General features: G+C 37.7%; 7 protein-coding genes across 12 annotated transcripts; 6 read left to right on the top strand and 1 right to left on the bottom strand.

The window, feature by feature from the left end:
* Positions 1-9,747: 9,747 nt before the first annotated feature.
* On the top strand, positions 9,748-12,189 carry ptgfr (prostaglandin F receptor (FP)). Its single transcript, XM_055184575.2, has 3 exons — positions 9,748-10,072; positions 10,526-11,351; positions 11,493-12,189. The coding sequence occupies exons 2-3, from the start codon at positions 10,545-10,547 to the stop codon at positions 11,802-11,804; spliced, it is 1,119 nt and encodes a 372-aa protein (XP_055040550.2). The 5' UTR covers positions 9,748-10,072; positions 10,526-10,544; the 3' UTR covers positions 11,805-12,189.
* A 4,328-nt stretch (positions 12,190-16,517) lies between these two features.
* On the top strand, positions 16,518-18,368 carry btf3l4 (basic transcription factor 3-like 4). Its single transcript, XM_055185208.1, has 6 exons — positions 16,518-16,613; positions 16,962-17,023; positions 17,166-17,279; positions 17,514-17,715; positions 17,806-17,865; positions 18,050-18,368. Exons 2-6 carry the CDS (start codon positions 16,970-16,972, stop codon positions 18,094-18,096), a joined length of 477 nt encoding a protein of 158 aa, XP_055041183.1. The 5' UTR covers positions 16,518-16,613; positions 16,962-16,969; the 3' UTR covers positions 18,097-18,368.
* Positions 18,369-18,975: 607 nt separating this feature from the next.
* Positions 18,976-32,634, top strand: zfyve9b (zinc finger, FYVE domain containing 9b). Of its 4 annotated transcripts, none has more exons than XM_073875927.1 (16): positions 18,976-19,108; positions 20,724-21,325; positions 21,694-21,793; positions 21,898-22,035; positions 23,552-23,662; positions 24,097-24,219; positions 25,385-25,540; positions 25,616-25,846; positions 26,022-26,104; positions 26,198-26,302; positions 28,502-28,652; positions 28,912-28,992; positions 29,147-29,309; positions 29,498-29,603; positions 29,981-30,157; positions 32,266-32,634. In XM_073875927.1, exons 2-16 carry the CDS (start codon positions 20,819-20,821, stop codon positions 32,425-32,427), a joined length of 2,394 nt encoding a protein of 797 aa, XP_073732028.1. In that variant the 5' UTR covers positions 18,976-19,108; positions 20,724-20,818; the 3' UTR covers positions 32,428-32,634. The 4 variants fall into 4 exon arrangements, with proteins under 4 accessions (XP_073732028.1, XP_055041175.2, XP_073732027.1 ...); XM_055185200.2 differs by having other exon boundaries at positions 21,694-21,802; positions 21,898-22,028; positions 23,548-23,662; XM_073875926.1 differs by having other exon boundaries at positions 21,694-21,802; positions 25,619-25,846.
* A 787-nt stretch (positions 32,635-33,421) lies between these two features.
* elovl1b (ELOVL fatty acid elongase 1b) lies at positions 33,422-62,156 on the bottom strand. 3 transcript variants are annotated; one of them, XM_055185206.2, is made up of 9 exons: positions 62,081-62,156; positions 61,419-61,500; positions 39,811-39,912; positions 37,597-37,787; positions 37,421-37,501; positions 37,257-37,313; positions 37,050-37,155; positions 36,678-36,814; positions 33,422-34,240 (listed from the first exon to the last, which is right to left on the bottom strand). In XM_055185206.2, exons 3-9 carry the CDS (start codon positions 39,869-39,871, stop codon positions 33,911-33,913), a joined length of 963 nt encoding a protein of 320 aa, XP_055041181.1. In that variant the 5' UTR covers positions 39,872-39,912; positions 61,419-61,500; positions 62,081-62,156; the 3' UTR covers positions 33,422-33,910. The 3 variants fall into 3 exon arrangements, with proteins under 3 accessions (XP_055041181.1, XP_055041180.1, XP_055041178.1); XM_055185205.2 differs by lacking the exon at positions 62,081-62,156 and adding an exon at positions 47,972-48,050; XM_055185203.2 differs by lacking the exons at positions 61,419-61,500; positions 62,081-62,156 and adding an exon at positions 47,972-48,193.
* An 8,298-nt stretch (positions 62,157-70,454) lies between these two features.
* On the top strand, positions 70,455-75,931 carry mob3c (MOB kinase activator 3C). Its single transcript, XM_055185210.2, has 4 exons — positions 70,455-70,755; positions 72,789-73,306; positions 74,404-74,606; positions 74,815-75,931. Exons 2-4 carry the CDS (start codon positions 72,889-72,891, stop codon positions 74,842-74,844), a joined length of 651 nt encoding a protein of 216 aa, XP_055041185.1. The 5' UTR covers positions 70,455-70,755; positions 72,789-72,888; the 3' UTR covers positions 74,845-75,931.
* A 421-nt stretch (positions 75,932-76,352) lies between these two features.
* Positions 76,353-83,016, top strand: mknk1 (MAPK interacting serine/threonine kinase 1). The gene is made up of 13 exons (XM_055185209.2): positions 76,353-76,509; positions 77,811-77,898; positions 78,186-78,287; positions 78,478-78,575; positions 79,041-79,120; positions 79,286-79,359; positions 80,370-80,474; positions 80,557-80,612; positions 80,700-80,795; positions 80,876-81,070; positions 81,152-81,316; positions 81,395-81,438; positions 81,519-83,016. Exons 1-13 carry the CDS (start codon positions 76,456-76,458, stop codon positions 81,709-81,711), a joined length of 1,350 nt encoding a protein of 449 aa, XP_055041184.2. The 5' UTR covers positions 76,353-76,455; the 3' UTR covers positions 81,712-83,016.
* Positions 83,017-91,097: 8,081 nt separating this feature from the next.
* atp5f1b (ATP synthase F1 subunit beta) lies at positions 91,098-94,313 on the top strand. The gene is made up of 10 exons (XM_055184642.2): positions 91,098-91,253; positions 91,851-92,021; positions 92,109-92,283; positions 92,421-92,542; positions 92,675-92,859; positions 92,994-93,152; positions 93,230-93,352; positions 93,466-93,678; positions 93,756-93,957; positions 94,044-94,313. The coding sequence occupies exons 1-10, from the start codon at positions 91,148-91,150 to the stop codon at positions 94,139-94,141; spliced, it is 1,554 nt and encodes a 517-aa protein (XP_055040617.1). The 5' UTR covers positions 91,098-91,147; the 3' UTR covers positions 94,142-94,313.
* Positions 94,314-114,643: the final 20,330 nt, after the last annotated feature.

Raw genomic sequence — 114,643 nt, 5'->3', positions numbered from 1 at the left:
TTACTCAGATTAACTAGTTTTATTGGGCTAAGTGTCAGAATCCTGCCAGATCCTTGTTTGTATTTAGATCTAGTTTAGCATGGCAGGGTTCTGACAGTACATATCGTCGCTGTCCGATGAAACTCACGTATGTTCATTTTGCCGATTTTGAGATTTTTCGACAGATTGAATGTCCAGGTTCATTTCCATATACAGTATGCGTCACATACCTAAATAGCCAATGAAAACTTGTGAAATCATGTCATCTGATTTTCACGTACCCGTTTGGTGTCAAAGCTGTCAATCACGCCGCATATCTTCCGCCTGTGAAGCATCTCGCAGGTCTCGTAAAGTTTCATCGAACCTCAGCACTGGATATAGCCGAATAAACATGACAATGACTTTCCTTCGAGGTAAACGTTTCCCCCGGACGCCAGACTAACATCTAGGAGTTACTAAATTACGGTAGGACTGTGCAAACAAAGTATCTGTCTAGCATTGGTGATATTAAGCTGGGGATTTCCCCACCACTTGAAAGCATTTGGTTAAAATGTTCTGAAAAATCAAGCGATGCTTAAGAATGGTTTTGTGATCTAGTGTCACATATGTTGTGTTGTATGCTTATGGTGTGTTTTCTTGTACATATGTAATGAAATTCATTGTAATCGTTTATTAAACGCGCTGCTGTTTTCTACGATATGGTGCTTTGGCACTGTTCGGTTGAGCTGGTGTTGCAGGGACTGTTACATGTGTGATGTGTGCATTCGACATTGTTGAGGGTTTATAAATTTATGCTGAGTATTTTCTTGTTGTTGACTGACCTACGCTATGCCCATTTTTGATGCGCGTTATTCAATATTTTTCCCGTCCTGCAGTAATGTTTTTATAAGATCTTTTGTCCCCACATCTTTTCAACACAAACTGACGCCCTGTTGTGTAGCATTACCATGTCAGTGTATTGATTCATTGTCCCTTAATGATTTGCAAGAGACATTTAATACACTTATAATTAATATTAAATAAAGTAAGCGTATTTAACCAAGACGTAGGCAATTTAATAAACTGAGCGTATTCATCTGTCAATACGAAACGCGACTTTGGCCATTCTAATTAATGATCGGAAGAACGCGTATCGATCAAAGTTACTGTAAAATATGCACGCATGTCCATTTAAACTCAATTTTGGTCAAATGTGGATTATATCATGACACTGGCAAGAATATGGTTACATGTAAATATACCGTACTAAGTATGACAACGCTACATTCAACTGCTTTTGATATACGGTGTTTTTTTCACTTTCTGAAAAGTTACCGTTTTGGACATACGTGAGTTTCATCAGGCAGCGACGATATGTTCTATGTGGGAGATGCGTGGTTTTAGCATTGGTTTATTCGGACCACGCATTTCCCGGGTCTCGTCACTTTTTCCCAGATCCCTTACTTGTAATGATTTCCAGGTGTATGTAATTTACTTTGTCCCTATTTATTGTCCTTGTGTTTGCTGTTCTGGGCACGTTCGTCTTGGTTTGATTGTGAGTATTTAGTATATCTTAGTCTAAGTCTGTTTCATGTTTTTGGAAAAGTTTATTGTTAGTTTTGTTAAGTTTAGCGTCAGTTTATTGTCGTGTTTTCCCTGTCTTGTTTTGCCCCCTCGTGGGTTTTGTTTTTCTGTTTTACCCCGTCTATATAATAATTTCCTTTGTTGTCAACGTTTGCATTTGGGTTCGTGTCTTGTCTCAAAACCCTGACACTAAGGGCTACGTTTTCATATATCTAAATTTAGATCATTTAATTGCGTGCAACCACTTACCTTAAAGAATTTAGCAAATTTAATGAATATTTTTTTCAGTGAAATCCAGACATGAGTGTTGTATCTAAAAGTTTTATAATGAAATGGTTTTCTGCTGAACTCAATTTAATAACAAAATTGAATGTTGCTGTTTAGTTTGTTGTTGGTTCTCATACAACACCATAATAAGTCCTCAAGTCAGCCTTTTTGTCTTTCTTTATATCCAATTTCCCATTCATTTCTATTTCCTACCTTTATCCCTTCTCTTTCCTGGCGAGTGACGGTATGTTGAGATTGTGATTTATTACTCTGTCATGAGCTTGTAAACGCATTTAATTTTTCATATTTCAGTCATCCTTTTCGTTCTCATCGTACAAAATCATGCTCAGATTTGATCTTAAAAGGACAAACCTACACCCCACGTCATTTCATGCCCAACCCAACAGAGTTTAATCATCCAGCACTAATGAAAGCACGTACATCTGCTTGACCCTAAAATCTGATCACTGAATCGCTGTCAAAATCTGGTGATCATGTGATCAAGAAGCAGGGCTGAGACTATTACACAGGCAAACCTTGCCCTCTAGTGGTTCTTGACTTCTTTACATTAGGCCTACTTAGACAGGTTATAGTATAGACACTGTATGGTAGTGGTCTGGAGTAAAAAAGCCTAAACAACAAAAAGTAAGATCTTTCTTAGTGTTTGTGTATAATCAAATAGGGGCTTTGAAGAAAAAAAGGGTCCTGTAGGGGAGAGCGGGGTAAGTGTCACACTGTTGATAACTCCAAAATTTCGTGTTCACATGGGGTCAAGATCGCTCTAATCTGACGTTAGCAAAATGTTCTTATTTTTTGGCTTAAAAAAGTAGAAAATGTGCACTTTATATTTTATGCAATACAACTTTGTTAGGTATGAATGTTCAAAACTATTATTTTGCACAAAATAGAGGAGACAATAATATGTTTATTGATACTTTAGCTGACCAGAGATTTAGCCAATATTAGCAAACATGTCAGCTTCGGACAAGCCGTCATGCTTTTCACACTGGAAATAGTTAACCCTGTGTTATTCTAAACCCCGAGTTAACAGAATCCTGGGTTATCTGTTTCACAGTCTGCACAGCAGCAGTTCATGTGGACCAAACTCTAGTTCGTTTTTCATTGGTTAAACACAGTTTTCAAAACTTTACACACTTATCCCATGACTTTAACCACAACCTGCACAACACTGTGGATTTACAGCACTTTGTTCAAATGCTAACACACTGCTGTCAAAACTGTGAACCACACATTCAAAACAGAATTGATTTCAGTCTTGTGCCTTTCAAACACTGCTGATTGCAATTTCATATAAATATAATTATACATAAATATGAATAAATTTATATATATAAATATATATAGGTAGAGCTTAGAAAGACTAATTTTGGAAATGGAACAAGGAAGATGGGTTCATGGAGGGAGAAGGGTGGCATGTAGTGGCCTGATGGTAGAGAGAGGCAGGATTAGCAACTCAATGATTTGTTTAAATTACAGTATGTACTTTTAGTTTCTACCTTTTTTTCTCATTACTAATTCCGTAAATTACTCCAGACTACTGAAGCAAACTGCTAATTTTCATTTACCTTAAAGAATTGTTCTGTTCTAAAAATGTAAATACATCATGTGATAAATAAATAAATAATTCTTTGAAAAAAATATTATTTTGTATGAAGTCACTAAAATTGTTCAAACTGTAAAGATAAAAAGTTAGTATTTTGTGTATTGGTGTTTGATGTTAGTGTTTTTCCTCTAAGTGTGTTGTGAATGACAGTGTGTGTTATCTCAGTGAGAGTTGTGTTTAGTGTTTGGCTGCACTGAGCTGTTTTGAGTCATGTGTTAAGAGTTGTGTTGCTTGGAGTGAGTTTTGCAGGTGATATGAACAGTTTAGCTCAGGTGACTGTTGGTATTGCAGACTGTAGTTAAGAGTTTTGCACATGTAGCTTCAGATGTGCTCACTGTCGTTTAGCAATCGAAAAAAAAACTGTAATCAGGGGTTAAGAGATAACCCTGGGTATTCATAATCTGATGTTTTACACTGTGCATTTCTAAACCCTAGGTCAGGTGTCTAAACCCCTGCTTCTACACACTTGTCTGTAATTATGAAGCAATTATCACACTTTTCACACTGCGCTTAACCCTGGGTTTTCTTCGTTCTAAACCCTGCTTTTGACCCTAGGTTAGAGAGCATTTCACACTTGTAATTTAGAAGCAGGGTTATCCCTGAAATTAACCCAGGTTATGAAACCCTGCAGGATTAGGACCGCAGGGTTAACCCCGTATTGCAGTGCCAAACGCATGCAGTGTGAAACGAAGCAGGGTTAGAATGTTGTGATTCGATGCTTAGCAGCGGACGGCCAATCAGAAACTGAAGAGCACGTACCTTATATCACCATCTGTGTACTGAAAACTGAATTTGAGTAAAAATGACATACCATGAGACTTAAAGGTGACATAGAATGATTGAACGGAGTATTTATCCTTATTCTGTGATGTGACATGTAGACAATTTTTTTTTTGTTTGGGTCTGTAATGCCTTAGAAGCTTCCTAAAAACCTCTCTCAGATAGCTCTATTCGGGTGGGGAATTTAAACAAGTGGTTTTGCACCTATTTGGCTCCCCCTACTGGCTTAACTTGCAATCTCATTACTGATTGGCTGACTTTGCTGCCACTCAAAAAATTTTGCCAATTATTTTAAAGTGGAGGGGCAGTTAGATGCCTGTGATGTCATAAGCATCAGTTTTTCAGATTGGGCCGTTTTCTGGCTGACATTTCTAAAAGAGGAATTTCTATGAGACTGAGATGTTTAGCATGTTTAGCACTTTTTGTATGTTTGTGAATGTGATTAGACTACCATTATTCAACAAAGACAAGGTAAAAATGGTTTTTCATTCTCTGTCCCCTTTAATACATTCAAGACAGATTTATGTTGCGACCTGTTTGGTCACTGATGCGGAAGTGCAAGACAAGTGGTTATTTAAAGCCACAGTGCGCTATTTTAATTCAGTCAGTTTGACATCGCTTTATATATTTTTTGACATCGCTTTATATATCCAATCATGACTGTTTATACCACAAATATTCAAATTAAAATGCTAACCCAGGGTTTAGGAATGCACAGTGTGAAACATCAGATTATGAATCTTTTAACCCCTAGTTAAGAATGAACAGTGTGAAACGTGAAACAGGTAACCCAGGATTCCGTTAACCTGGGGTTTAGAATAACCCAGGGTTAACAATTTCAGGTGTGAAAAGCCCTTGAGTGCATTTGGCACCGCAATGCGGGGTTAACTCCACAAAGCAGGGCTAGCAAGGTTTCATAACCCTGGGTTAATTTCAGGGATAACCCCGCTTCCAAATTACAAGTGTGAAACGATCTTTAACCTAGGGTTAAAAGCAGAGTTTAAAACAAAGTTAACCCGGCGTTACATGCAGTGTGAAAAGCCCTGGAGATAATATTTCCAGTTCTGGTTTGAATTTAAAAAATTTGTTGTGTTCTTCCTTTTAGATTATCTAGTATGCCAATGGGACAAATTGTCAAAAGTAGACATTCTCTGTTCATTAGTCTACAACTCTGTAATGAGATAAGTATGAAAATATAATGAATACGACATAAAAGTGTAACTTCCCCCACTCTTCCCCCTATATACCCTGGTACAGTTTGAAATCTTAAAGGAATAGTCTACTCATTTTCAATATTAAAATATGTTATTACCTTAACTAAGAATTGTTGATACATCCCTCTATCATCTGTGTGTGTGTAAATATAAAATAAAACGTAGCGCTTTTCTAAGCGGATTTAAAAGAGGAACTATATTTTATGGCGTAATAGCACTTTTGGGAGTACTTTGACTCGCCTGAAAAGTCCGCTCCCCTTCTCACTCTCAAAACGGGAGAGGGAGGGTGTTACTGCGCCGAGTCGAAGTACTCCCAAAAGTGCTATTACGCCATACAATATAGTTCCTCTTTTAAATCCGCTTAGAAAAGCGCTACGTTTTATTTTGTACCACCAAACTTGGTTGTATAACTACTCATCTTAAATAGGAAAAACGTTGATGTGTTTGGTCACTTCTAACTTTATCTCTAAATGGTACCATTGAATGAATGGGGCTAAGCTAAATGCTATCGAAGCGTCGCAGCGCGCTCCAGCGCTTACGTGCACACACACAGATGATAGAGGGATGTATCAACAATTCTTAGTTAAGGTAATAACATATTTTAATATTGAAAATGAGTAGACTATTCCTTTAAAAGTGTAATGAAGCTAATGTGACATGTTATTGCATATTAATGCACGATGGGGCTTGTCCGCTATTGGTGCTGAAACCACGCCCACCCACAGGAAAGCTGCTCTCAACTTTCAAATACAGCTGCAAACTCTATTGGATGCTCACTAAAGAGACAGAGCGCAGTTATGCAAATTTGAAAACCACGCCCACAGGGGGGGACAATCCAACCGTCTCCATTGACTTTGTATTGCGAGAGGCCGCCTCCTTGTCATTTCTGGCTTATAACAAAAAACAGAATAATCCCTAAAACCTGCTGTGTGACAAGGTGTACAGCTAATAAGCCAAAAAATCCAGAAATACATTTTTATAAGCTGTCGACCCCAAAAAACATGGAAACAGGCAGCTTTTTATAGTACTTCTATTAGTTGAACTGCATCCACTAGGGGGAAATGTAGTCGGCGATCCACTTTTTTCTCCTTAAAGACGTCTCGACAGCTTATAAAAACTTATTTCTGGGTTTTTTGGCTTGTTGGCTGTACATATTGTCACACAGCAGCATTTAGGCATTGTTTTGTTTTTGTTATAAGCCAAAAATGACAAGGAGGCGGCCTCTCGCAATACAAAGTCAATGGAAACGGTTGGATTGTTCCCTCCCCTGGTGGGCGTGGTTTTCAGGTTATGACGCGCTGCGCTCTGTCTCTATTATGTTAGGGGCGGGGCCATGCGCGGTGGCTCCAGTGCGTCATCGAGGCACAACTTTAGCCCCGCCCAGATAATCCTGAACACAGAAAAGTGCAAAAACTTTAAATGGTTTAACTCCATTCAGTACTACACAGTTATTGTAATGTGTTTCAGCAATACATATCTGACATTTATAATGTATTTAGAAATGCTTCTCTTTTAGCATTTGCTTTTGGCAAATGGGGGTGCGTTTCCCAAACAGGGATTGTCTTAAACCAGGACTAGGCCTTAGTTTTATCAGGAAATATAACTAGTTTTAACAAAGGGCACTGATGTGTTTTAAGATATGTCCGTGCAAGTTGTTTTCAGTTTGGACAGCTCTTACATTTATTTTAGTCTAGGACTAGTCTAATCCCTGTCCGGGAAACCGCCCCATGGGGTTTTATGGTGCTTTAACCAGTTCAAAACTCTAGATTTGTTCATCTGTCATGATAAAGCTCGAGAACTCTGTTTGGAAGATCGAACCCATTAGGCTAAAATTACACTTAAATGAGAGACTGCTTAACTCAGTAACTACGATGTCAGAGTAAAGCCCTTTTCACACAGATTACCGAAAATGCGTCTGGGATTTGTCCGGGATCGTTTGATTTTAAGTTCATTCACACACTACTGCCAATGATTTTCCGGAATTCGCAAAGATCCCATAATAATAACGTGAAGATTTTTTACCACAGTGTTTGAAGTTAATGTTCCATGATTTCTCTCTCGCACAAATGCATTTTACTTGCTGACAAGATCATAAGGGGCCCGTGATGCTCGGTTCTGTCATGCGGACGGGTTTGTGTTCACACAAATTGGCCTCTCTGCCAATTTGTTGGAAATTTTCTGGGACCAAAGTGCTGTGTGAATAGGGTTTAAGACTCTAGCACATCTTCCTCATTTTTACTTCAAGACAAAATTGTCTCGGGTCACTTTAACTTACTCTCTTTAACCCTGTTAACCTGCTCATAATGTATTGTAATATAACAGACACACTAAGGCATTAGATGGAAAATATCCCATAACTGCTCTCATATTCATGATCATATCATGAAATCATAGACCTCCAGTGCACAGAGGGCAACCTGACCAATGGATTATAACAGAAAGACGGTCTGATGATTCCTGAACCAAACTAGAGTCTGAAAAAGGGAACAGCATGTGTCAGTCGGAGAGACCAGAAACACACGAACAGCACTTCAATTTTCTTTTCCAAGAGTCTGCATTTTGGTTCTCCTGCAGCAATTCTCTCTGACCTGCCCTAAAAAGTCTTAAATAGGCTACTTTACATACTAAAGAGGCAAATCCTTCTCACTTTCTGCTACAAAAGCTGAAGCGTCATAACATGCGGGCGTGCATAGACGTGCAGGTGTGAGTGTCTGCATCACTACTTTGTTTTCTTCTCTATTTATGTTGCAAATCTGTGTTGGACATCTTTATTCCCTTTTTTACCACAAAGTTTTCAGTTTTAACAATTAGAAGCACTCTAGACAATCGCATAATTGTTTTTTTAACAACCTTACTTTTACAATATTAGAAAATTATCTACTGAAATGTCTGTTTACTTTAGACCAATTTTAGGCCTTTTCACAACCTGTAAAGTCAAATATATTGCGTAGTCAAACATTTAAAGAGCACCTATTTCATTGCTAAAAACAACGTTATTTTGTTTATTTGGTATAATAAAATGTGTTTGCATGGTTTATGGTTAAAAAACACATTATTTTCCACATACGGTACATTTTTGTAGCTCCAGATTTTACTATCTTCCTGAAATGCACGGATTTGAAAAGCCCCGTGTCTCTGATTGGCCAGTTAATCTGTACGTTGCGATTGGCCAGAAAACCTCTGACGTCAACCGGAAATGTTACGCTCCTTTCCATGTTTGAAAGATTCGGTTGCTAACAGGAGTTAACTTACAGACTGAGTCCAAAGCGGGAGAAATTATGATAATGTGGGTCTTGTCTACATTGCCAATCCCAGGAAGTAAACTGTTGCCTACAATCCGTGTTTGTTGTAGTCCAAGAAAAAAGATTTATGTTGGATACAATAACTCACATCATCGTTTACTTTGGGGTTTGTACCTTTTGCACATGTACTAATACACACTTTAAAAGTTTAAAAACGTGAATCGGACAATAGGTGCTCTTTAACTGTTATGGTCTTTATGTTTAAAGTGGTCCTTACAATTTCCACCTACAGTTTTTCTGTTGCTATTACACAGATTTGGCCCGGATCATAAGTTTCATTATGTGTTAGGAAAAATTTGATCCATCTTGGTGTATTCCAGGTGTTCTTTAAAAGATCAGACGACATGGATTTGGTGCAGAACACCCCGTAAAAGACATCACAGACACAATTTGTTCCCTTACATGTGAACATAATGGTGCTTACTGTACATGCTGTGTCCATGGATACACCTTTTGCTTTTGAGGTACACTTGTTGTTTTCCAAAAAAGTTCATGCTGTTAGGTTATCCAGTTGTTCATTTTGATGGTAATTGATAAATAATAATAATACAACCAAAAATTCTTAACCACTAATAAATGTCAGTCTTGAGGTATAACGTAGTCATATTTTTGTTGCTTATATCAAAAATCTAGCAGGGGTTGTCATTATTAATTATTATTATTAATGATGATGATAAAACTATATTAATATATTAGTATTTACGTTTATTTTATTTATTTAAGATATACGAATCTGTTATAAGAAAACCTTGGATGTGTAGATTTCATTCCCAGCAAGAAAAATATTAGAGGGAATTTTCTATATGTTATTAAACGACATTAAGTTATTCTGGCTTTTAATCGGTGAATATGTGACGTTGTCTGTTTTACAGCTTCACATTAAGTCTGTTTCAGATATTTAAATTGCTACTGTTTCATGACTCCCGTTAATTGGGCACTCCTGCTGCGCACTTATTACAAAAACAACCAATCCCATCTCGATGTACTTTAATCTAAAAATGAGACATCCATTTGATAGCCTATATAAAGTTATCCTGGCAATTTGAGCGCGTAGGCAACTTCAACGTCCTGAAGTTGGCGCGCGCATGTGGTGCGCACTTCTGGAAATAAAACTGTGCAGCGTCTTTCATGGAGTCTATGAACCAACGAATATGTTTCTTAGATCGTGTGAAATCTCATCTCGACCAGGCTGAAACGACCGGAACTTGGTGGCCACTTTATTATGGTGCGCATCCAAGACTGATATTTAAACGCACGCAGTAGTCTAGTCTACATCATCTTCGTTCCCAGTGCCGTACCTTTAACTTTCGGAGAAAGAGCGCAAGCGTATGGACCGCTGTCGGGTGAGTAAAAACTTACAAAAAAGAAGGTTATTGACCATATGAATGAATGTTTAAGGAAAAGGCTTTTCGTTATTGTATTGATCATTTGGATTTAGCGGTTACCCTGAGATTTTTAAAATTCTTTTTGTGGATATCTAACTAGACACATGAGCTTTATTTATTGCTCTTACTTGTGTATTGTTTGCAGCTTCGTTAGAAATACAAAGTAATTAAAGATTACAAAATAAACTGAATATTACTTGTAAAATAAAAAAATAATAACAATTTTAAATTAAACATCTGATCTTTATTTTCTACTTTTAAGACCTAATTTTGTTTGATAAAAAAATATAGATTTCGTTTTAATTGAGCATTTTTTTTTTTTAAGTAGCCTATATATTGTACAAGAAACAAGTCATTTCTTTAAGCTAGGTTTTGTATAATATTGAACTAATATTTTTTGTTTATTTGCAGTGCACTGAAAGTGTTGATCATGCCATATAATGAGTTAGCTAATAATAAATGCAAGATGTCCAAAGATCTGTGCAATGGGAGTTGTACTAAGAGAGAAATGTCTGTGACCTCAACAGTCATTTCAATGACGGTGGGCATCATATCCAACATTCTGGCCCTCTTCATTTTAATTAAAGCCTACCGCAGGTTCAGATTAAAATCAAAAGCAGCCTTCCTCTTGTTTGCTAGTGGTTTGGTGGTGACTGACTTCTTTGGACATTTGATCAACGGTTCTCTGGCTGTCTACGTTTATGCCTCACAGAAAGACTGGGAAAGATTCGACCCACACAAATCTCTGTGCGACTTTTTTGGAGTTTGTATGGCTTTCTTTGGACTGACTCCTCTGCTGCTGGGAAGCCTGATGGCAGTTGAGCGTTGCATCGGAGTGACCAATCCTCTCTTCCACACCACAGCACTGGGGTCCCATCACGTGAAGAGGTTGTTGGGTATGACCTGGCTCCTGGGTCTCCTGGTAGCCCTGCTTCCCATCCTTTTCCAGCGTCCATACCAGGTCCAGCGTTCCCGAAGCTGGTGCTTCTTTCGCCTACAGGGGCTGCATGACTGGGTTGATGTGCTTCTTCCAGTATTGTTCTCTGTTGTGGGTTTGCTGGCTCTTCTTGTCTCACTTATCTGTAATACTGTGACTGGTCTGACTCTCCTGCGGTGTCGGGTACAACTTGACCGAGATGATCATCGCCACAGTCGTAATACATCACACCACTCTGAAATGGTCTGTCAGCTTTTAGCCATTATGCTGGTTTCCTGTGTCTGCTGGGGACCCATTTTGGTGAGAATATCTTTTATATTTCTGACACTAGCTAGAAAGAATCACTGATAGATTTTTGTCAAGAGTTAAGGGTACACTGTGCAACTTTTTAATGTAACATATATGTCAAATGTTTAATGCACTCTGTGGTTTGGTCCCCAGATAACAAGCATCATTTTAAGCCTACAGGACCATGCTGAGGATCAGACTTCATACACACAAATGTTGCTGGTTGTTCGCTTGGCAACATGGAATCAGATTCTTGATCCATGGGTCTACATCCTCCTTAGGAAATCTGTGTTAAAGAGGCTTTTCCATGTGGCATTGAGGCTTTGCAGTCATCATCCAAAACAAATATTTCGGTGGCAGGGAAGCACTCTGGGGAGTTCAGTGATCAGCCGACCAGACTTCATCCGCCTGGATGGACGTTTTCTACCGGATACAGCGATCCAATCAGACTATCATCTCCCATGAGGTTTAGCTGAAGGTCACTTACAGATTGATTCTCAGTAATAGAGGTATCTGTGCCAAAAAAGATAATAATAACTTTCATCGGATTAAAAAGGAACATTTTGACTAAAGTTTTAATCAGTTTAAGATATTTATTTCAATGAGAGCAGAAGAGTACAGAGTCTCTTACAGGTTTTTGAGGGTTTGGCTTTAAACTTTAGGCTCTGTTGAATCAACCAAGTTTAAACTTTAATTTTAAAAATGCTGTTAAAGGTCACAGTTACACGTTTTAAACATATGCTGTATATTTAAGCTATTTATGTAATTAGGCATATTGATACTTGGATGATCTTTTAGGTGACTACAGTAAATGCTGTATTAATGAGTTGTTCTTATCAGCTTTAAATTGTTATTTGTCTTGTGATTTTAGCACTGGCTGCTGATATGTTTGAAGCATTGTTGTAATTTCCACTGAAGCAGGAAGTAAGACTGGGACATATTGAGTAGCTCCTCCCACTTTTAATATAGATTATATCGTGTTTAGTTTACATTACAGTCTGGAGAAGATGACTTTGCAGAGTATAGTCGTAAAATGTGAATTTTATCACTGTTTTGAAGCACATTGTTTTGTACAGTATATCCTTAAAGCTAAGATATTTATACAAAATGCCTAAAAAATCAAGTTTGATTTCACGTGGACTTATTGGATGTTGTTGTCATCATGTATTTCGTACATGTATTTTTTTATCTGTGAACTTTAGCTTTTTTAAGTTCCAATCCTGTCTTAATAACAATTAGACACAGTTTTAGACACAGTGTTGTATATACTTACAGAATTTACTATGAAGTAATATAATGTTTTACAGATCACTAAAATAAAAAAATTGAATGTTTTTCATTTATTACTATTATAAGCATCTGTATATTTCAATGCACATAGTGTATTTATGTTAATTTTATGCAATAAAAAAATACATTTGCACAATTTTTATGAAATTAAGACTGAATGGGGTTGGGTTGGAATGGACCTGAAAATGTCAAATGGTGTAACCGCCAATTGCGCCAAAGAATGAGAAATATATATATAAAAAATTATCCACCTTGATGGTAAGTGCAATCATCAAAAAAAATAAAAATTTTATTAGTTATTTCTAAATGTAAATTTTAATGCTTTTTGTAATATTTTTCCTGACATATACTGAAAACAGCACTGTTTTCTAAACAATCTTTGACAAATGATGTAAAAGTGTATGTAAAAATCAAATTACACTAAACTAGATGATTATATTTCATTCCACATTTTTTAATGTAAATATATTTTTATTTCATTTAAAAAAATACTAGTTACACCACATTGACATTTTTGCAATTATCCCCCAAATATTCTTTCAAAATGAAATAAAACCAGAAATTTTAGTCCTCAAAAAAGAGAATGTTTGCAAGTAATCTGCAATATATAGTAAAAAATACATGCTGATAAAATGTACAGCTTATGTCACTTTTCAGTTCAAGTATCTGCAACATATAAATGTAGAACAAGATCTCTATGGTTTTTGGTATGGTGCTTTAGACTTGGGAGCAGTGTGTCAAAACATATATTTATCCCATCATGTGTGTGGATTGTCATGTCAAAATAGGTGTTTGGTGCGTCATGTGCATCATGTTTCAAGTCAAAATACATGCATGCTGAGAATGCTTTGAAGGGGTTTATGATAAAAGAGACGCTCACGTTTGCCAGATATTCACTTTGTCTCATGTGCAATCAGAGATTATTGTTAAGTTAGTGTCTTGCGAGTATCATAAACCCTTTCGACACAGTTGCAGCAAGCACGCATCTTGACATGAGAGACGCTCATATTTTGACATGAGGAGCCACACACATGACACTGCGAACATATATTTTGACATGATGAGCCACACACATAACACGTATTTGAATTTTTGGAAGAGAAGTCACCAGCCGCCACTGCTTGGGAGGAGCTTCAACTCAGATCACCTTATAGACAGAGCAGATAGTAGAGGACACGGACAGCCTGATGAATCTGCGATTGTATGGACGAGACTATAAGATTCACAGCTTTATGTGTTTTGGGAGAGTTCAGGTCTTACTCAGACTGATGGCACATCTGATAACAGTTAAGTGTGCTACCAATTATTTAATCTTTAGATCAATTTTTTTATTCTCTGATGAATGCTAGAGATTATGGCAAGGTTTGACACCCTTGTTTTATGTCACAAGCACTATATACACATGCTAAAATTACTGATGTTATCAAATTCTTTGCATGTCTTACAGACTTTGGCTTAGACAGCTCTGTAATTCACCCCTGCTATCCTGCAGGTTACAGTGACTCTATAGAGCTGGGCAGTGTGTTTGATTCTCCACGCATTAACAAACAAACTCCTTATAAACCTGATGACAACCTAAAAATAACAATCAGTGCCTGGGAAATATTTCTCATCTCTTCTATTTCATCAACTTTTCTTATTCCAAATGCTCTTTTCATGGAGTCTTCCAGCCCAACTTTATGGTAGGAGATTTCATGCTGCATTATATGGAACAAAGTGCGCTATTTTAAATGTTCACCTTAATTGTAATACAGTCTGATATAGAAGTTAAAATGATTGTCTGAGGTATTTAACAGGATTCCACAAATGTCATTTGGTTGAAAAAGAACGCCTTTTATTCACTCAAGCTACTATTGTTTTAAAGGTGAATATAACGTGTTCATGTTTCCTGTATAAAAATACAATGTATTTTTTACTCAATTTACTTATCTCTATAATGCTGTTTTAACTGTCCTAAAAACTGCGGATGCCTTCCTTGTTCTATAAAGTCCATCCATCAGAAATACGTAATGAGTTCTGTTTGTTGTCCAAACCAGCTGTTCTCTGTAGTCCTTAACCGAATTATGTTAAAGAAAATATATTGCTTTTCTTTAAACTTTGAGCTTTATACTTTTGAAGGTATTATTTATGCTCTAACAGCAACATTACACACTAAAGTTTAAAAAAAAATCATATAAATCTTTTCATATAACCACTATGTAATAATTATGATTATGTAACCCTAAAGCAACCTTTTGCCTTCTATAGATGGGTCAGTTAGAAAAGCACTGTACCCAGTCTTGTCATGCTGCAATTTTTCTCTTCTCAGTCCTTATTGCATCAATTATTTGTCTTACGATCCTACCACAGAAATGCCAAAGGCTGTTGTTCTCCTTTATCAGAATGCACTTCCTTGACAAGAATTGTTGGCCTTTTTTAAAGACAATGTTTATAACAGACTAAAAGCAATAAAATGTGTACTTTTTACAGGCCTACACTACAAGGCTTAAATTTGTTTCTTTCCTAATTTCTTCCATAATTAAAAAAACATTTGTTTTTGTGAAGGTTTTTCCTATCATTTACAAACAGAAAAGACACCGGCAACTTAATTTTAACATTTCAGTGGAGTTATATCAACCACCAATTAAAATGTTGTAACACATTAGTGATATAAAATAAATAATCAAATTATATAGAATTCAGTGTGGCATCGGTGGATGCCCATAGTCAACAAACATCACACATAAAAGATCAATTTAAGTCAATTCAATTTTATTTGCTTTTCACAATTGTTTAATTGTTACCAAAAATTAATAAAAAAAAGAAAAAAAATCAACAACAAAAGTAGCAAAGTACAGCGGCTCAGATTAAACCGTACTAGTGAGCGGAGTATTAATGTAATGTGTAGAAGAAAGCTCTAAGTTAAGCTAATGTCAGCGGACTCCCAAGGGGTTGAAAAAACTCCTAGGAGAAAAACCCTGTGGGAAAAAAGTCCTAGGGAGAAAAAACCCCTTGAGAGAGAGACAGACATCCTATAGAAAATATATAAATACTATATTATAAAAGTGTATGGAAATAAATTATTATTTTTTTAAATTAAAAGTTAAAACGGTTTCCTTTAACGATCGAGCCTAAATATTTTTGGAAAAGACAGTTCTTTATTTATTAACTTAAATCACATTGGTGTTTACCATTAAATAATTTGACAATTAGATTTAAAAAAAAAAACTCTAGGGCCTGCACTGTTTCCGACCGTCCTACCTTACAGTGCACACCCTACTTTTAACTCTTAGTGAGACCCTGGGGTGAACTGCAGCCCCTTGCCCGCTCTTTATCCAACAGGGCACTATTCTAGATTCTGTCTAAACCTATGCTCATAAACATTAAGTTTAATATTTAATAATAAATAAAAATAATACTTAAATATATATAAACATTAAATATAAAACACCTAACAACATCTAACACCAGTATTTTTTCGAAGATTTAACAATGTTTTCTAACCGCTTTACCTTTGAGTGTTTCAGAAATTTGCCAAACCGTTGATACTTACCTCAGAATGACTCGATTCAGGGAACGCTGCGCTTTATACCCTGATGGGAACCGCCCACGTTCTTTAAGACGTCATAAAAAGAACGTTCCATGGAAACTATGGAAACACATCTGTGTCATTAAAAAGTATCTGTGTCACGTGACTGTATAAAACACAAACACACTGAGGATTTGTTCAAAATACCAGTGGTGGACAATGATGAGGGGAGGATGGCGCAGATAACGAAAATATTAGAAAACAGCGCTATTATAAATACCAGCAGCATTTTAACTAATCAGATTGCACTGTCGTATTTATCATTTACACTAGGTGCAACAATAAGTCCCAACCGTTAGGGGGCAGCATAACTATTATGCGCCGCAAGAGAAACAAAACCACCGTGACGTAATAGGTCTGATCACTTCCGCCCTGTTCATTCAACGCATGCTTCTCTGAGCAGCTGTGTTTATCAGGTCAGTAACAAACACCGTTATCTGTTGACTTTAAATACACGCGAAACAGTAAGGGTGATGTGTGGTGTAGTTTGATATTGTGGTGTTTGTGTTATGATATGATTGTGAGCGGCGTGTGTTGTTATAGGCGCTACGTTCACACTGACTCAGATTATGCGCTGTCAGGATCTTTATTCCTCCATCACCAACACCACACGTGATGAAAGACACAGATATGTGTTTTTAAAACACCAGCGTGCGTTAACAATGTGTTCAAATGTGTAAACAGTCTATCGTGAATTATGATCGTTTCTTAGTAAAAGCAAAGAATGTTAACGGAATTCAACAATAAAGCTTATCTTTGTTTAGAAATCAATATGAATCAAGAGAAATTGGCCAAACTTCAGGCCCAGGTCCGAATAGGGGGCAAGGTAAGAGTTACTATACTGTAGTGTACATTCCCCTAAATTTCACATTATGAGTTTTTATTGTAACCATTAATAATTAAATGTCATGTTGATCCCCAAACATTTCTGATGTTGATATTTTCCTTCTTTGATATGTTTCCTATAGGGCACAGCACGCAGAAAGAAGAAGGTGGTGCACAGAACAGCAACGGCTGATGATAAGAAACTTCAGAGTTCATTAAAAAAACTTGCAGTCAATAACATAGCTGGCATTGAAGAGGTAGATCAGCACCTCACTTGTCCTTTCTTAAGATAACTCCACCCCTAAACTAATACATTTACTAATAAATGACTCACCCCCATGTCATCCAAGATATTTATGTAACAATCAGCTCCTCCTTGCTTTATAATGACATGGAATGGGGATTGTTTCGAAGCTCCAAAAAATGCATCCATCCATCATAAAAGTAATCAATGTGACCCGGTGGTTATTGAAAATGTCATTTTCTTACAGGTGAATATGATCAAAGACGACGGCACAGTCATTCACTTCAATAATCCCAAAGTGCAGGCGTCTCTGTCTGCCAATACGTTTGCCATCACGGGCCACGCGGAGACCAAGCAGCTCACAGAAATGCTACCAGGAATCCTCAGCCAGCTCGGCGCTGACAGTCTCACGAGTCTGCGCAAACTCGCAGAGCAGTTCCCCAGACAAGGTGACCAAAAATATTGAAATACAAAAGAGTTAAAGAGATTACTGTAGACACTGATGTTCACAATGCTGTTTTTTCTCGTTATATTTTAAGTTCTGGACAACAAAGCTCCTAAAGCTGAAGATATCGATGAGGAAGATGATGACGTCCCAGGTATTAAGTTAATTGAATATAAACCTAAAATATTCCTTATATCATTATTAGAAACAAGTTATTTAGAACTAACAAACATTCACTGAAAACAAGGCGTGAGGTTCTTTCTCTCAAATATGAGTTAATTATATTGTAAGATATGAATTCTGGATGTGTCTTAAGTCATTTTATTCTCTATCCGCAGATCTTGTAGAGAACTTCGACGAAGCATCAAAGAACGAGGCAAACTAATTATTGGACCTTCGTTTAATGCTGTACAGGAACAAACACCCTGCAGTATTTTTAAACTAGAGTAACAGACATATCATTTGAACACTATACAGTGAAACCAGAGACTTTTATATCATAAATTGGCTGTTCCAGATCCGCCCCAGACCCTTCTCCTGCACTTACACATAAAGATGGACAGTTGATGATATTCTTAATGGTTAACAACCACCATGCTTAATTAGTCTTAATTATTTTTTCCTGTTAAGTAAATAAAATAAAACTGATCAACCTTTTCTATATAGTGCTCTGGTTTATTCCAGATGCTTTGAAAAAAGCATCATGTGGTCAGTAGGCCTACTATCAAAGTTGTGTAAGGTTGTAAATTAAGTATGAATATAAATCAGTTTATACTCAAAATACTGTGTAAAATAGTAATAAATATACAGGTTTCAGATCATTTATATAGTGTCGTTTTCAGTCTGAGAAAAGTAATGGCATTTTAAAAAGGCGTAAAAAATGACAGACATTTTATAGTAACAATGTTTTCTATTTTTACTATTGGCTAGTGTATGCTTTAGACCCCTCTATAATATTGACCTACAGATGTGTTCATGAATAAAAATATAAAGTGTTTAATTATGGGCTAGTAATGATTAATAACCGGAAATGTTGAGATTAATAGTTAAATTAATAGTTACAAACATGAAAATTATTTTTTTATTTCAGTAAATAACCAAAACAATAACTGCAACAATATGCGACAATAACTGCACTAACGGTTTTATAGAAACCTTGTTAACATGCTATAATACTGCTAATAACTAAATCAGGTTTTATTTTATTTTTTAATCCTAAAATATATATTTATGTACAAGTCCTACACATAAACAGTTTTTGCAGTACATTTTGATACTGTAAATGTAAATGCCCTGAACCCGCATCGAGCTGTGCGCGTTCATCAGGAGCTCGCGCGGTCACAGACCTGTGATGATCAGCGCGTGCACTGAGGAGGCGAGAGGATGCGCTGCTCCTGGTAATGGCTTTAATTTATTATATTTCATCATTATATCACGGAATTGAGCTGTAAATTAACATGGCGTTCCTCTGAAAGTTTTGGGGGCTTTATTTATATCAGATATGATAATAGTGCGTGATGTGATCGTTGACGCTGTGTGTATGGTACTGTGTGTCGCATTGCTGTAGTTACCAGCATCCACAGGCGCGTGTGATGCGCATCATCCCTAATGAACGCCTATTTGTGATGCTGACCAAAAGCGAAGCTGTATTAAAGCAACAACGTGCTACCATGTTAAAGTATTGATGATTTTGTCGAGTATAAAGATTGCGCGTGGCTCGTCTGCAATGCAGTGCTGTCCGGAGACAATAACCAAACGCGCGTGCATTCACTCATCCGCTGGACTAACTTTTAAAACCACGACACCGGTATAATGCTGCATGTTTAAACATTGCAAGCCAGTGACGTGACGCCGACAAACCACAATGCCAATGTCAGAATGAACAAGCTGTCTAAATTCCTAGCGCTACACACGATGCGTTGTAATGTTAGTTTGTCGCGTTGCTTCGAAAGCAGTCAGTGAGCTCCCAACCAGATGCCTTTGGTAATGTAGATAATGATCAGCCAAAATTTTAGGTGTTTTTGCATTGCTGTGACTGAATTTACATATTTTATATACAGGTAATGCAAATCAGTATTTGCATAGTTGCGTCCAAATGCACCACCTTTATGCTTCTCTATATGCACACCACAGGAGGCATTTAGCCAACTCAGCATATCTTTAATCTTCCTTTAAAGATATGCTGGGGGGGGCACAGAGACCCTGAAATGTTAAACGAAATGCTGTTTTTTATAATGACTCAATACACACTAATAGAAACCTATATCACCTTTTTAGATGTAGCCTATATCACTTTTAAGACTCCATTTAAAACAATTTACAATAATTGTGTATTTGTTAACATTCATTTATGCATTTATTATAGACTAACAATGAACAGTATGTCTACATTTATTTATCTTTGCAAATTTCCTAATACATTTTTTCTAATCAAAAGTTGTTACTGTTAACATTAGATATTACACAATGAACTAACACGAACAATTTTATTAGCATTAACTGACAATAACAAAGATTACAAAATCCTATCGATGTTTAGCTATTGCATTATTAACTAATGCTAATGCAACCTTATTAAAGTGTTACCAATCTTTTAAATATACACTGATCTGACAAGTCCATAAAATCTAGTAAAATACTGGGTTGTGCTTCTACCCATGGTTGGGTCAAATATAGACATTTTCTACATTAATTTAAACTAGTGGTTGGATTTGTCCATATTTTACTCAACTATAGGTTAAAACAACCGAGCATTTTAAAAGTGAAGGAATCTGAGTGTTAATTTAGTCCTCAGTATCTACCACTTTAAAGGAAAACACCACAGTTTTTTAATATTTTACTTTGTTCTTACCTCAACTTGAAAAATGATAGGTATGTATTGGTTTGTCTAAACTGAGGTAAGAACACAGTCAAATATTGAAAAACGGTGGTGTTTTCCTTTAAGAAGAGAGAAGTTGAGTCATGACAAATCTTGGGCTATAGGGAACTAACATCTGACTCATCATTTGGCAGGTTTATGTTGTGCTGGTTTGAAGGTAGCATAAAGCTCAGTGGGGGCTGAAATATGAACAATAAGCTTGTGACTTTGCACTCCCACCACTGAGACTATGAGACAAGCAGTAACAGCCACCCTGTCCGTGTGGGGAGAGAGGCGATTCGGGTACTCCACCCTAAAGGACTCCAGCGAGTCTCTGTTGGATGAGCGTAAACTGAGGCCTGGTCTGAAAGAAGACTCTGTCATTGAAGAGAAAGAACGGGCGGAGAATGAGCAGGAACATCCAGAGGCTGTTTTAGGACGTTCAGCGTCCCCTGTGGAGGACACGCACGCTGCAGGAGACCACCAGACTGGAAGCGCAGAGCACTCGGATCCCACGCCAGATTCATGCTCGGAGCGCAAAAATTGTGAGATGGAGACATCGGTGGTGTCTAGTCTTAAGAACACAGATTTTACTGGGAGAAAGGGTTCTCTTGATGCCTTGCCCGTGCAGCGGTGCAGTTCCCTAGGCACCACAGCACCTCAGTGGGTCCCTGATTGTCAGGCACCAGCTTGCATGAAATGTGGCTCCAAATTTTCCTTCACCAGAAGACGGCATCACTGCAGAGCATGTGGGAAGGTGAGATCGGCATTCATTATTATTTGGAAAAGAACTGACATGTGGATAATTGCATTTTTGCGTTCAGAGGGATGAAATGAAAAAAAATAAATGTATCATCTATTCACCCTCCAAACCTCGAGTGGCTTTCGGTTATTTGGAGTTATAGCAAAATGGACAAGCTTGTTGTTTTCTAAACAACAAAGACAGAAAGTAATACAGGATCTGTTAATCTCCAAAATGTTTATCATCATTTGCTGAGAGTCTTGTACTGTGCCATAGCTCTTAAATCTCATTAATACGGTACCTTTTGGGTTGACTGTTCATCTAAAAACATTTTTTTTTTTCTAATTATTGGGTTAAATGTAGTTTTTTTCTTTGTTTGGCAGGTTTTTTGTGTTGTGTGCTGTGACCTGAAATTTAAATTGACTCATCTCGGTGGGAAAGATGGGCGTGTCTGTGTCACCTGTCATTCAACTTTGATAAATCGTAAGTTTTGTGAGTGATTCCATATGTACGCACTATAGTCACTATAGTAGACAATGCCGTTTTTACACATTGATTGCAATTGTATAATGTATAAATTCTTTAAGGGACGCTTCGCAAGGACCAGAAGAAAGTTTGGTTTGCTGACAGTCTCCTTCCTCGGCCTGAAAGTAAAAGTGCCGACAGTACCCCTACACTTAGGAGTGTGACCAACACACAGAGGACTGAACTTGCTCAGGCGGATGAAGGAATGGCTTTCTGATCATTCACAAGAAAATACTATTTCCTAAAAATAAAGGAATCATTTCTTTTATACCTTTTAATATTCTGGAGAACCTTCTTCAGCCTCCTAATATATTCGGTAAAACTTCTTTAACTGTCTTTAAATGAAAATTCTGTCATCATTTACTCACACTCAGGTTGTTACAAACCTGTATATATTTCTTTGTTCTGATGAACCGATCAGAGGCCCCACTGACGTCCACGGTATTCTTTTTTCCTACTATGGAAGTGAATGGGGCTTATGAACAGTTCAGTTACAAACATTGCTTAAAGTAGCTTAATTCGTGTTCATCAGAACAAAGAAATTTATATAGGTTCATAACAACATGAGAGTGAGAATACGAAGAAAAAAAATATTATCATTTTAATTTTTGTGTTAACTATTCCTTTAAATGCAGGGGTCACATTTTGAGTGTTGGTTCCTTAAAGGGATAGTTCACCCAAAAATAAGAAATATGTCATCATTTTCTCACTCTTATTTTGTTATGAACCTATATACATTTCTATACATTTCTTTGTTCTGATGAACACAAAGGAAGCTGTTTAAGGAATGTTTGTAACCAAACCGATTACGAACCCCATTCACTTCCATAGTAGTAAAAATGAATACTATGGAAGTAAATGGGGTCCACAAATGGTTTTTGTTACAAACATTGCTTAAAACATCTTAATTCGTGTTCATCAGAACAAAGAAATTTATATAGGTTCATAACAACATGAGAGTGAGTAAACGAAAAAAAAAATTATCATTTTAATTTTTGGGTTAACTATTCCTTTAAATGCAGAGGTCACATTTTGAGTGTTGGTTCCTTAAAGGGATAGTTCACCCAAAAATGAGAAATCTGTTATCATTTTCTTACTCTTATTTTGTTATGAACCTATATAAATTTCTATACATTTCTTTGTTCTGATGAACACAAAGGAAGATGTTTTAAGTAATGTTTGTAACCAAACCGATTATGAACCCCATTCACTTCCATTGTAGTAAAAAAGAATACTATGGAAGTAAATGGGTTCCACAAATGGTTTGGTTAGAAACATTGCTTAAAACATCTTAATTCGTGTTCATCAGAACAAAGAAATGTATACAGGTTTGTAACAACATGAGCGTGGTCACATTTTGAGTGTTGGTTCCTTAAAGGGATAGTTCACCCAAAAATGAGACATTTGTTATCATTTGCTCACTCTCACGTTGTTACAAACCTGTATACATTTCTTTTTTCTGATGAACTTGAAGGAAGATATTTTGAGGAATGTAACCAAACCGATAATGAACCCCATTCACTTCCATATTAGTAAAAAATAATACTATGGAAGTGAATAGGGCTCATGAATGGTTTGATTACAAACAAAATATCTTTCTTCATGTAAATTGAAACAAATTATTTATACAGGTTTGTAACAACATGAGGGTGAGTAAATGATGACAAAATTTTCATTTTTGGGTGAAATATCCCTTGGTGTTTCTGCTGTAGGATGTGTCTAACCTTGAAGCTGGAGATGAAGTCAGTGGTCTAAGTGCCAACTCTGCAAAACCCACTCCACCAAAAGACCTTCCCCCTATTCTGACATCAACAGGGGTCAAAGGAGGTATGAATATACCCACTTGTTAAATTGAGAGATTAGCTCAACACGTGCTGTTTCTCATTATCTCATGTTAATATGAGTACCTATGGAGTAGTATTACATCCTTTATATATCCAGAGAGTCTTAAGTTTGATCAGATTTATAAAGACAGATCAGCTCCATTCTTCCCGAATGAACCCGACCCCCTCGAGGCGTACCACGGAAGGAGCGAGCAAGCAACTCACACAAAACATTATCCCACTATCTTTGTATAACTTATGATTCACTGCATGTTTGTGTTGTTTGGGAACCGATTGCCAACAAAACACAGACATTTAAAACTCATGACTCAGTTGGGGCCGCCCCTTTTCAATAAAATCATCAGCCATATGCATGAATGTAAATGTAAATTCTGATCCACTTTGCTGCTTAATTTTGGCATTTGCTCTTGTTTGCAGACTATACTCTGGAGGAGAAGCGAACCGAGTCGTCACTCTTAGAGGAGTTGGAGAGAGGTCTGGCAGAGCCTCTGGTGTTTGTGCTCAACGCAAACCTGCTGGCCGTGGTGAAGATCGTCAGCTGTACGTTCCTAATGTCTCACTCCACAGTTGATGTATTCGGGTGATTCTCACAAAAACTTGGTTTTAAAAATGTCAAGCATGAAAATGTAAAAATTGCTTAAATTTACTTTTTTTCCCACCAGACATTGAAAAACAAAGTCTGGAGTAAATGGGAACATTAATTTAATAACTTTTACTTATCATTTAACACTTTTTGTAACATAATTTAAAAAATTAGTCCTAAAAAATCTCATTACCGCAACAGTCAGAAAACATCAACACTGACATATTTTCAAAATGACATGACAAACCTGAAAGAACATAATTTGGAGATTCTGCACATGCATTTAAAATCAAAGTATTATGCTTCTATTAATTAAATTAACATTTAATAAGCATCTGTTGCAGTAAATGATAATCAAAATGTCGTGTAAGCATTCTGACAAGACAATATTTCAAATTAACTGTAAAAAAATGATCTTACCTGGTAGCCATCTTGAAGTAACTGGTCCATGTGCTTGGTCACTCAAAATCAAACTTTATTAAAATTCTGTATTTGTGCTTAAACTGTTCTCAAAAAGTGTTGCGGAGGATGAGAACATCAGGCATGGACACATCATTTTCCTAATTTTTCTTCATTATTATTATACATGAATATTCAGTAAATATTTTTTCTGTCATCTAAAGTAGTCTAGCAAAACATCCATTTATTTTTTTTCTTAATATTTTTGTGTTAATTTGATTAAATTACAACATAACGCATGTTCAAACACATCCGGACACATTGCGGTAATGAGAATTTCAGCAGAAAATGAGATAAAAATTTACAATTATAAATTCTTATGTTGAAATCACACATTGTGCAAGGTAGAACACAGTATTGTGTTAATTCTGATGCTTTTTAATGTTACTATATTACACATTTTAAAGCTAAAATCATTAGTGCCGTGGTGTTTCAATGGTTTCGTGAGAATCACCCATTTATAGTTTTGGTGATTTGACACAGAATCAGTATGGTTAATTTAATTGCAATCAAAGCTGTTTTGTACTTTGTGTAGCCAAAACCAAGTGTGTGCGCATGCACACCTGCTCTCTAGATTCGAATCGTCTGTGTGCATGTTCTGTGCTTTCGATTACGTGTTACTATGGATCACTCAGACTTATGTGTGTGTGTGCCCACCTGTAGATGTGAACCGCAGATGCTGGTGTGTTATGTCAAAGGGAATGCATGCCGTTGGGCAACCAGAGGTGGTTATCTTACTACAGTGTTTGCCCGAGGAAAAGCGATTCCCAACGGATATCTTCAACCATTTCATTCAGATCTACTGGGATGCCCAGACAGGTGACACATGCACCTGCGATATGCACCCCTGTGCAAGGTGCAACATAAATCTAAATCTTTCTGTTTATGTCCAAGCAGCAGGAAAGCTTTTGAATCATCTAAGTCACTCTTTGGTGTCCCGGGGGTTTCTGGGTAATAATGAGCACGCTGGCTTTCTTTACGTGCGCCCGTCGTTCCAGTCTTTGGAAGGCCTGCCCTTACCCGCGCCTCCGTTCTTGTTTGGACTTCTCATCCTCCGTGCGGAGACTCCGTGGGCCAAAGCCTTTCCTCTGAGATTGATGCTACGTTTGGGAGCGGAGTACAGATGTGAGATAAGTGCTTAAAATTCAGTAAATAAATTGCATACTACTTAGGATGAATTTTATGTAAATTAGGATGCAGGGTTATCGTCTATGATCTGGAAAGCTGTAATGTTATTCATAATCTCAAAGAATTGGATTGGATTACAAATGACCTCTGTTTGTATGTTGTCGTCTTGCAGTCTATCCATGTCCGTTGTTCAGTGTGCGCTACAGAGAGCCTCTCTTCGGGCCTGTCAATAACAGCATCATGAGACTCTTAGTGGTGAGACTTCTAACATTTTGTGACACCTTTCTGCAGATGTTTGATGACTTCCTGTTTGGTGGTTTTACTTCTGTTCTGTTCGGACTCTCTCAGGATTTCCGTTTTTACCGTTATACGCTGCCTTCAGTGCCAGGGCTCGTGGTTGATCTGGAAGCTAGAAGCACCTGTATAAGAATCCCAAAAACACGCCATCCTGAGGTGACGTTATTCATACTATGCATGTAATAAATTCATATACTATACTAAAGTGGATATATCATGAAAATCTTTTTCCATGTTTGGGCGCTATAGTTGGGTCCCCGGTGCTTCTATCAGCCTAGAAAATGTGAAGGAGATCAACACAGTAACTTGGTTTTGGTAGGCTATTTTCTGCAAGCATGTAAAAAAATAAGTCATTGAAATGTGGCTCCCCTTGTGATGTCAGAAGGGGATCTTGTTACAAGTACTGCCCTTTAATCTGCACTACGGCACTGCCATTTGGTTCAGAGAGAGGAAGAGAGGGAAAGGACGGTTGACAGCACAGTTGAGTTTTAGTTTCAGCAGGCCACCATCATGGTGATCAGTGTTTGCATGTTGAGCTCATTTGCATTTTATGGGACACACCCACAAATGGCACATTTGGCTCACACCTTCAAGGTGGAAATTTTGGCATGTTATAATAAATTATTTGTATGATGTTTTGAGCTGGAACTTCACATATGTACTCTACTCTGGGGACACCAAGGATTTATTTGACATCTTGAAAAGTCTTGTGAAATGTCCTCTTTAAATCTGGAGTCAATCCTGAAAAAATTGAATAGAGGTTGATCTTCCTTGCATATAAGGATTGTGGTAGTACAATTGTACAATGATGGTATTTCTATGGTATTTAATATTTTTGACCCTGGACCACAAAGCACTCAATTGTTTAAATTTTGAGATTTATACATCACATGGAAGCTGAATAAATAAGCTTTCCATTGATGTATGGTTTGTTAGGATAGGACTAAAATCTGAAATTTGATGGTGCCGAAAATCAAAATATTGAGAAAATCCGCTTTAAAGTTGTCAAAGTTAAGTCCCTAGCAACACATATTACAAATGATAAATGCATTTTTTATATATTTATGGTAGGAAAACACAAAATATCTTTATGGAACCCCTTGCAAAATTAACCATGGTTTTATTGTGGTAAAATTGTAGTAACCATGGTTTTTTTGGTGTATTACTATCAGCAAAACCATGGTTTTACTAACCATGGTTTAAATATGGTTTTTGAAACCATGGTTGTCAAAACTATGGTTATTTTGTGCTTACCATGGTTTTACTACAGTAACCATGTTTTTTTTTTTTTTTAATTGTAGTAAAACCATGGTTAATTTTCGTAAGGGACATGATCTTTACTTTATATCCTAATGATTTATGCCATAATATTTGAATATAGACGGTTTCAGCAGTAACAACATAAACAAGCAGCTTTCGTGGTCAACACGTAACTTCCGGTAAACTCCGCTAAGAATAAATAACAACAAAGTACTTTAAACGTAGTTTATTTGTATAACAAGCAAAATAAACAACACGTACATTACCCCGGAAAACAAAACATTTGTTATTTTCGACGAGGTATTTGTTTAAGAGTTCAGTTTAGCGACTAGTCAGACCATTAAAGGGGTCATATTTTGAGATTTTTTTAAAAATGTAGAAGGACTCTTTGGTGTCCCAGGAATGCGTAAGTGAGGTTTTAGCTCAGAATACTCCACGGGTAATTTATTATAGCATGTTGAGGTTGCAAATTTGTAGGCCTGAGCAAAGGTGTGCTGTTTTTGGGTGTGGCATTCAGAATGCGGGTGAGCGGATGAAATGCAAGCACTGATCACATTGATGATGGTTTGTTGTAACTGTGAACTCAATTGTGCTGTCAATTGTTTTTTCCTCTCTCTCTCATTCTCTCTGCACTAAATGGCAGTGCTGTGGTTGGATAGTGCAGATTAAGGGGCGGTATTATTGTAATTGGCCTTGCTACCTACCTCACAAAATAGGCGAAATCTGAATGACCTAATTTTCACATGCTTGCAGAGGGTGGCTTTCCCGGGCTGGGTTGCTGGGTTGATCTTTGTTGCATTTTCTGGGTTGATGGAGGCACTGGGCACCCAGTTGTATCACTTGGACTTGGAAAAAGTCTGATTTTCACGTCATGAAAAACTGAAACCGGAAGTAAAGATCGGACCAGACGTGTATCACGTCACCGCACGTGTGTCGCGTCACCGCACGTGTGTCCAATGAAACCGTCTATACCAAAAATATACACAAATATACCCCTGCTACTTATGGATACCATACCATCGTATGTTTTGCTACTTTTTATTAGTGCTGTAAATCCTTAAGAGTAATGCGTTATGCTTTCTGTTGGTTTTGTAGCTGCTGAAGGCTCTGAATAAGTCGAATGAGAGAGTCCTGGCCCTGGGCGCCTGTTTTAATGAACAGGCTGACTCTCATCTGATTTGCGTCCAGACGGCAGATGGACAGTATCAGACACAGGCCATCAGCATTCACAGTCAACCTCGTAGAGGTCAGAGTCCACACGCACAGCTCGGTAGAGCATCATGTTAGCAACGCAAAGGTCACAGGTTTGATTTCCAGGGAACACACACTGATAAGTATACCTTTAATCCACTGTAAGTACACACAAATATGAAATATGAAAATAATTTTGTGTATTTTCCTCAAGGATCAGTGGAGGGCGCTGTCGTGACATAACTTAAGTTTTCGTACCTACAATTCTCTGGCATATTTCTGACTAAACCTAAATCTGTGTTCATCTTTTTCAGTCACCGGCTCGTGTTTCTTTGTGTTCAGTGGAGCGCTGAAAGCGTCCTCAGGGTATATGGCCAAGTCCAGCATTGTGGAAGGTCACCAAATTGTTCATTTCACTGTATCAGCAATGCACATAACCATTGTTTCATTACACTTTAAGTAATGTTTATGCTATTTAATGTTAATACTTTTCCTGTCTGAGAGTTTGTGTGCAGATACATGGAGGAAAAATACATCTGCTCTTTACAGATGGTTTGATGGTGCAGGTAACCATGGAGACCATGGCTGAATTACGACGATCATTGCGAGACATGAAAGATTTCACCATCACCTGTGGAAAACTCCACCCAGCAGAGAGGCAGGAATACGTGCACATTAAGTGGCAAGATGAAGAGCCACGTTTTAATAAAGGGTTAGTGTCTGTAGATATTATTGCTGGTAGAGCATTGCGTAAACAACTCAAAGGTAATGGGTCCGAATCCAGACAAGGTAATATATGACTTGAATGCACTGTTAGTCACTTTGGATAATGTGAATCAATATATATTTGTATTAATAACAGAGATTTGTTTTAACATGTGATAGTCTTATATCTCATAGCATCGTCAGCCCCATTGATGGGAAATCTATGGAGTCACTTGCAAACATCAAGACCCATCAGCGTTTAGAATACAAAGCCAATGGGAAGGTCATTCGCTGGACAGAGGTAAACGGGTTCATGGATCAAATATCTCACTTAGTGTCATGTTAGTGGTTAAACTCCATATTTGTACTATAAGGATTTTTTAGAAGTATTATTATCATACTCATCAGTCATGTCTATTGACCAGCATGTGCAGGACATCCCAAAATGTTGTTTTTTAGGGAGTGGTGAACAGTTAATTTCTGAAAAAAATCAATATCTGAGATTTAATTTTTTTTTAACTCTGAGATGTAAGCAACTTGAGCAACCGCATAGCATCGACCTGTACGCATCTTAGTCAGTGTGATCATATTATTTTTCTGGATAACTCGCTGTCAATGAAGCATTTGACAATATGCCTAACCAGTCTATAACACAACCATCACTTTTAAACTTCACAGGTGTTTTACCTGCAGAAAGACCAGTATCCAAATGGTCTTAATAACCACAGCAGTCATAACCGACTAACTGAACGTCTTGCACGGGCCTTCTGCCTTGCTCTATGCCAGTCTCTCTGCTTGCTTAAAGAGGATGGCATGACCAAACTGGCACTGAGAGTTATCCTGGATGGGCAAAAGGTGAGACTGTGGTGCCACAAACAAAGATGTCTATCTTTCGTTCAGATTTGTATGTTATTGTTATCAAGACATAACAGAAGTAGACTACTTTTTTTAAAATAAGAGTCACCTAGAGTTAAACATCCAAGTTTTACAGTTTTGGAATCCATCCAGCCGACCTCCGTGTCTGGCGGTACCACTTTTAGCATAGCTTAGCACAATCCATTGAATCTGATTAGACCATTAGCATCGCGCTAAAAAATAACCAAAGAGTTTTGATATTTTTCCTATTTAAAACTTGACTCTTCTGTATTTACATTGTGTACTTAAACCGACGGAAAATTGCGAAAAGTTGCGATTTTGGCTATATGGCTAGGAACTATACTCTCATTCCAACGTAATAATCAAGAACTTTGCTGCCATACCATGGGCCAAAATCGCAATTTTTAATTTTCCTTTTGTCTTAGTACACAAGCGCAATAATATTACGCAGTGCCTGAAAATAGTAGCCTGGTAATACCATCCTCTGCTATTTTGCTTCGCTTCATAGACAGAGTCTGGCTGGGCATAATTGACAATCGTTTTCCTTCTCGTGGGAGGGGCTTGTCTGAAGTTTAAAATCATTGGTCTAAACGTAAGCCAATCACACATAACATTTGGAGATGATGTGCTTTATGCGCCGGATCAGCCGCATCGAATCTCTGCTGTAAAATACACATATGATGTGAAAACAAACCCATCGAGCGAAATACCGGAGTTAACATGGCTATGAACGACTTTTGCAGATTATGTAAAGTAAATCGGGCCAGAGCTAGTTGAACACTATCCTTACGGTGTCTTTCCACTCACGTCTAACGGGAGGAACGCCCCTCTCTCCTCTCAAACTCTTCCACCAGACAACCATAACCATATGTAAATTAAATCTCCCTACCTTATTTTCTGGTTAATCAGGAATGTCACCAAAGAATGCTTGCCCACGCGTCCTCCACCATTAACTGTGAACAATATAATTCCATTCCATGATTTCTCGATCGTTGTGCACGTCAAGCTGTGCTGCACTCAGTTTCTCGCTGACGATCGGTAAAGTTGATAAATTAAACTTTTCCAAAAACTTGTCGGGAGTAGGGCAACAACATAATCTCCATTCAAATGTTTAACAAACACTTTTATTGTTCGGGTTTAAGTTGGCAAGTGCCGGTTCTCCACAACAGAGCAAATAGCTTTCTGTGTCTCCATGTCCACACAACAAACTACAACCGTGATTCGGCGTTTGGCGTCTACGTCACGGCTCTCAGCCCGCCCTCTGTTCGTTGATTGGACGGCCGTTTTGAGACCGGAGGAAAACGGTTTGAATGGGAGGTATCTCAGACTGAGTACAGAAGCGTAATGAAATTTAGCGGAAGTACGAAGTCTGACGTAGTCAGGCTATGAAAATAGTCCCCAGGTATTGAAAGGTATGTGGACTATTTTCGGGTGCTGCGTAATATTGTTTCGCCTGCTGAACCCATGGTACTGCAGCAAAGTTCTTTTTAAGCGTGATGCTAATGGTCTAATCAGATTCAATGGATTATGCTAAGCTATGCTAAAAGTGGTACCGCCAGACCCGGGAATCGGCTGAATGGATTCCAAAATGGTAAAATTGAAATGTTTAACTCTAGGGGAGCTAGGAAATTAGCCCATTTTCAAAAAAAGTGGAGTGTCCCTTTAAAGCAATACTCCAGCCAAATATCAAAATTTACTCAAAAAAATTTAAAATATGGATATGTTTCTAACAATATCGCATCGATAACCTGCAAAAGACCTTTATTAACCCATTGGCACTTTCTGGGGTTTAAAGTCAGAAGTTGTTCCCTGATCCCCGTTTTCTCCCATTATAAGCTTGGAAAAGCAAGAACATTTATTAAAATAACTCCAAATGTGTTCATCTGACAGGACATAAGTATCTTGTTTGCTGCAGGGTGAGGAAATCATAGGAACAATTTTATATTAGTCCAGATTATCGCTTTAAATAAAGTCAGAAAAATTCGTACAATGTCAGCATGCATGTTTAAAAACTCAAATACTCATTCATATATGTATAAGATATATAACATACTGTACAATATAATTGTACATTCTTCTCTTACCAGATGGAGTTTTTGGCAGGCAGTAATGGGCAGCGCCTACCAGCACCATACCAAGACTGTCTTAACCAATCATTAACCAGCGTGGTACGGAGTAACTCTCACTACCAAGGTCTCGCTGCCTGTCAGCTGGAGCTCATCTTCTATATTCTCGAGGATACATCATAAAGATCCTGCACGGACCAGCCACTGTCATATGTGCCAATACTCAACCTCATAAGCATAACCTTCCAGTTAATGAATGGAGAAACCAAGTAGTGTTTAGTAGATACAGTACTTACTGCTCACTGTGAAAGGGTCTGGGGTTACGAGATCAAATGGCTTAAAAAAATAACAATCAGAGCATCTGTGAAAAATTAAAGTAGCTATCTAGTATCTTCTGTAGTCTAGACTCTTTTCATAGACCTCTGCTTGGTCAAAAAAATAGTTTACTGTATACTTGTTTGAAAAATGAGGACCAAAATGAGTGTCGAGTGAGTGACTTTCATTACAACGACCTGATATTAAAGAGCAAATTAGTTTAGTTGAAACTGTAGCCACAGCGATTCTCTGTTCTGCTTCCTGATACAGGCGTGTTCCTCCTAAATCGCTATACAAATCCCATGTCTCACCCTATTCTACTAACTCCAAGGTGTGGTCTGACCTCTGCTCTATATTGACGCACACCTGCTGGGAAAAAAGCGCTAGGAATTCAGTCAAACAAAGGAGACGCTTGGATAAACAGGAGCGCAGATTATACACAAACTGTGGCGCACTGTGATCTCAAATTCGTTTGCTTCCTCCATAATCTTCTTGAACTTTCTTTGGCCTTACAAAGTGTAGGATGATTGCGTTGTTGCATTTTCGAAAAGAGAATAGACTTATTGTTTACATCCAACACATTGAACATATTTGAGATGTCAAAGGATACAGATTAGGAAACAATGAGACACACACTTTTCCGAATGGCATCTGTGAATGACTAACCAAGTATTCTTGCTTCATACTTGTAAATAATTCAACATGTTATAAAAAAGTATTTTAATATGTCAGCCATTTATTTGGAGGTAACAAATAACATGACAGCAGGAATTGTAGGTCACGTTACTTCCTTCAAAGTTGTTCGAGAATGAAATATTGCGTGCCATCAAATAGCATAACTTGCTTAAAATAAACAGATAACTGTATTTTAAAATGGAATTTATTTTGTTTATACTTCTTTTAACAATTTTTTAAGTACTAACAATATTTTTGCTGTATCAATCCCATTGGTTAATATGGTAAAACTATTTACAGGTGTAATTCAAGTTCGCTGATGTTGACTGTACAGTGTCTGCTATTGAAGGAGAGTATGAAAGACACAATTGTGTGCGCATTTGAGTGCGTGTGGATAAATAACATGAGCAACATCAGCCGAGGATGCATCCGGTCGCCCCTCTTCCTCTTCTCTTCATACATTTTGCTCAATAATTATGCTCTTTTAGATTAACTTAACAAAACAATATACAGACAAGGGGTCAAACTCATTCATCTCCCCATGTACTTTGACGTACAAATTAAAACTTAAAAAAACAAAACAAAAATATTAGAAAACGAAAAGTCCCAAAACACTCTTTGGACTCTATGGTGCAAAGTGCAGGTCATCCATTTTGGGTCTTCTCCTGCTGAGATCTCAAGCTTTCTTTATTTTGCCATTGAGAACTTTTCCATTCTCATGGTGTTTCTTTCCATTTCTAATGCCGTTTTCGTGCGCGCTGTGGCCGTTCGAGACACCGTTGGACCTAGAGGTGCTTCCGTTGGCCTTGCCGTTTTGGGCGAGCTGCTGGGTGTCCTTTGGTAGCCTCTTGCCCTTGACGTACGCCTGGTACCAGAAGTTAGAGAAGAGTATGAAGAAGAAGGTCCCGTACATCCAGATGAGGTGGAGGAACAGAGGCACCTGGTAGTCGCAGCTCTCCATGAAGTACCACTGTGTTGCATGAAGCGACACCAGCACAAACTGAATCTAGAAAGAAAAGGTCTGATCGTATGACGTGTCTTACAGAGATTATGCTATTGTGGCGTCTTTAAAGGAATAATCCACCCAAACATGAAAATTCTGGAAATATTTAGTCACGGTAGAGCCCGGGTATAGTCTGTTTTTACAGTCAAAACTCACAGCCTGATAGTTCAATTTGACTCATAGAGGTGCGCTGATGTCAACGCTCAATATGGCTGCTTTGGCGACAAAAGTCACGCCTTACATTTAAAAGAACCAAATCGATAAACACTGATGATTATCTGGGGGAGGGGCTCTATAGAGTCAAGCAAGGAGCTTGCCAACCTCAATGAAACGACCTTGAAAAAGGGTTGAACTACGCTCTCATAAGGCTGAGTCTGTGACCGGTTATGGTTGGGGCGTAATCAATGTGACATCACATTGATAGGGGATGCCCAACAGCTAGGGTGGCCATTCGTGCCAGTTTCGCCGGACACGTCCCCAACATGTTTTCGGGTTCGTTCTCCGGAAGTCGCGTTGCTCGACCGCATACGTCATCGAGGTTCTCACATTTCAGTTAAAATACATTAGAAAATTAAGATGTATTTCTTTTAAGACATACAATCATTGTAGTTTCATTCTTACCTTGAAATGTAACGGTTGCTTTTCTGAAATTAAACCCGAAATATAAACCTTGATGACGTATGCGGTCGACCAACGCGACTTCCGGAGAACGAACCCGAAAACATGTTCGGGACGTGTCCGGCGGGACTGGCACGAATGGCCACCCTACCAACAGCCTGTTTTGTTTGACTGTTGCGGTTTAAAGGAAATTACACAAAGAAGAAAAGATGGATTTGTATAATAACAGGATGTTTCTGCTAGAAAAAAACTTCAAAAGTGCATTTTTTTGGTTAGGGGGGCATTTAGTGCTGCAACAGATCGCAGTTGACCCACGGTTCGGCTCGCATGTGATTTGCGGATTAATATTTAAATTTATAAAGGGGAAAGTTTATAATTTGCACGTGTTTCAAAGGTTTGCAAATGTTAACATTCAAGTGTTTTTAAACATTTTAACCGCAAAAGGCCCTAAAGTGAGCAGATTACTTTATGCACAAATGCACGTGCGGTGGAATGTGTCCGGTCCAGCTCCAGTTAGATGTGATCATCCTTTAAAGATCAACAGATGTGTAAACTTTAGAGAGTTGCGTCACTGTATCTCATCCTGTAGTGTATTAAAAAACATTTGGCTTATAAAGCAATGCAGAACAAAGTAACGTTTTTATGTGGGACGACTGTTTATGCTGCGCCCTATGTCTGCGTGTGCGCGCGTTTAAGTGCATTCAAAAGTGCACACACGAAGAGACGCGTTTCAAAAAGCAAGTGATCATAAAATTGTTCTGTTCTTGACAGGGCACATACAAACAAAATGATCTCCACAGTATTCTTTTTCTAATAAAAACATTTGTTTATGTCTTAAGTGTATAAATTAGAAGCATATACCAGTCTTTGCCTATTTGGTCTTAAAGAGACAGTAACCTCAATTAACCTACTTAAGTCTGTGCCATTAATGTTAATCAAACAACCCAAGACAAAAAGAAAATCACTTCTGAAGCTCTAAAAATAATAATTATATTTAATTAATACAAAAAAGACAGTGTTATTATTTAATTATTCGATTTCTGGACCTAATGATAATTTTAGACCTTACTTGATGTGCAACTTTTTTATAAATGTTTGTAATTTCTTGATTTGTTATTATTAGATTTTTTCCATCCGAAAAATGATCAGATCCGTGCCTCAAAAACCGCAATGTGATCCGAACCGTGAGATTTGTGATCCGTCGCACCCCTAGGGGCTTTAAGAAACAAAAGTTGTGGTAGAGTTAATGTAAGGTTTAATTTTTTGGTTAGAAATATGTTGTTTAATTTTAGCACGCAACATTACAGAAATCAGTCTTTTCCTATTCAAGTAGATAGACTTTCAGTCTTGCACAAATGAAATAACTGTCCGGAGACGTTGCAAACATGGCTGCCAAGTTGAGTGATTTCTCTAAAGAGACTTTAGTCCCCCTTTGGTCTTGTTCAAAGTTAACTGAACTTAATACTGTTGGATCCATTAAGGTAGATTGATTTGTAAATGAATAATTTAGTCCATTTGTGAATCAAATGAGGTGATTCATAAATTTGTTAACATTTGTTCATGAGACTGGGACTCAATAAACCAGTTTTTTCAAGAGGGGAAGATTATCAATTAATAATTCAAAAGGCTTTAAAATACTGTCAGGTGTTATATACTCTACTATAATAGCTGCTTTCATAGTGTTTTTGTCCTTTTTAAGACTGACAGATCTAGAAACGGTCAACTGTTAAGGTTTAGCACATAATGACAATCTTTATATTTGGGTGTCCTATTCCCTTAAAGATGCAATTTTAATGCAATTTTGCCATTCAAACAAACATACCAGCTGGATTGCAGTCATGTATTTCTTCCACCAGAGGAATTTCTGGAATCGAGGTCCAGCGGCAGAAAGGCCATAGTAGAAGTACATAATCACATGGACGCAAGAGTTGATCATGGCATGAAAAGAGCCCATTCCACCTGAAAAACACATTTAAAACATAGGAAGTGTTAATTTAACAAAAACCCAAAGAACCAAAAATATATATATATATATATGTCCTGGCTTATGAGGAAACGTGGTCAAATAAGTGTTAAACATTTTTGACATTTGAAAGTTAGTGTACAGTTGTAAATGACAATCAAATAAGCAGTTTAACAAGTTACATCAACCAGGTAAACAACTGCTGTTTGTAACACATGCAGATCGACTGACCTGGAGCATAGCTCACACCCCACCACCACGTCCAGGGCATGAAGGAATGATGGAAGATGTGTAGAAAGGTGATTTGACCATCCTTCTTGCGCAGCACAAAAAACACCTGAGCAAACACGACAGCAACATTCATCACCGCATTCATAACCCATTCATTTCAATCTAGTTCAAAATTTGCAATTCTGGAATAGCGTATTCAAATCTTACCGTGTCCATAAGCTCAATGAACTTTGAGAAGAGGAATAACCAGGCGACTCTAGCCATCTGGGGACAAAGCAATTGTTAACACAGACAATTTGGATATTCAAATCATCATCTTTGTTATCAATTATTTGAACATGTTTAAGTCAATATTTAAAACATTATCTTACTCTGAGTCCCTGAGGGCTGTCAGAATAATCACATGGGTCACATCTCCACGTGTATCCTGTGAGCCACCCTGACATCAAGAACTAGAACAATAAAAGATAATTTATATGAATTTATATAAAAAAAAGTTTAAATGCACATTCGATCAGTGGCTGGGCGAATATCTCCTTGCTCTCACCTCATATACGATATATACAGACAAGGCAACCAAAGACAGGTTGTAGACGATCATAGCTTCTTTTAATTGGAAGGGTTTGCGGTTGGCCATAAACTTAGGGCCGGCATACAATACAAAGAAAAGATAACCTAGTAGAATAGCACTCATATTGACTGGACTCTCCATAAGAAGATAATCCTTCACTCGTGGGTCTAAAACACAAAAAACACAGTAAATTAATTGTCATATATATTATAATATAAAAAACAACTGATATTTTCCACTGACAAAACCCGAAAGATTGTTTCTTTTTAACAAAAAAAATTATGGATTGCAGCTTTAAGAAACATTGATAACCATGCCAATTAACCAAAATATTTGCGTTAAAGTCACAATGAAATTGAAATGAAAAACGTATATATATATATCCAATCAGATCTCGATGGACAAATTCAAATCCAGCCCTGCCTTATTTCATCTCAAAAGCCGTTTCATTCGGATTATACGTCACCACGGGGAAAATAAGGCCATCGCTACTTCCGTTTCATGGCGACTTTAAACTATAAAAGCCTTGTCAATCGATAATCAAGCAATTTCTGAATTTTCAATTTTTTAATCATGAATTTACAATAACATTCGAAATACATTGACATCGACAATAGATCTCATTCACTAAGCATGCGTACTAGGGCTGCATGATAAATTGCCAGTATCCTATTCTTTATCGCAGGCGATTGCAGAATATTGCCCAGCTTTTTAGTGAACTACTTTGTGTAGTAAATGCCAAAGTGTATATTTACGCAATTTATTCTACCATTTTCTCATTTGCTTTCATTAAATTGTGCATTGTATACTTTTGGCATCACCCAATGAAAAAGAAATATTAGTCGACAGGTAGTCTGACAGCATAATTCAGGATTAGGGATGCTCATATCAGTTAATTTTCCCGACCGACAACCGTAGCTTCTAAACCGAACATTAACCGTTAACTTATAAGATTTTAATATGAAATTGTCATTGAGTAAAAATACAGTTGATGGTTGTCTGTGAACTAGTAAAAACAAAACATTTAATTTGAACGTGCAAACAGCAGCGTCAGATCAACAACAGAACCAGGATTCATACATTATCAGATATTCACGCAACATTACCTTATTAAAAAGCACGCGATCGGTCCAGAGGATTAATATCAAAAGGGCAGATTGTCTCCGTTTCATCTACCACAGTGGTCATTTCTAAAGCAGGACGCTTTTCAGTTTTTGCATGCTTTTTGATTTGCTTTCAGTACGTTTTTGCATGATTTGCTTTTTGATTTGCTTTCAGTACGAAGACATTGGGATCGCATTTTCAATGCAATCCAATGGTATTTCATACATATTTTACGAGGTGCCTAATTTGTACGACCACACTTGTACGTTTTTGTATGATTTCTTTTTTATTTGCTTTCGCTCCTGTGACGTAGGGGTCACATTTTCAAAGTAGTCTCATAACAATTTGTACATATTTTACAAGATGGCTAGTTCATACGAACACACTTCTTAATTTTTGTATTATGTGTGTTTTGATTTCTATACTGTGACATTGGGGTCGCATTTTCAACCCAATCTCATGGTATTTCATACATATTTTACAAGGTGCCTAATTCGTATGACCACACTTGTACGTTTTTGTATGATTTGCTTTTGCTCCTGTGATGTTGGGTTTAGGGGTGGGGTTTCATTATTGTATTCACTTCGTAAGAATTAGCCAACTCATAAAATACTAGGGCTGGGTATTGGCAAGGGCCTCACGGTAAGATACGCAGCACGATACATGAGTCATGATACAATGTATCACGATACAATAAATACATTGCAATGCTTTTTCTTTTAATTTATTAAAAATGTACAAAAATAGAGCTGATTTTTTTTAACTTTTTTTAAAAGCCAAAGTGCATCCACACGAAAGCTGCAGGTGTTTTTTTAAATTTTCTGCCATTTTTTTTACTCCCGCTAACTTCTGAGACATTGGCCGTATATGACAGACAGCTGGATAGCGATAACTACAACAGCGGCGGAAGAGGTCGTTTGACGCACACAGAGGGATTATTAATGGTTTTTAAAATATCAATAGTAGAGACTGAAATATCAATACACTATCGTGGAAAAAAGTATCAGGATAGTTAGCTGTATCGATATTTTTGCACAGCCCTATAAAATACATAAGAATTCCAGTGAGATCAGGCTGGCATTTTACCTCTTCCTGCTAAAAGGCTGCCATAGGCCTCCATTATTCTGTCTTTCATCGTCTCCAGCATTTTCACTGATGTCAATGTCACGTTGGACTGCAGAAAAGCACCTGTGAGGAACAAAAACAGAACAAGGTCAGTCCTGAAAAACAAAATCACCTGCCTGAACAGACACTGTGTGACTCCTATTGGATTAAATTAATTCTTGATCTCTAGATTCTCTACTGACAAATAAAATCACTGACTCATCTATCAACTTTTGCCTTATCAAGTTAATGGCAAACAATAAAGGGCAGTTAGTTTTAGTAAAGGATCAAATGAAGCGAGCGCATCAGGTGATCTCAACAGTTAAAGTGCACTGGAAACATGTGATGCTCATCTCGTGTCCATTTAACACCTTTCAGCCAAACATTTCACAAATCCTTATGAATGTCACTTATTTTGACTCAGTTACTCAAGTCAGAATAAAAATGTTCTGGATTCATTATTCCTAATCCTTAAATCTGGTGTACAATGTTTTTGTACATCATCTGAATGTGGAATGACCTCGTCTTTCCTGATCTCGATTTTGTCATTTCCCTCTTTCCTTTCTCCTAAACACGTGTTCCTTCTTTCCTCTGAGCTGGTATGGTCTGATGTTGGGGGTGTGGCCACAAGGAGGAGTGTAATGGCAGAAATGATGTAATGTTTCTCTAATCTTCACCTTTGTCTATTGCCGTGCCATCTCCACCAATGAATATATTGATGCTGCCTGGAGTGTTTTTGACCATAAATCCTGAACAGATTTATACTCGTGACTAAAGATTTATTAAGCACAATTTGAACTTATCAGACACCCGTGTCCCTGCTACACTCTGGGTAAACACAGGAGGGGTTCAGGTGTGTCTCATACAATATTGAGCAAGGAGGAGGAGAATGTGTGTGTGTGTGTGTGTGTGTGTGTGCTAACTGAATTTCATTTCATGTCATGATCAAACGAAGTAAAAAGTGTAACATTTTGCATAAAGAAAACATTATTTCAGGACTATTAAGACACTTAAAATCGTTCTCCCAAAATTGGCATTACTTTGATTTATTTTATATTTTTCCTCTAGGTTATCATCATTATTCTAAAAAAAACTATTTAACATAAATTATTCACTACAAAAATGACTAAATGTAAAAAAGCGAAATACACAGTCTAGTGTTCAGAAGATTATTAGGGCCAAGCTCAAGTCTATTATAATGTGTGATTTAACTCTTATGCTTTATTAATAAGGTGAACACACTGAATTTTTAGCCATGTTAGGCATTTCGATAGCAATAAAGTGAAACTTTGCACTTTGCATTCATATTCTTCCACCATTTTACATTTATATGATTTTCTGAAAATTATGTTACATAAGCTGCATATCTAATTTGGCATCTGCTTCACATGCTTGTTCAAATGCACTTCAAACAAGTTATGTAAAAATTATGAATAATATTCAAAATACTACATTTGAATCTCATATTGCTACGACTTTATTTACATAATTTTGACTTTATTCGTGAAATATCATAGTTTTATTCTCAATGTTTACTCTTTAAATATTCTGATATTCTCTTTTCTGTTATTTCTTTTTTATTATATTTTCGAAATATTACGACTTACTCTCATTCTTATTTATTTTGCCTTTCTTTCATAAAAAAAAAACAAAACAAGTGAAATCTCAATGTCAATCTCTAGATGTTTTTTTTCCTTTTTTACCATTTTTCACCAAATACTATAACGTGAATTTTTGTGCTTTATGAAAATTAACGGTCTTTAAAGTAGCAACCACACAATGACACTAGAGAAAACTACAACATACACTTCCACTAACTAGTTTATTCACTAACTAACCGTTAAATATTAACAAACAAAATGAAAGAATGTGTTTTATGTATTAGTAAACAAAGATAAATAAATGCTATAGAAGTATTGTTATTTGTTAATGTTAGCTAATGCATTAACTAATGTTAATATTTAAAACCTTACTGTAAAGCATTACCAAACTTTTATATGAACTTCAGTACAATATATTCAGCTTTAAACATTAGTAAACCCTAGTGAACTCAACTCAAAGTTAAAAATGCAAACACTACTTTAGCGTCCAAATGTAGGTTGCAGACACATCCAGTAGTCAAACACATACGGATAAAAATTGTGATAACCATGCATTTAGATAAGATAGCCATAAATTGTTCATTTACAGCCATGTCGCAAAATAATTTGCCCATATCGGTTGGGAAACACAACGTAACGACTCCCTCTGATAACATAGATACACAAACCAACAAGCTCTTATTGGTCAAAAAGGCTTCCAATGGAAATCTATAGCAACCATAAAGAAACATTACACAAGGGGTCAATAAAAAATTGTTTTTACCTTCCATGTCTCGGATCAAATGAACAAACAGCTTTGATTCCCTGTAGCCCACATCGGCAGCTATAAACCTCAGAGTTCGTTTTAAACTGAAACTGTGAGACAATATTCAAGACTGGTTTTCTCACATACTATCAGTGTAGATCCCTGGAGTAAAGCACAGTGATGTCATTCGAGATGGTAGCGATACACAGGGATACCAGCCGTAGGCCATCGAGCATGTTTTGCAAACTATCTACTGATGCCGATCACAATTCATGGACGATGTTTCGTCACACATAAGATACATTCATTGGGAATGTGCTGTGGCCATCAGGTTCAACCGCTTTCCAGTCACTATCACATGTGGGAGTCTGTGTGTGATTGCTAAAAGGTGATAACATTGATTTGCTCGGAGAAAATCTAAGAATTTAAACTACTGCATCATACCGACCTGCAGATGAATGTTGGGAGAGCAAGATATGATTCATTTAGCAGCAATCTTAACCTCTGAACTTAAAGGAAACATAGGTTGCACATACATAAAACTGTGTAAGCCGTGGCAGTATTATCAGAACTAACTTTTAGGCTTTACAACTCAAACCCAAGCATTCCTTCACAACCCGAAAACCTGAAAGTGTTTATCTCACAATCTGCGCCTTTCACTACAGTAGATCATGCATTCAGCCAGGTGTGAGAGATGTTAAATATTCAGACATTTATGGATCTTGAACAAAAGAAAATCAGTTAAAGATCAGGTACATCAGGTGGAACAGATTGTTCTGAGCCCTTCAAGTCATGATGTCATTACCCCATTAGAAAACGGCATTGTGATAAAGTTATAGACAACTCCTAACTCCTCGACATCGATTGTTACACAAGAGCATTTTTTCTGATAGTATATAAACACTGTCAGAATAAAAGGTACAAAAGCTACACAAAAATCTCCTTAAAAAGGTCCTGCTATGTAGCATTTAGGTACAAATTTGTCCCTTTAAGGTACCAAAATGTTACTTTGAGGTACTAATATCTACACGAAGTGTACTTTTTAAAGGGTATTACCCCAGTGACCTCTTTTGTACCTTTTTCTGAGAGTGTACAGTAAAGTATCCAAATCCTTTTTTGGGCCCACCACCACTTCATTGCATTACATTCAAAATATAACACCAAGTGATGTCTGCAAAAAAGCAATTTTTGTGTTAAAGTCAGGTGTCCTAGCACACTAACCACATATGCAGTTCATTACCTCTGGACATTTGGTTCGAATAAGACAAATGTATTTGGACACTTTGTGGTTGTCAATGGAACAATACATTTGTATATTTAATTTAGGGGTGGGCGATAAACTGGTAGCGAGGTCCATGTCAGGCTATGCACAGCCTATGGATAACCTAAAGCATAGGCCTTACGCACGACTATAACTTGCACTTTAGCTTGTGAGCATTATTGGCGCTTTTTTGGCCTTAAATACACATTTGCATCGAAATTCCCATATTTGCAAGTATCCTAAACAAGACTTAACACACACAGTTTCTGCATTCCTGATGTTAATCTGGAGTACCTATAGAGTAGTATTACATCCTTTATATCTCCCAAGAGTCTTTAGTTTAATCAGATTTATAAAAGAAAGATTAGCTTTAACGAATCTTTCCGATAATGTACAAAAAATAAAGGAGGAGTTACTACCGCGGGTGGAGCGAGTACGAGTCATGCAACACTATACAACACTTATAACTTATGATTCACTACATGTTCGTGTCATTTATATGATATGCACGCGCATATTTACAACATAAGACATTAGTCTTACTCATGACCCGGTTGGGAAAATCCACTGCATCAAACAAACACGCAAAACTCTGCTGCTACCCCGGATAATAAACTATATCCATTGTTTTCATATGGCTGGATTTCTTCTCCTTAGATCCCAAAACACACTTCTTCATTCGTGCCATTGTTGAGTTTTGAAATTAAACAAAGCTGTCGCGTGATGTAAATGTTTGTAAGTTCTAGCGTCTCCCGCTGATTGACGCGTGGGCGGGGTTTTCTGGGGGAAGTGCCAATATAAAGAAGCGATACGTATAGAAAACCCCTGAAATGTCAGTTGGACCTGTAATTGAAAAAAACTTCCCGAAACTTGTACGAACCCTGGCGAAGTGCATTCGGCCCAGAAATACTCTGTAACACGCAAAACTGCTTTTTTGACACTTTGCCTATGTTTATCATGAGGAAACAACTCTATAACTGTGTTAATAAGTCAGAATGCTTGAAATACCATTGAACCCCCCCCCCCTTTAAGAGAAAGTAAACAGCTGAAAAATTAAAGTAATCTGTAACAGAATATTGGATCCGAACTTTGGTCTTAAAGGGGGAAGTTATCTCTCACGGCTCTTGATTAAATCTACCATTATTAAGATAATATTTAATTATCCTTATTTCATCACTGACTGTTTACCTTCAATAAGCTTGAGTTTTATTAGTTTTTTTTTTCAATGATTTATTAGTTTTTCCTTGTGAACACGAGTACCAGCATTACAACAGTTTTATAAACTTAGTCCAGAGTAAATACTGGAACTGATAATGATACATAATGCATAGAAGATAATAAGATAAACAATAAAATAGAGATAAAAGAGAGCGAAAAAAGGAAAAGGAGAAAAAAGGGAACAAATATTTTGAGGATAGAATGCACATTTATCTAAATAGAAATAAAGTGAGAACTATATACCTGTTGTCGAAGATGAGTAACATACAAGAAGATGTCTAGTGAAACATATAAAAGATAAATCGGTTTATATCTTGGTGAGATTCTTCTGCAGCTGTTAGTCCCGAGAAAAGAGTACGTTTTTGGTTCAGAATCAAGGTTACTGAGGAATCCTCACCAAGAAGAAAAAGAAGGTTCAGGGTCCAGAGTTATTTCCAAAAGTTGTGATAAAACAGTTGAGTTTTTAGTTTTTTGTCTTTGTGTTAATAAAATAAAAACCTTATTAAACCTTATTAAATTTATCTAGATATAAATTGAATCCTATCATGATTTTGGTCATATCGCCCACCCATAATTCTAATAAATAAATAAAAAGTTAAAAGATTTGGTATGACATCACAATTTTTAAACATTTGAGTTTGCCATGCAATTAAAAAAACGAGAATTCGCATACAATGTGTGTGATGCAATTTTCGGCATCAACAGAGAGCGCACGTACGGATTTTTACATTGTTCACACATGCATGTACAGGAGATGTAGTATGTAGGCCACAAGATGTATTGCAATGTCACAACGCACATGCGCCGAACGTCATTGCAAGTGCAAGAGTCAAATGAACTATGCTTTGCAAGGCCGTGCGTTCAACCATGCTCGTACTCGTCAAAACACGTTTTGGGATCAATGATAGTATATACCTTTCTACTCTTTCTAGATTTGCCTTACTTGAAGGCTGTGTGAATTAGTACAAGTTAGGGTTGTGCCGATAGATGATAATATCATGTATCGACGATCGTCAGACATATGCCCAATATCAGGCTTTCATGGCGATAGTTGACGATGGTTATTATTATATCACCATAGTTTCACATTAACATATGCATTGCGTACTTTTCCCAGCATGAGATGGTTTATGGGTTTCACTTTGCGAGAGAGAGAATGTAACGTGCCCGGATTCCTTCTCGCACCCAGCTAACTTACCCAGCAAACAATTTTTGGTTCGAAAACGTTTCCCTACCGTTAGTTTTTGGTTCCCATAACGTTATTTTCTAAGGTTTGTTTTCGGTTAGCTAGGAAAAATTTCTTTACAGAAATAGAATGTTATTTTTAGGTTAGTTTAACGTTATTCTAACGTAAGAATATTGTTCTCATAATGTTAGAGAAACGTTATTTTTAGGTTTGTTTAATGTTATTTTTAGGTTAGTTTAACGTTATTCTAACATTAGGGAACCTTATTCTAATGTTCTAAACCTAAAAATAACGTTCTATTTTTGTAAACCAAAAACAAACCTTGGAAAATAACGTTATAGGACCAAAAACTAATGTTCTCTGTTTGCTGGGTAATGCATGCGTCCTAGACTCTTGTTCAGACCTGAACGTTCGCGGCATGGACTCCTTCTGTAATGCGCATGATTCAGACTCTTCCTCGCACATGAGCTTGTAATAAGTGGCTTCCTTGTACTAGAGAGGTTGTTAGGTGCGCAGAGGGATAAAACCAGGGAGTCGCTCCCTGGCACGGAGGAAATTTTAGAGCGCCTGAGCTTTTCCGCGCATTAATTAATGGCATCAGTTTTAAGAAGGTTGCGGTCATGACAGGGTTGCCCTTCTTCTTTTTTGTCCATCAATCAAGTGACTTGTCATAAATGAGTAAAAAATGAACAAATAAATAAATGCGTAAACTACTGCCACGTCCCCCGATACTATCGTGTATCGGCAATCTCACAGGCTGACGATAAGACGACCTCAAAATGGGGCATATTTCGCCCAACACTAGTACAAGTATTACTTAAATGAGCCAATAACACATGATCGTACTAAAAAACTGAATACAAGTAGTGTCTTATCTGACCACAGCTGCCAATGTAGGGAAAAATCGAATTGTGCAAGCTATGAGAGGCATCTGTAAGACACTGGAGTGTGTGGATGTTTTGTAAAGTTTTGGCATGCCTGATGAACCACATGCCTAGAAGCTACAGTAAACACTTCAACAGTGAAATGCATTGAGAAACACATGATAGTGATTTGGTCGGACTGATGCTGGTCCTGATATTTCTAAGCACAGATATGCATTTGACCATCCTAACACTTTACTTCAACACATTTAGACAATGGGTCTGTACTTAAAATGACAACTCTTGCCGAAATATTAACATGGGTCTACCTACTGTCTGACCTAAAAAGGTTTAGGTCAGACAGTAGACTCGGTAGGCTTTGAAGCTCACAATGATTGTCATTTCACATTCAACATCTAATTGTATTTTAAAGACAACCAATCATCAAGCTGGGTTAAAAATTCATATCACAATAGGCCAAAAAAACAGACCAACAAAATGACGATTTATGGCAATACCTCCCTTTCATCAAAGCCCTTTGAACTGCACAGTTTCCTAGAGGTCATGTTTTCTTTTCTCCATCGCCCCTCCCTCTCCCAACATAAGGGAAACATGAGGCCATATCCGGCCCTTTAAGTGTGGTCTGTTAGAGTTAGCAGGCAGGCGTAAAATAACATGGTTGCTAGCAGAGACCGGGGAACCACCCTGCTGTCAGCCCGCCGGTCATGTGACCAGAACTCATCAGGTCAGAAGCCACAAGCAGAAAAGACACTGATCAACCAGAAGATCACTAATCTGTCCTTGTCAGCATGAGATAAGAAACCAATCAATCAACACAGTTACTCTGGCTTCTCCAAAGCCGATATGCATGTACTTGTATTTCAACTTGGAGTAACGTTTCCATCTACGGTCATTAGAGGAAAGTTTTGGAGCTAAAACTAAACCGAGAGAGAGAGAGAGAGAGAGAGAGAGAGAGAGAGAAAAAGAGAGAGAGTAAGGGTGGGGTTTTGTGCAAGCTGTGGCAACAGGCATCCTGTGAATGAATCACACAGTAAACGGGAACATGTTTAGAGTCAAAGAGAGAGTCAAAATCGCACTACAAAATAAAACCTTTAAGAAGTGACTTTTTCAAACTCCCCACACATTTATCAAAACCAAACTAAGCCTTTGAATCTAACTACTGTACAGTCCTATTAATGTTTAAAGAGGGTTGGGACAAGTACAGACAGAAAAAACTCCTGCATTAGGAGTTGGAAAGAAACAGCTCACCTTAAAAACTCCTGCCTCCTCTTTAGATCCCGATCAGTCTCGGAGGTCCAATCTTATCTTAGCGTCTGCCCTCTCACTGCTGATAGAGGAGAAACCAGGACAGTGGGGTGGTAAAGCGAGAGAGACAGAGAGAGCAGGAAGGAAAAGAAGAAGTGGAAGAAAAAGTGAGTATAAGTGCGTATGTGTGTTAGAGTAATGACGGTGTGACTGGTACGGCTGGCCTCTGGTCCCTCCCACCCTGACTCACTCTGTGGATGAATAACTGGCTCTAAGACAGCAAACTGGAGAGATTGAAAACCAGAAAGAGAGAGAGAGATCTGTGTGTGACGGTAGTAACTTGTAACATGAGTTTGGTCATTAGTGGCATATTTGTGGCTAATATAACGAAGCTGATAAATGCTTCATTCTTATTGGTTGAGAAATGTTCTAAGGGTGTGCATTATTTTTCTGTAAACGCACACTTAAAGTAGTTCCATGTCTGTTGACCACAATACAGGTAGCAAAAGAAATAATGCACACAAAAAGGCGTGAGTGATTTATTTTCAAATAATTCGACATGTCATCAATATACCGTTGTATTTGATGATCACTTTGGTCACTATAGACGCTTTCATTGGACGCACAAGCGTTGTCCCCAGGGTTTAAATTGGAATTTGTTAAGTGGGGAGGGGGTTACATGTTTAATACTAATGACAGCAAAGCCACTGATGCGTTTCAATGACATTCTGGACCTCTGATAGGATTTCAAGTAACCCCTTGGTTACTTTCAACAGCAGGGGACTATTTTCAGGCAGTGCGAAATATCACTACACCTGCTTACAGCAGCAAAGTTCTCGATTATTAAGCCTTTGAGAGTATAGTCCTAACAATATCTGCCTAGAAAATCACAACTTTTAATTTTCCGTCGGCCTTAGTTCACGATGTCACTACAGAAGAGTCAAGTTTGAAATAGGAAAAATATAGAAACTCTTTGGTTATTTTTTTTAGCGCGATGCTAATGGTCTAATCAGATTCAATGGATTTTGCTAAGCTATGCTAAAAATGGTACCATCAGACCCAGAGATGGGCTGAATGGATTCCAAAACGGTAAAAATCAAATGTTTACTCTAGGGGAGCTGGAAAATGAGAATTTTTCAAAAAAAGTGGACTGCCCCTTTAAATCTGTGCCAGAGGTTGACCCCCCCAAAAAACACCCTATATGCAGGTGTTGCACAGGTCAAACGGGTCGGCATGTTTCATTTTCTTTTAAAAATCGGATAGGGACCCATAGTTACCATAGATACCTTCGCATTGGGCCTTTTTGCTAAATCCTCAACTGTGGGTAACATACTTATGCCGCAATAGTTAGCCTGTCTGGAACCAAGCACATCACTGTGTGACACTTGCATTACATGTGAATGGCCCCTACGCTAATAGGATTTTTTCTCTCTCCCCATTCGGCACAGAAATACTCTGTAACATGTCCAACTGCTTTTTTGACACTTTCCCTATGTTTAGCATGAGGAAACAACTCTAACTGTGTTAATAAGTCAGAATGCTTGAAATACCATTAAACCCCCCCTAACTCAGCACCCTCTTCTATACGTTACATTAGAAATACGCTCGCTTATAAATGTTGATTCATAGCCGCAGCAAATTTAGCTGCTTATGCTATCGTGTATTATGTTGTGCTATCTATTGATTTTCTGTGCTTTTACTGCTTCTATTAATGTAAAGCTGCTTTGAAACAATTACCAATTGTGAAAAGCATTATATAAATAAATTGAATGTCATTATGCACAATTCATCAAACTTTGAAGGAAGATATAAGAATCAATCTCCTTGACTAGAGTGAGACGCGGCACTGCGTACCGATGTAAATTAACTGAGCACATGGTGAGAAAAAACGATTGACGGGTCGTGCAAACAGGTCGCGCAATCCGTTTTTGTCGTGGGTGCCCCACATGCACGAACGTGAAGCCTAATAAATGGAAACACATTATTCGCTTCACATCAGTGCACACGCAGCAGCGCAACGGGTACACTAGGGCGGAGTAGAGCGTGACCTCCAGACTACGTGCCGGGGCTCAGCCCCGGTCCAATTTAAACCCTGGTTGTCGCGGTTACGTGTCTGGAAGGAACTTAACTTCCGGTTTGTTTAATGCTCTGGCTATTGGCTAAACTGAACTCTGGAACAAATACCTTGTCGAAAATTAAAGGTTTTCAAAGACGAAGGGAGATGTCGATCATGGATCACCGCTATGTGAAGGAAGGTTTGGCAGCCAATCTGAAGTTAAGATTTTATACATTAGTTTTACACCGTAATGTTAGCCCAGTGTAGTTTTTGATATGCTTTAGCTATTATTTGAACTAAGGTAATCTACTTCTTGTTTATTTTGCTTGTTATAAGAAATAAACTACTCTAAAAGGACTTTGTTGTTATTGAGTTTACCGTCTATAAAAAAAAGTTAAATAATAGGTCTATGAAGTGCATGTGGGTTTGGAAAAATAAGGGCGTGTAAATAACTACAGAACTTTTCTTTACAGGTAAATGATTACCCTAACTTGCTGTGGCGGTGTGCCCTCCAATATCCTAAAGATATCAAATCCACCCATTTCTGAGCTCTGAACTGTATCCGACGCAGTCGGCTGGTTTCAATACGATCTATGTCTATAATATTATTCACAAGCTGAGGCGAGGTCTCAGAGGGACTCTGTGATCATGAAGGGGGCTATTGTTGTGCAACACCCACTCGAACCAGAAGGGCAACAGAGAAACACACCCTGCAACACAAATGCTGTGTCTACAACAAATCACGATCACAAAAACACTTAAAAACATCCTAGTGTATAGCCCTAGAAATCTGAATCGTCCAGTATTATTTTTGCATAAACCCTGTAACCAAAATCTGAAAGCTACGGCATAAATTCATGCAAATCATCTGTCCAGTTGATGTAGTATTTTACATTAACTGTAATAAATCCACCAGATGGATTATTCATGTTCAGAATTTTTTCCAGTGCAAGATCAATTTTTAAATGATAAAAGCACAATGAATGTACTTTTATATACAGTACATTACAAACACTTCGTTTGGCCATGTGTTCAATAATTACAGACTGGCAGGTTAAAATTACATTCCAAGTTAAATATTACACAACACACACTGAAAAAAATTATTCATTCAATTTTTACTACATTTTTTAAGGTAAGTGGTTGCAACACATTTATTTAAGCTACATTTAAATAAAAGTTTATTTATTTATTTTTATTTTTTTAAATGTAGCATGAATAAATTAATTGCAACCACTTACCTTTAAAAAATTTTGTAAACTGAATGAATAATTTTTTTCAGTGCACATCGGAAGCTACTTTTTTTTTACGGAGATCATAAAATTGACTAAAGATATTACTTTAGCACAGGACAATAAACACAATGATAGTAATCAGAGCCTGACAGGCAGGTCAATGACACTAACGCAAAATTCACATGCGCTACTCAAATCAGATTCAGACTGGATCCGTTAATAGTGTGAACAGATTAAAATCCAAATAATTATTTATTGCCAACACATTTGAATGCTTTTTGTCATTTCTACATGTAAACTACTTGTCATCACCATGCTCAGCTTTTTGCTCATATGATTGGATATGGGCTAAAGAATGATGAAGATGTGTTCAGGTTACAGAATAATCATTAACAGATTCAATGAACCACAGTGTCTACAGATGGTCTATATAGAAATCAATATTGTTTTACCTATTAGCAGATGCACTAAGATTCATAAAGATGAGACTTTTCACTCAATGACCACACATTGAAAGAAACAATAATTGTTCTGCAGGACTTCAGACCTACATGCTTTACAGTCGGTGAAAGGTGAGATGCCTCACATGGCCTTCAAGGTATCTAGTGTTTGTATTGTACAAGTAAACTTGTAAGGCAGTCTATGTTTCAGACAGTTCTAGCCTGTTGGACCGGTCCACCTACCCATGTAAGCAACTGTGTGTACAACTTAAAGTATTCATCCCCAAAAGTAGACTAAATCTGACAAAAAATTCTGTTATAAAGATTATTTTCTCTAACGTCGCAAAGGGTAGGGTTAGGGTGTGTGTGTGTGTGTGTGTATTAGTCAGTCGTGATTATAATAAGCTTTATAAAAAACAAGCCTATTGTATATTACCATTCAGATGACAATCAACCAATATGTGTGTATATGTATATGAAAGAAATGGTCACGAAAAAAAGACAGCAAGTTAGTGAGAATCTCTCTTTAACTCTCGACACCTCCTGCTGCCCAAACAAGCTATTCCAGAAACAACCTGCAACCTTCAATCACAGCAAAATGAAAAAACCAAAGCTTTTTTAAACATCCTTAAGTCAACGTCACAGACTGATGATAGAAGAGATGAGATGTTTACAGAGCGGGGGAATTTAACCATCCTACGTTCCCATATTTGGATGTAAAGTTTCGAGATTAGTTTAAAGCTAAAACAAACTTTATAGATTTCTTGGCAGTTGAACAGAAGGCACTACTGACAGAATTGATACAAAAAGCTGTAAAACAAAAGTAGGCCAAAATAAGAATATTCAGGTTAAAGCATTTGTTTTAGACTCTCTCTTTTAGATTTGTCCTCATTTCCTATTAACCTATTTTTTATATCTACTGTAACCGACACGCAGATATAAGCACAAGATAAGACGCAGAGGCAAACACGAGCAGTAAGAGATGAAAGAAACATGCAGCTTTCCGTAGATTGTTGCATCATACTTTCTTCCGATTATTCTGTTTGCATTATCATAACCTCATAACTAGTGGATAAAGGTTTTGTTATGGCTGATGCCGATATTGAGAAAGCATTAAGGCAGATAAGGACTTCCTACTGATCAAAGAGCAATAATATATGAAAGAGCTGTGCATAATATCGCTTTTACGATTCAGAATCGATATCAGACAGTTAATATTAGTAGAAATCGCGATTAGTCGTCCCAGCCCCACTCATAACTGTCATTTCTGGCATGGGCATCTATGAAAAACAAAACCGACCATCAATAAACTGGATTGTGTATATATTGGGGCTGTAAATAGTTTAATCTGATAGAGAACACTGTGCCATACACGGCACATCCCCCCCTCGGAAGTGAAGCTGCATAAACTTCATTGTAACTTTGAAGCATTAAATCGTCATGCAGCACATCGTTTGAAAGCTTAGACTCTAAGGATTCCATTAAGCGCACACACAAAGCATAAGATGATTTATAGCAGTCATAAAACTGTAATCTAGTAGTTAGTTACCTATAACGGGTGGTGCGGTTTAAGTTTGTTTGTTCCCTTTATCCGCTTTGGTGAAATTGTCCAAAACAAATGATTCATAAATCCCCAAGAGTCCAAGGAAATGGAATATCCAAGCCTTTAAATCCAAAACAATTTGTTCGCCTCACAATCTTGATGTTTCTGACCAAATTACGATATAAAAATTTTAAACAATTAGTTCACTACCGGACATTCGTTCGACTCTCACTTCTCATTCAAGACTTATAATGGGTGTCACGTTGGTTGAACAAAGTCTTGCGAATCAAACACACCCTCTTGTGGAATTTCAGCCGTTTCATAATATTTAATCTAGATAAGTCGCATTACTGTCATGAGTTAACTCGCAATTAATCGCAAATTAATATCGCATTTTTTATCTGTTCTAAATTGACATTTATTTAACACTTTTCAAGTTTTTAATACTCTAATCAACATGGATGTGAACAAATATTTATGCTTTATGCAAGTGTACACTGAAAAAAATTATTCATTCAATTTACTAAATTTTTTTAAGGTAAGTGGTTGGAATTCATTTATTTAAGCTACATTTAAACAAATAAAAATAGTTTTGTCTATTTTTGTTTGTTTTTGTTTAAATGTAGCTTAAATAAATTGATTGCAACAAGATATTTTTAAAACTGTAATTCTGTGTAGATGTCTATATATCGGGGTCGCGTGCACACGCTTCAGATGTGTCAGTCAGCGTGAGGAAGATCGCTTTTGAGTCTTATCTCTCTTAACTCTTTCCCCGCAATTGACGAATTAACTTGTCAATTAAGAGAAAACGCTTTCCTGCCAATGACAAGTCTTTCCGACAAACCGTATTTCCGCTATTATCCACCAGGTGGTCTTACCCAACTTTTAAAACCCAGAAGTATTCCCTTCAGACTCCATGAATGCATTGAGGATTACTCTGAATCTGATCTCTATCAAAAGTCCTTCACAAAAATGCAATTATCTCAGCTTTTTGCTCAAAATTTTGTATTTTTGAAGAAACCTACCCATATTTGAGAGCTAAAAAATAACAAATTAAGGTAGGATAAAACTTTTTTTATTTAAAAGCAGAGGGTCTGTTCTTTTATTTGATATATTGCATGTTTATATATTTAAAGAAAAAAGTTTTCTGAAAGCATAAAAATTTTGTGAAAGTCGTAAAAAAATGCTTAAACCTTGACAGGGAAAGAATTAAACTTTAACATTAATCAGGTCCCGAATTTTATCTCTCTTAATAACTCTTAACATAAAGTCCTGCAGTCTATTTTCTAATTCCTGCATGTTTAAAAACCGAAACCAAAATGTCAGTGAATGGACATGCATCCTTTGCGTATTTGTTAAGCATTTAGGACGGTACACGTATGGTACCCTCAGAAAACATACAATTAAATATAATTTTAGATGTTCAATGACCATTAGGGCTGCACGATAAATCGCATGCGATACCACGCGCATCACGTCAGTAATGCCGGTTCCTTGATTAGTATTAAATCGCCAACAGCTGCTTTCAAATGGCCCGACATCAACTGCACAGAGCTGTAGTTCCCTGACAAGCTGGGCCATATCGCATTCATATCGCAGGCGATACGTCCGCGATAATTAATGCGAAATTAATGCCCCGATTGTCAGTGAACTACGGCTCTGTGTAGTTAAAGCTGCTCCATCCGAAAACAGCCGATGGCGATCCAACACCAATCAAGGAACCGGCACCACTGACGAGATGCGCGTGACAAACACACGCGATCCATCGTGCAGCCCCAATGACCATTTAGAGCATTGGATTCGCTAGACGGAGAGCTTAAATGTTTTTATTTTTATATATAAAAAAACTCAGAATAATTTAGACAGCATGGATCACATTTACTGTCTAGGGGTGCGTCTCAATAGATTATCTAAGGGCTAGACCAATGGTCAAACAGAAATTGTGTGTTAGGTTAATCGCCTGTTAATAAAATTAGTGGCGTTAAAACGCACGCACACACATATGCATTTTAATTAGTTATAGACCAATATATTGTTGGGCTATTGCAAAACCCCATGATGGTGTACGTTTTTCATCATTTTCCATACACTCCCACACATCACATTCACAGCTAAAGTTACTCAGTTTCATTCCTTCAAACAAAAAATCCCTAAAATTACTTCCAGATTCTAGATCTTCGAGAGGTACAGGACAGGACAGCTCTTCAAATACATGAAGCAACAGCATCAGTCACGAAACAAAGACGGAAATGACTTTCATAGAAAGGACGTAGAAAAAAAAACTTGACAGTCTTGACAGAAAATGTATTACTCAACAGTTTCTATTGCTTCCGAGTTTTGCCTTATTACTGATTGTAAATAGCAAGTTTCACATTCAAATTCCTTAAGTAACACTTAAATGACAAACATTTTGCCTTGTGGCAACACAGCTTTATTCTCCATTTAAAGTCATCTTGACACACACCATCAGCCCACCACTTTTAGACTCTAATGAATGGAACATTGTAACTTCATCAACAAAACCCAGAACATGCACATGCAGAACTTAAGATAGTCGTCATTCATAAAACGTGTGTCTGTTTAATCATACATTTTTATGCAAAAAAAGTAAATAAAAGATTAATTCGACATGGGAGCAACATAATTGAGACATGAAGAATGAACATGAGTGTTGACAGAGTGTTTTATAAAAAGGAAAATGGTGTTGAGGTAATGGTTTAATGTGTGGCAGCATGTGTGCTGGTAAACTATATGTGTCAAAGTGATTGTTTGAGGAAACTATGCGTGTGAACTAAAGGAGGTTAAAAGTAATAAGCCTAGCCCCTGTTGGCAAAAATACTCTTGAATCAGTAAATATGTCAATGCTACATTTTCTAAGTGTCGATTTAAGTTTTATTAGTATTTAGGGCTGAAGACTAAACAAAAAGGTTTACCATAACACCTTACCATGGCAGCACCCTGGCAACCACCCAGCATCATTCTGCACCAACCAAAAAATCTAACCTAAATATACTCTGAATCATTTTCTGATTGAATACGTTTTAGAGCAAACACAATGAATGTGAGCAAATCTCAGATTACTACCTGTTCTCACCTAATAACAATGCACCATGAAACCATGTCAACCTTTGAATAAAGCGAAGGATACCAAAGTATTGTCTAATCTTGTCATTGTGAGGACCGGTGGCATTTTAAGATGAAGCGAGAGAAAGCATCTATTGTTTCATCAAGCACCTTTCAGTAAAATTAACTTGAGAGTGTCAGTAAGGAACATATAGCTGCAAACAGGTATTTCACCATTACAGGTTAAATAAACACAACATATCATGCATAAACTTCATAATTGCGCCAGCATACCCAACATCAACCGGTCTGACACATTAAACCCGTCATACCTTCAACAACACAAACTCAAAAGACCTTTCATTATGTCATTGAACAATACAGGGAGAGCAGTCAGGGCGTTATTATTACCTCACAGTAAAAGTGAAAACCAAGCCAAATATATTCTAAGAAAGCCAAAGTATTTTAAAACTTACTTAAATATAATAAAAAAACCAGAACAACAGAAAAGAAACAACAAAGTTTAAACAAATGTATATTTACACAATGTGTGTGTATAATTCTAATGCCACTCTTGTACCCTTTAATAGAGCATTATTTGGCAAAACATCCAATTTTAGTGGTGTCCGAAATCATAGTTGACATTATTGAGTGCACTCATTCAACCCCACAATGCACTGCAATAATTAGAGAACAACCAATGTGCACATAGCTATCAGCTACTCATCCAAATGAATTCTCGCATCTCGGCCGATGGTGTCTACAACGCTTCCAGCAAGCTCTAGTGTCCGAATTCACTCACTCGTTTTCATTTATTAATTCAAGTGAACTATATTAGTGGAGTGATTTAGGGAACACTGAATACGAGTATGTGTGTGTGTGTGCATGTGTGTGCTTAAATTTATTAGACCACCTGTCTAGATGTCTCATCGTGACGTGCTTTAATGCGGACTCTTTCCTTTTCAGAGAGTTCTCGATGTTTCAGCATTTTGAACAGGAGTGAGGAATGTCAAAGTGAATTTGTGTTTTCATACCCGAATTTGTTGTGGCACATTCAACTTCTCTCAGAAATCTGAAATTAATCAAGTGTTACATTGAACCATTAAAAGAATAAAACAATAATAAAGTGTTTTTCTTGTAAAACAGTAAATTGTTACATTTATGAATGACGACAACTATACTTGAGCAATAGAAATACTACTGTGACAAAAGAGCTTACTAATGGATTAACCATTACAGAAAAAAATGATTTTGGTAATCACCAATATTGTTAGCTTAGAGCAGCTGTTGCACAAACCTATAGATATATGGATATATGGATATATATACTGCTGACATACAAATTTATTTGTTTGTTTATTTAACAGGCACAATAACATTGCTACTATTTCAAGCAGCTGATGGTCAAACAATTTTGTAGTTTTCTGAAATATCACAATACATACACTGTAAAAAGTAAAAAAGCTGGATTAACTTAAAAAAATATGTCAATTGGTTACACGTAAAAACAAATTTAGTTGAAAAGGCTTACATTTTTTATGTGTTACCAACTGAAATAATTTTATAATTTAATAATTTTATTATAAGTAGATCTAACTTACACTTTTTACAGTGTACAAGCATGACATTTGAGAAACCCATACTGTACATGAAGATGTATGTGGGTGACATCCAATATATCATTATATCAATATATCATATTTTCACATGAAAACTGAAGCAGAGATGACAAAATAGTTTAAAGGAAGAATTAGATTCTGTCACATTAAAATGTGATGTGTTATGAGAGGAATGACTGAGAAACTGGTATGGGGAATGTCTCTTCAAGAATTACTGGCATTGAACTAGGAGTGTGCAAATGTCATCAAAAGCCTCAATGACACACGCCACAAACACTCTCATTGCTACTTCTTAAGTACTTACTCACCACAAAACATTATACTGATTGACATCAGTATCAGATTTATATCTGTTGATAATTTGGTTCGTTTTCCATTAGCTAAAATAGATTAACTCGAGCTGGCCCTCTCTCCACAATACTGAACATCTGAAGAGTTTGGTTCCAAAACATGTTAAATGCCATTTTAAAAAAATAGTTACCGCCAAAATCAGTATTGTATCAGGTCAGTATTAAAAAGGAAATTCTTCATTTTACGCAAAATCCAATATCTGCCGTTTTATGCCGTCATCTTTTCTCTCTTTTTTTAGGCTGCGACAAATGGCAGTCCTCCTTCTCTGCAAAATGCAATAAATCCACTTAAAAGGCGGAGTGCACAATGTTTGAAAGCCAATGTTGATATTTGAAATCACCTAAACAAACACGCCCCTTACTGCTGATTGGCTACAAGTGTGTTTTGGTAGTCGGCCCGACTCCATTTTACAAAGCGTTTTTCAAACATTGTGCACTCCCCCTTTAACCAATCAGAGCACACCATTACACGCATTGTAAACAACAATAATGGCGCTTTGAGTACAGACGAAAGCCTAGTTTTCTTCATCTACTTTGTAATTCGTGATCAACAAACAAACAAAAACAAAATAATATTTTGATGGCATTGATAAACCTGTAGTGGTTTTCTGTGGCGGGGAAGAAACGTAAGCCATCAAAATTGAATAATTTACACGAGAGGCTCTCGGGCGAAGGAAAAATGCCGACTGTTGCTGGTTCTCACAAGACAGCATCAAGCTTCTGTCATGCTAACACATTGACCCCAGGGGATCTTATGAAAAACGTAACATTATTTTACTCGAAGTCAAAGAAAATCGAGCAGGACCAAAACATTTTACAGCTGATCGCTGTCAAAACAGTTCAGCGACGACGTCAAGTATAACCGCAGCAATGACAGTGTTCTTAATATGACAAAGTAAGTGTTTTGATTAATGACATTAATGTTTATCTTTTTAATCAGTGTATACCACTAGTCAACTAAATGAATATAACATGGCAAAGATGAATGCACATTTATGTATTGATTCAATAGATTTATAGATTTATATTAAAAATTTGCATTTTGCAGAAAAAAATAATCCGTTTTTATAATAAATCTTTGAAAATCAAATTATGGATTTGAATATTTAATGTTATTATAACCTAAAGATGCTATGTGAAAGTTTGTAACAGAAAATAGTGGTTTTCATCTTGTCACATTCTTAGTATAGAAAACACGTTTTTACCGAAATTAGTCAAAATGGATTTATTGCGTTTTGGAACCGTTGGAATTGCACACTAAATAAATCATTATATTAAATTGATTTTGGCAATTTTTTATTGATTTTTTGCAAAATGTTGCTAAACATGTGGTTGTAGACGGTTTCATCGGACACACGTGTGGTGACGCAATTACGCGTCTGGTCGGAACTTTACTTCCGGTTTCAGTTTTTTTAATGGTCTGACTAGTTGCTAATCTAAACTCTTTGAACAAATACCACGCCAAAAATAGCAAATGTTTTTGTTTCCTAGGTAATCTACTTGTTGTTTATTTTGCTTGTTATATAAATAAACTACTTCAAAGGACTTTGTTGTTATTTATTCTTAGCGGAGTTTACTGGAAGTTACGTGTTGACCACGAAAGCCGTTTGTTTATATTGTTACTGCTGAAACCGTCTATACTGTAGCAATATGCAAGGTGCAAATAGACAATCTTCATTCTAAGAAAGGATGTGTTCATTTTTTACACATTGTTGTGTTATATTATTTAATAAAAGGGACAAAACAAGATGTGTTAAAACAACACAAAATGTCCAGTAACACCACAGAGATGTTTCTAGTTAAGGACAACACATTTAATGTGTTGTCCTTAACTAGACGCCAAATGTGTTGTTTTAACACAACCGTATTAGGAGTGTTGATGAAATAGGTTATATTATCACATTTCTTTTTTATTTTGAAACATTAAATACATTAAATTTAGATCCTGAAGCACAGAATTTAGTAAAGCAAAAATTTTCAATGTGGTCTAAGATTGATGGACCAATGGAGTCAAATTCTGTGCATCACTGTAAAAAAAATTGCAATTAAAATGTTTAAGTATAATCAACTTGGATTTACAAGACATTTTAACTTCTATTTTAATTTATCTTGCCTAGTGATGAGTTGCTGTGACTTATGCAATAAAGATGAAGTAGCTTATCTTATTTAAACTTTATTTTATAACATTTTTTTACACTGGTGTCCAAAATTTGACATCATTCTTGGTCCATCAATCTGAGACCATGGTGAAAATGTGTGCTTCACTAAATTCGATGCTTAAAATTTTAAGTGCAGTTTTTTTTTTACATAGCATAATAGTACTGCATGCCAAAAGATGTTAAGTTTAGCAATGTACCTATAAGATGCAAGTACTGTATATTTACACTCCAGGCCAGCAGTACACCAAGATTAGGGAAGCACTGAAGCACTTCCCCTTATTGTACTAGCAAAGCAAATGGCACGTTTTAAAAAGGCTTTGTGTCATAACATTCCAAATGTATTGCAACCAAAACTAACGCTGTATAGACAATCAGGTCAAACTTGATTAATACGTGCTACTATGTTGTCAGTCTTTTCTCTTATAATAACAACACACAGCCCACAAAGAGATTTTCTCGTTTAAAGGGGTGGCTACTGACCACAAAATGTCAGGTGTCACCAGATCTTTGCCGGAAACTAACAGAACTGTTAGAGGAAAGTTGTGAAACACTATAAGGAAAGAATATATAAATACACACAGTATGGATGATGGATCTCTTCCCTTTGGTTCGGTAAAAACATTTGGCAACTCTTCACGCCACTGTAAACTTTTCATACAATAACCCACAGTTTCTACGATAGAAAACACAGCAGCCCATTTTCCTATAAAGATTCACTGTATGGTAAACAAACTTCCAAAGCTTGTATTGGAAACATTAGCGAGGGAGGAGTCACCTTCACCAGTCTTTGACAATAGCTCAAAGATTTCGGAAAGACAAAAGCTCACCTTGAGTCTAGACAAGAATACACCAGAAGCAATCACCTACTATAAAGTACAATGAAAATAAAGCCACGCTTAAAACGTTAGGTATAAACAAGTATCTATAAAAGGAATTAGAGGGATGAAATGTTGTTTTATAGTGAATGAATGGACAGGACACTCACCTGTACTCGTGGTGTCAGGTATCTGCCGATCGTTTAAACACGCAACTGGCTCCTTCTCTCGTCTTGTTGAGACACACCTGAACTGCAGACAGGAAACAAAAGCATTGCGATCTAGGATTAAACCAATAGTTGCTTCACGGAGGCGGAGAAAAACGAGAAGTTTCTGTAAGTTTCTTCACTCAGGATGTCACACTGTTGAGTATAACCACGTGCGAACTGAAAATATTCGTTTAATGTTATCAAGCGAATTAATGAGTTCACTGCTTAACTTAGCCTACTTCTCACGGCGCGGTTACAAAATGCACTGTTTTTAATTCATCGCAACATTTTTGACTTACTTTGCTACGAGATATTCAATTAACAAATTACTTAAAATCAGAAAATGCCTCGTTAGTGCAAAAATGCTTGGGTCTTAACTTCTCGCGGCGCAGAAATCAAAGTCCCGCGAGAGCGATACAACAAATGAACTTTCGAATCGCTCTCGCGGTACTTCAATGTCACGAGCCGATCGGTCTGCGCAGCGCCGCATAAAGTCAAACGATGCTAACTACGTAGATTGACACAGAGCGAAACCAAAAAGGCTCCGTTACGAAGGATACAAACCAAAACGTGCCTACACCATCAACAAATATCTCATGAATTGTTTAATAGATACTGAACACCTTGTAAGATCAGAAAGCAGGGGCACGCTCGGAGGTCTTCAGGTGGGAATGAGTGCTGCTGCAGCCGCCCTGCTGTGCTCCCAAAACCCAATCGCACTCTTTCCCTAACTACCAAATCTTTTGTAGACTCGACCAAGCCCTCTGACAGAGCGCAAGGGGGCGGTGTGTCTCAAAACCACATGACAGCCTGTTCAGACTTCAGACGCTGTCACACTAGACTTTGAGCATTCGTGTATTTCTTGGATGTTTCTGGGTTGCCAGGTCCAATAAAAATGTCTAGTCCAATGACAACTTAAAACCCGCCTAAAAGGAATTAAAATTAGCCAATTTAAAAAAAAATAAAACATTAGCCCATTTTTTAGTTTGTCCAATCACAGTTGACTACAGGATTACAACAAAGGGCTGTAAAATAAACTTTTTGCGTTTAATGTACTTTCCAGGTGAAAAAGTACACTTTTATAATGTACTTAAAAGTGCTCTATTTTCACGCACTAACTTTGTACTAAATATACAAAAAATTCTACTTCAGTACTTCTACTTAAGATTATAAGCTTACCCAGCTGTGCTGTTTTGAGACACCATTTGAGACACCATATATATAGTAGTTACCACTTGAACCCACCTTTGTATGAAAAATGGGTTCACGTGGTACCTTAATAGTCTTTAAAATAAATATTTTGCACTTTTTAGTTCGTATTTAGGTGTCTCTAGATGTTCATAGCTGTACATAAGTAGGCTATTGGGACAATAAATGTAAAATTGCTCTGTTTGCTATGTAGTCAAGAAATTTGGATTTAAAAGAGGAACTATATTTTATGGCGTAATAGCACTTTTGGGAGTACTTCGACTCGGCGCAGTAACACCCTTACTCTCCCATTATGAGAGTGAGAAGGGGAGCGGACTTTTCAGGCGAGTCGAAGTACTCCCAAAAGTGCTATTGCGCTATGGAATGTAGTCCCTCTTTTGAGTCCGCTTGGAAAAGCGCTACGTTTTATTTTGTGCCACCAAACTTGCTCGTGTAACTACTCGTCTTGAATAGGAAAAACGTTGATGTGTTTGGTCACTTCTAACTTTATCTCTAAATGGTACCATTGAATGAATGGGGCTAAGCTAAATGCTATCGAAGCGTCGCAGCGCGCTCCAGTGCTTACATGCACGCACACAGATGATAGACGGAAGTATCAACAATTCTTAGTTAAGGTAATAACATATTTTAATATTGAAAATGAGTAGACTATTCCTTTAACTAACAGGCTGTGAGTCACAGCTGGAGGAATTATGATAATGTCAGTCTTGTCTACATCACCAATCCCAGGAAGTAAACGGTTGCCTACAATCAGTGTGTTTGTTGTAGTCCAAGAAAAGAGATTTATGTTGGAGACAATAACTCGCGTCATCGTTTCCTTGTGGGGTTTGTCCCTTTTGCATATCGTTAACATTTACTAATACACACTTACACACCAAAGCAAATGTGAAATTGTGAATCGGACGATAGTTGCTCTTTAAAATACACAATTTACCATCTCAACGAAACAACACGTTTGTATTTTATTTCTTTTATCTAATGTGATCATGTTTAGACCATTGTCTGACAATTGTATAGTGATGAGCTGCGTTCTGATGCATTAATTGTTCACACATGAAAGGTAAAGAAAGTGTTGCAGTTCAAATACAAAGTTTAAGTCAAAATGAACACGCTGCATACAGCAACCACAAACAGACATACTATTTATTTTCTGCTATTTACTACACGCAGCTTTTTCCAGTGACGTTGTGCTGGTCTCGCAGCATTGGTCAATTCTTAAAAATAACGCAGAATTTTAAATGTGGTGTTGTAACGCGCGGTCCTGAAGATTGTAACAGGTAAAAAAAATTAGCAACCTTTTATTATTAATGTGCTATATTACTGCATTACAACAAAAAGTAATATACTACTGTAATTGCATTACTTTTGTTAGGGGTTACACCCGAGACCAAAACAAGTCGCATCTCTGTAAGAGAAATTCAATATCTCCACCTCTAGGTTGAACACTAACTTTTTCAATGCCACAAAACCTTGGAGGAAATATTATGATTCGAAGACAAAAAAAAATGGCCGCATATAATTAACATCTTTTCTTCTGATAGAACTCTTATGCATCAGTAGAAAAAACAGACAGTTTTTGTCCATAAAAACAAAATAAGCCATAAAAGACATCATGCAGAAATACAACAACTTTCTTAAAAATCAGGGAGTGTTAAAGACCAAAGAAAAGAATTAAGTTTTCAAGGAAGACTTGAATGTGGAAATAGAGGGGGCTAGCCTGATATATTCCAAAGTTTGGGTCCTACAAATGCAAAGTCCCGATCACCTTGTTTCTTAAGTCGAGATAAGTATTTTATATTTTAAAATCAACTCTAAATTTGACAGGAAGCCAGTGTAATGCTGATAAGATTGGAGTAACTCACTCATACTTCCTTGTCTTAGTGAGGTGTCTAGCTGCTGATTTTTGAACCAACTTTAACCGAGAGAGAGATGATTGGGAGACCCAATAATAAAGAGAGTTGCAGTAGTCCAGGCATGATGCATGGATCAATGTTTGGAAATCACTTTGGGATAGAAATGATTCCAATTACTTTGGAAAATGTCGGAGATGTAAAAAGCTAGATTTTACCACAGCACTAATCTGTTTATCGAATTTTAGCTTGTGGTTGAAAGAACCACCCAAGTTCCTAGCGCAGAGGGTTTCATGCGGAGTGAGAGAGCCATTGTCAGCGTTTACTATGCAGTCTTCAATGGGTCTAAATAAGAGTATTTCGGTTTAATTCTCGTTTAAGTTTAAACATTTATTGCAGAGCTGGAGCTTGAGTTCCTTCAGACAAGCCAAAAGTGGTTGTAGGCTGCTTTGGTCATTATGTTTTAATGGGAAATAAAGCCGTGTTGATAGTGTGTGTGGGATTCATTGGTTTCTTCAGTTTGTAAAGAAACAAATGCATTTGCACAAAAAATACAAAATTTGGTCTACAAAACTATTATAGGCAAAGACATTTAGGCACACACCTTTTGTCTTAAAGTGACTGTTTTGAAAAAGAATCATGCAAAACAGGAAGGGTAAATTCCAAACCAAGAGTAATTTTAACGAGGAGCCCAGACAACAATGGGGAAAACAGAGTGAGCATTTATGGAGAGGAGATAATCATTGGGATCGCTGGCAGGTGAGGGTGATTACAGACACAAAACAGGTGAGGGAGCATGAGGATAATGGGTAATGTAGTCCAGAGGGAGATAAACTGTGAAAATAAGGGAAACAGACAGGAAAACAGACTGGGAGCATGACAGTACTCCCCCTTCCCAGAAGGCACATCCTCGGGCCAATACCAAAACATGGATAGAGAGTACATCCGAGGGATGGTGGGCATTCTGGAGACTGATGGAGGAAAGATGGACAGGTATCCTACAGGATGGTGTACTCTGCACCGGGAGTCAGGGAGGTGCAGCCCGCACCAGGGGATAGGGAAGACAGAAGGCGTCCATTGCCTTAGCCTCTGGCTCCGAGTCCGACACCCCTCTGGCTTTGCCACTGCAGGAGAACGAGCATGCACCTTACAGAGTTCAGGAAGATAAACGGGCTCCTTAATAAATTAAGGGCAGAGCATAGGCTTTTTACTGAGTTCAGGGCAGCGAGTGGGCTCTTAGTTTGGGACAGTGAGTGGGCTCCAGGCTGTGCTCAGGAAAACGAGTGGATTCAAGAGCATACACTTTGGATTCTTTGGGGAACTCTGGAGCAGACTCTTGGGGAACTCTGGGAAAAATGCTCATCTGGAGAAAAAATAACCTTGGCCTGGACTGGGGTGGACTCAAATAAAAGACTGGAGCAAACTTGAATTGGACAGGACTGGATTCAGGTTGTATATGGACTGGAGTTAGCAGTGGCGGCCGGTTACTGCTTTTTTCGAGTGTGCTCGTCGATGCGAAGTTCGTCACAACATGTATGTAGCCCGTCAATGTGTGTGGTTTGTAATTTCAAAATATGTGTTCTGCGAGTCGAATGAACCTATTTGCATCACGTGTCTTGTCAAAAAAAGTGCCCGCTGCAGACGCGTCTCAAGGGTTTATGACAAAAGAGACGCTCGCGTTTGCCAGATACTCTCATAATGAGTGTCTTGCGTGTATTTTGTAGACGTGAGCGTCTCTTTTATCATAAACGGTTTTGACGCATGTGCAGCACGTGATGCCCATGGTTCACATGACGTAACAAACACATATTTTGAAAACACGAGCAACACACATGACACTCCGAACGCATATTTTGAATTTCCGCCCCTCGGATGAGAAGTCGCGAGCCACCACTGGGATGGGCCACTGTGAGGACTGGACATGGAGTTGGGAGGAGTTCACTTACAACTTACATCAGGAGTAGAAACAAATCCTCATCCAGTCCCATCCAAAAGCATGCAATAAGCACAAAATTACTCCATCTTACCAGATGGGAAAGTCCAAAAATTCCCCCACATACATTATTGCTCCAGAGACCTTCCGTTTTGGTGGAAAGGAAGGTCTGCCAAAAGGAAGTGGTCCTTAGGGGAAATCAAATTATGTTGTCAGCGGTGCGGCCTGGTCTTCTGTCAGAGTATTGACTATGATAACAAATGATAACATATAGATGATCACAGGGAGTGTTTGGTTTAAGTGTAAATGTGTAGTTTATATATTTCATACTGGGTGCTATTTTGTCTATTAGCATAGCTGCCTGCCTTTCTGTCTGTCTGTTTGACTATTTATCTCTGTATTCGTCTGTCTGTTCTATCATCAATTCTTTCCTTAGGGCTTTGTTGCACATTCTTGAAAATTTTCATTCTGCAAGCTGTGGTATGCAACTTAATACTACAACATTAAATATTTGTGTTGTAACTGCAGGAATAGGGGCTGTTCCCAACCCTGTTACCCTTATTCAAATAAACAAAGCCTGTTGTATATTGGAGCTTATACAAGCTATTTTGTTTTGTTTTTGCCAGCACATGTTATTGTCGTACATGCCACAAAGGTCATTCAGAATGGCATATATTTCTAATTAGGGAAATTGTAACATGCATATATAACAGGTGCAATAACCAGCAAAGATTAGATCAGTTTAAAAAGGTGTCAGGGCAATAGTTGAAATAGTTTAGCAAAAAATAGTGTTATTAAGAGTACTGTTTAATCAAAAACTTGTGTTTAGGTTCACAAAGGAACACTTTGTACTTGTTTGTATTCAGAGGTAATTACAGTTTATTAACTTCAGACATAATGGGGCTGTTTCCCGGACAGGGCTTATCCTAGTCCCAGACTAAGATGCATGTTTGAGCTGCCTTATTTTTAAAACACATGGTACTGATGTATCTTAACATATATCAGTGCCATTGTTTTGTCTCAAGATGCACACCATGTATTGTTTTATGTAAGGATTGTTTGTCAAAACTACTTAAATGTTATAATAGCTAAGGCCTAGTCCTCAATAAATCTAAACCCTGTCCTGAAAACCACCCCAATGTTGCATAGAAAGTCTTAAATAACCTTTCTAAGACATGTTGTGCATAAATTATACATTTTCTTTTGCAAACATAGTATTTGACTTCAGGGTCCCATGTATTATGTAAATAAGATGGCACGAGCAACCAACGCCCAAATCAACCAGAGGAACCAACGATTTTGGAGCTCAGCAAAATGCCTTAATGTAAATGAAACATCTGGTTTTAGGTCATAAATCAGCCAAAATGGCATAGCCGGGGTAAGATGCTTTGCATCACAACAAAACGTGCAACAAAAGTTCATGTGCAAACAAACTGGAGACTGTGTGAGGTATTTTCTGTTCAGATTACAAAGATCATCAACAAAAGCACAACAAGTTTAACAAACTCTAATGATAATATTGGAAAAACGTCTAAAGTTTGGCTAAAGATTGGGAGCATCAAAGTTTTCACATTAATTTCAATCTTTGACATGACCATACTCTGTCAATATTAAAGATTTCCACTGTATGCTCTTTAGGATCATTTTATGTAAAGGGTACATCATTTTAGCTGGGTTAATTTATATAATTTATCATTAATATATTTCTTTATTGCTTTCTGTGAATTAAAATTTACACATCAAAAATACAACACACACACACAAGCACCATTTGACCTGGAATGAAGCAGAGTAACAGACACATATGCATTGTAAAGGTAGGAAAATGAAAAAAAGCGTTTTTGTACAGTACAGTGATACAGAAAATGCATTTATCAAGAACAGATAGTAACTGACTCATCAGTTGAGGAAGAGCTTTAAAGGACAGAAATAGAAAATGTTTAATTGCTATAATTTTAGGGTACACATTAGGGTGATTTTAGGGAGTGGTTGTGGTTTTTACAATCAGCAGTTGTAAGATGAAATGTGGAGCAGGGATTAGATAGAGACTGACACACTCTAGACACAGTTAATCCGTGTTTTTAAATCATTTTAAGAAGTAGCTTATCTTAACATAATTCAAATAAATGAATGTGTCTTTTGCCAAGTATTAATAGCATTCTGCCCCATCACGCATGAAGAGTTGATTTTAAAGTGATGTTCACCCTAAAATGAAAATAAGCCCATATTTTCTTCACCCTCAAGCAATCCAAGGTGTATATGACTTCCTTCTTTCAGCCAAACATGGTCCGTTTAACAATTTTACATTTCCTTTGGTGTGTAACTGTGTAGTACATGTTAACCATATTATGCAAAAGGTATACCCCAAAGTAAACGATGACACGAGTTATCATCTCCAATGTTAATCTATTTTTTTGGACTACAACAAACATAAGGATTGTATCAGTTTACATTATCATAATTCCTCCCGCTTCGGACTCTCAACCTGTAAGTTAACTCCTGTTAGCATTGCATTGTGAGCGAACATGGTAAGGAGCGTCACATTTTCGTCTGATGTCAGAGATATTGAGGTCAATCACAATGTACAGGTTAGCTGGCCAATCAGGGACAGTTTTGTATAAAATTTTTGCGTTTCAGGAAGACAGGGAAATCTGAAGCTACAAAAGAACGGTATGTGGAAAATAATGTGTTTTTAACCATAAACCATGCAAACACATTGTATTATACTAAATACACAAAATTACATTATTTTTTAGCAATGAAATAGGTGCTCTTTATATAATATAATATAAGATAGTGCCCAATTTTAAAGCTCCAGAAAGCACATTCATCAATCAAAAACTAATCCATACAGATATTAAATGTTTTCTGAGGTGAAGCGATGGGTTTTTGTAATGTTCGATCAGAGGTCAACCTTCTACCTAACCTCAACTCTCTTGTGAATGCATAAAGTTTGAAATGTAAATGTTTCTCTAAGAAATCTTATTGCTTTGTCTCAGGAAGCATTTAATGGATTCGTTTTTAATTGATGCACTTTTTGAAACTTTAAAAATGGGACACTATCCAATGTCATTATAAAGCTGAAAAGAGGTTGTAACAGTAAAAATCTACTTTGATATTTTGAGTGACTTGTTTCAACTGGTTATGGTGAATTGATAAATATTAGGACACTAACATTAATTGATCAAGTTTAATAGGACAACACAAAAGTTGATGCATATAGATAACTTAATTTTATTGAGTATAACAGGCACACTATTTTTACAGTGTGTTTGTGAAATCCAGGCTAAAGTCTCATAATCTCATTTTGAGATCAGGAGCTTCAAAGTTTGATTTTACTCAATGATTTCACATTGATTTCAATCTTTGACATGATTGTCAGTGGTCAGTGGTTATATTTTCACAGAATGTTCTTTATATTATGTTGAGTGATTTGATGTAGAAAACATTAAATCACGATGAATTCAGCAAAAGAAACGCAATATTTCCATCTAGTGGTTAGTAATTGTCATTACTTTAGTAGGGCATTGTGTTCAGACAGGGAGCATCTTTTCTTAAATTCTTGACTTTTGTAAATTATACATATTTCCGTACAGTTTGACGTTAAAACATATAATCAGTATTAAAAACAAATGTAACTTACTTTTTTTCTCAAAAAAAAAAAATTAATGGTGAACAAAATTCAGTTAAAGTTAATAAGTAAATCTTGACGCTGAATTCTAAACTTTTTTTAACTTTTAAATGTTTAATTTTTTTCCTGAAAGGAAGTTTTGAATAAAAAGTTGGGTTAATGGTCTTTGAATCCCAGCAGTCCAGACTCATCCTGAGATACAGTCTTCTTATCTTAAGTCTACATACTTTCATACTGAAACCTAAACACATTTGAGTTTAAGGAGGTGTGGTTTGTGGGCAGGGCAAAGGATGTGGCTTGATGTAGTACTGGACTTCACAGACTACTGCTGCTGCTCCTCCCACCACCAATGAAATCTTCCCTTTTAACTTCATACAGCCCCAAACACACACGACACGACACGCATACACAGACACACAAAAAACAGAAGGGCCTACCAGACAAAATCAGGATATGACATCATTCACAGGATAGGGAAGCCACAAAACTTTTCTATTTGTGTTGATCTTTTCGTATTCTAGAGAGGTTTTCGTGCAGTACATGAGTGAAAAGTTAAAGGTTTCTTACAGGATAGTTTGGATTTACACTCTGCACTCTTGGAGAAAACAGGAATTCTTCTCAGGTTTCCCACAGATCCCTCAACATTCCAAGTGTCTTCAGTGGGACTAAATTCAGGTACAGTATAGGGAAGAGTTTGCCTTTTCTCTCTATCCTTTCACTTTTCTTGTATCTGCTCTCATTCACGAAATAGCCCTTTTTTCAACATTGTACATTTTCTGGAGTTACGTTAGATCTCATGTGATGTGGGGGAAAGAGTAAGCGTGATCAGACATGCCAGTGTTTGACGTGACTGGAGGGGGTGGACAGAAAATTCTTCTGTGCAACAAATCCATTCATCTTTCAGTCATTGTATCGTTAAAGACAACTCTTTTTGGTTTATGAACAGGCTAGTATTGTCTTTATTATATTGTCTACTATTGATTCTCAAGGAAAGAGGAGATTGATTAGAAACAATATGAGGTATTGTTTAGATTACGATGAATTGATGCAATGCCTCTAAACCCACCTCTTTCAAAAATGAGATAATGATATTAACCAGATGCTCTCGGCACGTATTACATCATCAAATAGTTTTGCCTAAAATATGCTCAATCAGGTCATTTAGAAATACTGGTTTGTTGGCAGAATCCATTAAAAAATATTATTTTACAAGAAAACGCTCAGTTGGATTATGCATGAGCTCCTGAATTAATAAACAAAGTTTTAAAGAGGAAAAAGACATTTTAATAAAACAAAGTGTGCAAATTATAATTGTAACAATTATATATATTTTTTTCAAATTAAGATCCCTGTGAAACTGATGTCAGAATACTATAAAATACATAATGAGAACAGACACAAGTGCTAAAAAAGTGTATAAAATATTACTGCATATATTAATTCTGGCTAAATGCTAAATAAACTAATCCTCAAAAGCCTTATATATATATATATATATATATATATATATATATATATATATATATATATATATATATATATATATATATATATATATATATATATATATATATATATATATATAGTATTTATATGTAGTATTTATATATAGTATTTTTATGTGTAGCTTATATATATATATATATATTAGTATTTTTAAATAATTGATTTAACAATTTTGTTCAGTTTTCTAGTAACCACATCTCACATTCACTGTATGGGAGGAGCGAGAAAAAGGAAAAGAACAACAAGACTTATCAAAAAACAAAACAAAGGGAGGATGAACTCAGAAACACAGATACTGCAGTTAAATCAATACAGAGACGCAGTATCTGACCTTAAAACTAAAGAGATATCCAAAAATATCACATTTTAGCCATGTAGGAACGCAGGAAAACTGTGTTAATAAACCAAGCTTTCGTCTTTTAAAGGCCAAAGGCCCAATGGTTTGTGCTGTGATCGGTTGTGTTTTAAAATAATTTATCTTTAGCAGGAGCAAAGAAGTCTTCAGAAAATCTTTTTTTTATATTTTCGCTCATTAATTTTTTTAATAACATTATTAAAAAGAAATTAATCCAACAATGTTTTGTTAGGCGTATTATGGATATTATCATAAATGTCATTTCGCTCTTTAATAATGTGCGCTGTATATGATAATAGACCTCCCAACCCATTGACATTTTCTGTGTGCACGTAGAAAATGCCAAATCCATTTAAGGTTTTAATTGCACATAAACGCAGCATAATAATTGTAATGCTATTCCCTAAATAGACCACCAGATCATTTTATTTGTGTTGTGGCATATTATGACAAACTCACCAGAAGTGATTTAACTTAAAACTGTTAGTTGTAAAGTACAAAACAAAACAGAAGATATATAATAATACAGAGGCTAAAGATGATCTATACTTTTGCAAATATTCAATAATACAGTATAATGTGATGATCATGTGACTTCCATGTAAGGGGATCCGTGGTGTATGTAAAAACGTCTCATTTTAAGGTAATAAAAACAATACAGTTTACTTTGTAAGGTCTTTATACACCACTGATAATATAGTTATGTATATTATTTTATATTGCATTTCTGTCAAGAGATCCTCTTAAAAGTTACACATTGCTCCTTTAAATGATCTCTCTAAAATATCTATTTTGTTGTGGGTGGCATTTAGGGGCATAACTTTACTCTTTTCTTTTTGCTCTTTAGAAAATTCCCCATTTGATGGGACTGTGGCCCAGTGAATGACTATGAAAAATCCAGATCCTGATTGGTAGCTGACTCCATCATCACCCTCCAGAGACCAGCGATGGATTTTTGCTTGGGCCAGGTTTTCAGCAAAGATAAGACATTTCGGCCCCGAAAGCGTTTTGAACCTGGAACACAGCGCTTCGAACTGTACAAAAGAGCCCAAGCTTCATTGAAATCAGGCCTTGACCTTAGGAAAGTCGTGCAGCTGCCAGAAGGGGAGAACATTAATGATTGGATAGCCGTGCACGTCGTGGATTTCTTCAATCGTATCAACCTCATCTATGGGACGGTCAGCGAGTTCTGCACCGAGAAGAGCTGCCCAATTATGTCTGGCGGACCACGTTATGAATACAGGTGGCAGGATGGAGATCAATACAAGAGGCCCACCAAACTGCCTGCTCTTGTATACATGAGCCTTCTGATGAACTGGATCGAATCGCTTATTAACAATGAGGACATCTTTCCTACAAGAGTAGGTGTGTGAAATACAAAATGTTGATTGTGTGATTGTGTAATCTGATGTATTTCCGAGTACAGCAGGATATTCAAAAACAAACAATAGGAGACCGGACTTCATTTTATCCTTCGGGAATTGACTGGACATTATATGCTTGAATGCAGCAATGTGGTGGGAAAAGTAATAAGCAAGTTTTGACAAAGGATAGCTACATACACTGTTAAAAGATGTCATTGGAACAGTACCCTTCAAAAGGTCCTAATATTTACCAATTAAGTACAGATATGTACCTTTGATATTAAAGGGACACTCCACTTTTTTTAAATATGCCCATTTTCATGAAAATTGCTTATTTTCCGGCTCCCTTAGAGTTAAACATTTGAATTTTACCGTTTTGGAATCCATTCAGGTGATCTCCGGGTCTGGCGCTAGCACTTTTAGCATAGCTTAGCATAATCCATTGAATCTGATTAGACCATTAGCATCATGCTAAAAATAACTAAAGAGTTTCGATATTTTTTCTATTTAACACTTGACTCTTCTGTAGTTACATCGTGTACACTGACGGAAAATTAAAAGTTGTAATTTTCTAGGCAGATATGGCTAGGAACTATACTAGCGTAATAATCAAAGACTTTGCTGCCGTAACATGGCTGCAGCAGGCGTAGTGATATTACGAAGCAGCCAAAATAGTCCCCTTAGTTACTTTCAATAGCAGGGGACTATTTTCAGGTATTGCGAAACTCTTTGGTTATTTTTTAGCGCGATGCTAATGGTCTAATCAGATTCAATGGATTATGCTAAGCTACGCTAAAAGTGGTACTGCCAGACCTGGAGATCAGCTGAATGGATTGTTTAAGTTGTTAGAGAAAAAAATGTTTCACAAAAGCTTGTGTGGTATATTAAGCAATATAAATATATTTACAATTATTAAACAAAAGAATTTAATAAAAAATGCAACAGTACAAAATTTCTGTGTTGATACCAATATTTGATTATTTTGAAAGACAACTGCTTTTTTACACTTAGTGGGAATAATTTTTATTTGCCAATACCAATTATACCCTAATATTAATATACGATAAACGAGTGACACTATTGTTCTTCTATTTGCAGGAATCCCTTTTCCCAAAAACTTCCAGCAGGTTTGCAAGAAGATCTTAAGCCGGCTCTTTCGGGTCTTTGTACATGTCTACATTCATCACTTTGACACCATATGCAATATGGGAGCGGAAGCTCACATCAACACCTGCTACAAACATTACTATTACTTCATCTCTGAGTTCACTCTCATCGATCAGTCAGAGCTGGTGCCTCTGGTAAGAAAGATGTGTTTTCAATACAGCTATAGATCAGAGGTGTCAATGAGGGAGGAGGAGGATTGATAAATGACTAAATCCCTAAAACTGCTATTATTTATGTGTAAATGTTTTATATAAAACAGCTAAATGATGACAGTACATTGCTAATGTATACTGTATATATATATTTTTTATATATATAATAACTGTGTGTCTCTCTTTGCAGAAAGAAATGACAGAGAAGATCTGCCACTGAAAGAATGTGTTGAATGGATGTGCCTGCAAAACCACAAAATGTATATATGAGCCAGAAAAACAATCATTTCAAACTTTCAGAACAATATGTGAAGTCTGATATGAGATTAGAGACTCTTAAGTGAGCAAACTGCAGTATGAAACATGTATTTCGTGTCCTTTAATTCTATGTGTGTCTTCTAAAGGCAGCACAAACTTAAATGTCAACAATTACAAATTTGTTATCTTTGTATTGGAGTATTGGTATGAAATGCTGACTTGAGTTGTTAGTGTTCTGCATACATTTCTGAGAATTTCATAATGTGATATTTATCTTTAAGGGGAGGGAAATTTGATATTGCATGTTTTAACCTCTGTTGTGAGACTGTAATGGTTCAAGTCAACCTGATAAACAGGTTCAAGTTGTTATATTCTTGCGCTGTCGTGTCTGTATGGGGGCAGAAGCCTTGAGTAGCTTTACTTAACCAGGTTATGTGTTGCCTGTGACTGATAACGAACAGCGCCTAAATGTTTTGTTTATTTTGCATGCAAACAGATTTGAAATACATTTTCCAATTACTTTTCTTAAAAATGACTTATTTTCTTGTTAAGAGATAAAATGTTTGGATGGGATCTTGGAAACAGCCTACAAAGATTTTAATTTGCTTACTAACTAACATGCTTGTTTTGTAAAGTGCAACTGCAGATAGTATTTTAACCATCATTATTCTGATATTCATAATGTCCACACATTTTAACCCAGCATTGCGTCAAAAAGGGACAAACCCAACCAATTTAACCTATGTTGGGTTGTGTCAACCAAAATGTTTGGTTGTTTTACTTTTAACCCATTGCTGGGTCAAACATAAAAAAATATTTGCTTAATTTTACCCATTACTGGGTTCATCCCTTTTTCACACGACATTGGTTGAAAATCACCCAGCATTTTTTATAGTGTAAGTTAACATTTTATGCAGGTTATTATAAGAAGAGTATGCTAAGTATGTATGTGGTAAATGCAATACATTAAAATTCATTTTAATCGTTTTAATTATCTGCATAAGCTAAACACAAATGTAAATAAAGAACGAAAGCTCCTATTTTTAAAATTAGGGGTAAATTTTTCTTTTACAAAAAAAAAACTAAATTTTTTTTATATGGAAACTGTAAAAGGGAAGCGATACGTGGGAAAACTTTCCAGATACGAAAACACAATATTAAAATTAGATAACTCTAACTTTGAAACAACATTGAAAGTTAAATACCACAAACGAGTCTAAACAGAGGCCTAACATTTAATGTAACCAATACCAAAACATTATAATTCTTGTTCCACCTAAAACCCACAAGTGGCGCCCGGCCAAGAATAAAAGCAGCATTCCTTCACGAAATATGAATCGTACCGCAGGCACTTCATGAATATTCATTACATTGCGTTCTGCTTACGCGTTCATTCGTAAACCCATCTTGTGTCCAATCACGTGATAATTAATATTCATGAGCCGAGCCGTCGCCTATTATGATTGGTTAAAGTTTCAGCGTGCAACGTATCAGTGGGAGGGCGTTTGGCGCGTTTTAGGAGGCTGTGTTGCGGTTTTGTGTATGTTGTCCTCCCTCACTGTTGTTGCCGAGGATGATGGCGGAGGCAGTCACGGCACATCCACACTCATTCACCTGCAATTTCCAGGTTTGGTTTTTATTTTAGTATACGTGGCTGAGGTGTATAATGCCTGTTTAACACGCGCACCAGTAGCTCTGCTGAACCCAGCTCGCTGTGTGATTTATTAAAGTGGTTTGGGGGGTTCCTATAATGCGCGTCAGTGATTATTTAAATGTTTTGACCAGTCTGCATTTTTGGTCGCAAAAAACGCTTTTGTCTCTGTGCTTATTATAGACATTACGTTATGTTAAATATCAGAGGATTTTTACTTACCAAAACACTGCTCTTCTGTTAGGACTATTTCACGTTTGCTGCTGACGTTGCAATGCATTTATACTTGTTGCTTCATGTCATGTCTTAACTCATTTAACAGTTCATGTGTCACATCAGTTTCCTCTTAACACTTAACGTTACTGCTGACTGTTATTTTACATGGTAATATTTTCATTCCGAGACTCGAAGCAATGTTCCCGCCCATATCCAGTCATTAAATTTATCGGCATGCATGATATCGTCAAATGTCACCGTTATCCGTTTAATATCTCCTATCATTTGTTTCACTCGTTAATGCAAGTTTAATTTCTCCGTGGTTATGTAATACAAAAATATCCCGTTTTTTGAATATGCGGGATTTCCCCTTTCAGTGACATCAGCAAAGTGGCAATTTGACCAACATGTCATGTCACGACGGTATACAGCATAAACGGAAACTAGATTACTAAATAGCCAGCAGATAATTTTACCCTACCTACTTTAAGCTTGTTGTCACTAGATATCTATTTCAGGTCACACGCTTTTCTTGAGCCATGCAGTCGCGTGAATTCTGGAATGATCGTCTATGGGTTTTATTTTTAAGCTCGCGGACCTTCAAGCGCTTCATTGCTCGTGCCCGGTACTGACATGTATCGCGTAACAGTGCGCTTGCTCTCTCTGACTTATTTATAATGGTCAAATGGTGTGTATAAATAAATAAAAGTCCCATTTTGTACTAGCTGACAGATGAGAAAGCCGATTTGAAACATGAAAGCTCTGGTCAGAGTCTAAAATCTGATAAGTGCACAGTGCATACAAGTTGTACAGATAGTGACTCATACATGCAAACTTCCTTTTTCATGATGGTCATGTTTCAAATGTTGTACTATTCAGTACAAACTATTCATACATGGAGATTGTGACCATCTGGTTCACTGCATTCATTGTGAAAGCTCAGATAAACATTACTTAGTAATTACCCAACATCCTCTGTGTTTATCTGCATTACAGCTATCATCATTTATGTCACTGCCTGTCTTTTTTTGTTTTGTTGTGTGTAATTTTCTTTTTAACAGATAACCAGTAGTGCTCTGGCATCTGGCCAGGTGGAGAGCCGTGGTCCGCACTCGTATGCTTCCCTCAACGCCTCCCAAACCACCACAGGTACGTCTGCATATAGCTGATCATCTGAAAGCACCTCTTCCAAAACCTAAATTCTGTCCACGTCTTATAGCTAAAGTGTGTGTGAAACGTAACTGTAAAAATAAGTTTTAAACTGATTTACCAGACCTGATTTTCCAGTATGCCATTGGTTCAATATTATGTTTGGCTGCTTGGCATGCTCAAATTTTTAGGGAAACACACACTTAAGCTTTAAACTGAAATAAAATCAAAGGTCTGGCAAATATCTAAGATCCTGTGATTTAAACAAGTGTGTTTCTAATGTTTAGGAATGGACAACAGTCAACCGGTCAACATCACAGACCCTGGTACACGCCGAAAGAAGAAGAGAAGAACTCGGGCCGCAGACAGTTTCACGGGCAAATTTAGTGGTAATTAGCCAAAGCAGTACATCACATATAGATTTATAACCAAACAGATGCTCCTCTAAACATCTTTATGGTCTTTATTTATTCCTATCATTACGCTCTGTGGTTTATTATCAGCATTATTTTGACTTTATAGACTTCCTGTTCAGGGCAGGCCAGTGTGAGTAAACTCTGCTGTGTTTGTTTGCTGTAGATCTGTACAGGCTGACTGATGAGCTGCTTGGTCAGGGGGCTTATGCTAAAGTCCAGGGATGTGTGAGTTTACAGAATGGCAATGAGTATGCTGTGAAGGTGAGATAAACTTGGTCAATTTCTATAAAATAGTGACAAACATAAAGGTGCGTTGTGTAACTTTTAGAATTATCTCTTGACAATATAATACAATGTAATATACATAACTATATTTTCAGTGGTGTCTAAAGACCGTACAAAAAGAACTGTATTGTTTTAATTCCCTTACAATGAGTTGTTTTTATCTACATACACCGTGGGCCCCTTTACATGGACGTCGCCATTTTGCATGTCGCCATGTTTCTAAAGTATAACTATATAACTCTTCTATAGAGTGTGTTTTATCATTACATTGTCTCAGACGATGACATGTTTGTCCTGTGGCAGCTACCGTAGCTTAACTATGTGTTTCGAAAGTTCTAAAAATGTACAGAGTGGACCTTTTAAATGTTTAATATAAATATTACTTTTTAGTTAAACAAACTAAATAAATGATGTTGCGTAAAACATGGTTTTGTTTTGTAGATAATTGAGAAGAATGCAGGTCACAGTCGCAGTCGAGTTTTCAGAGAGGTGGAGACGCTATACCAGTGCCAAGGAAATAAGTTAGTTCTTCTTGCTCACTAGTAATTACACTTAAATGAGTATATAAGAATTTATTGTGATTGTTTTTCGGAATAGTTACAGGTATGCACTATTATAAAAAGCAACAAATAGTAAATTATTAAAAGTGCAATTGTTAATCATATGTGCTTTATGTGTTTCTGCAGGAACATTCTAGAACTTATTCAGTTTTTTGAAGATGACAGCGGTTTTTATCTGGTTTTTGAGAAGTTACGAGGAGGTACAGTTAAAAATTCCCTCACAAATATCAGTATTCAGTATGTTTATGTTAACATTTAGTATATATGTATTAATATTATAGTATATATAGTAAGGATGCACTGAAACAAAATTTCTGTGCCGATACTAATATTCGGTCACTTAGTTTAGCTTTTTACTCTTTTGTGCCACTTTTTTGTCATTTCTTCTTGTGTTATAAATCCAGCGCATTATCAGCAGCACCTCTCTCTTCCTTTGAGATTGTGTTAAATAACCATGATTATGATTTACCATCATAATAGTATTTCTTTTTTATATAAAATAATCGTGATTATAATTTCCCCCATAGTCGAGAAGCACTATTTATCCTCCAATTTAAAATAATCACACAGTATGAGTTCTGATGCATTTTGATCCATCACCTTATGATTAAAGGATATAATCTGCCCTGGTCCAATAGTGGGAAATTTGCCTTTATTTGCCGATATCGATTATAGGCCGATATATCTGTGCATTCCTAATTTATAGTATAGTAGTTCTGTATATTTGAACTTTTATTACAGGTATTTTGGGCAGTACTGACCAAAATTCATATATCTGTAATATTGGGCTGGATTAAAAAAAAATACCTTTTGTATTTCCTGTGAAGTGGAATCAATGTTTACATGCAAGTCAAAGCCTCATGTAAGATGTCACAATCACTTTTATTGAAACTGTGTATGATAAAAATAAAATTCAAAGAGGTTTTCAAACAGGCAGAAAAATACAGCTGCACAACATGCAAACTGGTTGGAAAGCTTACGTTTAAGCTTTCGTTTGTACATTTCTGGCATTTCAGTTCTGTTTCGAAGAACGAGGGACATATGAGACCATACCGATATATGTGGTATTGTCTCTGATATATTATCGAAACTTGATATACCGTCCAGTCCTATATAATTTGTATATTTAGTATAGTGTATACATAGTATAGTAATTCAGTATATTTGTTGTAGTTTTATTTCATTATTTCTCAATCGTTCTCTCTGTCAGGTTCCATTTTAACCCACATCCAGAGTCGAAAATACTTCGATGAGAGAGAAGCTAGTCATGTAGTCAGAGATATAGCACACGCCCTGGACTTTCTGCACAACAAAGGTAAACACTATTGTTTAACTCCGCTGACCATTGCACACACTGTGTTTGTTTACTAAAAACTCATCTTGCTCTCCCTTCACAGGAATTGCTCACAGAGACCTCAAGCCTGAAAATATCCTGTGTGAATATACAGATAAGGTAACTCATCTTATAAAATGTATGTGAGCACATGATCATTAAGATCTAGTCAGTCCTTAGTGTAATATTGTATGTGCTCATGTTCAGGTGTCTCCTGTGAAGATCTGTGATTTTGATCTTGGCAGCGGAGTAAAGCTGAACAGTGCCTGCACCCCAATAACCACCCCTGAGCTCACCACGCCGGTAAACATGACCTCAGATGTGCTCTCAAAATGTCGAGTAAACTAGCAGTAGCACATTTTGATCTATGAGTTCTTCTGTAGTGTGGTTCGGCAGAATACATGGCACCCGAGGTCGTTGAGGTTTTTACGGATGAGGCTTCGTTTTATGATAAGCGGTGTGATCTGTGGAGCCTTGGGGTTATTCTCTACATCCTGCTTAGCGGTAGTCCCCCCTTCACGGGCCACTGCGGCACCAACTGCGGCTGGGAACGAGGAGAGACCTGTCGTGCCTGTCAGGTAAGAAACGCTAACATGCAAATAAGCAACGGATAGATTATCCACCCGAGGGATTTAACATTGCTGTACTCTTTTCTTCAGAATAACTTGTTTGAGAGAATTCAGGAAGGAAAGTATGAATGCAGAGATGGAGTTTGGGCTCAGATTTCGGACGATGCCAAAGATCTGATCTCACGTCTGCTGGTGCGAGACGCCACTCTACGACTGAGTGCCGCTCAGGTCCTGAAGCACCCTTGGGTACAAGGGGTGAGTTTTTTGCTCTAGTTTTATCAAAGCCTTTTGGACTAAATCTTTCAAATTAATCACTTTTTTAATATGTTTCAGAATGCACCTGAAAGATTTCTTCCAACTCCTCGTGTTCTCCAAAGGTACTTGAGTTCATTTTATTTAAGTTACGTTGGGTTGGGTTCTGCAATGTTTCTAAGCATCTCTTCTGTTGAACTTGCAGAAACTGCAGCACTAAAGACCTCACGCAGTTCGCGGCCGAAGCCATCGCATTCAACCGGCAACTATCTCAGCAAGAAGAAGAAGAGCAAGAGGATTTTGGGGCTGTTGTCTGCTCTATGAGACTTTCACCACCCTCCAACTCTAGATTAGCACGTCGCCGAGCACAATCTCAGGCACTACGCACCAATACCTGACACCATTGCACAGGTGGTCAAATGATGCACATACACACCTAATATGATGCATTATATGTTGCATACACGCATATACGTTCTCTGCTAAGCAGCATAGCGTCTGTCTATCTGTAAAGCACACTAACCCATACACAACACTTAAAGTGCTGAATGCCAACCTGCAGCATAGGAGCTAACTAACTTTAAGTATGCACACAAGAAAACAAGCGCAGTCTTGCATAGAATTTGCTTCAGGGTTACTCCTGGTGTAATGCATTTTATATGATTTAAGCATCTAAAACTGTGATTTATTTTTTATTATTTGGTATATTTAAATATTTATTAGAAAATACTTATGGCTGGAAGTGTTTCTCGGCTACATACGGTGTAAAAAAGGTGCTTGGATCTGAGGGAATTTATAGACGTATAGATTTTAGTTTTACCGTATCAGTGATTGTTTTAACTTTCCGTTTTTAAGTATTTTAAAGCCACTTAAATTAAGATATATTACTGTAAAGCACTGGACCACTTGTTTTTTTATCTTGTCAGTCATATTGATGAGTAAGAAACGTTTCGAGTCATGTGAAAAGCTGTGCTTCCTTATAGCAACATAGTTTAGAGGTTGATTTTCATGTCTAGATCTGTATGAATTATTATAATAACTTATGTGTCAATGCTCTTGAGAGATATGTAGCTTTATTTAATGTCCTGATAAGGTATTACAGCTATTCAGGTATTTGACCAGTTACTGTCAATAATATTACAAATGAATTATTTTTAGATTATATTTTTCATGTGCTTCTCTTATAGAGTTATGTTTTATTTTCATTAGTGTTAAAAATGATTTTGTTGTAAATGTGCAGTATTTTTGTAGGAAATTGATAAGAAAGTTATTTTTTTGCATTCAGTGGAAATTGTGCCATATTTTGGGGCAGAGTCTCCGATTTGCCTAACTTTGCAATTAATTTCCATTTGTATTATGAAATTATAAAGCATTATCTTATCCACTGCTCAAAATGCTACTTGGTAAGCATTTTGCTTATGCTTTTGGCTGTGAAAATTATGTATGCACATTTATGAGGATGTTCTGGGAAATGTTTAATATAGCAGGGGCGATATGATGTACTACCTCATATTAATGTCCTTTGTATTCTGTGCTTGTATGATGGTGATTTTACCTAAATTATATGAGTCTCGGTCTAAGTTCAGGATATTTATGGAATGCACATTATCCCTTCAAAACTTTGGGACTAATTGTAAGTTGGAGGTGTTTATTTGACTGTTCCAGTTTTGAAAAATAAAGTGGTTTACACTGAAACAAGGAAACTCTTCATTTGCATAACACTTAAACACCAACATTTTTTTTAGATCTAGTAACACATAACAGATATTCTAAACCGCCTATAATAATGGTGTTAACATACATTGTTTTAGACAGGGCTTTGAACCAGAATTTTTTCCCAATTGGTTTGTTCCGAACAGAAACAGTATTTTAACATTACCGGTTTTCGGTTCAACCCTAAAGTTGACATTCCTGAACCGGTTAGAACAAAAAATAAAATTCCCGAATCGGTTAATAACGTTCCATGTCAGCTGTGGGACATACAAATAAGTAGGCTGATCATTAGGACATTAAACTTAAATTATTAGTCTACATAATTTAACTTAGAAACTTATCTTGTCATCAAACATTAAAAAAGGCTACATTATGTAAGCGGCATAAATGTAATTCTGACATGCCTACATTTGTTGAGTGCACACACACACACATAGACGGAGGACGAATTCAAAACGGCGCTTCGGGAAGAAAATGCAGCATAAACAGTCACTCCACATTGTGTTGGATTTCAGTGCTTTATTTGCCAAATGTATTTTATACATGAAGAGTTCTGATCTTTGAAGGGCATAGGGATAATCACGTTTTATTGGAGTTGGACCGGACACATTCAAACACATGTGCATCTGTGCGTACAGAAAATTGTTCACTTTAGCGCCTTTTTGCGGTTAAATTGTTTAAAACCACTTAAGTGTGAACATTTGCAAGCCTTTGAGACGTGCAAATGATCAACTTTCACCAGATTTAAATTTGCGTATTAATCTGAACTGTGGCTCGTGATCTGTACGGATTACAGATCAACTGCGATACGTTACACCACTAATTAGTATTAAAAAAACATCTTGAGACACTTGGTAGCCTACAATATTAACCTCTGAGTAGACTACTTGCTGGTGGCAAGCTTCTCATTTCTCCGATGAGTCAACGGCGACCGGAAGTGAACTTCACCGAGTCATATTGCACAGAAATCTTGTCAAAGAACGGAAAAAATAACGGTATTAACCGGTTACCATTACTTTCAATAAACGGTTCTGTTCCGGAACATATATTTTTGGAAAGTCTCTGGTTTCGTTTCTGTTCCTTGCAAAACATCAAAAGTTCTAGTTTTTGTTCTGTGAACCGATTCAAAGCCTTGGTTTTAGATAATACTACTAGATTATTTTGATCGTATATTTACTATATGCATGACACTTTCTTTCCAGGTTTTACAACACATTTTATTCGTTTTCTGGCAATTAGATTCCTGACCTTGGGCTTGTCATGTTCTGCCTGTTAAGCTTCACCTTTATAATATTAGTGTTATGACAGTCCTCACCAACATACATATTTACACATATTTAGGGCTATATTGTACTTATTCACCTGTTACATCATTTCCATGGGAACAAATCAGGCCTTTGCTGATGCAACATCCAACAATTTCTGAATAAATAACCTATTTTTGCTGTCAGGATAATCTGTTATCATAAAACTATGACTATAGACAAATTAACCTACGCTTGTATGGATTCACATAATGTTTCATCAGATCATTCTTTCATTCATTATTCTTAATTTTTTTTAAACATTGTTCAAAATACATCTCATGTGAATGACTCCCTGAATGAACAATTTATTTTAAATTAAACATCAGAAAATGCACTTTTTAATGCTGCGAGTGCATATTATCTGTCCTCGGGGCACCTCAAAATAAATCCAACAGAGATATAAAAGGAGGGAGGGGTGCACAGAAGTGTGGTTTTATTAAACCATTTCTCAAGGTTGCGATGAAAGAAGCTTGATTTGAAAAGACTATTTTCATCCCTCAATGGCACTGCTGTGAAGGCAGACATAGCTCTTGTCATTGGACTGAACATGAGAGTGTGAAGGACAGGTTCTGCATGCTTTTCTTTTCTTTTCCTATAAATGTATTTACCTGTGTGGTTTTGTTTGAGTTGATTTGGTGCCTTGTGTAAGTTGTAATGTTTAGGGAGACGTGAGGTTGATATGGATCTTTTAATCCGAGCGAGTACACAGTATATGCAGCTAAAGGGAACTCAACAGCGCCCCATGCGGTTGTGAAGAGAATGAGCAGAATATCAGGTCTGCATCATCCCGAACTATCACAGAGTGAATTGATGCGCTCTTCTTTCATCGGCTGAAGTTAAATACCTCACAAAATTGATCTTAACACTATTGAAGACTTTACAATACAAGACAGCATCTGTTTTGCACAGCTCTTCTATTTTCTGCTGAGTTAAAGGTAAAAAACTCATTTTTATTTATTAGGTTTTTGCATGTTTATTGTGAATTATTAATAACGTGCTGCCACAGGTAGTGCTATACATATAGCTGGCACTGACTTATGATATATTTATGTTATTGATTCAAATACATTTTTATTTACATTTTTAGATCAAGTGTTGTCATAAACCATTGGGGTTTTGCCCACATAAAAATAATATGGTATACTGTAGTAAACTATTTTTATAGTAGATTTTATACTACATATATATATTATATAGTATAATTTCTGTAGTATACTATAGTTCACTGTAATTTACTATAATATTTACTATAGTAAGGTTAAAAACACTATAGTATCTAGAAATTTGACTACAGTTTACTATAGTATAAACTAAAGTATTTTTATATTTTTACCATGTATATAGACAAATGTATACAGTTTTTATTTATTTATTTTATTAATTTTTTTTACCATTTTTACAAACAACTTCCTATAGATTTGGCTCAATATCACAAAGAAACACTGATTTTGACATTTAGAGATTTCAACAAAGCAGCATTTAACATAACCTAGAAATACTAACATAAAAAAATCAGTATATTAAATATTTCTATACAGACATAGCATCAGATTACAAAACATTTTCATCTGTCATGCAAACACAGTGTAACAAAGTTTGGACTTATCTGGTTTTGACAGCATTAATTGAATTAGCTCAGCTCATAGCTGGTGCCTCCATGACACACAAACAGGCAGGCGGATATGAGGACCAGCAAATGATGTACCAGCACATATGATATTCATTACTGCTACTTGTCTGTTGTCCTGTATTTCTATCTCTCCCTAACTCTCTTTCCCTCAGTTCCTGTGGTGGGTGATAAGGTCATTGCCATTTAAAACAAGATGGTTTTCTCAGATGAAGATGCCCACCCTGTTTTAAAGAAGACAAGGCAAAGGAGAAAGCTACGTTCACATGGGTTTCCCTCCCCAGCGCTCTGCTGTGCTTGCGGTCTTTGTATCATGCTGGCAGGCATTAATATCACCCTGGTAGGCGCTCTTGCCTTTCACAAACTCCTCCCTTTCAACAACCCTCCCATCATTATCGGACCTATCCTCCTGCTGGTGGCCTTTTCATTTTTTGGGGCGTGTTGCATCTGTAGTCGACGCCCCATTGCCCAACCCTCTCGTACGTCTGCAGGACGGGACCACTGGCCGTTGATGAGGATGGGCAAAGCTGTGTTTGAAATGGAAAATAGTGAGCCCACTATGCAGGATACCACAGCCATTCAACTCAGTCCAACAAACTCTCCAAGCTCCTCCCATCGCTGCAGCCCCACCCACATTCCAGTCGCCCCGCCCCATCCTCTTCAAACCTGCGACTCCCCAAAGGGAACTGATGTGAATCTACAAAATCCCAGTGTTGATGAATCATACTCATAGTTTGGACTCTGTCTGGCCTTTGGAGAAAGAATTTGGTGTTAAAATGAGAAAAGCATATGTATTTTTCTCAGATATTAACAGAAGAATGGGTAATGAAGGTTTATTACAGGATCAATTTTAATCCAACATGGCCATCTTTTATTCAGTCATGGCAAATTGATTGTGAGCTGAAATGAATCCCTTAGATATGGGAAATCAGGAACAATTTGAGCTGGATTTGAAGAGATAGATTCAGTTCCTGTGGAGAAATTAGTTTTCTCTTATTCTGGGAGATTGCTAGGAAATGGATTTTGTAAAATTGTACAGATCTAACTTTTTTTGTATAAATATTAAATGTATGGTATATTTATTTAGTTAATATTGTTTTTGTGTAATTTTGTTTGAAATTTAAGTGTTTGTATTGTTTTTATGAATAAAATGTTGTTTTTTAACTGTACTTTTTCATAATAAAAGTCTTGAAATGTATTACCATACTGACAAGAATTTAAGAAAATGTATTATATAAAGTTTGTTTAGCTGTTTGTTGTACCATGAAGGATGTGTTACAAATAAATATAACTGAGAACATTCAAGGCTGACTAGCATCTCTCTGACTAGCAGCTTTTGGCCAGAGTTTGTTGAAGTGCATGGCTGGAATGTTGCATAATATCCGACAACTTATCCAGCAGTGAGATACTGCCTCTTAGTGTTTGCACTATTGTTGTCTTTTTTTGTCAACATATTTAAAGCTTACATAACATAATTTGTTTCTGCTTATCTTATGGTAATCATAAGTACCTACAGATTAGTATTACATCCTTCATATCTGCAAAGAGTCTTTAGTTTTATCAGATTTATAAAAGACAGGACAGCTGCACTATATTTTCTGATTAAACCCGAGCTCATGGAGGCGTACGGCAGGCAGAGCGAGTCGCGAGCAAGCAACACACACAAAACATTATCCTACTATCTCTGGATAACTTATAATTCACTGCATGTTCATGTTGTTTACATGTTGTTTTATGTGCACTTTTGTACCGACTGCAAAAAAACCCACAAACATTTAATGCAATTATACTTACCGCCGAGGGGCAACCTTCCGATCTCTCTGATGAAGCCATACGGAAGTGATTTAATCTGGAATTCATTGACTGGCCACTAGAGGCTGGCTCCAAAACAAGTCAATTCCCATAGACCTCCATGTTTAAATGGCCATCTTTACAGCAGAAAAAACATGTTTACAGCTTGGTACAAAATTTGTTTTTGGTCTGTATAGCTAATTTAGCCCTTAATGACAACTGTGAGGAAGGTGAATTTTTTTTAACTCATCAGTTTAAATTATATTAAGCCTTAAAGCAACACCAAAGAGTTTTTTTTTTTTTTACCTTAAAATAACGTTTCCAAAAAAGTTTCAGTGGTTCATCCACTCAAAACAGGGTGAATGGCACTTTCACATTCGCTTTGCAGCCCTCTATCGGCCAAAATCGCACTAAAGAAGTTTCCAACCATCGGGTAGTGGTCCTGTAGTTCGAGTGAAAACTACAAAAACTTGCTTTACGGCAGACCTACAATCCAATCAGAGCCAGCTATGCTGCAGTATTTACGACAGTCGTAATGAACAATTACGCTTCTAACCTGTAGGGGGAGCAAAGAGCAATAAGTCTTTAGTGTTGCTTTAAAGTTTTGCATAATTAAAGGCGTGGCCGCTTGAGTGACGGTTGAACAGCCACTGCTGTCACTAGAATCGAGCTATGTGGGCGTGGTTTCAGCAACCATCCACCTCAGCTTCACCCACGTCCATCCAGTTGAAACCGCCTCATTTCAACAAAATTACCCCATTCCAACTCCACTGCTACCCCGGATAAATAAACTATATCCATTGTTTCAATAAGGCTGGGTTCTTTGAACAAGCTTAAATTTTCCTCTCAAACAACAACACACTTCTTTGGTGACGTTGATTTCATGTCAGCTCTCGGTTGGTGTGTGCATCTGCTATTCTGGTTAAAGTGCCCATATATGGACTTCCACTGTACTTCCTGCCCTAAAATTGCCAATAAAAGAAATAAAGCAAGATTGTTATGTATGCATCTCTCATATTCGAAAAATCATATTTACTATGAACATTTTCAATATTTTACTATTTTTACTTCAAGCTTGGCGCACGGTACCATCATCACTCCTGATTACTCCCCTCTCGCTCAAACTTACATCGATATTACTGCGTTCGAGGTTGAAGTGCTGCAAACTAGGTGCTCTTCATCCATACAATATAGTTCTCATTTGTTATCTGCTTAAAAATCAGCACGTTTTATTTTGAGCCACTATACATATCCATACAGATGTAACAGTCTTTAAATAGGGAAAACATGAAAGTGTTTGGTGGCTTCTAAATTCATCCCTGTTTGGATCCTAAGGAATGAATGGGGCTAGGCTAAACGCTAACACATTCACAACGTGCTGTACAAAGTTTAAGTGCACACATTGAATAAAGATAGCTATGTATTAATTTGTCTAAGTTGAGGTAAGAACATAGTAAAATATTGAAAAACTGTGTTGGTTTCCTTTAATAAATCACAATGCATGAAATTGCTTTATCACCCCCCCCACCACCACCACCCTAATACCACATCCACTATCCTTCCAATGTGCCCAGGTTGTTAGCGGTACTAAGTAGGGATGCACCAATATGTCAACCTATATGTTTAAAAACAACCAATGATGGACGGATTAAATCCTGGCAATCAAAAGGGGTTAAAAATGCTATTTTTTAATAAGCTCAAGCATATGTTAAATAGGCCTATGACTTAGCTTTCTGTATTTACATAAACTGATTACCCCAAGGGATCAAAACCTCATTCTGTTCGAAGAGTTACACAAATACTGTGTGTAAACAACAATGCTTATACAAATCTTTTTCTGCTTGTTGTTGTCAGATGCCAAAGTGATTGTGTACCTGAGCCTGTATATATAGTACATGTAACAGAGAAATCGTCTCTTATCTTTCACATATGTGCCGGTAGTTCTTGTAACAGATTAGGGCTGTTTGTTCAGTTGTGCTGCTGCAGTGCCATCTGTGTACACAACACAATTACTGTTGCCACCGAGACACTGCAATATTTGCTACAGCTCTATTTTTTGTGTCAGACAGAGATAGATAGATAGATTTGATATGATCTTGGTTTTCTTTTTATTGCACAATTATCCACGCAGTCATTAGAGATGATGTTATAGTTCACAGCATATTAATTGCTTCTGCATCATTAAACAACCATAATTACACATATACTAGGGTTGAATGAGGGTGTCTACAAATCTGCTAATTTAAGATGTGAAGCATTTAATAATATGCATGTATAATATTAATGTTTTAAAAAAAATTATATTTAAAGGGGACATGATAATCTGACGTTTTCCATGTTTAAGTGCTATAATTGGGTCCACAGTGCTTCTATCACCCTAGAAAATGTAAAAAGGTAAACCCAGTAACTTAGTTTTGGTAAACGATTCTCTGCAAGTATGTGAAAAAATAGGTCATTGAAATTTGGCTCCCCTTGTGATGTCAGAAGGGGATAACACCGCTCCTTAATCTGCACTATACAACCACGGCACTGCCATTTAGTGCACAGGTAAGCTCATTTTCATTTAAAAGGAAACCCAAAAACGACAAATTTTTGCTGACACCTACAAAGTGGCAATTTGAACATGTTATAATAAATTGTGAAATTTCCCCTTTAAAATGTTTCTTTGTTAATTTGCAAAATAATCAAAGTGGATTGAATGACTTTTAACATTGTACTTAAGACAACAAGACAAATGTTTCTTGATAAAGACACACAATGGATATTACTGTCAATGTGTTATGTTACAGCATCTATTAATTTATACAACAGTGGCACCTAGTGGTTACATTCATAAAAAACACAACATATAAAACACAAGATATGGATTGTCAATGACATTGAATGCAGGGATTTGTTCTGATTTACAACAGATCTTATTACAGATTCTCATAAATGTATTTTACTATACAATAAAATTAATATGCAGTATCCTTAAGTATTTACCTCACTTGTTTAACTTTGTTAACATTACCTCTTGCCTAACTTTAATACTAGTCTATCACTACTTTAACTATGTTGATTGTTACCAAAATCGCTCATTTCGCTTTGGTTAAATCCTCTGCTAAATGTATAAAAATAAAACAAACGTATTCTGCTTCATAATAACAAATGTTACACACATATTTACACATATAAAGCCCCAAATCCTCCACATTATTGTTCAAACATTACAGCATGTGTGTCATTTTTGTGTTCATTGTAACGATGCCCAGTCTGTCCTTCAACACAGACGCATGCGCAGATGTTCAACTACCGTGTCGCCATGTCTGACGCGCATGCGCAGTATTGGACTCGAGCGGTACTATATATAAGCTCGTGAGCCTCTGCCCCGTTCCACCTTCAGCCATTTTAACAATGTTAGGAGCTGTGGGACGCTGCTGCACCGGGGCTTTGCAAGCCCTCAAGCCCGGGGTGACTCCCCTGAAGGCTCTTAACGGAACCCCAGCAGCACTGTTTTCTCGCAAGTAAAGATTATTGTGGTCTTTAGCGATTCGTTTTAACGCAATCATTCTGACAGCAACGTCACCGCCGCCGCGAGACAGCAGCGTGCGGATTGCAAGTGCAGGCCGCAAAGTTCTCCCGTCGTTATTTTCAACGATTGATTTTACTATAGCGACAATATGCATGCTGATTCACGATGGAAATTCACTGCCATGATTGTAAGCAGCATATAACGAGAACTAGTTATTTGTATTTGTTACAAACACAGAATGACCTTGTGTCATGGTGAGGAGGCTCGCGCTGTTAGCCGTGTTGCGAGGTCATGGTGAAGTTTAACGCGTAAAGAGTATAAAATATAATTATCTTTTATAAAGAATTATGTTTATAATGCATGCTTTACAATCTTTAAATCCACAATACGAGTGTATTATATAAAGACCGATATCCGTTATTGAATTAATTTGCCTTGAGAACATTTCCTTGCTAACGTTCATTCATAAGCATGTTTTGACTGATCACGACATTGAGAAGACTAACTTAGTTAAAAGAAATTAGCTATTTTCTACGTGGACTGTCAGTGCAGTGTTATACTCATTGTACCGTGTTTCTGTTGCAGGCAATTATGTTGCTCCTGCCGCAGCTGCCGCCACCGCCAACGGGCGTATCGTCGCAGTCATCGGTGCCGTCGTAGACGTCCAGTTTGACGAGGGTCTGCCCCCCATTCTCAATGCCCTGGAGGTGGCCGGCCGTGACTCCAGGCTAGTCCTGGAAGTCGCTCAACATCTTGGTAACTTAATTAAATCAATAAGTTAATTACAAATCAATTTGTAGAACTATAAAGGAATCTTTTGAGTCAACCTTTTTCTGGTTTTAGGGGAGAGCACCGTCCGCACCATTGCTATGGATGGTACTGAGGGACTGGTGCGTGGCCAGAAGGTTCTTGACACCGGTGCTCCCATCAGAATCCCTGTGGGACCCGAGACACTCGGCAGGATCATGAATGTCATTGGGGAACCCATTGACGAGAGAGGACCAATTTCCACAAAACAGTAAGTGTCTTTTTTTGCCTTGGATATTTCTTTTTGTTAGTTAATTTAAGGATATTATTCATCACTGACTAAATAAATATTTTAATTTAGTTTTGATGTGTGGATTTGCTTAAGTGCAATATTCTGATTTCCTCCAGGACTGCCGCCATTCACGCCGAGGCCCCAGAATTCACAGACATGAGTGTCGAGCAGGAGATTCTGGTGACGGGAATCAAGGTCGTGGACCTGCTGGCCCCCTATGCCAAGGGTGGCAAGATTGGTATGTGATGCTCGGTCAACTTGTAATCTAGAAGTTATGAATTGATAAACACTGTTATCAGGTTTTGTGTACATGCAGGTGTTTCAAAAGTACAGTGCTTGTCTAACTATCATCACATTTTATTTTTTTTAGGTCTCTTCGGTGGTGCCGGTGTGGGAAAGACTGTATTGATTATGGAGCTGATCAACAACGTAGCCAAGGCTCATGGTGGTTACTCCGTGTTTGCTGGTGTGGGAGAGAGAACCCGTGAGGGAAATGATCTCTACCACGAGATGATCGAGTCTGGTGTCATCAACCTGAAGGACACTACCTCAAAGGTAACATGTGCCAACAGTCTTAATGCAACTATTTGTGCAAAATGGTTCTTCTATGGCATCGTGAAGCACTTTTTTTTTCGGAGTTTCAAAACAACCAAGCGATTGCAGTTATCAAGTCTTATTGTTTTCATTAGGTGGCGCTGGTGTACGGACAGATGAATGAGCCCCCAGGTGCTCGTGCCCGTGTGGCTCTGACTGGACTGACCGTTGCCGAATATTTCCGTGACCAGGAGGGACAGGATGTGCTGCTCTTCATCGACAACATTTTCCGTTTCACTCAGGCTGGATCAGAGGTCAGCGATTGGATTTTTCACATCTGCGTTTACGGAGAAGCCCTTTTGTGCCCTTCTCATGCTTTTTTTTTCTGTAGGTGTCTGCCCTGTTGGGTCGTATTCCCTCTGCTGTGGGTTATCAGCCAACTCTGGCCACAGACATGGGTACCATGCAGGAGAGAATTACGACAACCAAGAAAGGCTCAATCACATCTGTGCAGGTACACTTCATAACTTATGCTTGCTTAACACACTCAAGTCCTTGTTGGGATAGCAATGATATTTGCTAAAACCCTTTCAAGCTTCTCATTGAAGTGCATTTGGTTTCTTCTAGGCTATCTATGTGCCTGCTGATGATTTGACTGATCCTGCCCCCGCCACCACTTTTGCTCACTTGGACGCCACCACTGTGTTGTCTCGTGCCATCGCTGAGCTCGGTATCTACCCCGCTGTGGACCCACTGGATTCCACTTCCCGTATCATGGACCCCAACATTGTAGGAGCAGAGCATTATGACGTAGCCCGTGGTGTCCAGAAGATTCTCCAGGTGAGCTTTTTGTAAATATTGGGGGTCGTTCACATTTTTATGTACTTTTCATTAATAATTTTTCCTCTGTACTCCAGGACTACAAATCCCTGCAGGATATCATTGCTATTTTGGGTATGGATGAGTTGTCTGAGGAGGACAAGCTGATTGTGTCCCGTGCCCGTAAAATCCAGAGGTTCCTGTCCCAGCCCTTCCAGGTGGCTGAGGTCTTCACTGGACACATGGGCAAGCTGGTGCCCCTGAAAGAAACCATCAAAGGCTTCAAGGCTATTCTTAATGGTGAGTTTCGGTCATTCTCCTATTAGTCCTGTAGGTCTGTTTTGGTCAGGTTTGGTGTTAATCATAGTGACACTTTTTTTCTCTAGGTGAGTATGACGCACTCCCCGAGCAGGCCTTCTACATGGTGGGTCCTATTGAGGAGGTCGTCCTGAAGGCAGAGAAACTTGCTGAGGAGCATTCGTAAATAAGTCTGTTTTAAATGTGTAAAGGGCGGGCTGAATGAAAAAGAGGAGCACTTGGTTTGTAACGTCACATTCAAATTGTATCATTATCGCTGGTCATCCTGAAAGTTGTATTTAATGTTTCCAATTAATCAAGATGGAAATAAACTGTCTTTCTGTCAACAGTTCCTCTAACTTGACCCGTTTGTTTGTCTCTGATGCTTGTTTAGGATGAATAGCTGTCATTTTCCAATTTCGTTCATTTTTCTAATAGTTTTTGATTTGTGAAATGGTCATTTATATCCATTTCTTAGTCATTTGTCCTGCTACAGAAACTGCAGTATAATTTAAGTTTTATTTATACAATTGTTCTAGTTTATTTTGAAGGTTCAGAATATGATGCTTTTGAAGTTCAAACTGAAATGGATGAACTTAAAACTGAAGTAGACCATCTATATTCAATTTCATTCATCTATAAATTACAATGTAATGCATATAGTCAAAGCACTGTTTATCTTTCTAAAAGTAATATTGCCATTCTCAAAAGTTAACCCAGGTGAAAAGTATACTTGAATGTACTACAACTATATTTGAATACCAGCATACATTTGTAGGACGTTTTTTTGCAAAGCGAAAGCGTTAAATGAAATGCTACAAATATACAGTATTCATAGGTGTGATTGGCAAAGGACAAAAAAGCAGGAAAATATACGGCACACCTACCATGACGTGGCGACACACACACACACACACACACACACACACACACACACACACACACACACACACACACACACAAAATGAAATACAGTTGAAATATAATTTGGGCTCAAAGTTGATCGATCTGAGTGGCCAATCGTCAATCTGCGTGGGCAAGTGCCACCCTGACCATTATGTAGCCTTGCCACTGCTTCAAACTGAACAAAATCATTTTGTGCATTTAAAGGTAAATACAACAATGTGGTGCATTTTGAGAGTAAAAATAAGTGACTACATCTATGAGGATTTTTATGTTCTTGTAAACAAATTTATGCCCTTTTAGTAAAATCTTTGGTTGCCTATTGTAATAATAATAAGGCACACAAGCCACATAAACATATGATAAATGAGATTCGCCATTGGTCAAAACATGTTTAATGTTTATAGAATAATTAGTGGGGGCATTTAATACAGATTAATTATTGATTACAACATTTGTTACTTTATTCAAATGTTGTGACTTTCTGGAAAGGCAGTCAAGTGCATTTGTCTTTTGCATAGTTCTTTTGGCAAAGCATCTAACAGTCAAAGCTACGCGTTTCACACACCAGATCCATGAATGTTTGTGCTTGTCATTATATTATTCTGTAATCGCAAGCGTTACTGCCAGATTCACAAACCATTAAGAGGAGCAAACGTATGCGTGTGTTCGTCAGGATGACATTGGATCTGATTCGCGTTAATATGCGCGCGTTAACGTATGTGATTTGATTACAGTATAATATAATGCAAGCAAACTTTTTGACAAAAACGCAACTTTATATTGATATCGCGAGACCGCATTTCACCTCGACGAGAAATCTGTTATTTACATTACTGGCATAGCCTGATTTGAAACGGACAGTTTTGTCAAAGCAGCAAACACCTGGTTCTCTTAATTTCTTCCTACTAAAATACTGTTTGTCTCTGCCTATTCCTTCTATCCATGCCCAGCGCCACTGATTTAAGTCCTTTATCAATTAGGTCGTCTTACCTAGGCTTCATAAACTTACTCTTCATCCTGCTGACTCAACGTAAACTTATGACTTCACCGCGGCCGCGCGGCATCTGTAGCTGAGCTGGACCTCAGCCGCACCTCAAAGACCCCTCCCTATTCTACTTCTGATTGGCTAGTTTGTTAGTTTGGTTGAGAGTGAAAGACGTGTTTCTCTCATACCATTTGTAGGCGAACGCATGATTTTTTTTTAATTCGCAGCCAACAACACACACCGGAGATCGGACTGCAGGCTTCTGTGAACTCTGCTTTGAATGAAGTTCCATCGTGACAAATAAATAGATTATTGCGGAGTGATATGCGGTTATTTATAACGGTGCCTTGCAACCCCCCCCCCCCCACACACACACGCAAAAAATTGGATTTGCATGATTCACGAAAGCCTCATTTTCAGGTCGGAAAAGCCGGAATTCCGGATTTATCCGGAAGAATCACACCCCTGAGTATTGTTCAAAATAATAGCAGTACAATGTGACTAACCAGAATAATCAAGGTTTTTAGTATATTTTTTATTGCTACGTGGCAAACAAGTTACCAGTAGGTTCAGTAGATTCTCAGAAAACAAGAAAGACCCAGCATTCCTGCTATGCACGCTCTTAAGGCTGTGCAATTGGGCAATTAGTTGAAAGGGGTGTGTTCAAAAAAATAGCAGTGGCTACCTTTGACTGTACAAACTCAAAGCTATTTTGTACAAAAAAAAATTTTTTCCTGGGATTTAGCAATCCTGTGAATCACTAAACTAATATTTAGTTGTATGACCACAGTTTTTTAAAACTGCTTGACATCTGTGTGGCATGGAGTCAACCAACTTGTGGTACCTCTCAGCTGTTATTCCACTCCATGATTCTTTAACAACATTCCACAATTCATTCACATTTCTTGGTTTTGCTTCAGAAACAGCATTTTTAATATCACCCCACAAGTTCTCAATTGGATTAAGGTCTGGAGATTGGGCTGGCCACTCCATAACATTAATTTTGTTGGTTTGGAACCAAGACTTTGCCCGTTTACTAGTGTGTTTTGGGTCATTGTCTTAAGACAACCATTTCAAGGGCATGTCCTCTTCAGCATAGGGCAACATGACCTCTTCAAGTATTTTAACATGTGCAAACTGATCCATGATCCCTGGTATGCGATAAATAGGCCCAACACCATAGTAGGAGAAACATGCCCATATCATGATGCTTGCACCTCCATGCTTCACTGTCTTCACTGTGTACTGTGGCTTGAATTCAGAGTTCAACCTACTGGTAACTTGTTTGCCACGTAGCAATAAAAAAATATACTAAAAACCTTGATTATTTTGGTTAGTCACATTGTACTGCTATTATTTTGAACAATACTGTATTAATTCAAAGTATAGTAATCGTGGTTCCCACGGGTCATGGAATTTCTGGAATATCATGGAATTTTTAAAGGGCGATATCAGACAATGAAAGTCTGTTAGTTTTTATTTGTCCAAGACATTGAATTTCAGTGGTTTTTATGTTGTGATGTAAAGAATGCCATTTCTGGGTCCAGGGCTTTTCTGATTTCAAGTGAAACTAATCTAAACAGTCGTTTATAGGCATTGTTTACTCTTTTTAGGCATTTAAGATACATTTTCATTAACTTGCGGTGTACATCCTAGACATGGGGCATGGAAATTCAGCTTTTTAGTGAAAGTCAGGGAATTTGACATTTTGCTTGGAGTGGGAACCCTAGTACTTAACCCTAATGTTAAGGGGGTCAATATTACCTCCAAGCCACTTTTATTTATTTAAAAAACATGGTTCCCTTCATCACAGTGGAATAAGATTTTGTGAGTTTTCCAGATTATCTGTCAAGATTCATATAGAAAAACTGAGCTTGATTCTAAAGGGGTGTAAAAAAATTCACCAAAAGAGGCCCTTTTGGGGGTAAAAAATGACCCCAATTGAAATGAATGGGAAATGCAAAAAAATATTTTTTTCTTGTTATTCATCAAATAGAAACAATGCATCCAGAATAAATCTGAAAATTTTGACACAGAAAGGTAGACCTGCTACTAGAGCACAATATAGAAAAGACATGTTCAATCGCGCACACACAAACACACAAAGGTATGACTGCCACAGAGAGCATTTTTTTACAGAATTTGGCAAAAAACGGCCACAGATCCAAAACCAAGGTGTAAAATGCTCACACAGGTGTGTGCAAGCCCACACACATACTCAAACACACAGTAAAACTTACACATAATGACAAAGTCACAAACACGCGCATGGACAAACACCCTTAAATTTAGTCAAATTTCTGTGGCATTTTGTAAAAACAGACATTTTAAAATGCATCAAGAACTACCAAAAATTCTACTATTTGAAATTTTTTATTTTTAATGACCTTTCTAATGTTTATATAAACATAAATTCACAAAATGTTTCACTAAAGTATTGATGTTGCGCAGTTGGCCAAACACAGTGAAATGAATGTGTCTCTATGGGCATCTGCTGGTCAAAATGATTTATTTCCTAAACTGTGACCATAAAACTGTTTTTTTCTAAACACCAAGTGGTTGAATTTAACACATAACATCTAGAATATCTAAAAACAATTTAGATCATAATTTATGTCAATGTTTCATAAAAATTTGATATTTTACAGGCAAGCTAATGGTGTAGTTGAGGAATTGAGTGGTAAACAGGTACAAAAGTACTTCATATCTCCCAAAACACAGCATTCATGTATAGATGGGAAGTAAACAAAAATAATGAGATATTATTTGTATCATTAAAAATGTATATATTTTTTGTAATCACTTTTAATCTCTGGGGTCATTTTACCCCCAGGGAACTGTAACGTATACAGGAAAATAGGGGCTTATGAGGGTAAAGTGCACTTGAGAAAAGTATACAAAATATGAATACTTTAATTGACATTTGTGGAGGTTTCCTGAATAGGGCTAGTCCCAGACTAAAATGCATGTTTGAACTGCATTCATTTAAAAACACATTGTACTAAAACATCTTAACATTAGTGCCATTGTTTTCTTTCAAGATGCACACCAGTAATGTTTATAAGGGCGGTTTCCCGAACAGGGTTTATCCCAGCCCCAGACTAAAAATGCATGTTTGAGCTGCTTTAATTTCAAAACCCCTTGCACTGAAACATTTTACATATAACTGCAGCATTGTTTTGTCTCAAGATGCACATCAGTAATGTTTTTGTAAGGTTTGTTTGTAAAAACTACTTAAATATCCGAAAATAACTAAAGCCTAGTCCTGGATAAATCTAAAGTTATTTTAAAGAGATAGTTCACCCAAAAATAAAAATTCTCATAATTTTCAGACTCTGACAAACCTGTAAAATTTCTTTATTCTGATAAACACAAACCAAACTGATCATGAGCCCCATTCACTTCCATAGTAGGACAAAAGAATACTATGGAAGTGAATGGGGCTCATTAACAGTTTGGTTACAAACATTTCTCAAAATATCTTCCTTCGTGTTCATCAGAACAAAGAAATCTACACAGGTCCGTAACAACATGAGAGCGAGCAAATGATGACAAAATTTTCATTTTTGGGTGAACTATCCCTTTAAGAAGTACAAAATTTATTTGTATATGAGGTACAAAATTAGTGCATAAAAATGTATTTTAGTGCACTTTTTCAACTGGGAAAATAAGACAATACCTTACAGTTATGTGGTAAAATGTGATTATTCAATTGGTAAACACTGGAACGCCTTTAATCACTCAAAAAGTATTATTTTACAGCACTTAATTATTTCTAGGTTTATTAGATTTATTAAGAACATTAGTCCTTTACAATCATGAGTGTCATCATTCATAGTTACAGCACATGGTGTCGCCATTGCACAGCAAACCAGAATGTGGTGCAATGTTAAGTTAGTTACTTTACAACATAACAGAAATAAAACAATATGCAATTTAACATTTACATTTGATAAGCAGTCAATCAAGTAGTTCATGATTTTATTATACTCCTGATACAACCACCAGTGCATGAATGAAGCATAGCAGCTTCATAATGTACCTGTACTTGTATTTCTAATACGACCTCTGGGTCAATAAAAACCTTCAGTGTATTCAAATGCATGTCACTACAGGACAGTAATATAATAGGATCATTATGTAACTGTGTGGTTAGGTTATAAAGATGAAATTGTTTACCTTTCTTACACAAGATTTTAGCATGTTCTCAGGCTTGTTGTAACTAAACCTTGACATCTTCTTTTAATGTCCTTACATCAGGTCTATAAAACTACTGTATTAGTTATAATAGACAAACTCAAATTAAAATGTACTCTTGATTATTAGGGTCCGAGCACACCGGGGTGTGAGGACCCTATTGTTCTTCAAGGAGTTATTATTATTAGGGCCCGAGCACCGAGGAGCAGGCCAGAATGGCCTGCACCGAAAGGTGCGAAGCCCTATTGTTTTTGCTCGGATTATTATTAGGGCCCGAGCACCGAGGAGCAGGCCAGAATGGCCTGCACCGAAAGGTGCGAAGCCCTATTGTTTTTGCTCGAATTTATTATTTTTTTTTTATTTTTTTTTATTTTTATTTTTTTTAACACTTTTGGGCATTTTGGGTGCCTTAACATACTCGAAAACTATTGAAATTTGGCACAGACGTCAGAGTCGTCCGTCATTGCAGAAAACCGAAGGCTGGACAACGGGCGTGGCACAGGGGCTCTGTAGCGCCCCCTGTAATGCAGAAGAAACCATTGATGCACAGATCAGGCAAAAATGTACGCACATGTACCAGAATTGGTACGCTTATAGATCTCATCAACCCGAACAACTTTCGCCCTCTAACATTTTAGCTCCGCCCAACAGGAAGTCGGCTATTTTGCATTGTTTAAAAAATGCATGTGGTGAACTTTTAAATACTCCTCCTAGGGGATTCATGCGAATGACACCAAACGTGGTGAACATGATGTCGAGACATTGTACTTGCTAAATTGCGAAGGGATTTTTGATATCTCGAACGGTTCTGCCATGGCGAGGCGACAAAGTTGTGGCGAAATCAGAGAAACAGGAAGTGTCTAATATCTAAGGCAAAAAAATTCGTATTGTTATGCCAAGCGGGGCGTTTGTTCGTCTGAAGATTCCGATCGCAACGATGTGCCTATTGTGGATCTCAGGTATAGCGCCACCACCAGGTGCCAGGAAGTGTGTCAGTCATGAACTTTTAAATACTTCTCCTAGGTAATTCATACAATTGACACCAAATGTGGTGAACATGATGCTGAGACATTGGACTTGCTAAATCGCGAAGGGATTTTTGATATCTCAAACGGTGTTGCCATGGCGAGGCGACAAATTTATGGCGAATTCAGAGAAACAGGAAGTGTCTAATATCCAAAGCAAAAAATGTCTTATTGGGATGAAACGCAGTGTGTATGTTCGGCCAAGGATTCCGATCGCATCGATGTGCCTATTGTGAGTCTCGGGTATAGCGCCACCAACAGGCAACAGGAAGTGTGTCAGTCACAAAAGGTGGATTTTTGACAGTTCCATGCGATGTTCTTTTAAATTCTCCTCCTAGGATTTTCATGCGATTGACACCAAAAGTGGTCAACATGATGCTGAGGCATTGTAGATGATAAATTGCGAAGGGATTTTTGATATCTCGAATGCTGCTCCCATGGCAACACGTCAAACTTTACTTTCATTTTCAGGGATATTTAAGCACTTGGCATGCACTTTGGGTGCCTTAACATGCTCGAAAACACCGGAAATTTGGCACAGACCTCATAGTCGTCGGCCATTAGGACTGGGCAAACGCTGGAACACGGGTGTGGCAGTAGGGCTCTGTAGCGCCCCCTGTAATGCAAAAAAAAATATTGGTGTACAAATCGGGCAAACATGTACGCACATGTACGAAAGTTGGTACGTATATAGATCTCATCGACTCGAACAACTTTCCCAATCAAACCTATTAGCTCCGCCTCACAGGAAGTCGGCCATTTTGGATTGTTTCAAAAATGCATACGGTGAACTTTTGAATACTCCTTCTAGGGGATTCATGGGATTGACACCAAACATGCTGATCATGATGTCGAGACATTGTACTTGCGAAGGGATTTTTGATATCTCGAACGGTTCTGCCATGGCGAAGCGACAAAGTCATGGCGAAATCAGAGAAACAGGAAGTGTCTAATATCTAAGGTAAAAAATGTCTTATTATGATGACACAAAGGGTGTTTGTTCGTCTGAAGATTCTGATCGCATCGATGTGCCTATTGTGAGTCTCGGGTATAGCGCCACCACCAGGCGCCAGGAAGTGTTGCAGTCACAAAGGTTGATTTTTTTTGACAGTTCCAGGTGATGTTCTTTTAAATACTCCTCCTAGAATGTTTATGTGATTGACACCAAAAGTGGTCAACATGATGCTGAGACATTGTAGATGCTAAATTGCGAAGGAATTTTTGACATCTTGAACGCTGTTGCCATGCCAACACTTCAAACTTTACTTTAATTTCAGGCATGTTTAAGGCTCTTTGCATGCTTAGATTAACTTTAAATTTGGCACACACATGAGAGTTGTTGGCTGTTAAGTGTTGACAAAAAGGTCAGATAAAGGCGTGTCTATTTAGTGGCTCACTAGCACCCCCGTTTGTCTAAAATGTGGGGTTTCTTTTACCTACAGTACCCAAATTGGTCAGTAGCAACATGAAATTGTCCACTGATATTAACCCACTTGATGCACGTGCCCACTTTGCATCGTTTTCTCGGAGGCACCGTGTAGCGTTAAAAAAACGTGCGAGGGCCCGCCATTGCTGCTTGCAGCTATATTTAGGGCCCGAGCACCGAGGAGCAGGCCAGAATGGCCTGCACCGAAAGGTGCGAAGCCCTATTGTTTTTGCTCGGATTATTATTTTTATTATTTTTTTTTTTATTTTTTTTTTACGTTTCGGGGCAATTTGTGGGCCTTAACATACTCAAAAACTCTTGAAATTTTGCACAGACGTCAGAGTCGTCGGCCATCAGGTCCGGGCAAAGGCCGGACCACGGGCGTGGCAAGGGAGCTCTGTAGCGCCCCCTGTAATTCAAAAACAAACATTGGGGCACAGATCGGGCAAAAATGTACGCACATGTACGAGAGTTGGTACACATATAGATCTCATCGACCTGAACAACTTTTGCCCTCTAACATTTAAGCTCCGCCCAACAGGAAGTCAGCTATTTTGGATTGTTTAAAAAATGCATGCAGTGATCTTTTGAATACTCCTTCTAGGGGATTCATGGGATTGACACCAAACGTGGTGATCATGATGTCGAGACATTGTACTTGCTAAATTGCGAAGGGATTTTTGATATCTCGAACGGTTCTGCCATGGCAAAGCGACAAAGTCATGGCGAAATCAGAGAAACAGGAAGTGTGTAATATCTAAGGCAAAAAATGTCTTATTGTGATGACATGCGGGGTGTTTGTTCGTCTGAAGATTCTGATCGCATCGATGTGCCTATTGTGAGTCTCGGGTATAGCGCCACCACCAGGCACCAGGAAGTGAGTCAGTCACAAAGGTGGAATTTTTTGACAGTTGCATGCAATGTTCTTTTAAATACTCCTTTTAGGATATTCATGCGATTGACACCAAAAGTGGTCAACAGGATGCCGAGACATTGTAGATGATAAATTGCGAAGGGATTTTTGATATCTCGAACGCTGCTCCCATGGCAACACGTCAAACTTTTTACTTTCATTTTAAAGGCTTATTTAAGCCTGACAGTTGCATGCAATGTTCTTTAAATACTCCTTCTAGGGAAATAATGCGATTCACACCAGAAGTTGTCAACATGATGCTGAGACATTGTAGACGCTAAATTGCGATGGGATTTTTGATATCTCGAACGCTGTTCCCATGGCAACGCCCCAAACTTGACTTTTATTTCAGGCATATTTAGGGCTCTTGGCGTGCTTAGATTAACCTAAAAGTCGGCACACACATCAGAGTTGTCGGCTGTTAAGTGTGCACAAACAGGTCAGACATAGGCGTGTCTCTTAAGTGGCTCACTAGCGCCCCCGTTTGTCTAAAATATGGGGTTTCTTTTACCTACAGTCCCCAAATGGCTCAGTAGCAACATTAAATAGCCCACTGATATTTACCCACTTGATGCCCTTGCCCACCGTGCATCGTTTTCTCGGACGCACCGTGTAGCGGTAAAAAAACGTAAGGCCAGAATGGCCTGCACCGTGGGTGCAAAGCCCTATTGTTTTTGCTCGGTTTATTATTATTAGGGCCCGAGCACCGAGGAGCAGGCCAGAATGGCCTGCACCGAAAGGTGCGAAGCCCTATTGTTTTCCTTAGGATTATTATTTAGGGCCCGAGCACCGAGGAGCAGGCCAGAATGGCCTGCACCGAAAGGTGCGAAGCCCTATTGTTTTTGCTCGGATTATTAGGGCCCGAGCACCGAGGAGCAGGCCAGAATGGCCTGCACCGTGGGTGCAAAGCCCTATTGTTTTTGCTTCGTTTATTATTATTATTATTATTATTATTATTATTATTATTATTATATTCCGAAATGAATCGCATTTTTGAAGGCCTAAACATACCCGAAAACTCATGAAAATTTGCACACGCGTCAGAAGTGGCGAAAATTTACATGTAGTATAGGCGTCAGAAGTGGGCGTGTAGAAATGGCTCGATAGCGCCACCTGCAAAATTTCAAGAGAACAGCCCCCCCACTACGAAAAACATACGGATACGAAATTTGGTAGGATCATCAAGCACCCCAAGACCTAGAAAAAAGTCTCTTGGAGCGAAGCTCTAAACCCCACAGGAAGTCGGCCATTTTGAATTTTCTCTGTCATTTTTTGACATTTCCAAGCGTCGCACTTTAACGAACTCCTCCTAGCGATTTAATCCGATCATTATCATATTTGGTCAGTCTCATCTAAAGGCTTTTGCGATGCTAAATTGCGGAGATCTTGACTTTTCGTTGGAGGGTGTGTCCGTGGCGGCCGGACAAAGTTCGACATTTTTGCCATGAAACAGGAAGTTGTTATAACTCAGGCATACAATGTCCAATCTGACCCACGCTTCACATGTTTGATAAGGGTCTTGACCTGAACACATTTTAATGCCAATATTCAGCTTCAGTCATAGCGCCACCTAGAGGTAGCAGGAAATGCCATGTTTTACGCTGTGATTTACTGCTCTTAGAGATTTAATCAAATCATCATCATATTTGGTCAGACTGATGTTAAGCCCTTTGCCGTGATAAATTACGAAGATCTTGACTTTTCGTTGAAGGGCGTGTCTGTGGCAGCCTGGCAAAGTGTGATATTTCCCCATGAAACAGGAAGCTGTTGTAATTCAGGCATACATTATCCGATCTGCCCCCGACTTCACAAGTTTGTTAAGGGTCCCGGCCTGAACACGTCAATATAACAATAATCAGGTACAGTCATAGCGCCACCTGCTGCACACAGGCGGTGTGGCACATTTTTTGTCCTTTGAATATCCACCTATATTTACCCACTTTAATTCATATCCCCCTGGTTCACTGCTTAACTAATGCCATAGGGTGGCGGTGCACATGCGTGCGAGGGCCCTTCCATCGCTGCTTGCAGCTTTAATTAGGGCCCGAGCACCGAGGAGCAGGCCAGAATGGCCTGCACCGAAAGGTGCGAAGCCCTATTGGTTTTGCTCGAATTTATTATTTTTTTTTTTTTTATTATTTTTATTTTTTTTAACACTTTTGGGCATTTTGGGTGCCTTAACATACTCGAAAACTCTTGAAATTTGGCACAGACGTCAGAGTCGTCCGTCATTGCAAACGGGCAAAGGCTGGAACACGGGCGTGGCACGGGGGCTCTGTAGCGCCCCCTGTAATGCAAAATAAAACATTGATGCACAGATCGTGCAAACATGTACGCACATGTACGAGAGTTGGTACGCATATAGATCTCATCGACCCGAACAACTTTCGCCCTCTAACATTTAAGCTCCGCCCAACAGGAAGTCAGCTATTTTGGATTGTTTAAAAAATGCATGCGTTGAACTTTTGAATACTCCTCCTAGAGGATGCATGCGATTGACACCAAAAGTGGTGAACATGATGTCGAGACATTGGACTTGCTAAATTGCGAAGGGATTTTTGATATCTCGAACGGTTCTGCCATGGCGAGCCGACAAAGTTGTGGCGAAATCAGAGAAACAGGAAGTGTCTAATATCTAAAGCAAAAAATGTCTTATTGTAATGACACGCGGGGTGTTTGTTCATCTGAAGATTCCGATCGCATCGATGTGCCTATTGTGAGTCTCGGGTATAGCGCCACCACCAGGCGCCAGGAAGTGTGTCAGTCACAAAGCTGGATTTTTTTGAAAGTTCCATGCAATGTTCTTTTAAATACTCCTTCTAGGATTTTCATGCGATTGACACCAAAAGTGGTCACCATGATGCCGAGACATTGTAGATGATAAATTGCGAAGGGATTTTTGATATCTCAAACGCTGTTCCCATGGCAACGTGTCAAACTTTACTTTCATTTTAAAGGCATATTTAAGCCTTTCAGTTCCATACAGTTAACTTTTAAATACTCCTTCTAGGATTTTCATGCGATTTACACGAGAAGTGGTCAACATGATGACGAGACATTGTAGATGATAAATTGCGAAGGGATTTTTGATATCTCAAACGCTGTTCCCATGGCAACCTGTCAAACTTTACTTTAATTTTAAAGGCATATTTAAGCCTTTCATACAGTTAACTTTTAAATACTCCTTCTAGGATTTTCATGCGATTGACACGAGAAGTGGTCAACATGATGCCGAGACATTGTAGATGATAAATTGCGAAGGGATTTTTGATATCTCAAACGCTGTTCCCATGGCAACGCGTCAAACTTTACTTTCATTTTAAAGGCATATTTAAGCCTTTCAGTTCCATACAGTTAACTTTTAAATACTCCTTCTAGGATTTTCATGCGATTTACACGAGAAGTGGTCAACATGATGCCGAGACATTGTAGATGATAAATTGCGAAGGGATTTTTGATATCTCAAACGCTGTTCCCATGGCAATGCATCAAACTTTACTTTCATTTTAAAGGCATATTTAAGCCTTTCATACAGTTAACTTTTAAATACTCCTTCTAGGATTTTCATGCGATTGACACGAGAAGTGGTCAACATGATGCCGAGACATTGTAGATGATAAATTGCGAAGGGATTATGATATCTCAAACGCTGTTCCCATGGCAATGCATCAAACTTTACTTTCATTTTTACACATATTTAAGGCTGACAGTTACATGCAGTGAACCTTTAAATACTCCTTCTAGGATTTTCATGCGATTGACACCAGAAGTGGTCAACATGATGCCGAGACATTGTAGATGATAAATTGCGAAGGAATTTTAGACATCTCGAACGCTGTTCTCATGGCAACGCGTCAAACTTTACTTTAATTTCAGGCATGTTTAAGGCTCTTGGCGTGCTTAGTTGAACTTTAAATTTGGCACACACATCCAGAGATGTATAAAGTACTAGGGACCCAGACTTGAGTAAAAGTACAAGTGCTCTATCAAAAAAGTGAGCACACCACTTAAGTGGAAGTACTGAAGTATTAAACATGTTTTGTACTTAAGTATTGCAAGTAGTTTATTTTAAAATATACTACTCAAGTACTGAAAGTAAAAGTACAAGTATTGTGTAATGTAGTTATTAAAGAAAACAGTCAAAAGTTTGAATATAATATTGTTTATATTATTTCAAATGTTTAAGCTAAAGGACACTCACAATTGCTTTGGCTGTAGCAGGAGTACAAGGACAGGAATGTTCAGATTAATTTAACTAATATGGCAATAGAAAATTCAGAATTAATAAAATATTAGTCGATGTAATGGTAATAGGTAAAGGTACAAGATGTTTCAATGTATTTAGGTTTCCTTCTTTCGCGCACACTCGCGAATTCTCTCTCTCTATCGGTCTCTCTCGTGCACTTTGGTTCTCTCTTCACTTCACATTTGTCCACAACCGCGGCTCATATTTGTGAGTGAGAGGGAGGGAGGGGTCCGCTCTTCACTATCTCCTATTGGTTTAGACCACAATCTGTGTGTTTCTAATGTGTATCACCGCTCCGGCAGTGATGATGTAGGTTTGGAATGATTCGTAACATTTGAGTGTAACGAGTAACTATGCAGCACATAAAAAATGTATTGGAGTAAAAGTATTAAACTCATCGAAAATATGTACTGAAGTAAAAGTGGAAGTAGGAGAAAAAAATAATACTTCAGTAGAGTACAGATACTGCCTATTAGTACTTAAGTACAGTAGTGAAGTAGTTCTACTTCGTTACTATACATCTCTGCACACATCAGAGTTTTCGGCTGTTAAGTGTTGACAAAAAGGTCAGACATAGGCGTGTCTCTTAAGTGGCTCACTAGTGCACCTGTTTGTCTAAAATGTGGGGTTTCTTTTACCTACAGTCCCCAAATGGCTGAGAAACAACATTAAATAGCCCACTGATATTTTACCCACTTGATGCCCTTGCCCACCGTGCATCGTTTTCTCGTTTTCCCATGTAGCGGTAAAAAACGTGCGAGGGCCCGCCATTGCTGCTTGCAGCTATATTTTTTATTATTTTTTTTTTTTTTTTTTTTTTTTTTTTCAACACTTTTGGGCATTTTGGGGGCCTTAACATACTCGAAAACTCTTGAAATTTGGCACAGACATCAGAGTCGTCCGTGATCGCCGAAAGCCAAAGGCTGAAACACGGGCGTGGCACGGGGGCTCTGTAGCGCCCCCTGTAATTCAAAAACAAACATTGGGGCACAGATCGTGCAAACATGTACGCACATGTACGAGAGTGGGTACGCATATAGATCTCATTGACCCGAACAACTTTCGCCCTCTAATATTTAAGCTCCGCCCAACAGGAAGTCAGCTATTTTGGATTGTTTAAAAAATGCATGCGTTGAAGTTTTGAATACTCCTCCTAGAGGATGCATGCGATTGACACCAAAAGTGGTGAACATGATGTAGAGACATTGGACTTGCTAAATTGCGAAGGGATTTTTGATATCTCGAACGGTTCTGCCATGGCGAGCCGACAAAGTCGTGGCGAAATCAGAGAAACAGGAAGTGTCTAATATCTAAGGCAAAAAATGTCTTATTGTAATGACACGCGGGGTGTTTGTTCATCTGAAGATTCCGATCGCATCGATGTGCCTATTGTGACTCCCGGGTATAGCGCCACCACCAGGCGCCAGGAAGTGTGTCAGTCACAAAGCTGGATTTTTTTTAAAGTTCCATGCAATGTTCTTTTAAATACTCCTTCTAGGATTTTCATGCGATTGACACCAAAAGTGGTCACCATGATGCCGAGACATTGTAGATGATAAATTGCGAAGGGATTTTTGATATCTCAAACGCTGTTTCCATGGCAACCTGTCAAACTTTACTTTCATTTTAAAGGCATATTTAAGCCTTTCAGTTGCATACAGATAACTTTTAAATACTCCTTCTAGGATTTTCATGCGATTGACACGAGAAGTGGTCAACATGATGCCGAGACATTGTAGATGATAAATTGCGAAGGAATTTTTGACATCTCGAATGCTGTTCCCATGGCAACGTGTCAAACTTTACTTTAATTTCAGGCATGTTTAAGGCTCTTGGCGTGCTTAGTTGAACTTTAAATTTGGCACCCACATCAGAGTTTTCGGCTGTTAAGTGGTGACAAAAAGGTCAGACATAGGCGTGTCTCTTAAGTGGCTCACTAGTGCCCCTGTTTGTCTAAAATGTGGGGTTTCTTTTACCTACAGTCCCCAAATGGCTCAGAAACAACATTAAATAGCCCACTGATATTTTATCCACTTGATGCCCTTGCCCACCGTGCATCGTTTTCTCGGACGCACCGTGTAGCGGTAAAAAAACGTGCGAGGGCCCGCCATTGCTGCTTGCAGCTATATTTAGGGCCCGAGCACCGAGGAGCAGGCCAGAATGGCCTGCACCGAAAGGTGCGAAGCCCTATTGTTTTTGCTCGAATTTATTATTTTTAGGGCCCGAGCACCGAGGAGCAGGCCAGAATGGCCTGCACCGAAAGGTGCGAAGCCCTATTGTTTTTGCTCGGATTATTATTTTTATTATTTTTTTTATTTTTTTTTTTATTATTTTTTTCAACACTTTTGGGCATTTTGGGGGCCTTAACATACTCGAAAACTCTTGAAATTTGGCACAGACATCAGAGTCGTCCGTGATCGCCGAAAGCCAAAGGCTGGAACACGGGCGTGGCACGGGGGCTCTGTAGCGCCCCCTGTAATGCAAAAACACACAGGAGTGCGCAGATCGGGCAAACATGTACGCACATGTACGAAAGTTGGTACACATATAGATCTCATCGACCCGAACAACTTTCGCACTCTAACCTATTAGCTCCGCCCAACAGGAAGTCGGCCATTTTGGATTGTTTAAAAAATCCATGCAGTGAACTTTTGAATACTCCTTCGAGGGAATACATGGGATTGACACCAAACGTGGTGATCATGATGTCGAGACATTGTACTTGCTAAATTGCGAAGGGATTTTTGATATCTCGAACGGTTCTGACATGGCAAGGCGACAAAGTTTTGGCGAAATCAGAGAAACAGGAAACGTCTAATATCTAAGGCAAAAAATGTCTTATAGTGATGACACGCGGGGTGTTTGTTCGTCTGAAGATTCCGATCGCATCGATGTGCCTATTGTAAGTCTCGGGTATAGCGCCACCACCAGGCGCCAGGAAGTGTGTCAGTCACAAATCTTGATTTTTTTGACAGTTCTATCCGATGTTCTTTTAAATACTCCTTCTAGGATATTCATGCGATTGACACCAAAAGTGGTCAACATGATGCTGAGACATTGTAGATGATAAATTGCGAAGGGATTTTTGATATCTCGAATGTTGTTCCTATGGCCACGCGACAAATTTTACTTTCATTTTAAAGGCTTATTTAAGCATTACAGTTGCATGCGATGTTCTTTTAAATACTCCTTCTAGGTAAATAATGTTATTGACACCAGAAGTGGTCAACATGATGCTGAGACATTGTAGATGCTAAATTGCGAAGGAATTTTTGACACCTCGAACGCCGTTCCCATGGCAACACGTCAAACTTTACTTTTATTTCAGGCATATTTAAGGCTCTTTGCGTGCTTAGATTAAATTTAAATTTGCCACACACATCAGAGTTGTCGGTTGTTAAGTGTTGACAAAAAGTCAGATAAAGGCGTGTCTATTTAGTGTCTCACTAGCGCCCCCGTTTGTCTAAAATGTGGGGTTTCTTTTACCTACAGTACCTAGATGGATCAGTAGCAACATGAAATAGTCCACTGATATTAACCCACTTGATGCACATGCCCACCGTGCATCGTTTTCTCGGAGGCACTGTGTGGCGGTAAAATAACGTGCGAGGGCCCGCCATCGCTGCTTGCAGCTATATTTTTTTTTTTTTTTTTTATTTTTTTTTTTTTTTATTATTTTTATTTTTTTTAACACTTTTGGGCATTTTGGGTGCCTTAACATACTCGAAAACTCTTGAAATTTGGCACAGACGTTAGAGTCGTCCGTCATTGCGAACAGACAAAGGCTGGAACACGGGCGTGGCACGGGGGCTCTGTAGCGCCCCCTGTAATGCAAAAACAAACAGTAGTACGCAGATCGGGCAAACATGTACGCACATTTACGAAAGTTGGTACACATATAGATCTCATCGACCCGAACAACTTTCGCCCTCTAACATTTTAGCTCCGCCCAACAGGAAGTCCGCCATTTTGGATTGTTTAAAAAATGCATGCGGTGAACTTTTGAATACTCCTCCTAGGGGATTCAAGCAAATGACACCAAACGTGGTGATCATGATGTCAAGACATTGGACTTGCTAAATTGCGAAGGGATTTTTGATATCTCGAACGGTGTTGCAATGGCGAAGCGGCAAAGTCATGGCGAAATCAGAGAAACAGAAAGTGTCTAATATCTAAGGCAAAAAATGTCTTATAGTGATGACACGCGGGGTATTTGTTTGTCTGAAGATTCCGATCGCATCGATGTGCCTATTGTAAGTCTCGGGTATAGCGCCACCACCAGGCGCCAGGAAGTGTTGCAGTCACAAAGGTTGATTTTTTTGACAGTTCCATGTGACGTTCTTTTAAATACTCCTCCTAGAATGTTTATGCGATTGACACCAAAAGTAATCAACATGATGCCAAGACATAGTAGATGATAAATTGCGAAGGGATTTTTGATATTTCGAACGTTGTTCCCATGACAACGCGTCAAACTTTACTTTCATTTTAAAGGCATATTTAAGCCCTTCAGTTGCATGCATTGAACTTTTCAATACTCCTTCTAGGATATTCATGCGATTGACACCAAACGTGGTCAACATGATGCTGAGACATTGGAGATGATAAAATGTGAAGGGATTTTTGACATCTCGAACGCTGTTGCCATGGCAACGCATCAAAGTTTACTATTATTTCATGGCACACACATCAGAGTTGTCAACTGTTAAGTGTTGACAAACAGGTCAGACATAGGTGTGCCTCTTAAGTCGCTCACTAGCGCCCCCGTTTGTCCAAAATGTGAGGTTTCTTTTACCTACAGTCCCCAATTGGGTCAGTAACAACATAAATAGTCCACCGATATTTACCCACTTGATGCACTTGCCCACCGTGCATCGTTTTCTCGGAGGCACCGTGTAGCGGTAAAAATACGTGCGAGGGCCCGCCATCGCTGCTTGCAGCTATATTTTTTTTTCTTTTTCTCCGACTTCAGCGGGACTTTAGAGGGCCTAAACATACTCGAAAACTCATGAAATTTTGCACAGATGTCAAGAGTGATGAAAATTTACATGTGGTGTATGCTTTAGAATTAGGCGTGAGAAAATGGCTCTATAGCGCCACCTACAAATTTTCAACGAAGCAGCCCTCGGACTGTGTTTGACGTACAATTACGAAATTCGGTACGCGTCTGTAGCATGACAAGACCTACAAAAAAGTCTCTTGGAGCGAAGCCGTAAACCAAACAGGAAGTCAGCTATTCGGAGTTATTTTTGTGATTTGGGCGCAGTTTTTGTCATTTCCAGGCGTCATACTTTAACTAACTCCTCCTACAGTTTTCGTCGGATCATCTTCATATTTGGTGAGTGTCATCTTAAGGCCTTTGTGATGCTAAATTGCGAAGGATTTGACTCTACGTAAAAATTTGTGTCGGTTCTGGCCCGACAAAGTTTGATGTTTTCCAATGAAACAGGAAGTTGCTGGAACTCATGCATACAATGTCCAATCTGTCCCAAATTTCACATGATTGCTAAGAGTCCTGACCTGAACACATCTACATAACAATTTTCATTTATAGCCATAGCGCCACCAGCTGGCAACCTGAAGTAACATGTTTTAGCGCCACTTTCAAATATTGAATGAAGCAACCCTTGGACTGTGTTTAACTTACATGTACGAATTTCGGTATGCTCATGTATTATTACAAGCCCTACAAAAAAGTATCTTGGAGCAACGCCCTAAACCAAACAGGAAGTCAGCTATTTTGAATTATTTCTCAGATTTTGGCTCAGTTTTTCTCATTTCCAGCAGTCATACTTTAACTAACTCCTCCTACAGTTTTTGTCGGATCATCATCATATTTGGCGAGTGTCATCTTAAGGCCTGTGTGATGCTAAATTGCGAAGGATTTGATTCTATATTAAAATTTGTGTCTATTTCGGCCAGCCAAAGTTTGATGTTTCGCTATGAAACAGGTTGCTGGAACTCAGGCATACAGTGTCCGATCCGTCCCAAACTTCACATGATTGCTAAGAGTCATGACCTGAACACATCTACATGTCAATAGTCACTTATGGTTATAGCGCCACCAGCTGGCAACAGGAAGTGACATGTTTACAATGATTATCCAATGTCTGATCTGTCCCAAACTTCACATGATTAATAAGAGTCCTGGACTGAACACATCTACATGTCAATAGTCACTTATGGTTATAGCGCCACCAGCTGGCAACAGGAAGTGACATGTTTACAATGATTATCCAATGTCTGATCTGTCCCAAACTTCACATGATTAATAAGAGTCCTGGAGTGAACACATCTACATGTCATTAGTCACTTATGGTTATAGCGCCACCAGCTGGCAACAGGAAGTGACATGTTTACAATGATTGTCCAATGTCTGATCTGTCCCAAACTTCACATGATTAATAAGAGTCCTGGACTGAACACATATACATGTCAATAGTCACTTATGGTTATAGCGCCACCAGCTGGCAACAGGAAGTGACATGTTTACACTGATTATGCAATGTCCGATCTTTCCCTAACTTCACATGATTAATAAGAGTCCTGGATTGAACACATCTACATGTCAATAGTCACTTATGGTTATAGCGCCACCAGCTGGCAACAGGAAGTGACATGTTTACACTGATTATGCAATGTCCGATCTTTCCCTAACTTCACATGATTAATAAGAGTCCTGGACTGAACACATCTACATGTCAATAGTCACTTATGGTTATAGCGCCACCAGCTGACAACAGGAAGTGACATGTGTACACTGATTATGCAATGTCCGATCTTTCCCTAACTTCACATGATTAATAAGAGTCCTGGACTGAACACATCTACATGTCAATAGGCACTTATGGTTATAGCGCCACCAGCTGACAACAGGAAGTGACATGTTTACACTGATTATGCAATGACCGATCTTTCCCTAACTTCACATGATTAATAAGAGTCCTGGACTGAACACATCTACATGTCAATAGTCACCAGTGTTGGGCAA

The sequence above is a fragment of the Misgurnus anguillicaudatus genome, chromosome 14 (assembly GCF_027580225.2).
Source record: "Misgurnus anguillicaudatus chromosome 14, ASM2758022v2, whole genome shotgun sequence".
NCBI lineage: Eukaryota > Metazoa > Chordata > Actinopteri > Cypriniformes > Cobitidae > Misgurnus > Misgurnus anguillicaudatus.
Note: the sequence above shows the minus strand (reverse complement) of the source record. Positions and strands in the feature narration are given on the sequence as shown.

Bases quoted from the DNA above. Each gene is read 5' to 3' on its own strand.
- atp5f1b (XM_055184642.2), top strand. From the start codon at position 91,148: ATGTTAGGAGCTGTGGGACGCTGCTGCACCGGGGCTTTGCAAGCCCTC. The intron at 92,860-92,993 runs GTAACATGTGCC...TGTTTTCATTAG, and splicing joins TGAAGGACACTACCTCAAAG to GTGGCGCTGGTGTACGGACA. The intron at 93,153-93,229 runs GTCAGCGATTGG...TTTTTTCTGTAG, and splicing joins TCACTCAGGCTGGATCAGAG to GTGTCTGCCCTGTTGGGTCG.
- ptgfr (XM_055184575.2), top strand. From the start codon at position 10,545: ATGCCATATAATGAGTTAGCTAATAATAAATGCAAGATGTCCAAAGAT. The intron at 11,352-11,492 runs GTGAGAATATCT...TTTGGTCCCCAG, and splicing joins TCTGCTGGGGACCCATTTTG to ATAACAAGCATCATTTTAAG.
- mknk1 (XM_055185209.2), top strand. From the start codon at position 76,456: ATGATGGCGGAGGCAGTCACGGCACATCCACACTCATTCACCTGCAAT. The intron at 76,510-77,810 runs GTTTGGTTTTTA...TCTTTTTAACAG, and splicing joins CATTCACCTGCAATTTCCAG to ATAACCAGTAGTGCTCTGGC. The intron at 78,288-78,477 runs GTAATTAGCCAA...TGTTTGCTGTAG, and splicing joins TTTCACGGGCAAATTTAGTG to ATCTGTACAGGCTGACTGAT.
- zfyve9b (XM_073875925.1), top strand. From the start codon at position 20,819: ATGAGACAAGCAGTAACAGCCACCCTGTCCGTGTGGGGAGAGAGGCGA. The intron at 26,303-28,501 runs GTGACGTTATTC...TTGGTTTTGTAG, and splicing joins CAAAAACACGCCATCCTGAG to CTGCTGAAGGCTCTGAATAA. The intron at 28,653-28,911 runs GTCAGAGTCCAC...CATCTTTTTCAG, and splicing joins TCACAGTCAACCTCGTAGAG to TCACCGGCTCGTGTTTCTTT.
- btf3l4 (XM_055185208.1), top strand. From the start codon at position 16,970: ATGAATCAAGAGAAATTGGCCAAACTTCAGGCCCAGGTCCGAATAGGG. The intron at 17,024-17,165 runs GTAAGAGTTACT...TGTTTCCTATAG, and splicing joins AGGTCCGAATAGGGGGCAAG to GGCACAGCACGCAGAAAGAA. The intron at 17,866-18,049 runs GTATTAAGTTAA...CTCTATCCGCAG, and splicing joins GGAAGATGATGACGTCCCAG to ATCTTGTAGAGAACTTCGAC.
- elovl1b (XM_055185206.2), bottom strand. From the start codon at position 39,871: ATGCTGGAGACGATGAAAGACAGAATAATGGAGGCCTATGGCAGCCTT. The intron at 37,502-37,596 runs GTGAGAGCAAGG...TTATTGTTCTAG, and splicing joins CTGTATATATCGTATATGAG to TTCTTGATGTCAGGGTGGCT. The intron at 37,314-37,420 runs GTAAGATAATGT...CTTTGTCCCCAG, and splicing joins ACAGCCCTCAGGGACTCAGA to ATGGCTAGAGTCGCCTGGTT.
- mob3c (XM_055185210.2), top strand. From the start codon at position 72,889: ATGGATTTTTGCTTGGGCCAGGTTTTCAGCAAAGATAAGACATTTCGG. The intron at 73,307-74,403 runs GTGTGTGAAATA...TTCTATTTGCAG, and splicing joins CATCTTTCCTACAAGAGTAG to GAATCCCTTTTCCCAAAAAC. The intron at 74,607-74,814 runs GTAAGAAAGATG...CTCTCTTTGCAG, and splicing joins AGTCAGAGCTGGTGCCTCTG to AAAGAAATGACAGAGAAGAT.